Raw genomic sequence first — 115,860 nt, 5'->3', positions numbered from 1 at the left:
TGTTTGGAATAATGAAGTTGTTAGAATTTTCTTCGTCTGTGAAGAGGCATTCACATCAAATTACACAAATGAGCAATTAAAATTCTCAGTTTAAAAAGAAGAGCTTAAGATCCGAAATTTTGAAGTACAATTATTCGTTAACTGTTGCTGTGTTCTTTCCATAGTTCAGAGGTCAAAAGATTTTTCTTACAGGTCATATCACTTTTAATCTGCAATATTTTTTGCCAGCCCCTATCTTATCTGTATCCACTAACTTCTTTTGAGGTATCTGCTAGAGTGGGTGAGATTTAGCATGTAGTGATGGGTTTTATTTAGCCTTCCCCCAAGGCATATGACTCACCCGCTCTGCCTCTAGAACAGCAGAAAATTTCAAAATATTACTTGATGGAGGCAGGTTCTGATGCAAACTAATATTGGTACATAAAGCTTGGGTTCTTCAGTAGTATTAAAGGCTGGAACAGTGCCACAGAGAAGAAATTTGTCTAAACATTTATGTACAGTTGGAATTTAGTAAAATATATTTCCTTCTTGTATTGCAATAATACAGTATTATTTTTTTTAAATGGAGTAAGACATTATAAGTTTACACATTATTTTAAAATTTAGATAAGCTTAAAGATCAAGAAGGAATATTCCTAATTTTGAGTTTAAAAGTACAGGTATATATGTACGTTAGCTATAAGAAGAGAACAATCTTTTTTGACCTAAGATTTTAAGATAAAGAAGGTACTTGAAAACTTTCATATACACATAATTTCTACAAAAAGTTTTCTTCTCTTTTTGCTAGAAAGGCAGGATAAGTCACAGCATAAGATAAGTCACAGATAAGTCACAGTTCTTCCAAATTTAGTCATCCAGTTGAAAATACTGAGTTTCCACATTTCTGTCTTGTCTTCCTGCACACCTTCACTTCTTCTCTGCTTACTTTTCTCCTCCAGTCAGTGACCATCCTTTTAGCTGACCATCCCTAGACCGAAATATCCTCAGAAGAATTTATTACCTTTCTTGAATTGGCCAGACAAAACATGAGGTTTACAGATAATTTATTTCACTGTTTGAAGAATCTAAGATGATAAAACAATGCTCCTTTGGTCCTAATGGAAACTGCTTTACCTAAGAAAGAAAAAGGTCTGCTGCAAGTCAGAACTGCAACAGTGCTGTGACATAGAGCATTCAGCTGTCACTATGCAAGTGCACTTTCCCATTTCCTACTGAAATGGAAAGTGCTCCTGAACATGTTGCTCAGTTTTTTTAAAAAACAAGACAGGTTCAAAACTATATGCTTACGTTTCACTTTTTTTTTTTCCCTCCCTAACCAAAATGACTTTAACATATAGCCTAATACAATGAAAAAAGGAAAGAAGTCTATAGTCTGCATTCTACTTCTTATTTATGGAACTGATAATCCTTTCTTTTTATTTCCTGACTCTTCTTTCTTTTTGACAAATATCAATCTTTTAAAAAGTGGGCTTGGTCATCTCAAAACCAGTAGCAGGAGCTTCCCAAATTTGTGTTGATATTGGCAGGACAAAAAAAAAATCTGGACTAGATGCGCAAAATTTTTGAAAAATCTTTTTTCTCTTGCCCAGCAGTATTGAGTAAGAAATCTCATGCATATAAAATCTGAATTCTCTCCTATGATGTCATGACTGTAACTACCATCTTCCCTAAATGTTTCATAACTGCTTTTGTTTCAAATTCCTGCTCTGAATGAGGCAGAGCTCGTGACATCAGGTTCTTCACTGAAGATGAAAGACTTAGTCACTAGGACATTCTGAAATGTTTTCCTTGAAGTCCACTTATTACCATGGTTTCATTGCGTGCAAAACATTCATGTGATCACTTACACAACAAAAATATATGACCTGGGAAGGAAGAAATATGAGACTGTTCATTTTCAGTCCTGCTTTAATAAATTCCTGATGATTTCTGCATGTTCTTATTTCCACACACAAAAGAGAAACAGTGTGATTAGAACTCAGACTTCCATGGATGATTAATCCTTTCTTGTGAATCTGAGGAATACTTTACTAAGTGGCAAAAGTTGAGGATCACATCATAACAAAGTTCAGTACTTTAATAATACTTAATACATGTAAGGGGTTTTTTTTTCATTTTCAAGATGACTTTTAACAGCTTTCTGTATTTTTTCACTTACTCTTCTATGGGAAGCAATGCAGTTGGATAAAAATGGCATAAACTTAGAAAAGAGAAGCAGAAAGTGAAGGAGCTATATGGAGTCTTCATAGTAAAGTATCCTTCAGCTGCTCTTGATGGAGCTGCTGGATATTGACCTCATCAATTGACCTGATGAAAACAGGGATGTCTGAGACAGAAATTGATTTTCTAAATTGCGATTTGCCAGATGTTTAGCCTCTATCTTTTTTTCATCCTGTAAAGACAACAAACAGAATCCACAGACACTTTATGATGCTTGTTCAAATTAAGGCTTTCTCTACCTTGAAAAAAACCCGCACATGATGACCACTGAAGGACAATTACATTGGTTTTGGAATTTAGGGTAATTCCCTTCTTACTTTCCAAAGGATAATTTAATTTTTTTACTTTGAAAATATATTAGTATTTTTCCACCAGAGTCTGCAGAAAAGAAAGTTTTCAGTTTAAAATTAAGTAATTAGTGTTTGATTTTGTTCTCATACAGAAGGATCTATATCTTGTGTAAATACTTCTTTGTTATTATGAAAGCATATTAGGTTCTTTTTCAGATACAAACATATCGCTTTTTATGTGACGTGAAGAAAAGATATGACATATAAAGAATATATTGTGAATAATCTGATGAGTAAAGAATAATCAGACATGTAAAAAAACCTCTTAAATACACGTTGCTATCTGGCTGTGTATTGTCAAAAGGATGTTCACAGATAGGCAGGCACTCCATGCACAAACCCAACCATGCTTCAGTGGGTTTTAGGAGGCTGAGTGTATCTACTCATTTCTCTGCTTCTCCACCATGTGTTCAAGAATTTTACCTGTACCGTTAAAACATTTGTTTCATAGAAAGTTCGTTTCCCTGGCATATACACTGTGATCTGACAATCATTGTGACTAAGGTAAGACAGTAATGTCTATGCTGTTTTTGCATCTTTTAGTACAGAGTCAGATGAATTGTATAAGCTTTTCACTAGGTCATGCTTCATCTCATGAAGGAATGATAGCAGGTGTCAGCTGAATTCCTTGTTAAGGAACGAGATGTAGAGAGTAAAAAGGAAGTGACTGCTCAATTTGGAAGCATCTCTAGCTTGGAGAAATCAATTGAGTCTAAGGCAGTCACATACAAAGCTAATGTCTCAGTACCCTCCTGTTTTCTTCCCATAGCTATATGCTGTTCTAGCTAGGAATCTTTTTTTTTTTTCTCACAAAGATTTCAGACTTCAGATCTTAAAAGTTCCTACCACTTGAAACTGTTGATGCTTCTTTCTTTTGAATTGTTCTTTCTTTTGAATTGTTTTGAGTTGGTTTTTTTGAAACAAAACCAAACCAAAAACTTAAAATAACCATTTTACAAAAAAAGTTATGAAAATGTTGACTGTGCTGTTCATGATTTTCAAGTATAACCATTTGAGAATTCTAAAATAGACTAAAATTTGTTGCAAACACATGGAAAGAAAGAAAATGCATTACTCTGTGAAGTTCTGGGAAGGACTTTTCGATTTAAGCAAGGAATGGCTGCATTATTTATGAGTCTTCCTTTTTTTTTAAAACAAAAAATGAGACTTGCTTGGACTAGTTCAGTTGTACACTACCTTCTGAAGAAGCAAGACTGTATTCTGAGCAGTCAGAATTGGGCAGTCAGAACTCAAATTGCCAGCTACTGAAAGCCTCAGTAGTTTCAGTTTGGGGTTTTGTTGAGTTTCCTCTTTTTAATTTACCTGAGCTATGTCATCTGGAGCGCAAGAAACAGTATCTACTAGATGATACTGGAAAAAAAATGAGTGAACTTATAAGAATGACATTTCGTACTCTATGATTATCTCTGCTAGTTTTTTTTTTCTTATTGAGATCTGTTAATTTTGTCTGGTCTTATCTATGATGATTGTGCGCATTCTCAAACTGATTTGAACTTCCTCTGACTGTGTTGAAATCATTCGTTTGGAGCCAGTTTCATTTAAAAAGTCTCTATCATCTTTAGAATATTTTGTGACTGTCTTAATTTTTATAAATAAGCTGAATGATATATTATGTGATAAAAATTGTGGAATTTTTCTTCATTGTAAAATGTCAAACCTAATTTGATGTTTCTATGGTAATTTATATTCCAGATTTCCTATAATGCAAAAATGTGCATTCTTCATTTAATACACGAAATAATTACTGGTTAGCTTTTTGCTATAATAGGTAGGAGATGAAAGGAGATAGGATCAAACATGGTGTTTGAAATATAGTATAAGTTAAAAATCTTGCTGTTCCTATAGCTAAATGCAAAGAGCCACTTCATATTTATTATGATATTGAGATTCTCAGAATTTCATGGTAATTACAGTCTCTTGTGGTCCTTTACCTGGTAGATGTGCCCTTGAGGCTCATGGCCAGACATGCAACTGGTATGTTATCAAGCATGAGGTGAGACATGAAGTATATTCTGTGACACACAAGTAACTGTACATTTACTAGGCCTTATTGACATTTAACGTTTCATTGACTCCTATTTGCTCTCTGATACTGGAGAATTTTCTTCTTTTTTTACTCCCTTTTCATTTCCAGAGACATTTTGCAGTCTTGCTTTGAACTTCTTCAGATTCCCTGGTTATGATCTATAGCAAGATAGTTTGCTTCCACTTCCAGCAACATGCTTTTACTCCATCAGTAATCAAGAATATTCCAGCCATAGTGCGAGTAGCCATATGGCTTCACCAGAGTGTCATTGAAAAGTTCCCGCTAGCTGCTATTAAGTTCCACAATATCTTTAACATGAGAGACTTCTCCAGTGTCTTTCAGATCTGTTTCATGGGTTAATTTGCTACCTAACAACACTCTATTATTTTTGCTCTTTATTATTTAATGATGTATGTTGGCCTGTGGACTAATGAAGAACAGATTCCCTTTGTACAAAGTAGAAGATAGTACCTGTCTTGAGATGACTATGCTCAGGTAGATGAAAGAGGCTGAAAGCTGAGAAAGCAAAGGTATTTAGTGGAAATGAAGCAATGGCTTGCCAAGTTTACAATGCTTGCTTAATATTTTGAGAAGTAAAAACTCAGTATTTAATTGGAGGGAAGAAAAATTTTCTAGAGACTAAGTAAAATGAAATGGAGATTGATGAAGAAGCTCTGAAGCAGGGGCTTAATCCAGTAGCCGAACACCAGGGTAGGGTTTAAAGAAGAAAATTAGGGAAGGATATCATAAATCCTGGTCCCTCTTGTAAATTCAGGTGAGTCTGATCCTAGTTTGGTTTTTCCTCCTTTCCTGTTCTCTTCTAGAATATTTTTCTTGCTTGCCCATCCCATGGATCATTGTGAACTGTTAGCGAGGAGGCAAGGATTTGTCCGGTCTCCTATTTATCTTAAAGAATATATAGTTTCAAGCACAATGTGTATTGTGTATCTGCTCAGTATGATTAATGTCTTTGCAGAATACCAGTTAGTCTCTCTTAAGAGTGGCCTATTTTGATGCCAGGTGACAGCATTTATAAAAAAAAAAAAAAAAAAAAAAGAAATTTTATCTTTAGGACATTCCATTTGCTACATCCAAGTGTTTACAGCAACCAAATAATCTTCAACATCCCTGACTTCATGAATCAGCACATGTCTATGGGATAAAGTGGTGGAAAACAAGGACTGTAATTTCTTTTATAAAATCATGATGGACACTATGCACAGGTATTTTGAAGTACGTTGGTAGCTTGAAAGTATTTTGCCTGATGCCAGTAAGTTATGTAGTGGAAGTTCGTGTTTACTAGAACTATAAGTAACAGTAGCACACTATCTTTTTATCCCCAGTCCCCAATGCAAGCATCTTTCTTACTGAGGAAAAGTAGGTGCCAGGGAAAGTGAAAAGAGGAAGCTAAGGAAGGTTCTTCTTTCCCATTAAGAAGATTCAATGGTGACTATTCTTACCTTGACTGTAATGTTGGACTGGTATAGGACTGTCAAGTGTCTCTGTTGCAGTGCTTTTAGTAACTTAAAGCAAACACTCGAGCCTTCTCTAGAATGAGTTAACAGCCTGTCTGTGAACATAACTCTTTGTATCCTTCACTGAATTTGTGGGAAAAAGTTGCAGTTTTCATTTTCCATTTCCTGATTCTGGACTTCAAACCAGAAGAATAAAATTATTTTATTTTCCGTTACTAATTGTTCCTTTTTTATTATTTTTATACCCCTGGATAGTTTAATTTGAGTTTTAAGTGTGTTTGTCTATGTATGTGTATATATATGTATTTAAATATTGAATTAAGTTATTTTTCAAAGACTTTTTAGTCTCAGTCCCTCTTTGGACTTCAGAGCATGTCACTAAAATAGTATGTACCTTTTGGACTGTGAGCACTGTTGATTTTATTTATACAAATAAAAGTATCTGTTAGGAAAATGAAACTATTAAAGTGTTAAGACATTGTAAATTGCAAGATACACAAAACTAACACAGGTTTCATTTTGATATTTCTGCTCTAAGGAGGTAAGAGACAATACACCTATCTGGATTTCCCAGTGGAAACAGTGCAAATACATGCCACAATACAAGTATGTTCCTTTGCCTTGATGTTCTCAGTTAAGTTCTGTTATGTATGCCTCTTGTAACCCATCATATACGATGACATATAGTACCTCTCAGTATTGTTCTTTCTATCAGAAGTGGCATGAAGAAAACCAAATACTATCACATATTAGGTAGTACTATTGCATATACAGTTTCTTCTGGAATTAATATGTGATGGTGCCAATACTAAGGTTGAATTAACTACTAAGGACCACAGTACTCTTTCTACTTGCCCTTCCAAGGCTCTTCACTTAAAAGAGTACTTGTTTTTCATCAGATGGTGTGTTTTAAGTTATTTCACAAAAAGTGGAAAGTAGAAAGTATCAGCTTCTTCTACTGGTAATTTTTTCCTTTCCTTACTAATTCCTATTTGCCAGTAAAAAAAGGAGAGTAAAGAAATAAAATAAGAGTAGGAATGAGGACATCCAAACAGAAAATTTAAAATATTTTGGAAATTCAGCAGTGACTTCCTATCACAGAGAAATTATTCTTTCTTAATTTTAAATAGTTTAGACATTAACAAATAAAGACAGAGACAGCTTTCCTAGTAGTTTGCTTGGAGCCGGTCTGTTTGGATGTACTGTGTAAATGCTTTGAGCCCATACTTGCATCTACTTTTAGTCTCTCAGTGCACTGTGCACGGGTACATCACTCACAACACCGGTTGACTATTTCTTCGTGAAAAAAAAATGTGTGTGGTGTGTCTGGGCATTTTTTAACTATTATTTTTCACTCTCACTAAGTGATTGAATGTGGAAGATCAAGTGATGCTGCAGTTTCCCCTCATCTATTGCTGTTTTGCAAACAGCAGAGCAGACCCTTGCTACAAGCCAGTGCAAGGCTGGGAGCTACTGAGTCATATACTTGAGGAGTTCCTAGAAAACTAGTCCTATTTAGAGTGCCACGCAGTGTGTGAGTGAAATATCCATACAAGATGCATGTAATTCATCACGATGCTACCAATGTTTGCATGAAGTTGTTGACATTTACTCTTCAGAGGTTGTTGCAGTGCAGACTTGTAACATGCTTAATGGAAGGTATGAGGGCACCATGCAGCAGTAGTCCTGCTAAATATACTTTATTGGTGCCATTATGGAAGAGTGGATTGCAGCTCAGTGTTAAAACTAACCTCCGTTTCGTTTAAGGAGAGATTCATCCTTTTTTGCGCTGCACAGAAATTAACACAATTTATTCTTTGATGCTGGAAAGATAATCTAGTAATGCTGTAGATAATCTACTTTATCTTTTAATTAGTTAATGATGTAATAGGCCTTTATAAGAAAAGTATCATTTATCTTTTGCTTCCAAGAAAGCAGAAGTACTTTTAAAATTAGATTAATTCAAAACAAGGACAAGAAATACCTTAAGCATAATTATGCCACTGCGTGGCAGCATTGAAGTTTCTTGGCTGCCTAGCCGTGTACTTTTTAAAATCTAAAACAGCAGAGATTTCTAAATGTCATTGTAGATTTATTTTAGTTATCAATAGACTTTTTTATATATATTCTTTACCTTATCTCAGTTTAATAGAATTTATTTTTCTCATGTTGGGAAGTATCATAGTATCCACCATAGCTCAAAATTTCAGTTGCTGTTTCTGAAATCTGCTTAACCACATTTGGTTTGTTTTCCAGCATGGAAGAAAACCAGACAGTTTTCAGAAGACACGGTGAAGATTTTGCTGAATAAGTGAGGCACAGACTTAATTGTTGCTCCTTGTCATTATTTGTAATCTTTCTTCAACATATGCAGTTTTTCTGGTCATGTATAAATAAAAGCAGTGATTTCCAGAAAGATAGAGAGGCCTATGCTGGCAGACCTTAGTTCTGTTAAAGCAGTTCCTATTATTTGCAGTGTCAAATCATTTAACATGAAACCTTTTCTTCTTGTTGAGCTGGACTAGGATTTTGGTGTCATCATTTTTCACTTGTCACATATGCAGACAAGAGCTATATAAGAGCAGGCACACTTGACAAAGCAGTCTATTGTAGAAGTTTCTCTGCAAGAGGATTAAAAAAGAGCTTAAATTACAAAGCTAATCATATGGATCTTTCATAGGGACTGTAGATTTTGTTCTGCTGATTTAGAGGGTGATGTGATAATCATCAGAATTGCAGACAGAAGCCTTCTCAGATGTCACTAGTTTTGCTTGAAAATATTTATAAGCCCTTTGTCTTCTCTCTGAAGTCTACTGACTGAAAGTAGTATCCCAGTTTGGCAAAGTGGCAGGACATCTTAGCCTTACAATTTGGCAGTCCTGGAAAAGTGTATGTGAAATTAAATCCTGAAAATGTTTTCCGCATCTTTTATGCTTTTTTTAAAACACATTCTCATCTGGGCACCTTCATCCTATCTCATTCCATGATCAGCAAATAAATGCATGTATTAAGTCATCTGGGCTATGTATTCAAAGAGTAAATGAAACGATTAATATTTTTCATGGAGTGATACATCATCTTTCAGCCTTTGTGGTGCAAACTGCCAGATGTGAAATTCTCATGTGCTCCTAGAGCCTAGTCAATCTCTTTTCAAATGAAGTAGATCTTTATTCTGAGTTCACATAGAGTCCATCAGGATCTTGGATGCTCTGGTCATTGTAGAAATTACCAGTGACCTTCAATATTGTCTTACAAATAGCAGGACCGGGGAAGTGATTGGCCCCCTGTACTCAGCACTGGTGAAGCCACACCTTGAATGTTGTGTTCAGTTTTGGGCCCCTCACTGCAAGAAGGACATTGAGATGCTGGAGCGTGTCCAGAGACAAGCAACAAAGCTGGTGGAGGGTCTGGAGAACAAGTCTGATGAGAAGCAGTTGAGGGAGCTGTGGATGTGTAGCCTGGAGAAGAGGCTTAGAGGAGATCTTATCACTCTGTACAACTACCTGAAAGAGAGTTGTAGTGAGGTAGGGATCATTCTCCGCTCCCCAGTAATGAATGAAAGAGCATGACTAAATGGGCTCAAGTTGCACCAGGGGAGATTTAGACTGGATATTGGGAAGGACTTCTTTGGTGAGAGGGTTGTTGAACACTGGAACAGGCTGCCCAGGAAGACGGTGGAGTCGCCGTCTCTGGAGATGTTAAAATGACATGTAGATGAGGTGTACTGAGGGACAGCGATAGGCTTGGCAGTGTTAGGTTAGTGGTTGGATTCAATGATTTTAAAGGTCTTTTCCAACCAAAGAATTCTATGATTCTGTGAATATTTGACAAAGGCAAACAGCTTTTCTTCCCCTTTGCTCAAATATTGAAAAGAAACAAATAGTAATGTGAAGGTAATATATCTTTAGGTGTTAGAAGCACATTACCACAGAAACAGACAACAAAGAAAGAAGAGGAAAAGAGGGGGGGGAAAAAGCTTCTTGGTGTAATAAAATGAAATCGAGAAACTTGACTAACAAGGTTGTTGAGGTCTATGTTATGGGATTGGGATTTTCTTTTTTTTTCTTGGCATCACATGTTGGATTGATTGTATCCTAGAAGCCCCTAGGGGTTATGCACTTCTGATTTGAATAAGTGACAGTGGTAAACTAAGATTGTTAAGGCTGGCAGCATCCATCTGCTCCCTGGAGATTTTCCAAATCATAGTGAAGAAAGACTACAGGATCCAGGACCTGAGGGTAAACTAATAGATATTATTTGAGTCTGTTGGGTTCACTACTTCAAGAATGTGCTGTTTTATTGTTGCACAGGCTTGATAAATCATTGGCAAAACAGTATAACTTCTAGTAACAACTCCTGTGGTTTCAAGCTGTACCTCTAGTTTTCTTTATCTCTGAAAAATGGGTGATCAGAGGATATTTTAGCGTCTATTTATGTTTCACAGAATTTTGGTAGTTTCTTCACTTTTTCCAAGGAAGCTACTTCATACATTGCAAAGATGTGGTTGGAGTTTTGGTATTTAAAGTTAAGCTTCTGTAGGAAATTTTTGCATGTTATTGCATGTGTATTGATTTAGTGGAATAAAATTTATGTGAGTGAACACAGGGCAAAATTTTGTCCTTGTTGCACCAAAGTAATTTGATCACCTAAACTGTTCATGCAATGATAAGGAATTATAGTTGAACCAGTCTCTCCATAAGGCTTACAGACGTCAGGACCTTGCAAGGCTGAGCCCCGTCTGTGTGAGCAAACGGGGGAGGAGCGAACATTTTCTTGCTCCAGGAAGACAAGTGATGCTTCTGAATCTCAGGCATGGCTAAATAAGGATCTGGTTAAGGCTTTTTTTGGTGGATGATGGTCCCCAAAAAATCCTTCTGTTAGCCATGGGCCATGGCCAAACCACCACAGCGTGTACAGCTTGAGGCATCAGTTTTTAGTGGGAAGTATATGCTGTTGTGTTTTGGAAAAGTGCTGCATGTTCTTCAGCTGCTTGTTCTTACATGATGTCTAACTTCCTGTGCAATCTTTTTCTGGGCAAATGAGGTGCAGTGTAAGATGTTGTCTCAAGTGATCATTTGCCCCATGCTGTTTTCAAGTGGGGAAACTTCTCAGCCTCCATTAACAAGCCTGAGCATTTGCTTTATGCTGGACTGTGTGACAGCTTCTTCATATCAATCAGTGTTTACCTTATTCTGTGTTTCAACTGTGACCAAGCTCAAATGCAACTGATATGAGTTGGTTTGTTTGTTCTTTTCTGGAACCTCATGCTGAAAAGCATTCTCTCTTTGTACCACTGCTAAGCACAATGGTCCCATGCCATGTCTCTCTGGACCATCCATGTGTGACAACAAAAGTAACAGTGCACCAGTGCACTATTCAGTCACTACAAAAAAAAAAAAAAAACAAACTGACTGAAATAGGAGAGTTTAAAATGGATCTGACTCTTCAGTGCAATTCTCAGACATTACTGGTATGGTTATGGCTGTTCTTGAGGGCAACTTTCATGGCTGCAATATCCTTTTTTTATTAGATTAATGGCAGAAAGTCCTTGCTTAGTAGTGCATTTTGATGTATACCACTAGGTCATGTCAAAACCTCAATGTTTGATATGGAAAACTGAGGCAAACTCCTTTTCCCTTTGGATGTTATACAGCAAATTGGTGATATGTAAATAAACCGAAAAAAGCAAGACTCAGCAATGTGTTGCCATCCACTAACATGCATTTCACACTTTTTCTGTATCAACATTTTAACAGAATATGAGTGATTGCCTTCTTTCTTTTACAGGTAGATCTTGCCAGTTTGTACATCAAGACTGGTGCCAAGAACATGCCCACAGTGTTTTTGCTGACAGATGCCCCGGTTCCAGATGAATGCTTTCTGGTGCTGATTAATGACTTGTTGGCATCAGATGATTAGACCAACACATTTCTTGAAAGATCTTTTCCAATGACAAATGATCTGTGATTTCAGTGAACTTTAAAGAGATTATTTCTCTTTCGGGTGTTTGTAGGGGGAGATTTTAGAGAGCCCAGGTCAACCAATCCAGCTTGAGCATTGAGCCTAACTTGCTTAAGAAAGCATTGCCCACCGAGATGAATTGTTAAGGCTTATTGTGCATAAGTGCATTGATCTTGGGGTAGATGAGAATCTCTCTTTGACTTGTGTGTTTGCTTTGATATGATTTCACTGACTTGATGTAATGTATTTGTGACTGCACAATTGTAATAGCAACACAATTTCATCCATGTTTTGAAAAGTTAGAGAATCTGGATTCTGAGTGTGAGGATCTGGAGCTAGAGTGGAAGAAAAATGGAAATAATACTGTGTTGTATGGTTCAAAAGCATTTTGAAAGGTCTGGATTTTTTAAATTATTATTTATTTTTGCAACCAGACTGGGAAACAGTTTGTAACAGCCTGAAAAAAAAAAAAAAAAGCAGCACTGTTCTGAGGGATGCATAATTTATGAATAAACTTCCTATCAGGGCAAATATCTTTTTATTTTTAAACCAATATTGTTTCCTCTCACTTAAATGAATTATTCTTTTTAAGTGAAAAGGTGTAGGGAACTGGAGAAAACTGTTTTGTTACTTGATCTATCTATTATATAGCTTAGCTCTAGTTCTGCACCTAAACCCTGTTGTTCTAAGTACCACGTAGAAGGTGATTTCTCAGGTTGTGTTGTGTAAATCTTCTCCCAATTACCCCTTTGTCTTTTCTCAGAAGAGATTCCAGATCTGTTCTGTGATGAAGATATGGAAAGCGTAGTCAATAAGTCCAAGCCCTGGACCTGATGGACACCAGAGAAAGCTGCTGGAGATTCTTGCGTAGAGTGCAGCTGCAGTTAAAAGTAAGACATATTTCAGTGGCAAGAGGTAGTGCTGAGTTGGTGAAAATAACAACATATTTCAGTTGTCTCATAATCCAGCATATGTTGGCGTTGTTCTCTTGAAAGGCTTACTCATTGACTTGTGACAGCAAACTGGCACCTCTCACATTACCACTATAATAACCTTCTCTATGTGAAGGCTTGATGTATGCCAAGTTTTACTGCTAGAGCTGGCTACTGCCTTCCTGTCTGTTCATAGAAAAGTCACATAGTTGCTCTGTGTCATAGTTTCAAGGTCTTATGTTTGGAATATAATGATGCGTTTTGAGGAGAAGTGAGGGGCTGATGAGGAGTTAGCGTACAGTTAGTGCAATTTTAAATATGTTCCCTAGTTCCATATGTAGTAATTTTGTATATGACATCAACTCTCAAACATTTGCACAAATAATTAAAATTTCACAGTAAATGTTAATTCTTTCTACTTTTCCTATGCCATTCAAAACTGGGAAAATAAAAATATCTGTGTAGCTGTTTACAGGTCTAAAGCTGTTTAGCAATACACATTAATATGATACCATAAATGCAACATCTCTCTTAAAGTCCATTTTAGAGGAAGTGTTGTTGAGGCAGATTGTAGTTCTCTCCTGAAAGCTGGAAAGCAGAATCTGAAAACACAAGCTGAAGAGTGGCATCTTTAGGAACTTTCAGTTTATGCAGGCTTCAGTTTTACACATCTTCTGAAACATGTATGTATCTAAGAAAATTAGAGGTCTGAAAACTAATAACCCTTTAGAATGTTTTGAAAGGAATATATGCCCTGTACTTTGTGTATTAAACCAATCTGTTTGATTGGGGATGAGAAGAGCCTTCCCATAGCAGATTATTGTCTTCCATATGGATAATTGTCTTCCATCTTCTGAAGTGTTTACCCCACCACTGATCTAAAGATCATTCCTATTTGGTATGTGCTTTCTTCCAAGTTCTTACACTTTATAACATACTACTTTCTCTTTTTTCCTCATCTTCTTTTTCCTATCCTGCTTTAGTTTTGCTGATGTTCCCTCCTATCTTTAATTTTGTTGGCATCACTTGTGTCCCTCCACAAATTTATTCTGTAACTTAAAGGCCAGTAGAAACTTGTACAGGATCTAGTATGACATATTCTGTACTAGTTTTACTTTTCTGAGCTTCAATGACATGATCAATGGTGGTGCTTACCTTCTGTATATCTGTTTTTAGTCAGTAATATTTGTCTCTGTTTCATGACTATGGCATTTCTATACTCTTTTAAAGAAAGGACAGAAAAAAGAAGATTACGTCTAATATCTTCATTTATTTCTTTCTTGTTTCCTTCCCTTTGTGTTTTCCTTATTTACCCAGCAATTTCTTCATTTTACTTTTCAGGTTTTTTTAAGGGCCTTTTTGAAAGCCAGCTTTCAAACACCTTTTACATTGCAACCATTTCACCAGTCCCCCACTGTGCAAATTAGTACTTCTGGAGGCAAGAGCAAGAGATATCTATTCATATTGCAGAGAAGCAAAGTAGAGACATTTTAGTACTGAAGGAGACATTAATTTCATGAGTTAACACACTGGCAGGTATCTGTATTGACTTTTTGTTAGTGCTGGGTGACCTGTCACCTCCTTTCCCTAGATTTAAAGAATAAAAGACTAATACCATGTGAAGGAGAGCAAAAGAGAGAATTTAGACTGTTTCAAAATGTTGAAGCTCAGTGATATAGTCTCACTTTTCTATTTCATTTTTAAAAAAATGACAGCCTACCTTAAGCCATATTTCCCTTCTGCTCACCCATCATCTTATACCTTGAAGTTCTGTTTATGATAAGGAATCTGTAGCTCAGGAACCCAAACTACGCAGTGCTATTCTTTGAACCACCATAGCTCTTTGGTTTTGTGTTGGTTTTGTTTTGATTGTTTTCAGTCTGGAACTTTCAGTCAATTCTACTGTTGTCGTCCTGTGAACATGCCATGTATGTAGGTGCAAATTTATGTCAGTGTAAGTTGGAAGTATGTCATGTGAAGACAATGGATTGCACATTTATAAAATGTGGGTCCACAATTGAAGTGTCATATATATAGCCCTGAAGATTTCAAAAGCTTTCATGATGAAATAAATTAAAAAGGAGGAATGGTGCTTAAGCAAACAAAGCCAATGGCCAGACATTGGAAATGATAAGATGCTGACAGTGCTAAGGCATGCCATGAGCTGAGAAATTTCTAAGGCCCACAGTGATTTACTGGAGCTCCCAAAGTTTTTCATTATCCTACATTTCTGCACAGTAATCACTCTTAAATACTCTGCACATTACCAGAATTTCTTAGAAAAGTAAAGACCAGAAGAAGCCACTATGTCTTGAAAGCTTGGGTATGAGGCAAGGTCAGTCAGTCTTGCTGTCTCTTGATCTCCATCTGATTTTATTTTATTCTTTTGGATGTGGCAACTTAATAATTTTCAAAAAAAATGGGAACACTTTTCTTCAATGCCTTGTAGCCCACATGCACTACACAAACATACCCTTAAACTTATCTTTCCAGTAAACATACATTTTACAGCATTTCATCTTTGTATGTTTTCTGAATTCTATATTTCTTACTAGCTCTTATCCTCGGTGCATTTAGAAGTTACCATATATTCTAAGGCCACATATGTTAGATGGCTTTTCTTCTGAACTGAATCTGTGTTAATGTGTAGCCAGTTTTCTTCAAGAGCTACTAATATACTACAAATACTTGCTCCTCCTTTCTTGAACAAGTTTCTTTGTTGTGTATTTTCCTCATATTTCAAATTTTACAGTCCCTCAGTCGTTGTTTTGAAGCCCCAGGATTAGGAACTAAATTTGCTACGTTTAGGGGAATGCCATTTCTCCAATTTCTTTCTAACTTGAGTGGCCTGCTTTAGTCATCACTGGTCTGCAATAATCTCCTCCTTGCATAGTCTTGTCAGTATTTAGTTGTCTCCCCATTTTCTACGGAATTTAGCAGTACAGTAGTTTCATTCTTCAGACAGAATTACTGTCAAACATAGGCAGGACAGGTGCACTGCATAACCACAGCATAGTTATGACAGTTGAGTCAAGAAGACTTACTCAGATGTGTTTCCTTGTTCTTGGTTGAGCTTTCCAGCCAAAGAATCTTGGTAGGATCAGTGTGTGCCTGGTATTTCTTACAAGACTTTCAGTAGGACTCACCATGTTTAGCAACTTGTTCTAGATACACTGTTGCTTCAAGTGTTTCTCTCCTGTTTTTTGAAGGATGGCCAAGAGCAAGAAGAGAACAGATGAATTCTGGGTATGACTTAGTAAATCTTAAATTTTTATGCTAGGATAAAGTTAAACGTAAAGAGTCCTGAAAAGTTGGTATTATCTGCTCAGGCATCTAAAGTTCATATAAACTAATGCTTCTCCTATAGATACAAGCATTCCTTTAAGTCAATCCCGACAAATTATGTTGGATAGAGAAAGTACCTTTTTGCCTAAAGTTCAACATAAGATTGATATAGTTAGGGCATAAATATCAACCATTCCATATAAACATTTGTTTGATATTTAGGGAGGACAAAATATTACTTGAAGTACAAAATTAAGGAAAACACTAAATTCTGATTTGTGTCTGGCAAATGGTCCAAGATTTTGACTTGGACTCTTCTTGCAGTCCAGTACTTGGAGAGTTAAGTCCAAATATGAGCAATGTGAGCATTGTAGGAGGGTGCAGAAGATGTAACTTCTAGCAAGATTGTGTAGGATTTGCAGCTTTGGAGATGTGATAGATTCAGTTTAGCACCACTGCTACAGCAAGGGCACTTGTGAGCAGCATGTCAAAGCAGGGACAGATATCTCTAGGTTCTCCATTGCTGCTGCTACCATAGCAGGGATGGTATGCAGATCTGAGAATGTGCCTGCTAGAGGAATAAGGAGAAAATGGGGTGCCCCAAGCATCAAGATTGTTCACAAGAAATTCACATCTGATAACTGAAGTAACTGAACTTAAAATTTTACCAGAAAATGAGATGACATGAATGAGAGACAGAGAGAATGTCTAATTGAAGGTTACATGGTATAAGAGAGAAGAAACTTCAGAAAACTCACACAAGTGTCTGATACCTTTGAGAATCATGACAGAGGCATAGCAGATTCTTTGTGTAATTTCACTGATTCAGAGTTTTGGAGTGGAGACCCTTTATTCTTGTACTTTTTTGTTGTTCCTTTTTTCTCTCATCAACTTGATAAAATTTTGCTGAAAATTCTGTGATCTTTCTGTGGACTTCATACAGTTTTAGTGTAGTTTTCATCACTTGGATGTAATGGATTCTATGTGGACATTTCTGCCATTTGCATCTTTCTGCTGAAGACATTCAAAGTAGGTGACATTTTCTTCTTACTCTAGACCAACTTGCTGATCATCCTGTCTTTGTAACAGCCCTGAGCAACCCAGACCCTATTGTGTTTTTTCATAAGTGTCTGCATTTCTGCCTAAGTCCTTGAAAGTGAAGGAGAATATTATCTTATTGTGAATAAGGGAACATGCACTGAGGTTTGCAATTCTTGCAAGAGTCAAAGGTCACAAGATTTAAAACCAGTGGTTTCTCTCGCTGACACATTCTCAAGTACTTCATAGACAAATGTGCAAATCACCTGCAGTTAGGAGAATTTTTAGGTTCAGGTAAGAGAGATATTTTTCTCTGTTTTACAATAAACAAGATCAGTAGGGGGACCAGAATAACTACAGCAATTCAAAACTCTGTTTTAGCATGAAAAAGTCCTATACATCCCATTCTACAATATGGATTAAAAAATGTACCGAGTTCTTATATTTCTGCAAAGTTGGTAAGCATATTGGAAATTGAATAGGTACTAGTTAATATCTTCTATTTAGAAATAAAAAGAAATAAATGGCCAAAAAAATGATGGAACAGCTAATTCACAGGACAGTCTCAAGAATGGGCTTAAGGACCTTAATTTCTTGAACATCTATGGTTCACTCAGCAGTAGAGATTTCAGTGAATTATCCTCTCTTTTATGCTCCATTTAGTATTTTACTCTGCATCATTTCTCTTCCTGTCTGTCACATCATGGGACACTATCATGGCTTCTGTTTGCCTTCCTCACTTCTTCCTCTTACCTTTTCTCAGGTCTGTCTTTTTTTCTTTTAAGACTGTTTCATGGGCCTTCTGCCTTTTACCTCTGTTTCCACCATGGGTCACAACAAAAGAGCACTTGTGCATATGAAACCCTTCTGAAAATAGTGTCATTGATCTGAAGCCTTCAATAATTTCAAAATCCCACTCAGTTTGTGCAGCCAGGAGACAGAAGGTTTTTGTGAGATGCAGCCTGACCAGTGCTAGTGTCCAGAGGCCATTTCTTAATTGATTTTTCTAAAAGGGATGGGAATTAAAAAAAAGGATGTAACCTGTGTTTCAACGTAAAATCCAAGTCTTACAAGTTGTTTCAATGTCCCAGGGGACAGTTTGTCTTGGGGAAGGTTTTCTGAATAATGGTAAAAGATTTTCTTGTTTTGACTTAGTTCTACTGAAACTTAATCTTATTTGCGTACAACTACAGGTTAACTGCAGAAATTGTTGTCTTATGTTTTCCAGTGCACATATATATTTTTAGAAACTATGAGACAATGGCACGTCCCTTCCATTTTCCATGTAGTTTTCTGTCCAAATACCATAGAAGCTTTTTCCACTGTTGCTATCTACTCATCACTTTCTCTCTCCTCTCTGACTGCATTAAAGCCTAGTTAAATATTGTCCCAGGTCAGCCTCCCCCCTTTCTTCATTCATTTTTTTTCCTTCTTTTCTTTCAACTTTCCGCTCTTCTTCCTTTTTCATTCAGTTTTAATAGGTAATGTCAATTCCTGATTACTCCAGAGGCAGGATAAACCTGTCACTTCCCTGGAATGCCTGACTGGGCTCTGTCCTGACTCTTGTGGCTGTTGAGGGGGTGATAAGCTCTTCTGATACTACTTTGATTTTTTTTAATTGGAATTAACAATATTGATGCCATATGGTTTAGACAGTCCTGTACAGCAAAAAAACCAACTCACTTAATAAGAAGCATAGAGGAGAGATTCCAGTTCCATTCTAACAGCTTGTTATCTGACATTTTGCTAATTATCCATAAGCAAATACAGTTGCCAAAACACATGCCAAGTGCAGTAAGTAGCTCTGTAGATGCAACTGAGAGCCTAGAATAACCCTTGCTTCCCAAAGGTGAGTCACCAGGTAGGCCTGGTGATATTAACATCCAATGACACGTTTATTTTCCTTTGAACATTTCAGCCTCCCTTTATTTGTAAAGAATATTTTTGTAAAGAATACTCCCTAAAAAATCACATACCAGGTAAAATCCAGATCTCCTTTTCTTCCCATGACTTTAATGGGGTTGCAGTCCAGCTATTGAAGTGGCAGGCAGTGGCTGCATACCAGCCAGTCCCCACAGCTGCATTATTATTTATAGCTCTCAGGGTAACCAATACCAACATGGACAGAGGGGAAGGAAGCTGCAAACATGCTGTGTTTGTACAGGGGAAAGGCAGTAAAACTTGTTTGCCCAAGGTAACTGATGATGTTTATTAGCTGCCAAATTTGGTTCACAGCCTCAGCTGTGCACCAGCCGGTGCTAGGCTCATTACACGGCTCTCTTCTGATGGCCTCAACTTGCTGTGTGATTCTTTCCATCCCTTTTCCCTCCCGCCTCTCCGCAGGTGGCTCTGTGTTTCCCTGCCATGGGTGCCACACTGTGGGAGTGAGCTCAGAAGTTCCCAGACATCATGAACTGCCCCACCATTGACTGGTTCCATGAGTGGCCGCTGGAGGCCCTGTGCTCGTCAGCAGGAGGCCAGTTCAGGAGACTGAGGGCATTGAGGTACAGAGTTTCAAGCTCATCGGTCTTCTAAGAAAGCAATGGAGATCATTGAAAGACTGAAAACTGAATAAGCAGAAAAAAACACAATGCTCTTTTTACTCCTTTTTGCATATGTACTGCCTCAGGTGTGGTTCAAGGTCAACCCTGCTAAAAGCTGAATTTTTATGGCAAGTCCATGCTCACTCCTTCAGCAGTTTAGAGAGCTGTCTAGCATAGGCAGAGAAGTAAGGGGAAATGAAGGGAGGCATATAATTCCTAGCACTGTCTTTGCAGAAACCTTCAATTCTAGGCTTTTTAGGCTCTTATAGGTACAGAATTTGTTTAACCCTTTTCAGTACAGTTAAATATATTCATTAGTGCTGTAGTAAGCGAGGCTGAAATATCACAATGCACAGACTAGGCTAAAGAAGAGTTTTCCCTCTGTTCAGCAACTGAGCAAAAGTAAAAATTTCCCCTGTAACCACATGTCAAATGCATTTACAGTTGTAATATCTGGGCAGTTATTCTCTTCTTATTCCTGATTGATCTGAAGTGTGACCTGTTTTCAGAAAAAAACCTTACATCGTGAGTTTCCTTTCAGGGGAAAGGAATGCTGTCATATTCTTCCGAGTTTTAGCAAGCTGCCTCTGTTGTCCCACCGAGCATTGGACAGTGCTGTTGTGCTGGCAGTGAGGCTGCTCAGGTATTTGCCGGTGGAGGGGTAGAAAAGATTTACTTTCTGATTGCAGTTGCAGTACTTTCATTCTGGAGTGCCTTTATGTTTGAGACCATTTATTTGTAAAGAGAGTTTACAATCACGAGAGACTGAGGATTTCAGGAAAGCCTAAGGTAGAGCTGTCAGGTTTTAGATCAGCCTTAGCAACCAGTCCCCGGGCAAATCTCTGCCAGAGTGATACATTTACAGCGTTTGTCCTTCATTCAGACCTGTTCAGAATACACAGAGTCGTCGCGAAAGGAAAGCGAAGGAGAGAGGCAGTCTGCAGGGATGGCTGGGGCTGCTGGCAGGGCTGCTGGCAGGGCTGCTGGCAGGGCAGCCGGCGAGCCCCGGGCCGGGCACTGGCCAGGCTGCTGCTGCACGCTGCTGTTTCGCCTCGCTCCGGCGGCGCGCGGCCGCCTCCCGGGGGACTGCGGTGGAAGGGACGGGAGATGCTGCGCGCCCTCGGCCGTTCCGCTTCCCGCCAGCTCGCACCGCTTCACCCGAACAGCTGCCGACACATTTGTGGTTATTTGTTTGCCTGATGAACTAGAGGATTGCGATAAACACTTGCATCAGTTGCTGATGGGGTACTTGCAGGTTCCCATTTATTTGAAAGAAAAGGATAGGATTACATGGAGAAAAGAGAATAAAGTTGGGTGGTTTATTTCAGGTCCTTAACTAATTATATCTTTCTCATTTGAAAATACAAATGGTCATCAGAATTTGGGCTCTTAATGCTGAAATTATTTTGTGGGATTTTAAAACTTTAACTTAAGCATTATGTTCCTATATGATTATAGTTTCACGTATTTATGAAAGATTTCCCCAGCCCAAGTGACTGTTGATGAGTCTTTTTCAGGCTGATGTTAACTGCTCCTAATAAATATCTCTTCTGTTCTGTTCCCGGCAAGTAAAGAAATGACAACTAGCAAAATAGCATGAGACTTTATTGATGGTGAGTGCAGATTTCTGTGTTATCAATATACATAAAACAGCACTGGATGCTTGAGTCATACCTCTGTGTGCAACCAGTGAGAAGACAGACAAGACAGCAGGATGCAAAAAAAATGTTAGGACGAAACAGGGGAAAGTGATGGAAAAAGTGAGCCCAGAAGAGAGGCATTGAAATAACAGAGAAACTATGACAGTGTAGTGGGAAGAGAGAAGGGAAACTCAACCAAGAGTGACAGTAGAAAAGCAAAACTGAACCAGAGAGGTAGGAGTGGTGTACAGCAAAGAGCCTGAGAGTTGAAAGGGAGGTGAAGGGAGAATGATCACAGAAAAACAGCATAGGGAGGCGGAATAGGGGAGTTGTAGAGGTGTATTAGAATATCCAAAGAAGGAGAGGGGCTGAATGGAAAAGGACCACCCTGAAGAAGAGGGAATCTTAGCTGCAGTCTGCACTCCCCTCTCTGTCAAAGATTTATGGGTGATGGTCTCCTCTTATCTCTAGTGCTGGTATGTTAATATGCAATTTCACTTGCTCTGTTTTACATATTTCATGAAATACTTTTGTTTGTTCTTAGTAGAGAAATCTTGTTAGTTAAGGCTCATGTATGCCTGGACTTCTGAAACATACTGTAAACATGCTCTTAGAATGAGCAGTGCAAGGTCTATTACTGAGTGATTATTTTAGCATAATTGATACTTAGGTCCTAACTGTCTTTTTTCAGAGTTTCCAAAATTACAACAATAATAACTAATAGATTTTTTTGTTGTTGTTCACCACAATATTACAGATTATTTTAAATTAGGGTAGCTTGAAGTTAAGATTACTACCTTCTTTTTCTTCTCTTAAAAGTTCAATACATAGCTGATGTCACATATCCACATTGCTTTAACAAAACCTGAAAAAAAAATCTAGGCTAATTGGTGAAAGAAACCCATAAAAAAATCATAGTGTTGTGGGACCTGGGAAGAAAATCTTGGGTTCTCCATCTTTTTGTTTTCAAACCAAGTCCAGATACTTCTCTGGAAGATACAGTTTATCCAGGAAAAAAAAAAAACAGGAGCAAACTGAGCTCATCAGAGAGGTGGTGAGCTGCAGTGTCAGTATTTGCAGTGAAGGATACCATGAACATCCTTTCTGCTCTGTGTGAAAGTATATGAACAGAAAGAACACATGATCCTCCCTAATTATGATGCCTGTTGAAAATAAGTCCCGTGAGCCCCTTTCACTGAAAAAGACATTAGTCAATGGCTGAGTTAAGGCAAGAAACAGCAAGTTCAAAGATATTTGGAGAGAAATGGAGAGCGTCAGAAATTTAATCAATTTGGATGTCATTGATTTCTTGAGAGAAAAGAAAGGAAAAGAGCCCTCTTCTGTTTGAGTACTCAAATTGCTAAACAGTTTTAAAAGAACACAAGAACACTGTGCAGTGCTTCTGAAATCCACATACTGAGCTTAAACTTACAATAGTGCCTTTATACCTTGTTTGCTGTAAAACATGATGTACAGCATTTTAAAATAGTGTCTGTCTCCGAATTCTACATGACAGGCAATCTCTCTTCCTTACTTTCAGCTGCTGTTTTGTGTCAACACTGAGTACAGAATAAAAGAATCAGGATTGTTTAATCCATCCTTCTGAAAGTAACAGCAATGTATGTCTCTGACTTCTCTGAGTGTTTTGCTATTGCTGTCTTGTACACTGCTCCTCTGCTGCTTAGCGCCAAACAATGCATGCTGTTATTGAGGATAAATTATTAAGCTCTTAGTTTATTGTACTCCAAAGTGTTTTACAGCACATGAAATGGCGAAGCAGCAGCCTGAAGTAACGTTTTTGCCTTCTACTCGTGCCTCTTGAAGTGCCCTCTGCCCACCTCCACACACTTCCCAGTTACCTCCTCCTTCAGTCAAATGCTGGCTTGGTTTTATGCTCAGTTTTGATAACTGCCTGCAGACTGTGTTCAAGTTCAGTGACATTGCTCTTTTTTGGTCTTTGCTCGACATGTTTCAGCTAGCTCAACCTGAATGCAAAAGGGTTGAGAATTATCAACTTGGAATGACTGTTTCACATCCTGAGGAAAGCTATAGGGAGAATGCAGGCAAAACTCCCATCTAAACACTGTGCTTGCAACATGCATTGGGGTTTTTTGCATGCTTAAAAGTCAATCAGCCAAGGCCTAGAACAGAGGGACTGCAGAAGAATGAATAACATATTTTCTTTGAATATAAACTTAGTAGTCTTTATGACTACTGAATGGTTTTGATTTGTACCAGTCTAATCTTCATTATTGTCTTCGAGCTACTTTATGCTTTCTGGTGAAGGGCAGTTAAACCAGATTTTGTTACTGTATCAACTCTTTTTTTTTGCTAGTTTTTGGGTTGTTTTTTTTTTGGAGAAGGTTAAATTAGCAATAATAATTTCCTTTGTCTACAACCCTGAATGGGCATATATTGAAAAGTACAATGTAGCATTAAAAAAAAAAATCCCCAACCCTGGAGATAAATGAATGGCAGAATAAATAATTTATGCTAATGAAATTACTGCAATTAGTAGTTTCACAATGACCCTTTTAAAAGCCACAGCTGTTAATGTCAGGAAGTGCTGTCACCGCTGACCTTATCATAAGAGAAAGTGACAAATTGAAAATGCAGGGAAGACCAATCCTCAAAGAGGTCTGTTCTGGAACGATTAGTGTTTTCTGAAAACCAGTGTGAATTACAACCAGCTGCTCTCTGGCTCGGCATGTCTCCCATGCTGTGCCATTTTGTTAAGCTCCATAACAATAGTTATTTTGCCCCATTGAGACAAGTTGTCTCGGGCCACTTCCAGCTCTACCGGAACCCACTTCTTCCCTCACTGATTTACAAATGAAACTGTTGTTATAGGGCTTTTCAGGGCTGCTGAGTAGAGACCTCTCATAAGGATCATGTGTAAGGAGGCTGTCTTTTGCTAGGAAGAGCTGTACTACAGGGTGGGTGTGTGTCACAAACAATGAAAAACAGAGAAAAAGGCTAAAACGAATTTCCGTTGGAAGCCAAGCACTGCTCTAATCTGCATAAAATGTCCATTCCTGCTGACCAGCCTTGCTTTTACAAACAGATTTTTTGAGATGAAATTATTCTACCATTGCCTCAACTAATGATGTTCTATTTCTTTTAATTTGTAAGAGAAATCGTTCTTTATATAATCCTTCTTTTAATTTCTGCTTTTATAATTATAGGTGAAATAAGTATTCTTCTAAACTAGCTTTTAAAAGTCACGAGAAACTAATGAGGTTTCTTACTGAGAAAAATTGCAAGTCTTTGTGCATCAACCTGATTGTAATATTAATGATGTGGGCTTAAAACATTTAACTGCATCAACAGCCACTCGTGAGCAATTTTCCCAAAGTTCCCTAAGCGTTATTGACACTGCTTTGGTAAATTATGTGTGACTTTCCTAAGAGTTGGTGTAGCTCATTTAATTCATATTAATTGATTTTTAGGCTTCCCTTGATTAATTGAACAGGGTTCGTCTTGTACAGAATGCAATAAATAATCATTAAAATGAGGGAGATGTGACTCTACAAATTATAAAGTTTAAGTACTCTAGAAGTCACAGAGGACAAAATGGAAGTTAGTTACAATGAAGGAATTAAATGGCTTTCCTTAGTATTTCCCTGTTAATTTTGCATACGGTACTCACGCTTAGACATGTATCTATCCTAGTAATATGGGTAGGCAGGATCCTTTAAAACAAGCAATAATTAATTTGGAGTGTTTCCTATTTTGCTTTAATGCTGGGGAAGTATAATCTAATTCAAAGCAGTGCAGTAGTGTCTTGTATTTGCTAGTTCATTTTTTAAACAAATTAGAAAAAGGCCATTTGATCTTCAGTCCTAGAACTACCTCTCTTCTTGCTGTGAGAGGTGAATAAAGACAGGCATTTTGCCTCTGCATTTTGCTCAGAAGTAAATGACTAAGTGACCATCTAGATCTGTTTTAAATATGCCTGGCCTGTTTGGGATATCATGAGAAGAGTTTTTGAGTCACACGACTTCAGTTTTCCTCCCTGCAATGAGAGAAATCCTGTGCTATGCTATGTGGTACCCAGCCACTGGACCATGCCTGGGACCCTTTCTGCAGTGTGTTGAGATTTTCTTGGAGCTGGGGGTGAACTTTGTGGTTTGACACCAGGATGGCACATAAGGAAGAGTGTCAACTGTCACAACTCAGAGTGACTGTGCACTCCATTAAGTTGTAACTACTTTCCTGGTCAAATACCCCTTAAGAACTGATAGATCTTTTCAGCACAGAAATTGTTACTGATTTTCTGACATTTTACAGTATGTTGAGACTTGGCTTTCAAAAGCATGTCACAGTGGCCTTATCCTGCCCTCGTAACAGTTTATGTTAGTTCATCACTGATTTTGACAAGTACAGATAAACAGGGGATTGTACAACTTCAAAAATCTAGATCATGGAGTCCATTTCTAAACAAAACAAAAAAATAAAACCCCACAAAACTAGATAGGTTGAATCACTGAGCTTCTATAGTGATGAAGACTTTATGAATGCCGGTGCAGAATTAATCAATTTGTATGCAAAAAAGCTGGGGAAGGTTCACTTTGATTTAATGTGTTTTACATGCCAACAAAATTCTGTTTAGACTGTTCTGTGAATGAGCCATCCTGAGAAAATTAACTTTTTCTGACTTATATAGGTACAGTTAATTTTGGAAATGTTTCTTTGCTCCTGTGTTGACTTTTATTCTTGTTCCTTTGGTATATTCAGCCCCTCATCCAGGATTTCATTTGTGATTTCATGGCTTACACCCACATCAATGTGAATATGCTGAGTGTCAAATTCAATCACAATGAGAGGTGATGCAATTACAGCACTCCAAATTGTTTTCTGGAGCAAATCATGCTTCATAAGATCCTCCCAGAGAAAAAAGAAAGGAGATGTCAGGATACATGGAACATCTGCTGAATGGCATGCAGAAGGTGAAGGCAGTAGCTCTCCAGGTAAGCTGTGAAAGTCACTACCTTTTCTTGCATTCATTAAAAATCATCTTGGTTTTACTGCAAATAAACCAAAGTTGCTGTAGCACATTTTCATTAGGCTGATTAGTTATGGGTTGTCGTTTTTGTGTTTCATTGAAATTACTTGGTTTTGGAGACGAGGCTTGTTTTTTGTTTGTTTGGTTTTTTTTACATAGAAGCCCTTTGAACTGTTTAACTGTCTTTAGAAGGAGAGGCCCAGCCATTTTAGCAAAGACAAAGTCTGGAGAGAAGGGTAGTGCAGTGGGGCCACAGTAAAAGAATGGGAAAGGATGCAAGTGCCACAGTAAAAGCCAGACCATGGAAAGAGAAGATGCAGCTATGTGCGTGCGGATTTTGTGCATGGCCAGTGGCCAGTTGAGGGGTAATAAAGGCAGGAGGAACAAGTGTGGAGCCTTTCCTTCAGCTCTTGTCATTTCCTTGTGGGGCCAGTGCCACAGCTTTCAGGCAGAGCTACTGCCTATGGAGCTCATTAGTCCACAGAGACAGGAGGGAGATTAAATTACTTTGAAGCTTTTCCCTCACCCAACCCACACATCCCTTTTGCAAATACTGAAGGCCAACTGTAATCCAGTGATTCCTTTATTAAAAGTAAGAAGTCCATATGTATTTATAAAAAAGTGCAAGGCGTTGCAGTCTTTGCACAATGTTTCATCTTGGTGCTACTGCCTGAGGTTAATAATGGGAGCTGACCGGTTTACTCCCACTCTGCCAGCTGAAGACCTGCAAAAATGAGTGGTCAACAGAAAAAGGTGTCTGTTTTTTTAAAGTAAATTTTTACTGAGATATCTCATGCTAGTAGATGATTAAGATGCTCTTTTTCTCTGAATTTGAATTTGATGATGTAAGGTAGTTTGACAATTTCAGTGCCACACGCTGTGCTAGCGGAGCCACAGGGCTTGAGCACTGAGCCATTTTTATCCTACACTCCAGAGCTCTATACAAGAATATCCAATGCCTCACTATTTTCTAAAAGAAAGATACATAAAGTCAGCTCAAAAAAATGAAAAGAAAGTGGAGAGATTTGTCATCTTACAGTCATCTGTTACAACTCATTATTACACCTTTGTCATCTTTGTCATCATGGTCATATTTTGAAAAGGTAGATTATGTAGGTTTTGTAAGGTTTCAGGAAGCCACCAAAGAAAGGAAGCCCTCAAGGGCTTCCATGTGATGAAAGTTTAAGCCCCCTAATACTTGTCTTCCTTTTTGTCTTATCATTCCTAGCCCCAGAGCAAGTTAACAATAGCCCACTCTGGTTAAAATATAGCCATTTATCATGAATAGCTGCCAGATAAAGTGTTTGGAGGAATAGGTGGGGGAAAAGCAAGGAAACAAATAATTCCACAACCTCTGCCCCCTGCCCTCCCAAAAATACCCAGACCCAAACCGGCAGATATTTTAAATAATTCTGCTATCTGTGGAAAGATACTGTTTCAGGGCATTTTGATTCCACCTTCTTGCCTGGCAGGCAATAAACTGCTAGTTCAGCAAACTAACATGTAGCCTTTGTTCATCAATCTCTGAGTCTGTCTTAACCTTTCAGCAAACCTCTGCTGGAATTACCTGCTCAGAGTGATTACTAAGCATTTTCCGTAATGTCCTTTTTGCATTTACATTTGGATCTTTGCTAGGTGCTGCAGCTGGACCTTGTTGCACCGCCAAGAGACCTCAGCAGCTGGACAGACATCTGAACGTCTCTGGGGAGCTTCAGGGTCTCTAGGGGGTGCAGTTAGGCTGTTCTTAAGACGTTCTTTATGTCAACAGAATTCTGTAAACTACAAACAAGCTGTCAAATTGAAACAAAACTAAAAAGGAAAAGACCATACTTCTAGTACTGAGACACACAAAACATGCATTTTGTTTTCCATTCAGCTTCCTCATGTGTTACAAACTTTCCAGAACCATACTTAATGACCTTTGCTCCCAAATAACACATTACCTTTTGCACTGTAGGTAGAAGAGCTGAAATCCAGACTTGCATCTCAAGAGACAGAAGTGCAACTGAGAAATCAAGATACTGAAGCTTTGATTGCTAAGAAAGAGTTTCAGATTGAGGAAGTGAGCCAACAAAAGGCCATTGCAGATGCAGAGGAGCAAAAGGTCAGTCTAATTCCCTCATTTAGTGCTGTTGGTCTATATTTAGCACAAAACCTTTTTAGGTGAACAGTTTTGAACAACTTCCTCTCCAGGGAGCATAAAATCTAAGGAATTATTATACTTACACATGTAACAGCATTTCACACTGTGATTACCACTCGACCTTTCTTTACATTATGCCTTTTGCCAACCTTTTAGCTGTTTTAATGAGATGAAAGAACAATAAATACTGAGCTCATTCAAGCGTTTAATGGATGTGGATCTTGAGAATCAGACATATTTGTAATACAGTAAAGGTCAGAGAGTCATATTTGAGCACTTCAGATTTCTAAAGGCATTGAGGCTCTAGGTAAATTGAACAACTCGATAGAGAAGTTCATTCCAGTATCTTGCAATATTACAAGGTGCAAACCTTGAATTTTAAGATCATAATAACATTCCTAATTGTATGTGTCATCAGTGTTGAATCTTCTTCCTTGGCTCTCAGTTCCAGCCTATTAACATTATCTATCAATATCCGTCCTGGAAACATAGACATTTATGTGCATTAGTCCTGACCCCAGAAGGAATAGAAATGCATCATTTCATCTGGACTCCAAAATTTTTAATGTGTTGTTAGAAGCATGTTTTTTTAAATAAAACACCATCCATATGGAATGCTGTAAACTGAGGTTTCTCTGCCCTTAAAGTCTGAAGGACTCATTCAACTCTGGCGTTTTGCTACAAAATGTGAAGTATGTTGTGTCATTTCTGACTACTGCAGAGGTAAATCTCTAATTGACTCATAATAGTTGTTAGTGCCTGATTTTGAGCTACTGAAACTTAAATTTGCCAAGAACTTTGTAAACAGTTTTCATGTACTGATAACAAGGAAGACTATACTGCCTGAACAATCAAGCAGGTCTTTCATTTTCTTCTAGTTAGTTTTTTAATGACTTCTCCTTATGAGATGGTGTTTAATACTTTTCTAATAACCTTGTGTCTCAATTTTATCAAGGAAAAAATGATTTTGGACACTGACATAAATGGATTGTAATTATGGACTTCAGCCTGTTGCTGATCCATACCTTATGAAAGACCTTACATTATATATGAGTATGAAGTTTAAGACCAAATAGTGCAATTAAACTTGCACAAGTTGGATTCAAAAGCTCAACATACTACCAATGATATTTCAGCGGTGCTTTTCCTGTATTGCTTCTATATGCTTCTGGTTCATTTGGATAATCAAAATAGACTCTTATTACAATTCTAATTACTTCATTAAACAACTAGATGAAACACACAAAGTGATTATTGTGGGATAATCACATCTTTAGGCCAATGTGTTTCAGGGGTGAAGTTCAGCAAGTGACACCTTACTCCCCTGTTCATAGCTTTCTAGAAGATTAATATTTAGAAACTATTTCATAAAGCTGATGATGGTTTCTAAATACTGATCTTCTGTATTCATTGTTGGAGAAAAAAACAAAACAAAACAGGGAAGATATTTCATCTTCCAGCTAAGTATTTGTTTAATACTCTTCATAATTGGTTAACATTTGTCACACTGTAAAAAATTATTTTAGCTTTTTTGTTCTATAGATTTCACAGGTGAGTTTATAAGGCAGTTTTGAGTTTTACAATGAGACAATAAATACCTTGAAGGTATTGCCTTAGAGTGATGCATCACTTAAGAAAAAGTAAAGAGTGAAAATCACTTAAGATCAGACTCATTAGGAAAAGCAGGATCAGTCTATATGCCACATAAATATGGCAGAGCTACCTATTTGTATAGTAATCAGCAGGGTCTATGAGCATGACAGTGCTAAGGGTTTAAAATAGTTGGCAGTAACACTGCTGTAATTTTCTGTCTGGCTATGAGATCTGAGTGATGCCAGCCAGAGTGGTTTATAGATGAAAATATATATGCCATTGCCTTCTAAAACGAGACCTACCCCTTCTAAAGAAGAGAACATGCAGAGCATTGTGTCAGTATATGAGTGATAGTGATAGGAGCAAAGATGGATCCCGACTGACCAGGTTTTTTTATTTACTTCAGTCAGTTGAAGTGCATTCTTTATTTAAATAGTATATTTGAGCCCCTCTATTCATGATCTGATTGCTAAGGTTGCATTGCTTACAGCTTTTCTAACAATTTAGCCATCATTGAAGAGCTCTATACCATAGAAGTTACTGATGTGAAGGGAACCAAGCCTGTGGAGACCAGGATGAGAAGTTCCTTCATCTCTTTGTAAAGGGAAGGAGATTTGAGAAATATTGTCCTAAAGCTTATCTACAGCCTGCTCTGTTTAATTTTTCCTATCTTAAATTATCTAGTCTCATATTTTCTTTGGGCATCATCAAGCAAAGTATGACTAACTATAAGAAAAAAGAGCGACAGAACTATAATGCAACTTGTGTGACTTCAATTAGCTGTTTGAGAATACCATGTGCTGTTAGAAGCTCTGTAAGTGTAATACTTGTTCACTTGATAATATCCTTAAAATCTTTATCAGGAGAAGCGTTTGTCTGTTCTAAATGCCTCACTTTCACTTCAGTAAAGTGAGCCTCAAATCATGTTAGAGAAAATATTACCCAAACCACAACTGTGATTGTGTATGCAGTGTTTAATTTAAAAGAAATGTTGAGTGTACAGTGGCAACAAATAAATATTGGGATTTTCATCCTAAAAGTTATATTACAAGAGACGGGGGAAATATTTAACTTTATTAGTAACTTGTCAAGTGTAGTGTAATGCATATTGATTTTTAATCATTGTTATTTCCAGGGACAGTGTCTGTGTGTGTCCCAGGTAATAAATATATACAGGGAAAGTGCCCCCAACAATTGCAGAAACACATTTTGTAAGAATATTAAATTCTTACAGAGGCCTGTTACTGTGAATGGATAGTGCTTAATCCAAGTATTAACATCTCGATCACTGTAATACTCTCTTCCTTGGTAATTAGACTATGTTTAAGCAAGACCTGACAGGCAGTGAGCCTGTGAGATCATTGTGAGGTACAAGGATAAAGATGAACCAAACATAACTAACTTTGGCCTCAGGCAACTTGTTCTTGAAAATGTGTATAGTTTTCCAAATCTGCAATTGCAGATTATACAGAACACCCTCCAGGATTACTCTACCAGATGAACTTGCACCAATGAAATCATAATCAGCATTTAAAGAGATAATTAAAACATTGCAGAAAGTTGTGGAGGCTCTCAGCTTTCACTTAAAATTGGTGCTAGCTGACATAAAGCTACTGATCTAAGCTGCTGTTAAACCAAAATAAGTGTTTTGACAAGTCTACTTGAAATGATAGCTGTTTAATTTCCAAACTTAGGACAGTGTTTTCATGTAAGATATTTCCTTTTCTCTTGTTCTCTCCCTGTTGAAGCCAATGGTTTCACACTTGTGACTGAGGAACTAAAAGAAAAAAGCAAATTTACCAAAAGGTGGAGGCTGGTTTGACAAGTCTGATATGTTTATCTGTACCCAAAAAAATGCACAGAATATTAGATTGGTTATGGAAGCCTCTGTGACTCACTGGAACTGACCATTGACTCCCTAGTGCTTTCTCTGTTTTTTCTAAAAAGGAGCACATTAAGTGGGAAAAATGGGGGAATAGGGGAAAAAAAGGTCATGGCTGTCAAAATCTTAGTGAAAAATCTTCACCTTTTTCTGTGCCATAGGTCTCATGTTTAGCTCCAGCTTCTACATTTGAACATAGATCATGAAATGTTTTCAGCACTGATGTAATTCCACTATCACAGAAGGCCACTAAATTGGTCAGGCAAGACTTGCCTTTGGTGAAGCCATGCTGGCTGTCTCAAATTACTTCCTTGTCCTCCATGTGCCTTAGCATAGCTTCTGGGAGGATCTGTTCCGTGATCTTCCCAGATACAGAGTCAATGCTGACTCTTCTGCAGTATGGTGGTATAAGCAGGAAATAGTAATTCTCACCATGCAGAACAGTCAAGCAGAAACCTGGTCGACGGTCAGAGTATGCATAACATAAAATAATGGAATGTAAAATCTCTTTTGTATAGAGACATGACACTGTGTGAGGGCTTAAACAGCTCTGATTTGATTTACAGCTTTAGCTTTCAACATAAATCTTAAGATTTATTGTTTTAATAAGTGGCAGCAATACAAGAGAAGTATGTCTAAGACAAAAAGAATGTGAGGATGACCTGCTGGAAGCTGAACCTGCTTTTGTTGCTGCTGCAGAAGCCTCAGACATACTTAATAAAGTAAAGATCATACAGTGTGATGTCTGAAAAAAATAAAGTTCATCATTCAAATACTTCAAGGCTATTAAATGGTCATTCCACTGTCACGCTGCCAAGTACAATCAAGTTTCCATCTTCTCTGGGTAGCACGCTCCAAAGCAACAGGTTGGGAACTGCTGTGCCTGACCTGGTATTAGGCTTCCCATCACTCTCTTTGACCAAGTTGTACATAGGATTGCAGAGCAAGGGAAGAGCTGTGCGTATTTTCACCACATCAAATAATTAATAGTAGTAGTCTTCAAAGAGCTGAGAGTTGTGTGCTGGTAATCAGAAAACTTCCGTGGAACAAATGCACTATCATTGTACCATTCTATACCTGTTCCTCTGATCTTTTTTTTTTCAGATTGATCTTACAGAACTAAAAGCTTCTTCAACTCACCAATGGCTGTAATCAATGTTACTGTAACCGTTTCCTGACATGTAAAGGGAAAGTGCCCAAAATCCAAAGCTGGAAAGCTATGAAAGTCTGTATGGAAAAGGTTATCAATGGGATAGAATGTAATATCTGAGATGAGAGAGGAAAAGAATGGTTAAAAATGAGAACCACAGAAAGAGAAATTAAATTGCAACTTAATTTTCTTACAGTTTGAATTTAGGAAAATAAGATATGGCCCTGCATTATTCTTTTCTGTTTACCTTTGGTGGCTAACTCAAGCCAGCCTGAACATCACTGAGATTTATGAATTGCAAAAACAGAAGAGAAGTTGAAGTGAGAGCATTTATTATATTTATCTCATCTCTGCCAAATTCCTCAACTCAATCATAAAATCACAAAATGTGTTTCTGAGGGTAATTCAGGCTTTTGGGGGAAATAGTTTTGCTTTGTACTGCATAATATTTCCAAACCAACAAGTTAGTACAGGATTCTTGCAGCTAACAGGAGTTAGCTGCTGATCCTCTGAAATGGAAAAAAGATTGATGTACTGGAACTTCTCTTCTAGAAGGTTGATGGCTTCTTACAAGGTTTAAACAACTATGAGAAGGAGTATGTTCCTCAGAATTGTCTGAAAGTCATCAAGGAACATTACTTGAAGGATCTAAATTTCAACCCAAATTATATTCATACAAAATCCTTTGCAGCAGTTGGTCTCTGTGTCTGGATCATCAATATAGTAAAATTCATTGTGGTGTGTATATATATATATATATATATATATATATATATCAGTTCCTCCCTTGACTAGCCCTGATAGAATTTCTGTCATTGAAGATTTTTGTTACTTTGTTTAATCTCAGCTTAGTGTTCCAGGAAGAATATAACAGATAAAGTGAGAAATATTCAGTATTTAACAGTATGAATGTGTGTGTTTCTTTTTACCAGAAGACATTAAAAAAGATATGGCTGTCTAGGATATAAATGTCATTATGACGCAACAGCTGGGAAATAGTCTTCTCCAGATGTATAGATTTCACTTGAAACATCCATTTGAGTCTGGCTGTCTGGAGTGTAAGGCATAGCTTATCACTTGTGATTTCACTAAGCATCTGGCAGCAGGATTCTTCCATTCGTCCTAGTATTATAGCATGCTATCTTTTCATTACAATCAGTAGAAAAATAGTGATTTTTAGTTGAAATCTACTCAAGCTTAATACCTGTTTGGTTTCCACCTGTATTCTAAAACCATGAAAGTGATATATAAAAATCAATTTTAGCTGGAGAGTCGACCCATTAAGGATGCATTTAGTTCTGCCTAAGATACCCTTATTTAGGATGTAATCAAATCTCCTGTAGATTTTAGGTCAGTAATGAAAGAAATTGCCATATGTTTCACTATTGTGTAGAAAGATGACTCTAAAGCAAATATTTGTAGAGAGAGACTACGAGGATTATTTATAAGTCTTTCCTCAGCATTTGTAATTTGTATAATGAATGTGAGACCAGCTCCCTGTCAAATGTACCTACGTTGTATGTCTTTTTCAAGATATATTGTAAAATAGAGCCAAAACGTTGTGCATTGGCCCAGTAAAATGCTGAATTAGCAGCAGCTACAGAAAAACTGGAAGCCAATAGGAAAAAGCTTCTTGTATGTACTACTTGATTAATAAGCATTCTTCTCTAATATCTTGAGCCCAGATATTTTTATTACTCTTATTTTATTTATTTCATTTTGTTTATTTCAATGGATTTTATTAGTTCCTAGTTCAAGTATTAAAGATAGGTTTTCATTAGAGATTATCCCTCCACAAATCTACTGAAGAACATTCAGTATAAGCTGTTTATCAGAAATGACTGAATTTTCTCAAAGCCATCTAGGCACATTATAACTGATTGGTTTTTTGTCTTCATCTGAAGGAGATGCATATTTAATGGATAAACAAAGTTAGCTTTTACCATCACTCCTCTGTACCCCACCTCAAAAATCCCATCAGCTGCTACAAGCATGTATTTTGTCTCGATATGATACGGCCTTAGCTTTGTGACCTTGGAGTTGCTCATTCAGTGCATCTGCCCCAGCAAAGCTTGTATCTACACTAAAAGAAAGCTTTACTGAAGAATCGTAGGGTTTAGTTCACATGTATACTGTTGTATGTGGTTTACATGCAAATATTTAGGTTTTTGACAAAAATATCCTTTATAAGGAAAACATTTTTCATATACAATAGTCACCCTTGAAACAAAGGGAATCTCTTATTGTTTTAACGTGTTGCCTGGGGAAGAGCACCAGTGCTTCTGTGTTCCTAGCCTATCCTCTCGAATAACCTTTTCTTGTTTTAGGGGATCTTACAGTTCAATATGTCTCCAACTTTGAATGTAGTCCTGTCCTTTTTTCATTTATTTACTTCCCATTTCATCTCCTCGTGAATTTTTCTGTGGGTGATTAGCAGCAGTTTTTCTCTCACCTGTGCTTCCTAGTAGGAAGAATTCTGCACTACAGGTGAAAATACAGTTCTGTCTGCAGTTTTCTGTTTCCTGTTGTTACATTCTGCTCTAGCAGGGTGGTTGGACTAGATGATTTTTCGAGGTCCCTTCCAACCCTTAAGATTCTGTGTGATTCTGTGATTTGATATGAATATTTTTCCTAACCACTTCATAAAACCAATACTGCGTGTTCAACCAGTCTTCCTTTTACAAACTGATATTTTCATAACTGATTCACACCATAGCTGATCAACCTGATAAACTTTTTTGAGGGAGCTGTAGCTGTAATTTTTTAATTTTATGATGATGACAGGCTGAGTTCATTAGTAAGGTTCAGTAGGTGGAAAGAGCTCTGCAGACTGATGGACACAGAAGAAGACCCTTTCCTGTTTTTGCACTTTTGCTTTCTAACTGAGCTGACACTCATTAATTCCATGAAATCCATCACTTCACTTGGTTTTGATTTAACCGTAGTTACTCCCAGCATTTCACAGCACCTCTGTTTTGCTTTCTGGAGTCATCCTTTTTTCTCACAGAATTATACAATGGTAGGGGTTGGAAAAGACCTTTAGAGATCATCTAGTCTAACTCTCATGCCAAGGCAGGTCCACCTAGATCAAGTCACACAGGAATGTCCAGGCAAGTTTTGAAGATGTCCAGAAAAGGAGACTCCGCAACCTCTCTGAGCAGCCTGTGCCAGGGCTCCCTCACTCTCACAGTAAAAGAGTTTTTCTTATGTATAAATGGAACTTTTTATGTTCCAGCTTCTTTCCATTACCCCTTGTCCCGTCACTAGATACAACACAAAAAAGTGATGCCTCAGCCTCCTGACACCCACCATTTAGATATTTGTAAATATTAATGAGATACTCCCACAGGCTCCTCTTCTCTAGACTAAACAGTCCCAGTTCCCACAGCCTTTCCTCATAAGTAAGATGCTCCAGTCCTCTGATCATTTTAGTGGCCCTACACTGGACTCTACAGAAGTTCCCTGTCACTCTTGAGCTGAGGAGCTCAGAACTGGACACAGGACTCCATATGAGGCCTCACTAGGGCAGAGGAGAAGGGGAGCAGAACCTCCCTCGACCTGCTGGCTACATCTTTCTTGATGCACCCCAGGATGCCATTGACCACGAGGGCACATTGCTGGCTCTTGTTCAGTTTGTTATCAACCACAACTCTCAGGTCCCTCTGCAGAGCTGCTCTCTAGCAGGTCATCCCCAGCCTGTACTGGTGCATGGGGTTGTTCCTTCCCAGGACTCTGCAGGACTCTGCATTTGTCCTTGTTGAACCTCATGAGGTTCCTCTCTGCCCATCTCTCAAGCCAGCTGAGTCCGTGGGGTAACTCATGGCAGCCCTGCACAGGCTGCTCCGACGCGCACCCATTCCAAAGGCTGCAGCTCCTCTGTGCCTCTCGTGTGGGGCTGCTCTGCGGCGTGCAGGCTCTCCAACACGGCCTGGGCCATGGCCGCCTCCCCACACAGTCCCTCGCCCGTCCGGGCTCACTCACATGGAGCTGCTGGTGGCTCTCAGTCCTGCCACGGATCTCCATAGATTGCAGGGGCACAGCTTGCATTCTCGCCACGGCTTGCAGAAGGGTCTCTGGTCTATTGCTTCTCCTTCCTTCCTCCTTCTCTGGCTGAAGGGTCCACGTGGTCGCCTCCATCTTGTATCACTCTTACACCTCCTGCCTCGCATTCCGAATTCCCGTCCCCTAAATAGTGATGGCAGAGGCGCCAGATTGGCCCAGCCGGGCCGGAGGTGGGTGTGAACCCAGGAGCCGGGGGAGAGTCCGCAAACTCTTTACCGGGTCTTCACTGCAACCCGCTCCCCCTGTTACTAAGCCAAAAGCTGCTCCTTGCTAAACCAGAACAGCAGGTCTTTGAAGAGGCCAAAGTCAGCTCACCTGAATTCTAGAGCTGCAATCATGCTTGATGCTCTACTTCTTCTTCACAGGACTTGAACTCAACCATCTCATGGTCACTGCAGCTGAAGTTGTCTCCAATCTTCACATCCCCAACCAGACCCTCCGTATTTGTCAGCACCAGGTCCAGCAGCACACCCCTCCTCGTTGGTTCCTCGACCACCTGTGATAGGAAGTTGTCATCAACTGTAGAAACCTCCTGGACTGTGTGTGCTTGGCTGAGTGGCTTTGCTAGCAAATATCAGGGTGGTTGAAGTCCCCCATGAGGACCAGGGATTGTGATCGTGAGGCAGCTCTCAGCTGTTTGTAGAAGGTCTCATCCACTTCCTCCTCCTGATTAGGTGGCCTGTAGCAAACTCCTACAACATCATCACCAACCCTACGCTGCCCCTTAATTTTCACCCACAAGCATTCAACGCCCCCCTCATCCCAGCGCAGGCAGAGCTGAGTGCAATCTAATTACGCTCTCACATAGAGAGCAACTCCACCTCCTTGCCTCACTGGCCTGTCTTTCCTAAACAATACATAGCCCTCCATGGCTGTGCTCCAGCCATGTGAGCTGTCCCACCATATCTCTGTGACTGCAGTGAGGTTGTAGCCCCGCATCGACACCCACATTGTCAGTCACTCCTGTTTATTCCCCAGGCTGTAGAGGCAGTGGTGTAGAGGCAATGCAGGGATTTACTCGAACACACAGGTTTCCCTGGATGGATGCAAAAGGATCCTCCCTGATTTTGATACTGTCTCAGGGTGGTCAGCTTTCTCCATCTCATCATGGTTGTGTGGCTGAGGAGCACTCATCATTGCATTCCCTGCCCTGCCCTGTTTCCCTGCTAGACAGAATAACTTGTTCTTTTCCGTTTCTCCCCCCACCCCCTAAGTCCTTGAGTTTAAAGCCCTCTTGATCAAGTTGGCCAGCCTATTCCCAAACATTCCAGTAAATATGCACACAAGTGAAAAACTTTGTAGATTTACTTCTCTATTCAATGATCCCGAACTGCACTGTTCAATGTTATATTTAAAATCTGCTTGACTTCCTCATCTGGAAACTTCAATTAATTCACGTGTTAAAGGATACGATGTTCAACATGATGTCCTATGGGAGTACAGCAGTAGAATTAACCAGAATTAGCTGATGAAAAGATGCAAATTTAGAGAAAAAAAAAAAAGACTTTTTGTAGTCGTCTATTTTTAGATTTAAAATTAAGTACTGTATAAATATTCACCAATTGTCTTACACTTTTCCAGAGATTGTTATGTCTATCGAAGGTTCATCAGCTCCATTTTTCTAAAAATGGTGTCATGATTTTGCCCAGCCAGGAATGAAGCACCACAGCAGTCTGTTGCTCAGTGTCCCCCATTCACCCCCACCCTCGTTAGGATGGCAGAGGCCCCAGTGAGATAGGAGGAAAAAAAATATAAGCAAGGTTGTTGTGGATTGAGATAAGGGCAGGGAGGGCTCGCTGCCAATTATAGTTCTGGGCAAAACAGACTCCAGTACTCAGAGAGGAAAGTAGGAAAGTTTATTCTACAAGAAACAGAACAGAACAAAAAAGCAAAAAGAGAGAAGGATGATGAGAAAATTACAACCAGCACTGTAAGATCTCCCTCCCCTTTCCCTCCTTTCTTCCCGGGCCCAGCTCACTGCTCCCCATATCTCTGCCTCCTCCCCACTCAATGGCTCAGGGGGGCAGGGAATGGGGGATGTGGTCAGTCTCTCACAGATGGGCTCTACTGCTTCTGCCTTCTCAGATGAGGATGACTCCTGGCATTCTTCCCCTGCTCCCATACGGGGTCCCTCTCCCGGGATACATTCTTTAATGAACTTCTCTGTTGTGGGTTCTTCTCAGCAGCTGTGGCTTCTGCCAATAAAGGATCCCTCACACGAGATGTAGTCCTTAGTGAATATCTCTGGTGTAGGTTCTTCCCCACACTTGCAGCTTCTGCAGATACAGGGTCCTTCCCATGGGACACAGCCTCTTGTGGGCATAATTTTAATGAACTTCTTGTGCATGAGTTCTTCCCCACAGTTACAGTTTCTGTGAATATGGGGTCCCTTACATGGGGGACAGCCTCCTCTGGCCATAGTCACTGCCCCTGATGCAGAGTCTTAACAAAATGCAAACAAATCTCAGCTTCACCAGTCCTCTCTGTAGAATGCAGGGGAGTCTCAGCTCCAGCACACCTCCTGTCTTCCCTGACTGACCTTGGAGTCCGTGTAGTTGCTTCTCTCTCTCTTCCCACACCTTGCACCACCACCAGCCAGAAAAGAAGGGACAGAAGAAGGAAGAAACAGAAGAACCCTCCTCTTCTGCCTTCTTCTTTGTAAAAAGTTATCGTGGAGGCACCCAATTGGCTCAGCCCCAGAAATGGGTCTGGCACCAAGCTGGGGAGAGCTTTGAGCAACTTCTTACAGGAACCATCTTTAGAGCCCCATTACCAGAAACATCTCCATGTCAAATCATCATGCATGGTAAGTTCTCAATCTGCTACATTTTGTTTTCATTTAGTATTTTACTATGTGTGTCCCTGCTCTGTGCTACCTGTCAGCCTCACGTCAGCCCTTTTAAAGGTACGATTCACTGTGTAAGGCAGTCTGGGAAATGGATGTGAAAGAAGGCAAACTTGTATTTCTTTTGGGAAAAAAAATGAACAGCATAGGCTTTTCTCAGTGACAAGTACCCAGATCATCTTAGCTACTGTTAACCTGCTGTACTCCATCAGCCTCGAGGAAGCTCTTGTTCCTTACTTGAGCTGTATGCACCCGTAGTCCATAAAAACAAGAATTCTCTAATGTTTAAGGAAGGTCCTTCTTGATATATGGATATTCTTCTATATCTATCTACATGGATTACCTGCTGACAGTATCCAGTCTGTTGGAAGTTTTTGCTTTACCCACCACCTCTTCTTCAGGTAGTAGAAATGCTGTGCAGCTCTATCAGTCACCCTCTGAAAAGCCAAATTTCTTTTAGGCTTTTAAGTATGTAGAGTCAACAAGAATGTCCTCTATCACTGCAAAATCTGAATCTGCCTGAAATCAAGCAGAGTACAGAAGAGAGATTTTCTATATCATTTATGAGTGTTCATCTTTCAGTAGTCCTCTGTATTCTGGAGCTAAATAAAGTCAGTAAGAGCAATGAAGCAGTTACTCTTCTATCACATCTGTTTTAAATGAATCTAAAGTTTCATTATAGTTTTTCTTGTCATTATCCAAGTATCAGTCCATACATGCGGTTGCCCCCTGTCCTTCATTTCTTGCTCTTTTCCTTTCTGGTCGTTTATTTGCCTGTCTCTTTCCCATCTTCCTCTATCCAGTTTTCTAAAGAAAAGACTTGAAGACAGAATATCAGTTGTTACTAATCTCTGCTTATGCATTCATGAATGTTCTGTGCTCCCTGACTCATAATTGAGCTTCTTTCTACTCACAAAGAGAGAAGAGAGTTGTACGTATTTTTCATATGGATGTTTTTGTGGTCAGCAATTCTCAGTGATGATAATTGGTGTAGCCATTAGTAATCAGTAAAACAGCTTCAGCCTAGACAACACAGTTAAACTAACCTCTTTCACTTTTCATGTCTTCAAGAATATATCTTTAAATGAGGAATGATGAGGGGATTGAGTGCCCCATCAAATGACAGATGTTTGTTTGATAATAGAAGTTTGCAGATGACATCAAGTTGGACAGGAGTGTTGATCTGCTTAAGGGCAGGAAGGCTTTACAGAGAGACCTGGCCAGGCTGAATCAATGGGCCAAGGCCAATTGCATGAGATTCAACAAGGCCAAGTGCTGGGTCCTGCACTTGGGCCACAAGAATCCCATGCAATGCTACAGGCCTGGGGCAGAGTGCCTGGAAAGCTGTCTGGCAGAAAAGGACCTGGGGGTGTTAATCAACAGACAGCTGAACGTGAGCCAGGAGTGTGCCCAGGTCAATACCAAGAAGGCCAATGGCATCCTGGCTTGTATCAGAAACAATGTGACTGGCAGGACTAAGGAAGTGATTGTCCCCCTGCCATCAGCACTGTGTTCAGTTTTGGGCCTCTCACTACCAGAAGGGCATTGAGGTGCTGGAGTGTGTCCAGAGAAGGGCAACAAAATTGGTGAAGTGTCTGGAGAGCAAGTCTGATGAGGAGCAGCTGAGGGAGCTGAAGATGTTTACTCTGGAGAAAAGGATGCTGAGGGGAGACATGGATCAGTCTCTACAGTTGCTCCTGGGGTCAGTCTCTTCTCCTGGGTAACAAGCAATATGACATGAAGAAATGGGCTCAAGTTGTGCCAGGAAAGGTTTAGATTGGATATCAGGAAAAAATTCTCCACCAAAAGGGCTGTCAAAGGTTGGATCAGGCTGCTCAGGGAATTGGTTGATTTTCCATGAGATTCAATGATTCTGTGGACAATATTGTAGTGAATATTGTCAAACATAGACAGACTGGTGCTAATACAGTACATCATTTTAAATATTTACAATGTTTTAAAGATAATAGAAAACTCTCTGTGGATTATGATGCCTACTGATCCTTTCTTATGTGTTAAAGTTTTAATATACAAAAATATATACATTTGTCCATCTAAACAATTGCTTTGTATTTACAGTAAATGGAAAGAAAATCAGGTTAGGAAATAGGAAAAAGGGGGTTTTTTTCATAGTAAATTTTTTTCATGTATTTTGAGATAAATTAAATCCATTAAATCATTAAATCCATTCTTAGACTACAGTTATTTGCTAAAAGTTTGTGAAAATTAGGGATTTACGTTCACATATGTAGTATAATAAGTATGCCTATAATATTTTTATGGTTTAAGCCAGCTGGCAATGAAGCACCATGCAGCGCCTTGCTCATCCTCCACAAGTGGGATGGGGAGGAGAATCAGGAGAGGAAAAGAAAGGTAAAACTTTTGGGTTGAGGTAAGAACAGATTACTAACTAAAATGAAACTAAATATAATAGTAACACCAATATATTATTATAATAATTGTAATGAAAATAATCTCATGGAAAGAGAAGAAGGAAAATAAAAGACAAACCCAAGTGCTACCCAATGTGATTGCTCACCACCTGATGACCAATGCCCGAGCAGCAATTCATCTCTCCTAGCCAATGCCTCCCAGTTTATATACTGGACATGATATCCTATGGTGTGAAATAGCCTGTGGCTAATTTGAGTCAGCTGTCCTGGACCTGCTCCCTCCCAGCTTGGGCACATATTGGCCTCCTCTCACTACCAGCTCACTCCTCATCCACTCACTGGTGGGGACCTTGATGGCTGTGCAAGCACTCAACAATAACCAAACATCCCTGTGTTATCAGCATTCTCTACAGCATAACCACAAAATATAACACTGAAGCAATTACTGGGAGGGAATTAACTCTATCCCAGCTGGAACCAGGACAAATATGAAAAAAAAAAAAAGAGAAGGAAAGGTAGTGTGTTTATTAATGTTAAGGCTAAAAAGTTCATCCTTTTGGCAGAACTGATACAATTTGCATTATTTGTCATTGCAATCGTTATTAATACACACGAGCACTTAAATACAGTGAAAATACACTCCATGTCTGAAAAAGATTATAGAAGGGCACAGTCCATCAGGCTTACTCTGGAGAAGAATGGCTTCCTGATGTGATTTGTGGAGCATAGTTCTCTGTCACTAACTTTCTGAATAGCAAGCTTTTCTCAATAGCTTTTAAAATGTGTGATTTATCCCATAGAATTTTGAGTACTGGGGTATAAAATGCAATATGTAATCCTGCTATTGCTAGGTTTATATTTATTTGTATTACATCTTATGAAAGAATGGCAAAAGGGAATGTTGTGTTTTGCAGTGACAACTTTCCTATTCAAAAGTCATGAGGTAGGAAGTGCTCTGATAAAGGAGACTATTATGTACAGAACCCTCACAGAGATGTTGGGTCATTCCTTACTGTGTATCTCACTGCAGAAGAATATTCTGGCCATCTTTACTACTTGAGCCTTTGATGGATGTGTGTGTACTTGAACGGTGGTCAATCTATGTTATCATGCAGGAAAACTTGAGATGTCTAAAGTCTCTCTCAAGAAAACAAGACAGAAGAGAACTGTTTCTGTGCTCATTCTTCTTATACTTTGCATGCTAGACTGATGAAATTTTACTAACGTCTTTGAGATGCCTTTATTGAGCAGAAGTCCTCATTAGTCTCTTAATTTCAGATCCATTACCATTAAAAAGTAGATTGGCCACTTCATTTTCCCTAAGAAATCAAGCTAACCTTCTTTATTAAGCTCTAAGTTGAAATTTCATATTTCCCTCTTTGCCAATTCATTTCTTATTTTTAAATTTCCTGATTGCACACCACCAATTCAAGCTCTGAACTTGGCAGGTGACATATAAATATTTGATGCTGCAAAACCATCAAGCTTTTGTGGATGTGTGCGTTCCTTAGTGCTGTTATGGTTCTTCTGTTAAGACTAAAATAGGAAAATTTTTTTCTAATGTGGAACTCACTGTTATTTCTGTAGTTACTCTAGAGAAACAAAACAGTTTCAGGCAACTTGTCTGCTGCAGCCTCAGTTTTCTTGCTTTGTCTTTTCTTTTTTCAAAATGGTCTTTCAAGCCTTGATGTAAAAATAACATATTTCAAGGTTTTAACCTCTTTTATCACTCAACTATCTGACATTTTAAATGCCTTTCTTTTCATTAGTGCTTCTTAATTTGATGAGTAGGAAAGAATATGTTTCTCTTCCCAATGAAAGAGAAAGCCGAGATAAACACGATGGGACTGGCCTTTTTCTTTTTGGTTCTTTCTGATGAAAAAATGCAGTTGTTTGGAATTTTTTTAATCCAGAAAAACATTTGGGATTTTTCCCCCTGCTATTTTGGCTAACTGTTCTTGACTAATTATTACCATATTTCTTAAACCTTTTTTCAGAAAGACGGGATGTTGTACTATCAACAGTGATAACAAACTAGCTCCTCAGCGAAGTGTCTTTCAGCTTGTTTAGTTAAGCAGACATTAACAGAAACAATTTTAACAGAATTTTATCTAAAAATCCCATGTCATCCTAGCTTCTCAAGAGAATCTGGAGAAAATGCTACAGCTCAGTGAATTATCAGTTATATGGCAGGAGTGATGGAGACTGTAGAAAATAAAGGATCTGAGCAGTGTAAGTGAAGGAATTTGTAGGTGCTCACTGGAGGTGGGCAGTGACTGTTACTCATCTGAGGTACATTCATGTTGCTGCTTTTTTAGTGGAGTGCATAAAATTGTGGTTAAAGGTCTTTGGTAAGGTTGTGGATCAGCATACAGGATATCTGCTTGTTTTCTGACACTAGTGAAAGCATCCTGTCTGGATCTTTTTATGCCACCAGGCTCATATATGAAATAAAAATAATTCTGTAATTCTGTTTTTGCATTTCCTTTCTCTCTGATACAATTTTAAATGCCTCAGAATACATAGAACATAGTCACAGTGTCCTAGAATGTTTGTTACTGAATCTAGCACAAGAAACTTGCATTTTTTTTCTGGAGATTTCCAGATCTGAGCATTGCAATTGTCATCAAGCAGAAACATGTCTCCTTCTGTTATTATCTTCAAGCACCTGATCTCCACCATTTCAATGAATATTTGGTAAGGGGTTTGCTCTAAACTGTTGTTAGTTAACATACTTATATTGTGCCAGGAGCTGTAGAAAGAACATAGAGTAAAACAAAACCTTTCCTCTAAATGTTGCATCCTTCAGACTTAAAGATACTGTCTGCAATTACTGTCGTTTAAATACATTAGATAAAAAAAAAACAATCAAAACCCAAACAAAAAAACCCCTTAAGCTATAATATTTACTCATCCCTCTTCTGAATAAGTTCTGGATAGCAATCTGCACAAGCTGCCAGCTCTGCTCGAGAAAGCAGTTGCTGAGAAAGTCCGTCAAGAGAATGTGAACCAAACAAACAAAATTTTTGAGCTGGTCAGCAGGTTGGTCCAAGGGACTTGAGGTAAGATTTTGCTTGAATGTCCATCCTAGTGTGAGTTTTGAAATATTTGAAATGTTTTGTTGAGCATGAGGGTAAACATAATTTTTTTTAGTATTGTGGTGGGGGATGGAAGGAGGGGCAACAGGTAACAAGATGACCTCTATTAGAAATCATTTAAATGAAAAAAAACCAACCATAAACCACAAGTAAATGTATAATAAAATCCTGAGAAAGAAAATGTGCTGCACCACAATTGCATTTCCTAAAAACTGTGTATTGCCCAGCAACTGATACTGACATGATTGCTAGAGAGAAGTCTCAATAACTAAGTCACCACATTTATACACAACTGTGAACACATTGTGACAGCCTGGGCAGCCTCTAGTTAATGAGCAGAAAGACTGAATAATTCTCTAGGTCATGATGGAGTCACCCTGCATCTGCCCCTGTTACACTTTAGATTGCAAATAAGTGGAAGGCACCAATCAGATATTTACCGTTTGTTTTTGTTTTTTTCCTTTTGAATAAACTATTAATTTTTAAATGAAAATGAAATGTATTTATGTTAAAATGATATATATTTCACTGTGATTATTAGCTTTATTTGCAAACAAATATTATTAAAGCTAACACATGCCTATTTAACGGTCAGTAACCATTCAAGTCAGCCACAGCTTTGCGGTGCAGTCTCTCCTAGGTCTTTACAGAAATTGTGCTATGTCAATTCCTCATCTAGAGTTTTAACCATTTCTTTTTGACAAATAAGTGTAAATAACAGGAATTTAAAAGTATAAAGAATATTTACAGTACTACATGAGTTCCCAAGGCAGTCCGAATAAGTATTTTAATTTCATAAAATTCCTGAGATCTTGCTTTCTAAGATCAGAAAGTGAGTACTTCTGTTTCTGCAAATCTCTCAGCAGAGACTGGCAATCAAGATTAAATCAGTATGAAAAAAAATATTGTGAGAGTATAGAGCTAATAAAAAAAACGAGCTGAAATTAAAACACATCTGGTTTTGATACCTGAATCTTCAGTTAATATTCCTAGATATGTAGAATATGTAAATAATCTTTCTTTTGGTGGGAAAACAATGAAGCCAGTGAAGTGTGCATATGAAAACCTTTATTTGCCCCAAGACACTTGAGGTGGTTGCTGTTGGCCTGACCCTGCAGAGCTCCAAACCCTTTGTAAGCTCTGTGGAAGGCAATGGCCTTTGCATATAGGTAGCATAAGTTTTGGATTGGAGGTTTATACATAGTTAAGAGAAGATTTTCTCCAAGATTCAAGCTTTTATTAGTTATCTTATTGTGTAACTTAAGAGGAAAAATATTTAAAGGGATTCATTAAGAATGTCAAATCTTTTCCTCTGAGAAGAAATTCTTTTTGAGTAGAACAGGAGACAGTTAACTTCTGAAAAGCATCAAGACTGATGATTTTGTCTATATAGCATTGACCTGGAAGCTCAACCATTCAGACTAATAAATCAGGCAATTTATATTTAATCATTAACTAACTCCCGAGCTGAACAGCTGTTCAAAATTATAAATGGGTCACCCCAGCCAGGATGACATTACAGGCAATCTATAATGCATTAGAATAAAATTATAGTGATTTTTAACTGTCTGTAAATTTATTACACTGCATGTTCCAACTCTTAAACCCTTGTTAGCCAATGTCACTGGTGATTTATGGTGCTTGGGTGGTATGGTAAAATTACTGAAGATTTAAATAGACAATCATTCTATGTTTAGTAAATCTTCAAATCTCGAAGCTATTTTGGAGAATGAGGGGGGTGCTCTTTATTGTTTATGACTTAGTAGTCAGTGACAAGAAGAAGGGAGAATGGATAAATCAAAAAGCCTTCTTGTAAATTAATGGATTTATTGTTTTGTTGCCTTCGTTTAATGGTTTAAAGAAGAATCCAATGACTTCTGTAGGAAAAAAAGGATGTCTGAGATACTTCAGAACAAAACTGCTACGTTACAAAGATTGCTGTTGGAGTTTTCAACAGTAATAATATGTTAGTTGTTATTTGTTGGGCATCTCTTATGGCTGCAACTTGGGTTTAGGAGGCCTTCGCACACTCAGTTCCTGCCTTCACATTGTGAAACATTGAAATTCTAAGTCTCTCAAGCACGATACTTTGATTAAAGATACTTCCATTTTCTTAGTAGATATTTTATACTCTCATTTTAATACAAAAGAGTTTGAGTCTTCTGTTATCGTAGAATTTTGTATCTGTCATTTCAGGATAGGATGTTTAATCGGTTCAAGTAAATATTTCTCATTTTTTAAAAAAATATATGAAAAATACTTCATTAATGTAGAATTAACAATTATGTTGTTACTTTGTTTTTATGTAGGTGGAAATTTATTTTGAAAATGAGAGTTGTTATTTGAGATTTATTTTACACATTTTTAAGACTTTCAAGAATGAATACATCTAAGAGTATTCATTTAAGTTCTCAAGCAGCTAACACAAGCAAAATGCAAGCAATTTTACACAAAGCTATTTGAAATATGGAGGATGCTTTCTATTAAATGATTTTCATTGATTTTGATTGCATCATGGAAAGGACTGGAAAAATGTGTTTTGATTACTGTCATTGCTTTGAAAAATAAATGTCTGTACAACAGCGCATAAAGGACAGCCCTTTTAAGTTGTTGAGGACTGTGCATCCCTTCTCTCATGCAGACTGTTGCTTTGCTTCAGTCCCTCTGCTTATTGGAGAATGATTTCCTAAGATTTCCTTGATGCAAGTGAACAAACTGTGAAACAACTTTTATTTTATCCTATTTCAAACAGTAAAAACAAGAAAGGCTATAGCAGCCTATTCTAATTTTACATCTAGAATTTCATCAATTTGAGATTAACTCTAATGGATGATCTATATTTGCCTTACTTTCTATGCTGAAACTATTTCACCATGCATTCATACATACCTTTATTCCTTTGCTTGTATACACAGAGCAATGAAAGTGCTAAATGTGCCAAATATTGCTAGTTTGGGTTTTATACCACGTCATAAATTCCAATTGAAAAGGAAGTGATGATTTGATCCATAGAATCATAGAATCATAGAATGGTAGGGGTTAGAAGGGACCTTTAGAGATCATCTAGTCCAACTTCCCCTGCAGAAGCAGGTTCACCTAGATCAGGTCGCATAGGAACATGTCCAGGCGGGTCTTGAAGACCTCCAAGGAAGGAGATTCCACAACCCCCCTTGGCAGCCTGTGCCAGGGCTCCCTCACCTGAACAGTGAAATAGGTTTTTCTTATGTTTAAGTGGAACTGTTTGTGTTCCAGCTTCATCCCATTACCCCTTGTCCTGTTGCTAGCTACAATAGAAAAGAGGGATGTCCCAACCTCCTGATACCCACCCTTTAGATATTTATAAATGTTAATAAGATCACCCCTCAATCTCCTCTCCAGACTAAACAGCCCCATATCTTACACATTAGCTTTCATTATAGAAGGTACTTTCATTTATCTGAATTGAGTCACCAGCTTAACAGTGAGAGACAGTGGGTTTAAGTAGACAGTGGGTCGTCTTTAACAGCTTTCTACATAGCTACTAATAAGAAAACATCAATATCTGAGGCTATTCTTGACTATTCATCCAAAATATCCCAGGGTATGCATGGTTAAGGTGAACTTCTGAAGTTCATCTTAAGTCAAATCTCAAAGTACACAAGGTATTCTAGAAATCAGGGCTCTCTCTGGAAAAAATAAAACCCAAACAAAACACCACCACAGTTTGTTGAGTTACAGTTTGACAGAGTTGTTGAGGATAGAAGAAACCTTCTGAGATCATCTAATCCATCCCCACTGCTCAAACTAGGTTGCTTAGACCAGATTGCCCAGGACCACATACACTCAGGTTTAGAATATCTTGAAGGATGGAAACCCTACAACCTCTCTGAGCAACCTGTGTGTTTTAACCACTCTCATCTTTCCTCCTGTCAAAATTCCAAATCATTGCAGCTCTTAACCCAGAGCTGAACTCAGCTCTTAACTTCAGCAGCTAGTAGGTAAAACAAGACAGACAAATAAAGGGGAAAAAAACCCCTCAACTCTTCTGACTTGCCCGTTCCCTTGGAAAAAAGCATGAGAAAAAAAGTAAAAGTCACATCTTTGTTGAGGCTGAAAAAACTTTTTCTCCTTTCTTTCTTTTTTTTTTTTTTTTCCTTTTAATACTTTTATTTCCTTGCCTTTCTGAATCTTGCTGGAAATGATTGCCCTTTGCACAAGGCAGCAGAACGATACTGTAGCTGGCATTACTGCCATGTATTTGACATACTGTATCAGCTTTAGACAAAAACACCCATTACAGAAAAGAATCAGACAAGGGAAGGACGTGGAATTCTTGATGAAGAGCTCCATACTATTTTTTCAACTTCAAAGGCTTCAAATCACCATCAGAAAGTTTGGATTATTTCCAGTCTTGCAGTCTTAGGAACTGTATCTTTTGCTGTCAGAATGGCTTTCCTGTTGTACTTTCTTTTTGCTTCTCTTTTTTAGTGTGGCGATTAAATGTTCTGATAAGTTGTTCAGGAGATAATTTTTTCCAATTTTGCTTTGCAGTCTGAAAACACTCATTGGAGCCAGTCCATTGAAAACCTCAGAGCATGAAAGAAAACTTTATGTGGTGATATCTTATTAACAGCAGCATTTGTGTCTTACTTTGGACCCTTCACAAAATAGTGTCACCAGGAACCACATTGATGGAACATTTCTGGACTCCTATTCTAAAGTGACAAAAGGTAACATTTACTGTATGTCATGGTTTTGTGAGGAGTCACTTTTTGCTTGGTAACAGGAGGAGGGGGCTGCAGTGCAAACCTGGAAAAGAAGTTCTTGGACTTTCCCCCTGCTCTTGGGTTCAGACCCACCTCCAGCCCGGCTGGGCCAATCTGGCACCTCTGCCATCACTATTTAAAGACAGGAATTTGAAGTGCTTGGGAGGAGATGTAAGAGTGATACGAGATGGAGGTGACCATGCAGACTCCACTGTCAGAGAAGGAGGAAGGAAGGAGAAGCACCAGACCAGAGACTCCTCTGCAACCCGTGGTGAGAATGCAGCTGTACCCCTGCAACCCATGCAGGGCCATGGCAGGACTGAGAGCCACCAGCAGCTCCGGGTGAGTGCCCCCGGGCGGGTAGAGACCATGTGAGGAGGCGGCCATGGCACAGGCTGTACTGGAGACCCTGTGGGCTACAAAGCAGACCCACACAAGAGGCAGAGAGGAGCTGCAGCCTTTGGGATGAACACACATCAGAGCGGCACATACAGGGCTGCCGTGTGTGTGAGGGACCCCACGGAGGAGCAGGGAGGACTGGTGCAGAGCCCACCTGCCCTGAGGAGAGACAAATGGCAGAAGCCATCGAGAATAGACTGACTGAAACCCCCATTCCCTGCCCCCATGAACCGTTTGGTGGGGGGAGGAGATAAAGACACCAGGATCAGGGCTCTGAGCCAGGAAAGAGGGGGGGAGTGCGGAGAAGGTGATCTTAAAGGGCTGGTTGTGCTCTTCATCATCGTACTACTCTGTGTTGTTTTGTGTTGGTTATGTTTTGGGGTTTTATGGTTATGCTTTAGCTGGTGGTGGATTAAATTATTTTCTGTTTCCTTCCTCAAGCCGAGTAGCCTGGTCTGTTTTGTCCTGGACCTTAAGTGGCAACTAAGCCCTCGCTGCCCTGAAAGTGGCACTTTGCAGGTATTTGTTTTCCAGTATATGTGTATATACATATGTGTGTGCACACAGACACACACTCTTTCATCAGATTACAGCTCCATTTCAAGGGGAATGGGAGAGGTTAAGTCATCATTACTAAACAAAAATCTAATTCTCAGTACCAGATTCTGTCGTTTGTGACCCCTGTGTAACAGCAAATGCTATAGTGATAGACCTGTATAGAGAGACCTATTCTGCTTACCTTTTCTGCTCCAGCAGGAGCATGTAATTGTGATTATCCCCATTTCTCTGTACAGAGAAGAAGCTGTGCTAGTACTCAGTAAATGCATAGGAGCTCTAACCTTTAGAGATGTCTCTGCAAAGCTTTCTTCATCCTTCCTTGTGAAGCTTTGGACTATTCCTTTCTTTCTTACTGCTGCAAATGCTCCTCATCTCTTCCTACTTGTTCCCTATTTCTCATGAGCCACAAATCACAGCATTATATCATAACTCATGTAGTTTATTCTCTGAAAAATGTGACTTATGGGACTGTTACCTCATTTTAAATCACAATGCTTAGGCACTGCGGGCAAGCTGAGTTCCCCAAGAAAACTCTGAAAATACGGTTAAAGCCAAATCCAGGCTTCCCAAGGTCAGCACTGAGAACTATGGGGGCATCTTTTTGTAGATGTTTGCTTTGTGTGAGAGTTTTAAGACTCGCTAATTTGTGTGCTTTGTTTTGCCTGGAATATCTCCTTGTCCTTTGTCACTAAAAATTTTTCTGTAGATAAAGTTCTTTCACAAAAGCCACCTCTTAACTTTGCAGCCTAATGCTGATAGGTAGAAAAAAATTACCCCAAATATTTGTTTTCAGTAGTGAGATTTATTTAATGCCATTCTTAATGCTTCTAAGAACCCTCTGAAATGGGTTGAAAAAATAATATATATATATATATAAAATAAAAATAATCCATCCTGTGACTTTTTTTCTTTTTAAGATGCTTTCACTGAACAGCAGTGAAAATAAAAAACCTCATTTCAGTCTTGGTTGTTTTCCTGCAAGTGGGGAAGAGCAGAAATTAAGAGAGATGCATTTTAACATTGATGTTAAAAATAGATATTTATTAATAGTCCTCTTTAGAAGGAACAGCAAGCAGTTCTATACCATGAATTATCAGCTTTGTGCAGATACAGGGATAATGGATGTACCTATATATAAAAATATTTTTATTGAAAATTTGTGTTAGAAACCCTAATAACATCCTAATGCCAGTGTTTTCCAGAAGGAAGTATTTGAAATCATGGAAATGAATGTGTTGCTTGCCTTACAGTCCAGAGAGACATCATATTTTCAGTTTTCTGGTCTACTTAGATAAATGCGTTACAGATGGGAGATGAATACATTGCATGCTAGCAGAGGGGATTGTACGCCTGTTGTTCCTTTTGTGCTTTTATTTTCAGCAAGCTTATTAAAAAATTAGGTTTGTTTAAGACTCTGTGAGTAGAATCAGCAGTTAGACAATTTTAGGGTGGTACATATTTTGTAATAATCTGGTAACTAACTATGACATTATGCCACAGAAACTGCACTAGAGGTATGGTGCTATTCTTCATACTAATAATTGTGCAAATTTGACTTAAATATATGGAATGATTTTCATTATAAATAACCATCAGATGTACATACTTTTTATTTTAGTGTGCACTTTAAAAGGAAAATCTACAGTCTGCATGCTACCACTAAGGACTCTATGTGTCTAGAGAAGGAAAATTTTGATGGAAGAGTTTTTGAAACACTTCTGAACATAATAGAAGATAGTTGAGGCTAAATTCTGAAGATACCAGGTTTCCATTTAATTTATGGGTTTAGAAGTCAATCCAGAAGTCACAAATAAGGAAGCCTGAGATAACATGGTGAAGAAGTTGGTGGGGGTTTCCTCTTTTCTTCGGTAAGGAAAAATTTAATATAGATGTATAGACATTCTTTTATGTTTCCACTAGCCATTATTTTTATTTCTGACTCAAATAACTTTGTTTTTCTTTCTCTCTTACCCTGTTGTGTTGTGTTAGGCATTTCCCTTCCTGTTCAGTAAGTACTGATTTCAGATGTTCCACTTCTTTCTGATTTCATCTCCCTGTAGATGCCTGCAGAAAGTCAGTATCTAGCAAGCGTGGCTAGCTGGTGGCTCCTCTAGTGTGCATGGGGATCGCAGATTCCTTCTTAGGGAACAGACACTCCCATGAGAGCACTGACACATCGGGTGCCATGCAGAGAGCTCCAAGGTTGCCTCTGCCCCTCGGGATGGTTCAGTTCTGTCTTTTGACCTTGTTAGCACATATCTGAATGATACAAATAAGATACCATGGGAATTCTGTTTTTATAATTTTTGTGTGGATTTATGTCCCCGAAGTACCTGCTCAAGGGCATACATGAGCAGTGAGTTTGTAATATCAGAATCTTCATACGCTGAAATTTATAATATGTGGTGAGGTTTTTTTAAGTTTATATATTTTAATGAAATAAATGTCTTAAAGCACATTTTAAAAAAATATCTATTACAAATACAATAAACTGCTTTTCATCCCATTTCTTAGAATATTCTTTTGCATCAGAATCTCCACAGGGATCCTCCTTACTTTTTTGCCTAGAAAGCCTCAAATTATATCAGCCCAGTTACACTGACTCATGTCTTGCTGCCTGATAACCTTGCTGGATGATTATATTCCACTCTGATTCAAAGATTCCAATTCCTGTGATGGAGGGCCTAGACCCAATTGCAACATTGACGGATGATGCTACGATTACAGCATGGAGTAACGAGGGACTGCCCGATGGTAGGATGTCAAGAGAAAATGCCACAATTCTAACAAACTGTGAGCACTGGCTTCTGACGATAGATCCCCAGCAACAGGGAATTAAATGGATTAAGAATAAATATGGAGCTGACCATAAAGTCATACATCTAGGACAGAAAGGGTATGTGGATGCTGAAGAATTAACTTACACATTTACTGCCCCCAAGTTCCCTTAATTTTTATAAGGGTTTGGTGTTTGTTGAAATGCACTTACTTAAGACTTGAAATGTTATAATGCTGCTGCTTACTTATCTATCAATAGCATCATTTTCCACTTAAATTGGTGCTTGAAAGTGGACCTTCTTTATTCTGTTTTCAAGTGTAGAGGAGGAAATAAAGTGGAAGATGAGGTGTGCATCTTGGGAGGGGCAAATCCCTTTATCAGTAGCTAAGGTGCAAAACCTGATGCCACTATCTTACTTATACTGCATGGCTTAGTCAGCAGAGCCAAATGCACACACCTTACAGAGGGAATGGTTCAATACAGTGTATGGCATTCAAGGCCAAAGCCAGTATCAGGTCCTTCCCTGGTAAACAAACATATTTTTGTTTCTCACTAGTATTACTTAATTTATTATGTAAGTTGATAGCACTTACATGTAATTGATCTGTTCATATCCTTTCTCATGTTTACTTTGATTTAGGAAGACTGGGTAAGATTTAACTACTCCATTTCAAGAGGCTGTCTGAGTTTATTTTACTGAATGTCAGATATGACACACAGTTACACAGTACAGTAAGTGGTTGCAGTAATGCCTCATTCTAAAAATATTTGTTAATAATTTAACCTCTCTGCTCCTCTGATGAGCTCTTTTCCTCACCTGCTGTGATTTTTTTTTCTTTTTCACAAGTAATGGTGATTTTTCATTCATACTATGTGAAGCTATATTGTCTGCTTACTTATCTTTCCCCTATTATCTACTCTCTTCTAAGTGCCTATTGAAACAGACCTCTCAAAAGTCAGATTCTAACCCTTCAAGAAGGTGTTTATTGTTAAGATGAGGATATACCAAAAGAATAACACAGAACCATAAAATTTAAAAAATAACAAAAGCTAAAAGATATATGTGCTCCTCAGCTTCTCTGTCAATTCCAGTATCTTCAATGTGGAGCTTAATCTTTATATTTTCCTAGAAGAAAAGCCCCAGCAATATATGCTTTTGTTTGATACGAGGACTAGCAAGAGGAACATAGTCAGAAAGATACCAAACTCAAAACTGTTTAACTCTTAAACACTGGGAAATTCTTTGTGAACAATTTTACATGGTTTAACCATGCATTTTTTAGAAAAAAGTTTTCCAATTTTGTTATATAAAAGAAATCTTTCCACAGCCAATATTTATCTAATATTTGAGGGCTTATTTTTTATTGTTCATATTAAGTTTTCAGAAAACCACTGAAAGAGCTTTGACTTGTGGAGAGACAGTACTAATTGAAAACATGGGTGAAACTATTGATCCCGTACTTGATCTCCTACTTGGAAGACATACAATTAAAAAGAGAAAATAATTATACTTGCATAATCAGAATTTTTCCATCACAACTGGATCTATAGTGCTTGGATTGCCACATTTTGCTTACTATTTCATAACGCTTCATGAAGTTAGGGGTTTTTTTAATGCAATGGCATTATAACATTATCATGCCATTATAACATTATAAGAAAATTCTCAATTTGCAAATTGGACTCAAGATACAATGCAGACACGTGTGTAAGTTTCTCAACCCAGAGTGAAAATCTTCACTATTTTTAGTTCAAAAAGGTATAAAACAAGGAGGAGCATGTATTATAATTTGGCTCAAAAGATAAGAAAATATTTAGTTTCCATTTTAGGCATTTATAGCAAAAGGGAAAGCATTGGAAATTACCAATGGATTAGATTTGGATTTGACAATACAGGGTTTTCTGACTGCAACATCAGCCTAATAAAACCATGCTTCCACTTTGCAGTGTGTTGCCATAACTATTCGTTGGACCACCCCATGAAATAAATATTGAAGCAGTTTTTAAAAAAAAACAAAAAAAAAACCTCAGAAAAACACACAAAAAAAAAAAAAAAAACAAGAAGAAGAAAAAAGGTTGAGGAAAAACTGGAATGGTACAACATGTGGCAGAAATAAGCAAGCCGGAGAGGAGGACTCTATATCACTATTGCTGCCAATGTCCCATGCATCAAACCAGTCCAGTTGATAGGGTTCACAGATCCATCGAGGCAGATGTAGAGTGATGTTACTACCTCTTTTACCCAGACACCTAGTCTGGTAGCACCAGAGCTCACATGCCTCATTCCTCATGCAAGTGATCCATATACGAGGAGTGTTCTGTCCTCTCCTTCCCAATGAAAGGCCTACAGCTCAGAGAGGCATGTGAGTTCCACGCCAGAGCTCCATAGCTGGGCATTCGAGTGGGAGACTCAAATTTGAATTGGATAACACAAGGCTGAGTTCTTGTGTTTTCCTGGTCTTGAACTGCAGTGGAGTGTAACCTTGTGTTCTAATTGTTTATGGGGGATGTCTGGGAATCTCATCTTTCATTCCCATACATCTTTTTCCCCTAGCTTTTGAAAAATTATTGTCACATTTAGAATATAGCATCAAAAACGTTTCACCTAATTAAGATACTTCAAGATGCACATTTTTGAGAAGATAACAAAAAAAATAAAGGAGCTTGTACTTGATGCAAGGAAATTTCATTCTGTAATGTCTTCCATCCTATTTCTTGAAAACTTCCAGTGTGATTGTTGAGTCTTTGATGCAGCTATCTAAAGAATAATGTTGATTTGTGTTACCGTGAAAACAAACAGGTAAACTTCATTAAATGTTTCATCTACTGAACTGAAATGCCGTTGTCTCTGCTCAAATGCGAATTTGTTTTTAAGCCTGAAAATGTTGTGTTCTTGTTTTCAAACAACGCATCAAGAAGCTAGATTTTTGTCATGTTGAAGAATAGGATATTTATTCTGATAAAAAAGTCAGAGATATCCCTTGAGCATTTCTGAATGGGTCTCAAACGTTACTCAAACAGTGTTTAGAGCGCTTGCACAGTTTCAGATTGTTAAAAGGGAAAATATGAAAGATTAAGTAAAAATGATATCTAGTTCTGGAAATATTACCCAAGGTTTTTCTCCCCTCTTCCCCCCCACCATATTTCAGGCATTGGTGCTGCACAGTAAGTCTAAGCAATACACAACAGCTCAAATCTCCTGGCGTACATAAAGCTCTTGGAAGATGCACTTTTGCCCTGCACTGTGAGGTCTTGACGTGATTCCTCTTTGTTACATTTTTCTGTAGCAGTATTTTAAGTACTTCAGCTGAAGACCTTATAGCTTGCTTTATAGAATCCATAGTAAAGAAACTCTACAGAAAATTGAAACTACATTGGTCTAAAAGAGAGATCAGAAATTGCAGTCTAACAGATCTTTAAGGCGTGAAACAGAGGGATGTGAAACAACTGAAAGAAGTTGGAGTAGAAAGGACAAAGGTCAAGGCAATATAATTTTGCACTGACTTAGCCAAGGCCTACATGTAACACAACAGAGCTGTACACACAGACACAATCACCATTGTATGAATCTCTTCAAATACAGATCTGAATCTCTTCTTCTGGTTAATATTTTAAGTGGTGTCACATGACCTAGCATTCTGTGTCTTGTTGAAGATGTGGCAGGTCTCCTTTGTGGGATACTGATAATGTATATACCCCTTTATTACTGGATAAACAGAATTTTCCTCATTCTGGATTTGTTTCTGTTATTTGTTTGTTTTAGTAGTTGTGTCAGGCACTTTGATTTTTTTTTTTCCTAATAAAGAAAGACTAGAGAGGTATTTGTGATAGATATGATGCAGTCCAGCAGTTGAAGTTCATTAATAATTGGAATGTTGCAGAGTATGAAGTAATGAATACTAATTACTCCTTTCATGTCTGACAGCACCCTGTGGACCAATACATCAGCACAGACTTTAATTTGGTTCTAGTAATGGTTTCATCAATAGTACATTAATTTTGTGTTTGAAAAGATATACAGTTGAACCTGACCCACACAGTAGATACCACTGTCATAAAATGGCCACATACTGACAACAACTGGATAATTACAAATAATTAAATCCCCTGAGCTTCAGACAGTCCCAATTTTAAGTAAAATATATTTTATCATACCAATCGACAGAAAGCATAGCAAGAGAGATTTATCACCTTGTTCTACTTCCAAAGCAAATTTACTAGTCTGCATGTTAGAGAACTTGCTGATCTGTGAAGCAGCTTCATAAAAGCATCTCTCCCCTTCCTTGTTTACCAAGATGGTTCTTGTATTCGACTCTTGGTTATTCTTCAACACCAGCTTCTGTCATTGTCTTGGAATGAATCCTGCAAAAGAAATTCTCGGCTTCAGAGAACTTCTAATGCATGTATAAATTTATATTTTCCTCAAAACATGGGTGATTATAAGGTGAACTACAAATATTTGTTATCTCTGAAAATCAGACTTCTTGCTTAAGGGCCTTAATATTTTGGAGGTGCAAACCTGCTCAGTGAATCTTAATATAATTTGTATTGTGATCTTATGTTCAAAATGGCTTTAAAATGGTAAGATTTATGTTAAAATACTTCAGGATATTTGTTTTAAGAAGAGGGAAAAAAAAGAATTTTTTTTTTTTTAAACTATCAGTTGTAGTGCAGAGCTTTATGTAAGCATGAAAGGCACAAGGAAAAAGTAAGGAAAATTGGGGTGCAATTTACTAGAAATGTAGGAAAAACATATTCAAAATGCACATACTTACATTTTCTGGAGCAGAAAAATAAATGCATAAAAGTAAATAGGTGCCAGTTGTATATGGTGTTGAATTTTGGAAATTGCCTGCTATAAGAGGAGTGATGCCATTGAATAGGTTTAGTATGGGTAAGATTTAATATTTAAGTTTTATCTGTGTTATTTCTATTCTGTCTCCCCAGCACCATTCTTTTGGAGATCACTGGATGTGAGCATTAACTGTAATAGATCAATGTCATTTTGACTTACAGAGGAGAAGATACAGGAATAAATTCATTGTTCATAAGGTTCCTATTTACAGTCACATAAGCTGTAACACCTGCTCAAATCCTTTGCACACTCACAGTCATGTCTCTTCAGTTGCAAGATTAAGTTGTTACAATATTCTTACAAGAAGTCTTGAAATTTGATTTATGTGCAAATGTAGCTTCTATGAACAAGTTTCCATTCTTATGAGGCATGACTATTATTCACGAAACAGCAAGATAATTCACTCAGTTTCTTCACAGAGAGAAGCCTTCCTTGCCTAGAAGGTCTTGCCAGCTGTGCAACTTTAAGTCAGCGCTTTTCCCACTGAACTAGTTTGACCAACTTTTGCCTACTGAGATTGCTCCATTCTGCACTTGTTTTCACCTGATTTATTCAACTGCTTTCTCTACCTACCTTCTTGGAGTTTGTAAGTTGCTTCTAGAAGCTTTTCATTTTAAGTAGCAGGAACTGAAAGAACTTTGGAAAATATGTTTATCCTTCTTCCTACACAGTGAAAAATATTGTTTCCCTTTCCTTTCCTGTCCAAAAATGTATCACCTATTTTCATTCTTTCTGAGCTGATCCAAAATATTTAGCTACACAAAGATACCCTACTTTCTGCCATTCAGAGTTATGACATGTTTTGGAGAACACCTGCACTGAAAGTTACGCTCTTTAATTTTGACTTGCATAGAAGTATCTGCTAAGAAAAGTTTTTGTGTAAACTTTTAGGCCATTTCATGATATGAAGTCATGCTCATATACTCAAGATCTTTTTATCTTCATGAGATTCTGTCTTTGAAAGACCTAGGCATTGTTTCCTTATGCAAGAGGAAAGCATGACTTTGGGCTGCTAACTCAAGTTTTGACAGGTTGCACCAGATGTTGCGTTGTTCCTAGACTTCTCATAGCTGAGAGTTTAGTGCTTGTGTTAGCTTCTGAAATTTATCTGTTTTTATATTTGCTTTTGCTAAAAAACAATTGTTATTCAAAGTGTATCTAAGATTTTTTAAGTACTTTGCAAATACCTTTCAAAACTCTTATACTATTTTATTTCAAGATCTACGAGAATTTCAACAGGAAAAAAACCTCCGAAACTTAGTGAAGAACAATCTCTCTTTAATTCACTTCATGTGTTTTTAAAGTAGAGGGATCTGGAGCTCACTTGCAAGATGCTTTTGTCTGTTTCTTGGTAAAATGGTGCTTTAATTCAGTCTGTTCTGTATGCCTCTGCTGGTGGAATAGAAGATTATGCAGAAAATAATTTCCAAAAGTACAACTTCTCTTAAGTAATTTCTTTGGTGACCATTTTTTTTATATGCCTTCTATCATGGATTTCAATAAATAGTGCCTGTGTCTGCTACATTTCTTCAGAATCCAGAATTAACCTTTAAACAGATATATTTCACTGAAAAATGTGAAGCAATTCTACTGATTTTCCCCACCTCTGTCTTAATCATTGTTGCTTGTACTCCTTGAACCGTATGAGAGCAATAACAAAACATTTATTTTTCCCAGATCTGTAATTAACAGAAAACCTAGAACAGCTGCAGTAATAAAACCTACTGAGTCATTATGTAGTTTTTGCCTTTCATAGGTGATAATCACAGAAATTGGTAATTTATTGTTCTTGTGAATTGAGAATCCATAAAGTAAGTAGCTGAATCCAAAACTCTAAAGCTTATTCTATTGCCACATAGACCTTCTGAAATAGCGTGACTCCCTTAGCAAAGTTTTTTCCACTGACAAAGCAAACTGAAAAAGTTGTCTTGTCACATCTCTGCTATTCACCTGTCCCTGTGTATACTGAGAGTGAGACAAAATTGCTCCCTCTGTGCCAAGCCCTAGTTTTATTCCCTCCAGCTGTAGCCAGTTTTGAAGGCTGTGGAGAGATCACAGTATCTGAATTGAAATCCATGTTGCAGAACTGGAAGGTTCTCATATGCACCTGAGAAAGGTTGTTATCTGAAGGACAGGACTATATGGCTAAATTATTTCACCATTATACATGCATAAGCCAGGAAAACTCATCCCCACTAGTGTGCAAGGCAGTAGTGTACAACATACAGATCTGATGTTGAGTTTTTGAGGGTCATGGGTTTCCTAGTGCACCACATACTAGGTTATTTTTAGGAATTCACTTTCAGTATATCATAAATTGCTGTCTTTTCTTCCTGATCCTTGGCAAAATACAGAAGTGCTTTCAGCACAACATTTCATTTAGCTTATGTTTTCTGGCTAAGGGGATGTCAGAAGCAGGCACAGATGTTAAAAGCTGAAATACTGTATCCTTGACTCTGGCAATGACAGATATGCATATATGCCAGATATACTCTGGAAATGCCGTGATATTCTGGACAGAAAGTGTTGTTAAAATTTGTACAGAAAATACTTGTTTTATTCATGTTTTGATGTGACTTTCATGAATTGCATTTGAAGTGTTCTGAATATAAATTGTCACAATCACACTGAAGATTGATTTGACTTACAAATGTCAATATGAATTTTGAGAAAAGGATTTGTGGCTACCTGTGTTCCATTGTATAAGTGTTCTACTGAATTTTTTAAAACAGAATTGTGTTTCCAATGTTTGGATCTCCTTTCTTGGCAGACAAAACATTCAAAGCCATTGCTGTAAAGAAAATACGGTGCTCATGCTCGTGTGTGGTGGGTGATGGCTGAAGGTTGGGTCACTCTGCAAACTGATGACACAAAATTGTGGCACCTGCTTACACCCAACCAGGCACACACTATAAGCAGTCTTTCAAATTTTTTTTGTACTGTGCCATAGAAGTCGGAAGGTCATTTTTATTATGCCTCACTGTTGGGCTCCAAAATGGTACTTCAGCAGTAGTGATGTTGTTGTGTGGCACAGATAGGCACCTCTTGTTGAAGACAAGGGGTCAGGGAATGACATCTTTTGAGCAAAGGATCTCATTCAGAGAATAAAAGATAAACCTAGTACAACTCATTCTTTTGCCCCTCAAATGATTGGGAACAAAACATTTAGTAGGTTGCTTTAAAACATGATCTTTGTTTTTTCAGTCACTGTGCCTTTTCTGTCCTCTGGTCACTATCAGTTTGTTATAAAAATTTATGTCTGCTTACATTTCTTAGTATTTATTGCTAAGCTATTTCAAAAAAATGGAAAAGTAAAATACATTTAAGGAAGTGATTGTACAAAGTAATTGCTATGTCGTGAAAGGTTGCTTGAAAACTTTCATAAGTTTGTGGTAAGTAATGAAGACACTTAGCCCTAAGCCACAGATGCTTCCGTACATCAGTGAATAATCTACCAGTGTCTGCTATATATGCAAGTGAAACTATGCCAATTAGGAAATGCTCTGTGTATTCTTCATATAATTTCGGTGTGATCAATCATCCTCATTTTGTTTCTTAAGCTGCAGACATCTAAAGTTTGATTTGTGTCCGTTTCTTATGCTGCCAAGAGCATACAATACCCATCTTTTGCAATCCAAGATATTTATGGGTTTTTTTAATTCAATGAAGTCCCTGTTCTTGTGCATGTTATTTCTTCTCAGATATATCAAGACTGAAGACAAAGAATGTGAATTCAACAAGAATTTCCATCTCATCCTTCACACTAAAGTGAAGGGCTAACCCTCACTAGAAGCCAGAACTGCAAGCTCAGACCATCCTCATTAATTTAACTGTCACCAGAGTCAGACTGGAAGACCAGCTGTTGCCTGAGGTTGTTAGTGCTGAAAGGCCAGACTTAGAAAAACTTAAGGTAGATACTATCTTTTGATCATTCTGTTGTCTGTTCTGAGATTTTAAGGCTAGCATTAATATGGCTTTTTGAATCTGCTGTACAGCAGTTGTTAGGAACTCATATATCAGAAATATTTTAAGGGTCAGATTCTGCAAAATATAGAAAGTAGTTCTACTGGTGTGTTCAAATCTGTTCTCCCAGAGGACTGGGCTTGACCTAAATTTATTGTGATCTGATTCCCACACTTCTCTCTCCTGCTTGGTTTGCTCTGTAGATTACAGTTAATTTACACTGCAGGATTAAAGCCCTTTGTAGTGCTTTGTGCTTCAGTGATCATAAGCCAATAAGTGTGTATAAAATTTTATGCCAGTCCATAAGAGGGATATGATGGCACTGTTAGGATCTGGGGTGTTTGGTTTATAGATCGTAATTTTTTCCTGTAGACACAGTTCTGTGGCTTCTGCAGTCATGCCAATCTACTTATGAAGAGAAACATTGATATAGGTCCCTTAAGATTCTGTGATTCTGTGACTTTGAACAAACTGTGATCTATGAGCAAAAAAATGAAATAGTACTTAGGGGTGGAAAATGAATAATACTTCCTGCTTCTCCAGTGTGTCTTTCCAGTTATCCCATGTAACTTAGTAACTTCATCCACAAAGACCTGCTACAACTCTTTGAGTTACTGCTTCTTCATACAAGGGCAAACTCGGTCAGAGGGTTTAAGATGATCAGGGGACTGGAATGTCCTTCATACGAGGAAAGGCTGCGGGAACTGGGGCTGTTTAGTCTGGAGAAGAGGATACTGAGGGGAGATCTTATTAACATTTACAAATATCTAAATGATGGGTGTCAGGAGGTTGGGACGTCCCTTTTTTCTATAGTAGCTAGCAACAGGACAAGGGGTAATGGGATGAAGCTGGAACACAAAAAGTTCCACTTAAATATAAGAAAAAACTATTTCACTGTTCAGGTGAGGGAGCCCTGGCACAGGCTGCCCAGAGGGGTTGTGGAGGCTCCTTCCTTGGAGGTCTTCAAGACCCACCTGGACATGTTCCTATGCGACCTGATCTAGGTGAACCTGCTTCTGCAGGGGGGTTAGACTGGATGATCTCTAGATCTCTAAAGATCTCTTCCAACCCCTACCATTCTATGATTCTATGATTTATCCCTTGAAGAATGAAACCTGTGTACATGGGAACACATCTGAAAACAGATGGCCATTTTCCTCTGCATCTGCATGTTGTTCCATGTGGGATTGTATGCTTATAATCCCTCTGTCACCTAGGGGCTTTTTGTCCCAAAACCTTAGTTCTAATGTACTGGGGCAGAAGATAAACTCTCTCTTTCAAAAATTAAATTTAATCATCTAATGTAGTTCAACAGAAAATACAGATCATAAATGCTATGAGACGGTATGTCTTGCTGCGGTTGTTTAAATATAGTGTTTTCATTCCCTCTGCTAGTCAGTCCTTGTCAAGCAGCAGAACTGTTTCAAGACAGGCAGCTCGAGGATGACAGGCTGTTCAGCCTGTCAGGTGCCCACGGCAGTTTCTTAGATGACAGCAAACTTGTAGAGAAACTGGAATCAACAAAGTCAACTGCAACAGAAGTAGAGCACAAGGTAATAACAGTTGTAGTAAAGTCCCCTGTAAAGTGTGCGTTATTAATTATTTTTAGTGAAACATTTGTGTGAGGTAGGAATAGTCAACTTCCTGCCTGTCCACCGACATGCTCACAGTTTCAGATCTATGATATGTAGTTGTCACATATATGGGGTTTTTTTCTTTTTTCTTTAGATGCTTGAGTTAATACTTCTAAGAACTAGGTATCATCATGAAATATGAAGCAATGTATTCATATATAGTTGCTGTGTTTTCACAGGTAAACAGGTATATTGCTGCAGAAAGCAGTCATTCCCTAATGTTTGCCTAAGATAGGAAGCTTGCTTAACCTAAATACTTGTTACCATCTGAAATAAAGTCAATTTTCTAGGGTATAACTACATTCCTTTGTGCATGAATAGGAATGTTTTGGTAATTGTGTGGGATAATCGTAGTGCATTAAATACATGAGAAAACTGTCATCCTATAGATAGCTGAAGCCAAAGAAAATGAAGCCCAGATTAATGTCAGAGAGCATTGCAGACCTACAGCTATAAGAGCCTTTGTTCTTTACTTCATTAGTAAATCATCTGAGCAGCATCAACCCCATCTACTAGTTTTCACTGGAAGTAAAAATTTATCTTGCTGGTTTGGTGTCAAATTGCAAAGAAAAGAACTCTGCCTCCAGCAGTGATGCCCAATGTATTATTACCTGTGCTAGATGTTTACATTTGCAGGGCTGTGTGTCTGAGAAGAGAGAAGATGATGTGATCTCCTGCTGGTCTGTAACACATTATGTTCCTACCAGTCTCTTTGAAGGCCGTCTCCATTCGGACAGTGTTTTCTGACTGCTTCCAAGGTTTACCTTCTTTGTGTTAAACCATCAGGTACAAAGAGTTTTGAGGGATTCTGTATAAACAGATCATTGTGACAAATCTACCAAATGATCTAAAGCTATGAGGAAGGGAGATCACCCACTGCAAAATTAGCAGCTCGCTTAAGTGAGAGGTTCTGCCTGCTGAGAAATAAGTAAGCAGAAGAGTATTGCCATGTGCAGCCCTGGTTTGCTGAAAGTTTCCTCAAAAGCCTCTCGGTACAAGTGCTTTGCATTTTAGACAGCTTAGGCCATCTCTTCTTAGAAACCTACAGTCACGATCCAACTGGCTTACCAGTAGAAAACCAAAACAGTAGAATTGAAACAAATAAAAATAATGTTACTTATTTTCAGGCCTTGAATGCAGTCTTCTGCAAAGCAATTAAGCAGGCTGAACAATCGGGATATTCAGTGTCGTATATCTAACCTGACAGAAGCTGGCACGTATTCAACCTTTCTTTTCATAAGCCAAGGATTTTTGGAAAGGATAAGCTCATTTTCTTGGCCCAAACAGCTTTTCAGCTGAGGAAAATTTTTCAGATTAAGTATGCTGATTTTTCTGCTGTTCCTTCACTATAAGGTGATGCTTCTGCACAAAGAAGTTTTCTTGTTACCTTCTGCAGTTTCTCACACAGTGGGATTGCTGCTTCAGTGTCAATAATAATTGCAGAAATTCCAAAGATGCTTTTGTGTAATTGTCTTAAAATGCTACAGTTACTTCATGAAGCTACACTGAGGATGAATAGCATGATTGAGCTGCTCGTGTTTGGATAATTAGGTTTGAAGTTGATGTGATATGTAAAGTAATGTAAAGGAATACAGTAAATAGTGTATATTTTTACATTCAGTCTGTTGTTTTTCCTGATATGTTTTAGTATCTGTATGCCCTAGAAAAAAAAAATTAGGATTTAGTTGTACTGGTTGGCAGATTTTGCCCTGAAGAGCTGTCTTCAAAAGAGGTTGTATTGTAGAGCTGGGCAGTAAAAGAGATAAAAATTAAACTAGAAACCAAAAGTTTAGGAAGAAAAAAGTCATTTTTCTACACAGTATATAAATAGGAATAAAAAGCAGACAGAAATGCTGGAAGAGAAACGAGAAAAAAGGGGCAAGAGAATTGGTGATGATTTCTGTGCACCATGGTGCAGCTAGATTTATTCGTATCACCTAGATTTCTAGCAATCTGTTGCTTAATTTTTGTCTGTTTTTTACCTATGATACTGGAATGGATCATGAAGAATGGAAATCTGTATGGCAACTGAAAAATAAGCTCAGTCGCAGTTAGAGAGTAGATGGAAAATTGAGTAAAGGGCACAGTAAACTTCTGATTTATTAAACACATTTTTTGATTGAAAGAAAGCAGTATTTTTGTAGAGGAAGGAAGATATATCTGTATCAAAAGGAGAGAGAATACGTGGTTTCATGGCAAAGGTGTCTCTCCCACTATATGTGGTTTAAGTGATAGAAGAACTAGAAAACCCCCTGGTAGAACATGAGGAGTTTTCTCTGGTACATATATACACCTCATGTGCCAAAACTGATTCTGTGTAAAACAAGCACCCCACCCCCCAAATCCATCAACAAAAACATTCAGGATTTGCAAATATCCGACATCTGTGTGAGAGCTTGCAGTCTGAAGAGGACTTAGAATGATGATGCAAACAGCTGTGCATTATTTATTCTTCTTTCTCTGTCTTCTAAGACATTAAAAAGATACATGGGGATCATTACACAGAACTCAGAAATCTCTACTTTTACAGCAGTATTAGTATAAAATAATTTGTGGCCAAGTTTATCTAAGGCTAACTTCAGTATGCAACACTTAGATTTTTATGTTTATGTTCCCACAAGCTAAAGAAAAATAACTGCTGTTGTTAGTGGCATCTCAATTTTGAGTAAATTCATCATTCAGTACAGAAATATATATAATATATATTTATTGTATATAAATTATAAATGTAAATGCAGTTATATTTTCTACAAAAAGTTTTGGCTGAGAAGTTGGGTGTGGTTTTCATCTAGTCTTTTTTAATAGGTAAAGTTCAGCTTTGTGTGTGTGTAGGAATGGTTTTGGAAAAAATGTTGCACTTTTTTGTGACAAATATCTGGGGGTATCATTTCATTTGCAATAGATTTCAAATAATATTTTAGAAAAGATTTTAAATGAGACGTATATTCTTATATCAGAGTTTCAGAAAATACAGCCTTAGGAATTCTTGTCACTTTCAGCTCCTTGCTCAGTAATATATTGAGCAGTGAATACTTTAAAACAGAAATGGCTCTAAAGCAAGTCTGATGACCTTTTTCAATTTTCTATGCTGTCAAGATTCTTCTCTGAAGTAAAGAAATAGAACTCTTTGAATTGGACTTCCTTCTTCGATTCAGAGTTGAGCACACTTACGAGAGTCCTGTTGACGTCTTAACTACTCAGTCATGGAGTGCCATTACAGTAGGCTGGGAAAATTGCTTTCTAGTTCTAAATCTTTTTTGATGTTATTTCTGGAGGTATGCTACAACTAAACAATTTCAGATAATTCCACTGTAATTTTTAGTAGAACTAGTGATGCTTTCAAAGAGGACTTGTCTTTGCTTTTTGAATGTATTTTTCCTTCGGCATCACATACTGTGCAGTTTTTGCATCCTGAGTGTTTAATCTGTGCAGTGTCCCCGGCTTTATATGACAGTGTTACCTGCACATAATGACTTCTTGGATTCAGTTATTGAATAGGGTTTTTTTCATTCAGAATTTGCTATTTTCTGTCACATAGCCCTTATCTCACAGAAAAATGGGAATGACCACCTTCTGTCTTGCTTCACTACCTTCTTGCCTTCCGCTAATTTTCCTGAGAATTTATTTGATGAAACAATTGTTAGAGCATTACTGTCAGCCACTCAAGTCTGAGAGTGGTGCAGGCTTGAAGCTTGTATTAGGGAATGTTTTTGGGTGTTTAGGGCGTGTTTTTTCATCTTTATAGGAACTTTGTGGAGGACGATCTTGGCTTAAGATATGTGGAAAGCAGAAGGATGGCCTTAGCAAAATCCTGTGAAGAAAGCAGTCCAGCTTTCTGTGTCTTTCATTCTGTCTACAGAAGCAGACTCACTCGAAGATATTGAGACACTAGGTAAGCCTCTTATTTCATTCTGGTACAAGGATCACTCAACTGTCCTCCCATTAAAGAAACGGAAAAATGAGCTTACAAATAAAATGCAGTATGCAGGGATAGAAATGTATATAAATTTATATATGATTTTACACTTGTGAGTATATGTGTATATGCTTATGCACACATACATATGTGGGTGTACTTTTACTAAACAAAGCCTTCTGGAATCATCTGTCATGATGATGGAGTATGCATTACTATGGGAAAGTTTGGCACAGTTTATTTTCAGCAGAAGCTTCAAATTCTAAAGTTTCTTCCACCCCCACTATATCCATGGTAAATGGAGTGGATGAAAAGTGTAACACCATAAGCACTACAATATGAAGACATTTTTAGACTGAACGTTCCTCTGCTTGGCATAATGCAGGTTTGCTTTGTACTGTTTTCTACCTTTTGACTAGATGAGGGCCAGAGGGCAATTTTCTCCATGCTCATATAATCTTGTGCCCCCTGTGACTAAATAATGGTCATTATACAAACTATATTCAATTGCATAGGGCTCTGTGGCTTTATACTTAGGATTACTATTCCCCACAGACAATAGTGAGAATACCAGGTTAATACAGCTGTGACCTCACTGTGCTCAATTTAAACTCAGGCCTCACAAGGTGAGAGACTTGTACATTTACCCACTGAACCAATCAGTTAAAAAACTGATGTGATATCTACCACATGTTGCTCCCTTTTTTTCATAGGGCAATTGCTCTGTACCCCCTGTAAGAGTTTCTAAAGCTCAGTAACAATACTGAGCATCTATCAAAATGTCAAAAGGTTCATTATCTTAAAACCAAGGGAACAGATTTCTGCAGGCTTTTTCTAATACCAGCAATAAGGCCACTGTTGAGAGCTCGCAATTTTGCTTGTTGAAATTGTAAGGGCTTAGTGAAGTGCTTTGGAAGAAGGAATATGCATTGCACAAGTGATAGTGAAATTAATGGGGCATTATCATTCTTCCTTTCTGCTCTGCTAATTTTCCCATCTCCTCCCCCTCTGTCACTCACTCTTCCCCAATTATTTCTTCTACAGGCAAAAAGCTTGGGTTCCCTGTAGACTCTGGAAGATTTCATAACATCTCTCTAGGACAAGGGAAAGAGATGGTTGTAGAGGAGGCACTTGAGAAGTCTGCCAGACACAGCCATCGGGCTCTTTCCAAGTGAGTGTCAAACAGCCCCTCTGATGGGGACTGTCTCCCCAGTTGGAGGGATATTCCTGGAACAAAAACAAAATACATGTTGGATTACAGTGAAAGTTTTAAACAGATAATAATTTTGTTCCTTTTTGCTTTTGGTTGTAACAGGACAAACAACATATTAATAGAATGTGTCATGTTTTGCTGAACACTGTTTTCACCCTCCCAAGAGGAATAGGAGAGGTAATACAGAAAGCTGCTGGACTGCCCTCACCCATACACTTCCCCTATGTAATTAAGAGCTCCTGTTCCCTTCAGTGGGCCATAAGACTAATGAAATGGGCTTGACTCCCCTTGGGCAACAGTATAATCAGCCCTGGAGTGCTGCTCTTCTGAGATAGCAGCCACAGCTTTGGCCAGCATTGAGTGGATCAAGAACGTGCTCTGCAGCTCACAAAAAGATCAGTGCAACCCCTGGCAAGCTGCACTTCCCGACATGGTGATGGAGCCCTCGGGAGCACTGCAGTTGTTAAGGCTACTGAGAGAAGGTGCTCCCTTCCCACCATTTCACACTAAATACCATATGGATATTCATAACAACTGCTTTGCCCTGAAGCCAAGAAAGAAGTACATGTTCAAGGCTTTGATATTAAGGAGCTCATTCCCTCCTCTTCTGGTTTTAACCTCAGCAAACATTTGGCTACAAACCAAACCACTGTTACCCGCAACAAATTAAGAGGTGGGCCAGAGTCCATGTTACCTGCTGGCTAAAATAAAATCACCATGGAGTTAGTAAGGGGCCTTGATGTGCTCGGCACTGGTGCAAACACACACAAGCTGACCCCTTTGTTGACACTGAAACTGGAAGAACTCTTTCACCAAATTTTGCTAGTCACATTAGTCTGAAAATAACCCCATTTTTCTGATAGTGATTGTAGAAATGTGAAGGAAAGAGCAGAGTTAGTTTTCAGGGGAATTTCAGAGTTCTCAGCTGCTCTAGGAACAGGGCAAGAAAACAGGAGATGGCAGAGGCCCCAAATCAGCAGTTGTGTGTCTGAAGCTGCAGAGATAAATGAGGAACATCTGAGAAGCTTCCAGTGTTGCAGACCTGCTCCATTTTCCAGCCCATTATGCTTGGCTTCTGAAAGCAGAGAGAGATGATGAGTTTGCTGCAAAGATTTTTGATAGTGAAGGACTGGGGAAAGTTGGAAAGGAGGCTACATAAAGATGTTGGACCAAATCCCCAAAGGTATTAGTTAGAGCTAGTGGGATCTGAATGTACTCAGTGCTTCTCAAACTTCAGTCTTCTGAAACCCAAAACTATTCTATGTTTACAAAAATATCCTGGGGAAAAAAAAAAGATGTTTTACTATACATTGTATTGGGGCCAAGGGAGTGTATAATTAGATGGTAAACCCCCTACCACTATTCTGGCTGACCTGGGAAATATTTTTTAAATGACTTTGGCTTCAGATCTGTCAAAACAGTTGGCACAGTAGTTGGTAAACTGTCAGAAAAAAAGACAACTTGAAAATTTTTGGTAACAATTTTAGCTCTTCTGTCTCTTTTAATTTCTCAGTCTCAGACATCTAATGTATGGAATGGTTATTTTGTTGTTATATTAAGGCTTAAATCACTTCTGCTTTGCAGTGGGTGGATGTAGGCTATATGAAAATACAGGCAACATCTGGCTCCTGTCATGTAATTTGATAGAAAAGTCTCCCTTTCTTTCCCCTGTTCCTTTTTCCATGTCAAGGGACAATTTGGGAGTATCCCCTCAGCAGGTCTCATGGTAAAGTGATGCAGCAGCTAAAGCATGACTGATGTGTCGTACTCCTTGACTGGTGTATGACTGGTGTAACTCCTCTCACGCTACACCAAGATGTAAGCCAGCGCAATCAGTGCGTTCTGGCACAGTGGGGAAGAGACAAAGAAAAGCTGCATAACTGAGCTGCAATTTGGGTTGAAATGCTAGAACTGTAATAAAAAAAGAGTGGAGTGTGGTCTAATGGAGGGGTGAAAACAACAGTAGCCCAGCCATGTTGTAAACCTTTCTCTTGATATTCCCATACTTCAGCACTTCTGTAATCTATCAGTGGCTTTCCACTGTCTTCATGTATTAAGAACCTGAAAGACTTATGCTCTGAACTGGTATGAAATGTATTTTCTAAGTAGCAGGGTAGCTGTAAACATTTTTCTTTGTCTAGCACTTCTTCAGTCTTGCTCTTAGTAGGCATTGGACATGTTTTGTCTTAGATCCCAGTTCTATAGAGCATTTAAGTAGAGTCTCAGGTGTCTGCCGAGTTACTCTTACCTTTACATGTGACAACACCCACACCCCAATTGTTTAACCTTGAAGTTTTAATATTTTTGTGAGCTTCACAATCAAGGCCTGAAACTTTAGAGGCTAGTGGTGAAACCTCTGCTATTTCAACACATATCAAGAAATAGCAGTAGCTAATGATCTTCAAGTTTATTGTTTGTGTTAACAATTTTTTAATAACAAAGTGATGCTTCAATGTCTTAAGAATACCAGATTTATTTGCTTTCTCCAAATAACCATTTAGTTTTCAACAGAATATTCATCTAGTAGCCCAGCGGCTAGGAACCTTGAAACTCCTTGAGCAATACAGTGAAGAAAGTCATCCTGATTTTCATGTCTTTATTAGTGCTGAATGAGCTCCAGCCCCAGAAGAGCACATCATTCCTCGAGGAAGACTAGAAAACTCAATTAAAATTACCAGTGGACCTCCTGTGGGGATGCTGGCTAATGCTGCTCTCTACAGTTTTGATCAGGTGAAAACAAATATACTTTTAATGCATTTGTTTTAATTACTCCTTTCTCCATGGGGAGAAGTGGTAATGTTGATGACCACTTTGTAGGAAACCAGAACTTTGGGATCTTTGTGCTTCCAAATTCACCTGACAGCTGCAGAGTGACAACCCTTTGTGCCCTGCACTGCCTCTGTGTTTCCTGTCAATGCTGTGTGGGAAGAAAGGCGTGACAATAATACATACATTTGTATTAAAATGTAGACATGCACAGCTGTGCCTACAAAGAGAGAACAAAGTGCATTTATGGCACCAGCCTTACCCAGTGGTGCCATCTTATGAAAAAAACCTGTCCATACTCTAAAGTCAGAGCTCTTTTATTCGATGGTACTCGCAAACTTTGTTCAGCTCTAAATTTAGTTTGACTGTACTCATTCTGTGACAGAGTGGATTTATCTACCCACGTGTTCAGGCAATGGCTCAGTATCTGTAGCTGGGCATAAAGAAGGAAGTAATGAGCAAGGTTTATGTGCCATTTGTCATTTTGTCTTTTGTTCTTTGCTGCATGTGGTTCTGCAGAGCTGCTTGGTGGATGGAAGAAGTAGGAGAAAGATGACCTGAGAACGTGAAGGACAGGGATGTCACTGGACATGCACAGCCTTCTTCCGTCCATGTTCCTTGTTATCCCCATCTGTTACCCTGAGGAACTTGTAGACAGATTTTCAAGCTCAGTGCAGGCCAGCTTCCCTGCAGTGGTGAACGTGCTGGAACAAGTTTATTGGTGTCAGCAGAGCAGTCTAAAATAAACGCAATGGTAACTGTGCACGTCAGTCTTTTGGGAATGTCATGGTTTTGTGTGGAGCTGTTTTTAGTAAGGGGGAAGGGGCTGTAAAGATGGCTCCTGTAAGAAGTTGCTCAAAACTCTCCTCAGCTCTGAGCCAGACCCACTTCTGGGGCTGAGACAAAGACACCTTCACAATCACTTTTTAAAAAGAAGAAGCCAGAAGACGAGGGTTCTTCCTTTCCCTTCTTGTTCTGTTCTTCCTTCTTTTCTGGCTGGTGGTGGTGCAAGGAGTTGGAAGAGAGCGAGGAGTGACCATGCAGACCCCAAGGTCAGTGAGGGAAAAGAGGAGGAGGTGTGCTGGAGCAGACTCCCCTGCATCCTGTGGAGAGGACTGGTGAAGCAGAGTTGTTTGCACTTTGTTGAAGACCCTGTGTCAGTGACTATACCCAGAGGAGGCCGTATCCCATGTGAGGGACCCCATATTCACAGAAGCTGTAACTGTGGGGAAGAACCCACGCTGGAAAAGTTCATTAACACTAAGCCCAGAGAAGGCTGTTTTCTGTGGGAAGGACCCTGTATCTGCAGAAACTCTAACCATGGCACAGAATCCACGCCAGAGATATTCACCAAGGGCTCCGTCTCATGTAAGGGACCCTGTATCGGCAGAAGCCACAGCTGTTGGGAACAATCCACACCAGAGAAGTTTGTTAAGGACTGTGTTCCAGGGGAGGAACCCCGTGTTGGAGCAGAAGAATGCCAGGAGTCATCTTCATCTGAGAAGACAGAAGTGGCAGAGCCCATCTGTGAGAGACTGACCACATCCCCCACTCCCTGCCCCCTTGAGCCATTGAGTGGGGAGGAGGTAGAGATATCGGGAGCATGAGATGGGCCCGGGAAGAAAGGAGGGATGGGGGAGGGAGATCTTAAAGTGCTGGTTGTAATTTTCTCATCATCCTTCTCTCTTTTTGCTTTTCATTCTATTCTGTTTCTTATAGGCAGTAGAATAAACTTTCCTCACTTTCCTCTCTAAGTCAAGTACTGGAGTCTGTTTTGCCTGGAACTGTAACTGGCAGCAAGCCCTCCCTGCCCTTGTCTTAATCCACAGCATCCTTGGTTATCTTTTTACTCTCATTTTGCTGGGGCCTCTGCCATCCCAACGAGGGTGGAGGTGGATGGGGGGCAGTGACTGTCGTGGTGCTTCACTTCTGACTGGGCAAAACCACAACGGGCAACATATGGGACACATGAAAGCAGAGGTGGGATGTGAAAAAGGTAAGAATTTTTTTTAAAGGGAGCTTTGCCCAATCAATGCCTAGAAAAAAAAAAAAAGAGCTGTACACTAAGAGAGCCATGTCAAAGCTACCTTGGCTACAAATGGATTGATTTTGATGGTATGAGGTGACTCAGAAATATACTTGCAAGAATGGCAGAATTGCTGTGGTTTTGTAGGTAAACAGACAATTATTAATCTACCATTGTTTATTTTTTAAATAACTTACTGTAATAATATCTTTAATGGAAAGCTGAAAAGGCTGGACAAAGTTTTCCCACTTCAGGCTGTGTACAGTTAAAGAAATAGATATATGTCTGAATTTTAATTAGCTAATTTCTCAGCTTGGTATTTTGAAAACCCTTTTCTCCCTCCCATTATTTTGAGACATGGAAATTCCTGTACAGACACTGTCTTTAATATGCTTCTGGTTAAGATATTTCAATGTTGGAGAGCGGAGAGAATTGTAATACAAAAATTAGACTGTGCTTAATCCAGGTGGAATAAATTTCATGCTTTGTGGTTTTCTTCAGGATAAAATCTTGTGTTGTATTTTTCATGGCTAAACTCTGGATTCTGACTTAAGATTAGACATGAAATCTTTCACCTTTGCTCAGACCTATTGCTCAGTTCCAAATGACTTATTGCCTTTAGACAGCCATGAGTTTAATCCCTCCGAAGTTCCTTCCACACATCTGTGTTCTTATGGGTATCAGAAAGCATTTTGCTATGTCAGTTACTTAAACTAAAAGATAGAAAACTATGAGACAACTAAGAATGAATTTCTGCAGGTTTTATAGGCAAATGCCAAAGAGTTTGTCCTAGTAATTTAAAAAACAGCCGAAGCCCTGTGCAAAATGTCATCTTGCTGAGATTCTCTTTTAAGACTATAAAGAAAGGAAGGAAAACAAATTTAAACTTTAATTTCAAACATTCACTGAGAAACACTGTAAAGCTTCAAAGAATAGTGTGGTTTTAAATAAATGTTAAACTGGAAAATTTTCTCCTTGAGAGAAAGTCTACAGATGATTTCTATGATTCTGTGATTTATGCTAAGAAACTAAGGCGGTTATCTGAGTAATATGTATAGAGTTCTAGTTTTATTGATTTCAGTGGGACAACAGCTCTCCTTTTCTAAGAGACATTTGGAAATAAAAAGGTAACCGTCAACACCTTTGGGTCTTGGAATTACTGAAGAAAACACTCATCACTAAGAAACCTGTTTCTCACTCTCCTTCAAACTCCATGCTTGTGAGTGCTCCCTTTCAGGAGCTGAGGCAGGCATAGCTATCGATAACACTGATGGTTATTAACTGGATTCCTTTCTTCTTTGGCAGGATACCCTTGAACCATGTACAATGGAAAGAGAATTTAAAAGCATCCTTTTTTCTCTGTGCTATTTTCATGCTTGCGTTGCTGGGAGACTGGAGTTTGGCCCCCGGGGGCTGCAATGGAAGGCATCCTCTAGCCTATGGATAAGTAAAGAATTACTAAAGTGCTAGAGATCTCACCATCTGTATCACTGTTCTCTGCAACGATTTAGAGACACATATGAAGGTAAGAAGTAGTGGTCAAGTAACCACATACCAAGGTGACTTCGAATCAGCTGCTGATACTGAATAAAGGGGACACAATACTTTCTCACCAGCTATTACTTAAATCATTAGCTGGCATTGTGTGATGCTGCTGCTGAGTATGTAAATAAATCAGATCAAAGGCAGGGGGGTGGTAGTGGTGTCTGGCAGTGGATGTTCGAACTTTGTAATATAGGTCAAACCAGTTCCACATCAGTAGCTAAGGGGGGGAAAAATGCCCTTCATTATGTTAACAAAAACAGTGGTTTACATGTGCATATATGCCAAATTCATTAGGCAGGTAATGAAGCATTTGCACAAATGTAATTACATACAGCAATTCTGACAGTTCATAACATGGCATTAATAATCACTACAATTAGTTCTGATGATGGAAGCAATTTACAGCACGTCACATGTATAAATAATGGTGCATTTCCTGCAAGTGTCATTATTATGTATTAAAGATGCCACCTTGTTGTGACTTTCTCAGTAATGTTCCCCTTGAGCCAAAGTTAAGGGTAGATGAGCGATTTTATTTCTGAGCTACAGCACATTTCAAACTTGTATAGTTTAAATACTCAGTTGAGGTAATTTGTGTAAGTTCTGTATGTGAAATGCCTAAATAAAAGCAGTATCTATTACTGAATGATATAGGACAGTGCTGAATGGGTCCTCCTGTTCTAGTAGCTTAAAGAAATTTAAGAGCTATATAAAAAGAAAAGGAGAGAAATGTCACCCCTTGATGACATGTTTTCTCTCCACATCTCCCACTTTATATTTATTCTTAGAAATTAATTTTCCTTTTTTTCTTTTTACCACTACTGGCCTTTTATTTAGCTAATAGAACATGAAACTGTTTTTCCTTTCTTGGTGTCATAATGAAATAATTGCTTAATTTTATAGTGGTGATTTAATAATACTTCCCAGTTGGAAGTCTATAAAATCAGCTTATTCCAACCTTTAGTTTTCTTTGCTAATAAATCTTGCTGCTTTAAGCTCTCTCTTTTCAGTTCATAAGCTGGATAATTAATTTTGTGAATTAATAAGAGGGAGGATTCTGGTCTAGAAATGTCTTTTAAGAGCAAGAATTATTTCTTATCTTCTCGTGGTAATGTTGCTTATTGGCCCTTGTCATTATATTGGTTAGTGATTCATTACCCTCTGGCTTTATTTATTTTTTTTATATTGGAGAGACAAAAGAGAGAACAGTTCTTTTAAATGTTACTTTGCATGTGTGTGTATATATATATATATGTCTTGTACGTATGTGTGCATGTTATATATATTGTGTATATGTAGATATATTGTGTATAAGTGTGTGTGTGTGCATATATGTAAAAAAATCTTCCAATTGAGTGTCCTTTGGGGACAACGTTTTTTAAGACAATTAGGGATTGACCAGAAAGCCTAAATGGGGAAACCTAGAGATCCCTGGCTCTATAGCTAGTGAAAATTGCCCTGACTCCATCATTACTTGTACCAGTTTCTGGTGTTTCCCCATGAATATTGAATCTTCCTACATCTCAGTTGAACTGAAATCATTTTCCTGTTGCTAAGACAGACTCCACCACACTATCTTCTGATAGTTAAGGTTTCCTCAAGTAAAGTGCAGGATGCCTGATCCTGCCTCATTGTCCTGCTCTTCCCCTTCGCCTTCTCATCCCCACACGCATGTTCATGCAGCTGCCAGTTGATGTTGTGAGGGGGATGTGGACTCTGTCCTTACCATACACATTCACTGAGCAATGGCTCGGCACTTTTTTGAGTACAACAGACCAGTTTTGTATAGAGTACAAAGGCAATTATGCAAACCTGAGAGCCCAAAATATTTCTAATGCAAACCCCTTGATTTTCTCTCACTAGCAAAAAATGTCACTTTTATGTCATGTGCTTTCATTATCTCAGTGTAATCAATCCCCCAGAAGATGTTTCATTCTAAATCCAAGCTGTTGGCATTTTTCACAGGGATTCTCTGTGCAGACTTCTCATCACCAGCATGCAACATTGCATATTATATCCAGTAGCCTTTTTCACATATTCAAATTGAAATAAACTTCTAGAAAGCAGACTGGAATAGCTGCAGCTATTTTACTTGTTCTGTTCTGTCTCATCATGCAATACTTAAAGCCTGTACTTAAGTTTTTACTTGAACTATTGGGAGGTAAATACTGCCTGCAAGGTGAAGGTTGCCATCTGGAAAGGCTTCACCACAAACTGGCATATTTTGCAAACCAAAGGGTAGTAAAAAGAAGCTTCAAACTCTGTGAAGCCAAATAAAAGAGACAGTAGTTTCCTGAATAAAATGTGTTACCACTGTTAAACACATGGTACAACAGTGGCATTATGACCAGAGTTCTACAATAAACATAATCCTTCTCTGATGTGGTAGTAATGGAATGAATATTAACTCAGTTTTTACTGAAATTCTTGAATACATCCCAAATTCAAATAATGTAGGATTTCAGTTACTGAGTGTTTCCTAGTGAGGAGATATAAAGGACTGCAATCAGATACAAGTTTTTTATTTCTCCTCTGAGAAAAGCACAGTAGGTTACCTTCCTCGTGAGGATTATGTTTTTAAAGATCCATATAGGAAAATACATGCACTTGTTAATGAGTTACATTCTTTTATATCATGCAGGGTTTTGAAAATGTACTTTTCTCTTAAAAGCTCTTCATAAGTGACAAGGTAGAAAACATGATGTAAGGCTCAGATGATATGCTTTACAGCATTGCTGAATTTCACTCACAAACTTGATTTTTTTTTTTCCACTTACTTATAGATACCTCTGGATTGAAATAAAACATCTGTTTCAATGTACTTATCTGCTAAACAAACAAAATACAAATGTATAACAATAATACTTTCTTAAAGGAAGCATTTGGATTTCTTTTGTTTCTCTTAACTATATTTATTCTGTACAGCTCTGCTTTGTCCTTTAGAAAGCTGACTTGTTTTTCTCAGTGATGTGTTCTGTTCCCCTGCGTAGGTTCCACAGGAAGACTTGAGTTACCTCCTTAGTGAGGTCATGTACAGTGCCTGGGACTGCAGGTTCTGCCATGCATATCTGCAGGAATTTACCAGCCTGCCTGTGGTAAGAACTTCCATATATGTCTAAAGCTCTTGAACACATATACAATATGTTCAACCTAAGAGAAAGTCTTCTTTTAGAACTGGAGCCTTGTGGAGAACAGCAAGAGCTTTCTCATCTATGCAACCCCACCTCGCAAGGTCATGTCTGGCTGTGGGGGAATAAATTCTCCAACTTGTCGTAAGTACAATGATTCAATGAGAGCAAATTTTGTCTACAAACATTTGTGACTTGGCATATTGCTTGTTAAATACTTCTGCAAGCACCCTTACTTGGCAACTTGAGTTCAGTGTTTTGTAATGCTGCTTGCATTGCCAGCTTAATGGTGTTAGGGGAGAGGACATTTAGATTGCCGTTTTCCTAATAAAACTATTCATTTAAGGTACTGCCATTTAGAAAGGTCTGGGTAGGCATGGGAAGGTATCTTTTATGGAACTACACTTTAACCAACGCAGACTCACCAGTTACAGCAGATCAGAATGGCACTGCCTCACAACTTACATTTACTGTTTGTTTTACTGTCTGTGCTCCTCTCCAGAAAAATAATCAAATTGAAGTGTTATGTATTTCCTTGCTTTTTCCTGTTTCCAAAATAGGGAAATTGGTTTGTAAGACTGTTTCTCATTTCCCGTCACTTTCTTATACATCTGTAGCTTCGTCAGATTATCACCAGCTGATATATAGTGAATTATTCAAATTTCACTATGGAGTTTTTGTCCTGGACAGCAGTACAGATGGAACATCTGTGAGTCCAAGGTGCAAGACTGCCAAAGTTGCTTCTAATCAGAAACAAATATTAGAATTTTTGAGGATACAAAATGTATATACTGCTTTAAATTTAGTTCTAAAAAGCCTTGCATGGAAACTATTTAAGTCTATTTTCATATACGTCCATTTATATAACATGTATGAATATACAGAATATACACGAATACATGAATATACGTGTGTGTGTGTGTATATGTGTGTTGAAAAATCCCAAACAAACCATAATCAGCTGCTGCTTCTGAGTTGCTGAACTAGTCCCTTTAGAGAATTGATTATACACAATTTGCTAAAAACAGAGATTTTTCAAGTGGCCTTTCCAGACTTGTTATTTTTCATTGTCCAAAGGTAAAAGGCTTATTTAGGAGGAAATGTAACCCCTGAAAATTAGCATATTAGGTGTCAACGGGCCATTTGCAGGGCCTGACCAACCTGGAGAAAGCACAACTTTTCACCCTGAGCGATGTAGCTGAAGCCTGCCTTTCCTAGCAAGATGAGCATGTCTCCTTGGTCCCTAACGAGCGGGTGTTCATATGTCAAAGAGCCACACTCAGATGGAGGCAATTGGAAGTAACTGCTCAGAAGAAGATGCCCAAGAGTAAGTTGCCATGGAGATGGAAAGGCTAAACACTGCAGTGCTCCCGACCTCTGCTGAGGCTGATTTCTCCAAATGACAGCTGAGGTCGTGGGGGCGTGGTGGGAAGCTCATCCTGCCGGCTCCAGTTCTGCCTCTAGCCTATGGATAAGTAAAGAATTACTGCTTCCAATTTAGGCAGTCCATTAACCTTCACAAGCCTGAACTTTCATTCAAATAATTGTAAAATAAGTATAGGTGGTGAAACCTGAGCAGAAACATTGCTATTTTTATGGCCTTTGGAAAGTTTAGGCACCCAACCCCAAGCGTGATCCACTGGTATTTTAAACAGTGAGGTATCTTTCCAAGCTTTTGGCCATAATTGAAAAACCTTAGAGCCCCAAATCACCAGCAAAACCAGAAAAGCATTCATTGGCTGGCAGCCAAATAAATGCAAACAGGATGGCAATGCCTTTCATCAACACTGGTGCTTTTTGTTCACTGGGGATATTACCTTCTCTTTTACCTATTTCAATTACTGATGAGTTCTTTTAGCTATAAATTCATTCCACCAGGTGCATTAGAATAAGCCCACTATACATCAGCATTGCTACACCTCATCTGGAATCTGTGGTAGGCACAGAAGGGTGGTGAGTTCCTGCTATGAACCCCATAACCCACAGCCTCCCTCTGCACACATGACTCCCAGGAACACAGTAAAACCAGATTTAAGTGCCAGCAGAGAGACTGGCAAGTACACATTATCTGACAGAATTATCTTGCACTCAAAGTGAATAACAGGGCTTTTTTCAAAAGCTCCGCACTAACTTCAAAGTAGCGTCTTAAGACACGGCTTATTGTGGGTGAGGTTAGTGGTGCAGGTTCAGGCACAGGTAAGTGGCTGATTTCAGAACCAAAATGACTCCAGAAATAAATGCTTACTGGTGTTATTGTGAGCATCAGCTTATTGTTGACTGTTCTAAGTACCAAAAACTGTTAAATTTTACTGTGATTTTGTTGTGCATTTTTAGGAAGAAATAGCTCCTGTGAAAAGTACCACTTAGAGACAGAAATACTATTCAGCAAAAACAACTTGCAAGGCTGGTTTAAATCCTGGACAGCTCTATCGCAGTTCTGAGACATTTTGAAGACAGTTAAGTCCTTACAGTGTAGGAGCTGGGGGATCCTGGAAAAGAAATGTGATTGCTGCAGCTTTTATTCTGTCCTGTTGTCACAGGAGGCCAGCCAACTGAGTTTTGAGAACTGTTTTGAGCATTATCAATAATGTTATTGATTCTTTTACTGAAGCTTGAAGGGGAACTTGCTGTGGCACCAGGTTTCTTGGCTCCACCAAATCTGGATAATGCTGTATACCATAAATATTTAGGTGAAATGCTTCCATCTGAAAGCCCTGTTCCATGTGGACTGCACCTGAATGCTGAGGTGGGATACCTTACAACAACATCAGATAATCTCAGATAATCTCTTCAAAACTCTTTTGGAAATGCAACCCATGAATTCACTCATAGGAGAAGGATCAGGGCAGTCTGCAGAGCAAAAGGTGAAGTTCTTCATGTGGTACATTGTCAGTGCTGTTACTGAGATGTGTATCACACATCTTACTGCCTTATTTCAGCAAAGGACTTCATTTCCAGGAAAAAAAGGTGCATCAAATTAGCAAAGATCAGCTGAGTGATTATCATGTGCCACCCTGTGCAACCTACTGCATTAGGGAGGAATTTGGGCCAGAGAAACATCTAACCTGTTGTGCAGACCATTTCTTTTGCACTTGTAAATTATTGTGGGGTGGGAAACAAGGTATGAATCTGTCTTGCTTTTTTGGATGCTTTTATAAACAAGTACAGCAACACTAACTTACTAAAAAAAGTTATAATTGGTCGAGTTGGTGAGTCTTAGTCTTCGCCTCTGTGTTTTGTTCCCATCTCCTCTGCGATAAATCCCCTTTAAGTAGCATCTCTGTTCCTTCCCACTTAAGATGACAGTAGGAAGCAGCCTATGGCCCTAGCTTCTTTCTGCCATGCTGACAGCACAGCCTAGCAGCTATGTTTAGGGTCTCCATGCTAGGAAGAGCAGCCCAAGCACAGTGCTCTCCCACCACTGGTCTCTGATCTGAGCAGGAGCCATGTGACTGCTCCAAGAAACTTCCCTTGCAAGCAGCAGCTGAGGAGAAGATTTTCAGAGATTTTTAAGTTGTTGGGTAATCCAAAGGGATGAAATCTGGGCAAGGAGGCTGTCTAGCCAGTTCTTAGCCTCAGCACCTCTCTTGTACCAAACCTGGAGTTCAGGAGAACAGTAACACCTATAAGCTATCAGATGCAGGCTTGAAGGGACCAACACTAACATGAAGATAAGCTTTGTCACTTAATATGGAGTTAACTGGGGCACTGTAGTTCTGTTCATAGTCAAGATATCTTGTGTCTTAGTACAGCCAAACTGATTCCTGAAAAATGTAAAAGACTGAGGTTTAAGCATGGAACAGTACTAGTGCTGCGCTTAACAGATAAAATGAATAAGGATAAGCAGGGAAGGCAACTGTAATCAGAAATCTCAGCTACTTCTGCTATCAGCCCCTGCTGTCTTCTGCACCTTCCTTTCTGAGTGTACACATGAGAAACTATGTCCAGATGCGCCCAAAACTGCCATGAAGCTGAGCCTTTACCTCCTCCTCCTCCTTATCAGTTAGTTAATGAAATTCTCCCGTGGCTGTGATTCTTGTTCTACAGTTCTCCATCCCTTTTTTTTACTTCCTTCCTTTCCTCTGGGCACTTTTTTTTCCTCTCTTATCACCATCAGATCATGGAGGTTTTGCAGGAGGGAATATGACAGCTCTGCATGCAACTAGCCAAACAATGCTTCATTTCCTGGGGGCAGCTTGTGCTTTTCACGTTTGGTTCCCATCCACTTAGGGAGTGTGGACAATTATATATGGCATTCATCACTAATTCTGCCAAAGCTAAGGCTGAAACAGAGACTGAGCTGCATTAATGTTGTGCCTTCAGTTCCTGCTCATTAGTACTGTTACATTAGTATTGTTCCTCATTTACATTCTGTCTCTGTTCCAGAGCAGGCCTGGGGGAGGGAAAGAGGCTTCTTTGTAGGGTAAGACGTGTGTGTGCCTGTGATGTATTTTGCCTAACGCCTGAGACAGCAATGACTGTGGGTGGTGGAGGGAGTGATGGAAGCTATTAGCTGCTCTAGAAACACAAATTAATAATCATGCTTGACTAAAAACCAAGGTAGTCTCAGGGCACATCCTTGTAATAGCAATCATCCCAAGCCCAGAGACAGTGTGTTGGGGGCCTTTAGGGGTCAATGTTGCCTGAAAAAGTAAAGTGAAATACAAGCCTATAAGTGTTACTTGTTTGAAGTCATTATCTCAGTACTGTTCTCAAAGAGACGGCAAAGGAGGGGGACCATCTCAGTTTTTTATCTGCCTAAGAAAATGGGATCTTTGCACTCTCCAGGAGAACAAAGTACACTTGCAAGTAGAAGAGCCAAAAGGAGTCAGTTGCAGTGATTTCTGATGGCTTTCTTTGTATTGGCCTGGACAAGTTAAGCATGTCCTGGATGATATTCTGGAGATGCTTCCCAAGGTGTTGAACATAGCAGGAATCACACAGAAGACTGCTGCCTGGAGCCCTTATGCCCTTGTTTACCTTGAAGAGTGTGAGAAGATGAACCTCCTGCTTTCAGAGATCCACAGCTCTTTTCAATAGCTGAACATCAGCCTGAAGGCAAGCGATTATTTTTAATTAACAATACTGTTGCTTTTCTATTTTGGGGCATTTTGTTGCTTTGTTTTGGGAAATGAAATAGCTATTCTTTATGATACCAGCATGCTTTTTATTTTTCTCCAACAAAGGAGGAGTTGTTGTTTTCTCCTCACATGGAAATGCTGCAATCCTCTCTCCTATGATGCTGTGCCAGACTCAAGGGCTAAACAAGCACCACCCAGCCATGTAAAGCCTCACTCATTGGTAAGTACCCAACAGCGTAACAGGGTTTCCACTATGCACAGTGCTATTGCAGTGATTCCAGTGAGCTAAACCCAGCAGCTTCCTTCCTTTTTTTTTTTTTTTTTGTGTTTCTTTTGTCCAAAATGTGTCCTAATTCAAGTCAGTTTTGCTTTGAAGTGAGTTTTGCAGAAATACTAAGCACTCTGCCAAAGTGAAGGCTCCCTCATCTACCTTGGTCACAAGTACTAGGAGTGTTCAGCATCTTGCAGGGTTGCTTTTCCTCTACCCTGCTGCCAGCAATATCCACTGGCAGGCAGTGAGATATGGATAAAACAGACAGTGGTTTGGGAAATTCCTCTGATATCTCAGGGCAATGTATGTGGCAGTACGCCATTATTCAGCTGTCAGGCTCTTTTGAGCCCCTGATTTGTGCCTTATTCTGGATTATAGGAAGCTTAAATGCACCACTGAAAGTGTTCTCAGACAATCTGCATTTAAGAAGAGGTCAACTGTACCAGTTTTTAGCAGTTTCTGAAGGTGTGTTAATATGACTAAATAGTGGTGTTTAGGCTTCTCCTCGATGACGTTCTACAGGACTGAGCATACTCACATTCTCTGTCACCAGCAACCTGTCTCATGCTGCTCACCTTTTACAATAGATTTTGGACATACCTACACCAGGGCAAGAACAAATTCCACTAAACCACGACCATACACTTACGTGTGCATATACTTTCTGGTTATTTCAGCCATGTACTTTCTCTGTAGACCAAAGGACTTTATCACTTGAATTGTGCAGTTTGTTTTGTCTATAAAAACAATCCATATCAATTAAGATAGAAGCCACTACTACTTCTCTTTTAGGGTTACCAATTTTCTCCTATGATAGAGAGAACATGACACCTGGACACACAAGACCTTGTACTGCCAGCAGCAGGGTAGCTTTCTGGACTGTTGAACCCTCAATACTTTCTGACAGGTAGGCAGTGATGGCTGTCAGGAACTGGGCATACAGTTTTACTGACACATTTCTTTTTCACTCATCATGTTAGCAGAGTTTGTGACGCTGTTTGGAGTTATGCACAGTTTAAATAAAATTACTAAAATCAGCCAAATATTAGAATAACTATAATCTCCTGAAAGCAAGGGGAACAATCCAAACTTCTCTTCAGTCTACTCAGAAGTGTGAAGACACAGCAGCTAAGGAAATAAATAAAAGCTTGAATTTCATAGTTTAAAAAAGGTTAAGAGTGTAAATTTTCCTACTGTTATTATTTAACCAATTCAGTGCATATGTCAAGGTACCATTCTGGTTTATTCCTTAGTATTAACGCAGTTACCAGGCTAAGTAGAAAGAATAAATCAGTCTCCCCAGTCCTCTTTGTGTAGTTGTTGCCCTAGTAGGGGATGAAAAATCTTCAGCAGTGTATTGATGTCTCACTTCTTGCCACAATAAGTACATGTGCATGTATCTATTCTGAAGACCACAGTGAAGCCACATGTGAGCCTGAAAAGTACATATCTGTAATTCTGCATGGCCAAAGGCATTGAGATAATCCTTTGCTCACCTAGCAAAAAGCTGGCCAGCAGCACGGGACATGTTGGCAGGGCTGCCATCATTCTCTGGAGCACATGGGCAATGAGAGCCCAGAGAGTGCAGCCCAGACCCTGAAATGCCTCTCACTGTACTTGGAAGCAGAGCATGTGGACTGGCAGGCAGCTCCTCTTCTCTCTGCTTCTCTTGTCAGGGGCCCTAAATGGTGCTCATTTTGTACTCTTCCCTCCTATTACCACCTCTCTCCAAGCTTTCACTTCTGGGTACTTGCTCCTGAGAAGGGCTGGAGGAGCATAAGGAGCATGCAGGTGCAAATAGATGTTAGAGGGGTTTGCTCTGAGTAGGGACTCAGCTGGAGAGAAGCAGTGTCTCTCAGTGCAGACACGTGCTGCAGTCTTCCTCCCCTGCTGGGGACAGGGCAGGGCTGGTTTGTTCCGTACTGTTCAGGATGTTTTGTTTCCACATAATTGCATTCATGCAGCTTTTTTTGCCTTAGTTCAAATAATGGCCAAAGGAAAGAAAGACGAACAAAACCAAAACAAACACCAGTCAATCTCTTCAGAACAATTGGCCCAAGAGGGGCAATTTAACAGTTTTGACATTTAAATTACTGTCTGGATATTGAATTATTGAAAGTATTATTTTTTTTAAAGCTGTAATGCAGAGCATGTCACATAGGAACAACTCGCCCTTGGATAAGGTGTGCTTGACTGCAGATGGTACCAAAAAGACCAAAGAAGATTACAGCCACCCACCAAAGGAAGGAGCCTATATCTGTGGACTTTTCATGGAAGGCAAGAAATAAAATTAAACTGCGTGATCTCAGTAACCTAGTTCAGAGACTCAAGCTTCCTTCATTAGGTAGGCAAGCTCCAGCAGGACTTGGACTGAAGTGTTGTTGTCCTATGAACAGCATCGAGGACATTTAGGAAGGGTGGTAGATTGTTGATGATGGTCCACAATTACTTTGAATTTCAGATCGTCTTATTCACTGACTATACTTCATGCATTTAAATAACTTCTTAACTGAGTCTGAAAAAGGCCTGCATTGTAGTAAAGCAGCAACTCTAATCTAGTTGAGGTTCAGAAGCTTAAACGCTATTGCTTTAAATTTCATTCTGATACTGATCACCTAGAAATTTTCTGCAGCTCTTAAGAGATACAGAGTAGGGTTAGTAGTTAACAGGTGTTGGTAACCTGGATCAAGCCATGTATATAGTTGCAGTTAAAACAAAAACAAAACCCCTCAAACCAAACGAAAAAATGCTATTCTCAAAATCATTTTTCTCTCGCTTTTTCTTCCACCTTGGCAGAAATTTGTCAGTCCTAAATAAACTGATCTCAAAAACTCTGCATTTTTCATTTGCTAAGCCAAAATCATAGAATCACAGAATGGCAGGGGTTGGAAGGGACCTTTAGAGATCATCTAGTCCAACCCCCCTGCAGAAGCAGATTCACCTAGATAGATTGCACAGGAACATGTCCAGGCAGGTCTTGTAGACCTCCAAGGCAGGAGACTCCACAACCCCTCTGGGCAGCCTGTGCCAGGGCTCCCTCACCTGAACAGTGAAACAGTTTTTTTCCTGTGTTTAAGTGGAACTTTTTGTGTTCCAGCTTCATCCCATTACTCCCTGTCCTGTTGCTAGCTACTATAGAAAACGGGGATGTCCCAACCTCCTAACACCCACCCTTTAGATATTTGTAAATGTTAATAAGATCTCCCCTCAGTCTCCTCTTCTCCAGACTAAACAGCCCCAGTTCCCACAGCCTTTCTTCATATGAAAGATGTTCCAGTCCCCTGATCATCTTGGTGGCTCTGCGCTGGACTCTCTTACAAGCCATGGGAGAGATATACTAAGAAGCAAGCAAATACTCAAAATACCCTGTATTAGCATGAGATATAATGTCACACTGAAGTGGGCTAGGTATAAGTATGACAAGATTAAATCTTTCCTCTGGGTTTCCAAGCAGTCAATTATTGCAGCAGCTACAATACGATTGCAGATGTCCCTGAATGCAAACTGTGTTCATCTTTTGTTCTGCAACCCCTCTTTTAACAACTTACAGAGGATAAACACTGTACCTTGATCTTTTGGAATTGTGTCTTCCTGAAACTGAAGTATCTAGTTTAGGGATGACAATTAGAGCCTGCAGTCAAGATGAGAGTTTAGTTTTAACTTAGGCTGTCAACCAAGTTACAGCTAATTACAGGAAACATGAATGACTCCAGCACACAATTAGAGAAACATCGTAATGACTCGTCTTTTTCAACAGACCTGAATAAAATAAAAGGAAAGCAATTCTTTTAGAAGGGAGTTGCTATTACAGCAGGTAAGCCTCAAGGGGAAAATCAGGGTAGAGGACTGGAGCAATGCTGAGTATGTCATTTGACTGTTGCTTTTTAAAACAGTAGCTTGAATTTTTTCAGAGGATTTCACTCAAAGGGCAACACTGTTCATTCCTCCTCTGGGTATCAAGGAACCTTGTGAGTTATGGTTTCTGTGTTTTTGTTGCTAGTCACAAATATAAACTTCCCCATTTCTACAGTAAAACTGCTAAAATCCACAGGCACGTGCAGTCACAGCCATCCTGAAAATCCCAACTGTAAGTAGTTTCCACTCTGCCTTCAACAAAAGAGCACACTGATGAAACCAAAAGTCCAGTCCAGGCAGATGCTACATACCTCCACCTTTATGCAAAGAGATGACACAAAATAGGCCAAACTACATCTGTATGTTCAAATGTAGCTTAAAGCAATTCAGCAGTAAGCAACTGTTTAAACCCAAGTTATTCTGGTCTTGCACTACTGAACACCATGTAAAGCATGTGCCTCTGTTTATTGCAGGTGCCAGGCTGAACATCTAGATGGGGACCATAGCTGAGGCCTGGCTCAAGGAACTGACTTCAGCAATGCCAGGCATTGGGCTGTCCAGTGGATCAAAGGGGAAACTAAGGATGTTTATGAATGTCCAGTTTATAAAACCAAAGCAGAGGGCCAACTTACATTTGGAATTTGTCTGAAAAGCAAGGAGAAGCCAGCTAAATGGGTTCTGACAGCAGTAGCTTTCCTCTTGGCAGGTAAGTACTACGGTTTTCAGTAGTACATGCTGCTTTCTCAATCTGCCTTGTAGTTAAAGCAAGAAGAGATAAGTGTTTTTCACATTCAGCTGGAGCAGGAGATTAGCCTCACAAAAACACAATCTTTTTAGTGTAACAACTATGCGTTTTAGATGTTGTTATTTATTCATCCATCAGTGTTATGTTCATGTGTTTCTCCACAAAATGATTATTGATCTGCAAGTATTCCTTCATTGCACCAGCTATGGGAAAGTAAACAGGAAACATCAGCATTGGGGTGGAGTTTTGACTCAAAAATATTCCTCTTGATTATTCTTTATTCTCTCTACATAAAAAGAAATGTGTTATCATACAAGAGTTTTAACATAGTCACACTGCAATATAAAACTTGCATTTAAACAAAGTTGCTTGAAAACTTGGTTGTACATATGAAAAAACATTTAAGTATTAACTGTGTTTAAAAAAATAATCCCAAACTTTGTAATTTAACCCAGTTAGCTAGTTATGATTGCTGTAAGGTAGCTGGTTCAGGCAGCAGGTGCATCACACACAAAAACTGATGGTGAGCGATTCTTTATTGGGTTGCTGTTGGAAATTGTTAAATATTTTAAAAAATTATTTTTAAAAGCATTTCCACTCATGTTTTGGTGATTAATTGCACTTTGGAATTTAAAAAAAAAAAATCATACTCTCAGTTTTAGGTTGCATCAGCACTGGCTGGAATATAATGGAATATATTGGCACTCAAATGAAAGTACCCCTCCCTTCTTTGCAGGGACAAGTTCAACAAACTACAGGTTTTGGAATAGGTTCAGAAAGCAAGGGCTGGAAAAATGAATCTTTATGGTTAAGCTGGAACACAGGGGGAGGTCTGTTTCTTTGAAGATGGGGTATGGTTTATGTTAAAACACCTTTCTGCAAACTTGTCCAATTATATAAAGAAAAATATTACTCAAATCGACCAAGTTCTCCATCATCTGGCTGTGTAGCTCTATTAAAAATTAACCAAAGTTCAAGAGTGCCATTTCACTTAATGTATAGGGTCTGTGCATGTAGATTTCTCTACCAAAACATTTTCCTGAGAGATCTTTTGCATAAGACCACAACAATCAACAAGTTCCAACACAGAAATGCATATACTATATTCTACAATTCTATCTTATATAAAACATAGTAATAACCTTTTGAAGTCAAAATTTGTCGAGAGAGTAACCATTTGCAGGCACAGCTTGAGTTCAGTGTTCTCAATCAGCATCCACCAGTTGTTTTTGTAAACTAGAAGACATGGCAAGAAAACAGCATTAGTGCTTTTTAGGAAATTCAGGTTCTCCATAAACAGACAGTTTCCATTGCTGAAGATGACACCTTCCAAAACAGTACTTCTATATGCTTCCAGGAATCAATACAGATAGGAAAAAGCATTTCGGTTGCTTAAGCAAGTGAGTTGTTTCCACTAATTCCAGCCTAGGAAAAACCTGAAATCCAAGAGACCTTTTGCACAGGTCCAGGATTTGCCCCAGGCCACAGAAGGCAGGTATCACTCCAAGGGCTACAACAGTTTAAAAAAGGTATGACCACGAGGCATGGCTCTCACCTTTCCAGGTACTCCTTGACGTTGTTGTAGCCATAGAACTTGGCTAAGTGGATGAGCATGCCCGTGGCGCAGCGCCCGTCCCGCCGGCGGCAGTAGCTGCAGTTGCACACCCCACGACAAGGAGGACAGATCCAGGCCTGCAGGGAGGTGAAGGCAGGGATGTGTAAAGGCAAGCCAGGATGAGGTTATATTCACTTCCCTCTAGCTCAGATACACACCACTATGACTTCCCTACTGCGTGACTGTCTAGGGAAAAGCTTTAAACACCTATATCTGCCAGCCAACCTTGTTAACTCCTTCCAAATTCTGCAAGATTAAAGAAACTAAGTACTACCCTGTTTTATTGAATATTTCTTAAGTCAAAAGACTCAGATTCTCCAAGTGTGCTCAGTATCAATTTTCAAATAGACTAAAGATATCTCTAATGCCCAATGGATAACTCATCCTATGCTGAGCTGGCCACAGTGAACACCCTAGAAAAGATGGGTACCCACTTTGACAAGTTTCTTTGCCTGCTGGTGTAGCACAATCACTGGGACAGAATTACTCAGCATGTATGTGAAGTCAGGCATCTCCCAGCTGCTCAGCAACTCAGCACAGAGGTGCAGATGTAATCAACCTGTGTTACAGTATACCAGCCATTGCCATGCTGTGCCAGCATGTCAGAGCCATTAGTTCTACTTCACTGTCCTTCAGAACAGCCCCAAAGCCCATCTCTAAAGCAAAGGTGGGGCAGAGAAGGTCCCAGAACAAGCTGAGTGCAGAGAGGAGCTATTCCACAGAGAGGTCGTTGTGTGCCTCCATCTCATTCTCTTGCAGCAGCCTGTGGTCTGTCCTCAGGGGATAATAGAGAAAAGGGGATAATAGAGAAAAGGGATAATAGAGAAAAGGAAACCAACCCTAAGACTTTTAGATATCCTTCCTCTTTTTTCTCTTACTTTAAAATTAGACTCTGTAACAAGGAACCTGCTTTGCACACCACATTACTCGCAGCATTTAAAAAACTGGTACCTGTTGGCATTTTTCTGAAAGGAGACAGATTTCTTTCCTTAAAAGCTCTCACACCCTCCACTATGTGGTAAGCAAGTGGAGTTTCAAAGCATGAAGATGGATTAATTGTAACCCAGGCTCAGCACCTTGTACTTGAGTTCCAAGACGATCAGTGTCAGTCTTAACAGTATTACGTATCTCCTCATAGCAAAAACCTTTGAAAAACCTTTGCTCGTTCTCATGAGCATACATTCAGCACAGCTTACTAACAAAATCACGTTCATTACACTTACTGGATCAAGCAGTGCTGATTTCACGTCTTCCCCATATCGATTTCGAAGGCACGGTCCACAGAACTGCCCCCTTACTCCTCCACAGCCCTGGTTGCGACAGATTGTCTTTGTGTCAATTGTCTTTTGTCGACACTGGTGGCAAGTACTACCCTGAAGTGGGAAAGGAGGAGAAACACAGATGTATGAAAGACATCTTAAATGCTCATTGCTGAACTTTCCTAATCTATCTGCTGATAGCAAAGCACAAAGTTCAAATCAAAGTCAAATGCAGCAATGAAAATCTTAGTAAGAACCCTAAGTTCCATTATTATGGTAAATCATATAGTTATCTGGAGAAATGCTAGGAATTTCACACATACAGTGCCCAGCCTTAGTTGTACTGGGAACCTCACACCACGTGAACATCATGTCATAGTTGTGATCCTTTCCCCTTCTTCTATGAAAAAGCTAAAACTACTCAGAAAAATGTCTTGTGACTCAACTCTGCAAATACAGCAGAGCATGAAATCTATAGTAAGCCAATCATCTAGATATGTTTACGACAATTATAGCCAAACCCAGTGAAGGAAAGAAGAGTTCCATCAAGAGCTTGGGGAACTACCCACCCCATACACAGATGTCTTTTCCAGGGAGTACAAGGAGCAGCAGAGATCTCTATTATTTAATGGTACAACCACCACAACATACATAGTGAGAACGAAAGAGAAAAGAGATGTCAACTCTTACCAGTGGTGAGTCATACCTATAGCAAATTCCACTTAATAGCTCTATGGCAAGAAAGCACTTCTTCACAGAGGCAAAAAGTTGGTGGGAGGTACCAACCAGCACAGGCAGGCCCACGGAAGCCTGGCAAAGCTTTCAAAGTTGTGCTTGTGTAGTTAATGCTGAGCTACACTCCCCAGAACGTCAGGAAAGTGGAAGCAAACACCAGCGAACCATTAAAAGACCTTCAATTCCAAGAGCATGGACATACTAAAGAACGCAGTAGCCACTTACTAGAACTTTATCATAGATCTTGTCTTTAACAGTGATTGCAATGTTGTCCAAGTCCTCATCAGTGATATCCTCGACTGGACGGTAAGATGAGTACCTTGATGACCTCCTCCTCTTGCGCACTCCACAATCCCCCTGCTAAACAAATTCATCTCAACACTTTTTGTCTGATGTCATGAAGACTCTGTCACCACACTTGGTGACAAATTCTTTCATTTATAATGCACATGCAGTCTAGGCCAGACAGACTACAGGCTCAGGACCACTGGAAGAGCATGAAACAGTTTCCAAATCACCACCTCTTTCTTTCCCTCTCCTCCTTAACCTTTTCTCCTCTCCATTTATTATTTATTCCATTTATATGTTCTTCCTTCCCATCATTGTTTCCTCTATTTCCACAAATCGCTGACACATTTTTCTGCTGCCTCCTTTTCGTTACATTCCCTGCACACCTCCACCGTAACTCTTCACTTATCTCCTCTCAAAATAACGAACTGTGACCATCTGCTTTCCCATGCTTTGCTCCTGAAATCTCCTAGCATACTCTCTAATTGCTTTCTCCAACCACAAATGTCCTGCCAAAACCCTTTGTTGAAGTTTTAGGTTAGTCCTGCCATACCCAGCCCTGTCTTAACATCCTGTTTGTTATTAGGAAAAGCCCTCCACTCACTACGAATACTATTTTTCCTTCCAAATACCATTCTTTTTGACCTTTATTCATGTTCAAGTCTTATTTAATCCTTAGCTTTCCTCCTGCTTCACTTTCAGCACCTAATTTGACCTTCACCCTGGGTCAGCTCTCATTTCTCCAAAAGTCATTTACCAGCCCAGGTTCTCATTCAGTGTTCCTTCACTTTTTCAATAGCCAAGTTCCCTCTATAATGCTTCAACTATGCCCAGCACTCAAATCCTACAAGCAGAACTGGGATCGAGCCTACATAGATGCAAACTTAGGAGCCTTCCTCATAAGGGCCATATAGTAAATGTAACTAAGACAAATGACCACCATAAACTAAGGGAGGTAAAAAACCTCAGATTATATAAAAAACAAACAGGGAAGAATAAAACCTGCCACTTTTGGATGGCTAGCCAGTACAGCAGCAGTTTGCTGGTGCAGATTCTCTTCATTCATTCTCAGTTCAGCTGTAGAACTCCTGCTATTTCTACAGAAGTTTTTTTCTGAGTCTAAAAACAGAGAAGATCTGCTTGGTCACCTCTACCAGCCCCACTGCCTTGCCACTTGAAAGCCTTCTACATTGTAGGATCTTAGAATTTTCACATAATGAATCACAGACCATAAGTAAATCACACTGGTACGTTTGGACAACACTGGTCACAAATAGAGCCCAGTAGCTCTATAACTTCTTCTGTAGCTAATTCCAACCAAAGTTTCTCATTAACTTTCAGTAGGATGTGATCTCTGCTCTAACTGCTGGCCAACAATTACAACGTTTCCTAATCCCTAGCTACCGGAGGTCTCAAAAGTCTGGCAAATACCACACTGAGTCTCTTCTTCAAGAGGTTTTGTTGTCTGTAGCTACGCAAGTGTTCCGCAAATTTGACAGCCGACACAGTAAATTTTTCCAAGGCAAAGTTTTCCGGCGGACGAGCGTTTCTGGTTGGGTTCATGCGACGTGTTATCTGGCCTTCAGAAAATGTCCTCCTTGGGATTTTCTTCTGTTTCTAGAAAGAGAAGGCTCCAGTAACTCTCCTTTCAGTAACATGTGTAGTGTTAAACCACCAGAAATAATCTGAGAATGACTGTACCACACTCTTATTACCATGAATTAATCTGTTCTTCTCCCATTCCTTATTTGTTAAGCCAAACCTCACCAATTTCTAGCGTTCTTAAGCGTTCTCCCTACATGCTATACCTTTTTTATCCTTTTACAACACTACATCTTTGCAGTCAAATTCTGCTTCAATTAACATCACAGAACTATACCAAGATTTTACATGTGGCATCTTAAGGTAGAAGCTAGCTCTCTCTGTTCTTCCGTAGCTAAATGTCCAGATTTCCCCACAGTATGAATACACCTTCGAGGAATAATCCAAATTCTAGGTTATTTTCTTTTACATTTTGTAAATTGAAAGGGCATTAATAAGATGCTTCTCCTACTTCCAGATTCATAAGACCTGAAAATTACTAGGAGATACAAGCTACCCTCTTCATGTTGCCACACCTGTGAATTACTGCATGATAATTCATGCAATATAAGTCCTGCATAGCCACCCACAATCAAGGCTACTGAACCTGACAGTATAAACAAGATGTAGGAAGCAAGTCTGCTTGCTACCATTCACTTTAGTTATTGCCTTCAAAAGAAGTGTAAGGCACATTAGAAGAAGACAGGCCAGAATTCAAAAACCAAGCTGATGAGGTAACTAGAATACTCCTGATGCTCCCTCCCTTCCTCAAGTAAAGACACTAAATAAAAGTAACAGGATTATGTATGTATTCAAAGGACATTAAAGTTTATATAGCATTTAAATAGAGCTAGCAAGGTTCCAGCCTTTCAAAGACTGTATAATTTGGCATCACCTTTTCACCAGACAACCACCACACTGGCATTTCTACATGGGCTTCCCAAAGATATAGCCCCTTCAATTTTTCATCAAATCTTTTCAGTTTGTCATATGCATGGAAAAAACCTAGAGGGGCTGGCAGTTCTCTGCTTCCAGACAAGAAAAGTCAGTTGGAATAACTAACTACAGTATCACTGCAGGTTCATATGGAAATTCACTTAATCAGCATAACTCTACTGGGAAGCATGGATTTTAAAAGAAAAGCCTGCAAGAGGGAAATTAACAGAATCTAAACCCAAAGGAAACCAACTACTCTTCCTTATTCCCACATATAGACTTGTCTAGCATCTCAACAGTACTTGTGGGGCAAAAATGATAAAAAACCATCTCACTTTGGCTTCCATATTTCTTCATAGATCACCTTGCAAAATTTCATTGCCTCACATAACCTCTGGTACTTAATTACTGACCAATAGCAAACATATACAAGTGACCAAAACCAAAGAAAACCAGGACTGGGTGAAAGTGTTTCATCAGGAAACATGTTAATGCTAAGTCTAGCAAAAAGGACTCTCACCTCTAGCCTGTGCCAGAGACTTACCGAAGGAGTCGAGGTGGGCGTTTTCACTGGGAACAGGTCAGGTATGGAATTCAGTTCTGCCAGAAGCTGGGCAAGCTGAAATCAACAGTGATATCACATTGAAAACTCACTGTAAACTTGCAAAGAAGCAACACCTATCATCTACTCTTCACATACACTCCAAATTGTATCTAAACACATGAAGATTCTGTGCATGAAACCTTTCTCAAGGCACTTTATTTAAGCAGGGCACATTTGCATGAGCAAAACTCTGCAGGCAATAATAACTGCATAGCTCCCCTTAATTCTTACTGGGAGTTAGAACTGGCTAGATTTACACATCCAATCTTGTTGAAGCAGCACTGAAGAAGAGCATTACAACAGTTGCAGTGTCTATGACCAATAACAAGAAGGTCACAATTCTCATGACAGGAGGGAGAATAGGAAGACACGGTGCCCTTAGCCTAGAAGATTGTAATATGTTCCCCATGGCCTATTTTACTGAATGACTGCTGATATACCTGAACTTTTTGCCAGGGAACTCAGTGTCCCCTTAGGCAGTGATATCGTAGCAGGGAAACCTTGCTTGTCATGCTTCTGTGATCCTTGGTAGCAAAGATTAGGAACATCCCTTTTCCAATCGAGACAGCTAGCACTGATTTCACAAATGCTGCAAACCACAGCCAGTAAGGCTGCAGACCTGTTGCTTTGGGCAGATACCCCCAGAAACATAGGTATGCACTCGTTTCCCACACTGCAAAGCGACTTTGCCTCACTGCTAGTTCTCTGAGCATGGCGTATGTGGGATCAGAAGCACTCTGGCAGGACAGTGTCTTGCACTGTGGGGCTGTCCTGGACGTACATGTCAACAGAAGCTGTGGCTTTTGGACAGGTCAAAAAAAAAAAAAAAAATCTGTTCTGGAATCATAGAATCATTTCCATTGGAAAAGACCTTTAAGATGATCAGATCCAACCATTAACCTCATACTGACAGGTCCATCACTAAACTCAACCATGTCCTTCTGTACCTCAGCTATGAGTCTTTCAAATATCTCTAGGGATGGTGACTCCACTGTCTCCCTGGGCAGCCTGTTCCAATGCTTAATCCTCTCAGTAAAAAAGTTCTTCCTAATGTCCAATCTAAATCTCCCTTGGCACAACCTGAGCTCATTTCCTCTTGTCCTATCATTCAGGTCAGGCTATCTTCTAAAAAGGCAACAATACCCAGGATGAGCCTGGCCGCTAGCAAGCTGCCCCGAGATGGCTACACCAATCATAGCAGTCAAAGCTGGATATGGTCTTTCTCAGTAAATCCTTCAGCATTGTATTTATTAAGAGCTATTTAATGTCATTACAGTACTGCAACTAGGATACAAGTGAACTTTGCTATGGTCAAACAGGAAGGAAGAATACAAGGTGAGAGAGGTGGAAGAGTAGCAAGATGAACACAGTGCCAGTGAGGATGCAAGACTGATTAGAAACATAGGTACAAAACTAAAGCAAGTTTTTATAAGGGAGCTGCAGGACCACACACCTAAGAGGTGTGTGTTTGAGCCCTAATACTGCTTAGAAGCTGCAGCTTCTCCTGAAATACAGTAAAACTGAAGGAGCCACTGAAGATCCAACATCAACTCGTATTTGCATGGCAGTGTGATAATTAGAGAGCTGGTGGCATATTGGACAACAGAGGAAAAAGCATTAGGGATCAATCAGTGTCTCTCTTCTGCACCTTCACGCACACATGCACACTTTTTCAGTAGGTTATACAGCATAACTGTAAACATCCCTTCCCACACAACTGAAAAGTAACATTTATCATCCTTAGCAGTTTTTAGTTGGCTTTCCAATCAGTAATTGGAGATCTGTCAGACATAAATGAAAAGTAGAAACTACTGTGCAAATGATACCATAAACCAGCTGAAGGGACCATCTGCTTTTCCAACATGTTCTGAATATAAGACTACAATTTGGGTATCTAACTTTGTTCACATCCACAAAATGCTAGGTTCCACTCTGATTTCAAACTTGAGCAGGCTACTCCTACTTGGGGCTATTTTAGGGTAAATGTGTGAGTGCTGATGGCTCTCTAGGGTTTTCCCAGGTAGAAAAATTCAAATACAATCCACCACGAGATTTGCCCCAAACTCCCAGTGCAGCACCAGTGAGGACCTCAAAAACCAAGCATTCTGAAGCTAAGTACTCAGATGAAAATGTCAAAGAACAAAGCACTGCTCATAAGTCTTACCATGGCTTTATTTTCTTTAATATTTATGGCTCTCTTAAGCAGAGCACTGGAACTTTCCTCCTGTGTTTCTTTAATGTCCTCTTCAGACTCTGAAGCAGAGCCCTCTAGTTTGTCCCACTGCTGGCAGTTTATTTCTTTTGAATGAGGTGGGAGGGATTCACTGTCCTTTAGAGGTAAGTTAGAAAAAGCCTGTTCAGACACTTTTTTCTCAGACGACTTTCTGGCGGGAAACTGAAAGGCAACACGAAGGCCAAAGCTTCTTCTCTTGGGGGAAACTTTCTTCTTTGCCTCCTCTTCTTCCTCACTCAAGTCCGATTCAATCGCCTAGAGGCAGGAAGAATCCAATATTACATTACTGACTGTGAGACAAGGAAGGTCATTTTTAAATCACTAAGTCTAGGTAGCAATCTCACTACTTGAAGGCATTGTCATAAATTCACCTAAATCAACCAATTTTTTAATAGTTCACAGTACATGACTTCCTGTGTGCAGAGACCAACACAAAATCTATATATTAATTTTGTCTGGGACACAGATATGGCTGTCTTCAGGGGAACAATCTTGCCTAGTACAGTCAGTCTACAAGCAGGGAATGAAGTTATCTTTTCTAATACGTGATACTGCATTAAATAAAGCTTTTTTTGTCCTCTTTTAAGATAACAGGTATTTTTCTGCAGCATGAAGAAAGACCATCACAGTGTACCAGAAAAAATCCTACTATAACCTGAAAAGACAGAAAAAAAGGCAATGTATACATTCAGATGTAGGTGACTGCCTTTACCAGAACTCCTTTCTTGTTCACATCCACCTCGCTTGAAGCGAAGCCCTCAAACACTTCCGTTTCAGAGTCGGTATCTTCAGTGAAAATCCTCTGCAGTTCTTCAGTGAGGTACCTGGACTGAAATCGAACTCCCTATAAAAAATACCAGACAGCAGCTGTGAGGGACAGTCAGATACAGAGTAGCCACACAGTCACAATAAACAAGCCCTGAGGTTCAAGTAGGTATCAACTGGATGTCATACACCATGAAAGCACTTTGCAGGCAAAGCCTGTCAAAAGTAAAAAGCACAAGACAGAGTTTCAGCATTTCAACTTAGCATTTTGAGCACAGGGCTTTAACTGAGATGCTTCTGGTGGGGTGAACTTTATTCTATGCCTCTTCCTCCTCCTCACTACTACCCAATAAAAATAAACTAATCATAAATCTGTAAACTATCACTTTTTTAATGTTTTATTCTGCATGTAAGAAAAACTGGTCTTGAACAGAAGAAAATACAAACCACAGCAAGAAAAAGCCCTCCTTTTTGCACTTAGCAATAGAAACACCACACTCTTCTGGGCCTGCTGCAGCAGTACTCAAGCCTCCTAGACATAGGAATCTGCTCCTTCTCACACTGTTACACTATCACTGAAGTGACAGACACCATCACAAAAACACAGAGCTCTGAACAGCCTGACTAACATTCCTCCACTACCCAACTGCTCAACTCTCTCTGTTTTTATGGTGCAGTTTATCATTCAAATGTTTTCTAGAGTAGGTAGATCCCAAATTTCTGCTTCCAGACCAGGAACTAAAAAGTCCATGAAAAATAAACTCAGATCTCATTAAACACTCTCCACAATATGCACATTACATACCAATTAAACCAGAAATGTATTTCCATACTTCCAAACAGTTAGTATAAGACCATCTGCCAACTTGTCCCTGTTAGTCTCCTGAAAGACTTGTTCATGGTAGGAAGATAACCCATGTTCACACCACACCTGCCTCTTCAAAGTCAGCAACACTGACTTAAGTCTGTTTCCCCAATTTTCCTCTGCTATTTCTTCCTCCCATGTGAGATATAAAAATGACCTTCCATATGACACACTTGCTAAATATCTTTATTCTTCCTTTCAGTTGCTTTCCTTCCCTTTAATCACACACTTCATTATGTTAAGATAGTATCTGGTGAAAAACAGATACAATAGATGAGTGGAAAAGCTTAGAGGGGAATGGAAGGGGGGGAGCTACTGCATATACTGTTGCTTTACACTTAAACGTCTCCTACAAATTATTATGGGTAATTGGAATGAGTTTTCTCTGAAGAAAATTACTTTATCCTTTTGTTGATAGCTGCAGTGCAGCTCCTTGAGAAAGGAACAAACACAATAGGGAAGTTACTTTAAAGTTAAATTGCATCTCTTGGAGGGAAACTGAAGTTTTTATGCATTCTGTGTTTTCATGAAATTCCACAATGAAGGTTAGGGGGGGAAATAAGCTGTTTGTTAGCTAAAGTGACTAAAAATAACATACCTAGAGCTATGCTGTTACACCTATGAAGAATGGTTTACACACGGTAAAATAGGCATTAGGGATAGAAGACATGGCTGAAACTCAGCAGGAGTGCCGAGATCATGGGAGTAGGATTGCAAAAGCCCTGAGGAGAAGCAGATGTGCAGAGGTCACTACCCGTTCATGCATCTGCCCAGGAGCATCCAAGGCAACACCTGAAGCACTAACATCCCTTTCACCACCCCAGTAGGGCAGATGCCTTGCCTCCTCTCCCAGCGACTGAAGAATTTTTCTCAACTTTTCATCATTATGCTCTTCACACCACTTTTTGTCTCCTGCACAAGTCCCTGGGGTCTTTTTTAGTGACAGTGGTGTTTGGCATCATAAATGGATGGAACTCAGAATAAAAAAAATCCAGAGTTTTCAAAAACCTCAATACTGATGGAGATTTAAAGTAATCCTCAGTCCAAGGGAAATAGAGGAATGCTAAGGAAGGCTGCATTGCCAGATGTAAATCTGGAACAAGTCACACCTGGATTCCCACTAACACCTATTAAACTAACAGTATCTAGCTCTTCCACAGCATTTTTAATTAGAGGATCTTAAAGTTACCAGTACATCTGTCTAGCAACAAGAACGCAAAGCAATTTACAGCCCAGTATATTTCACTACGTTTTAGCCACCATCTTCCTCCATAGCGCAGACTGTGGGTGGCTCTGCCCCCATCCAGACTCTGCACTCTCCTGAGGCCATTGGCCTACAAAGGCTCAGAAATAGTACACACTGGTACAAGTCTTGTTCTGTTTCCTTTGCTAACACTAGTCATCTTCCTTGTCTTCAGTACCTCTTAACAAGGTACTGACCTGAATGGGCTAGGAGAAAAAATAACAAACAAAAAATAACCCCTTTTCAGTTAATGGAGCACAAGGACCTTTTCAAAAGCACAGCTGACAAAAGTATCTTCTAACACATTAGCCTCTGTCTATTACCTATATAATTATAAGCTTCTAAAAGACTAAACCCAAAACTTTCTGGTAGCCAAGACAGCACACCAGTTCTCTTCCTTTCTTGTGAATTCAGCTGACATCTCCAGTGATTTCATAATCACTGAATAAAAAAATATCAAAACATTATGCTGATCCATGCTACTTCACCATTAAGAGAGCAGAAAAACAGCAAATCTTGCAACTGCAGCAGGAACTGATGATTTCTGTGGGTCACTACCACTAAAACACAATTTTAGTGCAGAAAAAACACTGACATAAATTAGCACAGAACAGCACCGAGAGAGATTTCTGGAAGAAATACCTTGAAATCTCCAAACTCAAGAATGTCCCTCTATTATCATGCATTTCCACTCTATCCAGAGCACACCAGCCCAGGAAGATAATTCTCTCTTTCCTGTTTGCTACACTTAACTACTTCAGTTAAACTCATCTTATTTTGAAACCCATTTTACTTTTCATATTATGAAAGGGTTTTTAAAAGTGACCATTAAATCCTAACAGGGATGGCAAGTTTCCTTGCATTTCTTTTTAATACAAAGACTGCAGATTCTGGGGTTTGCTGTGAGCCATGGCTTGCACAGCCTTGACACAGGCTCAGAGTACTGCTGCACCCAAAGAGTGTAACTGAGAAACAGCAAGCCATTCCTACCTTTTTTCCTGGCTCCAGAGAATCAAAATTAGCATAGCTGTTCTTTGACAACAACCTCTGTCTGGAAGCATCATCTTGGAACCCCAGAAAATCTTCATTGTCACTGGGGGCATTAAAAATGTCAGCCACATCCTTGGGTATCTGTTTCTGATTCAAAACAAGAGAAGATATGTGTCAGACATGCCAACTTAATAGGAAAACTCAAATTGGCAACAGTACAACTTACTTTTATACGCCTATGCAAGTACAAATCTGTATCACAAAACATGCTATGCATAAATTGTACCTCATTTAACTAAACTCTGGGACTGTTCTAATCCCTAGATACAGACTACAGATCTGGGGCTAGGGAGGGGATGCCATATGCAGGGTACTCTACAGAAGAGTATTTACCAACATAAAAATATGCGTGCCTCAACTTTAAATGGTGAACTGAGCACGTTCTTGTATCTGTAGTGAAACCCACCATTGCCCCTCTTCTTAGAGAGCAGCAATGGCTCAAAGGTAAGGAATACATCAATATAACTCTGGTAAAAAAGTGTAAAGAAACCTTACCATTAAACCCAGTAACAGTACTGTTGCATATGTTAGCAGACGCTTGGCTAACTCCAAAAATAAATCAATACAACTCATTCTCCTTCATCAGAAGTGATGCTTTTCCCCCAGCATTCGATAAACCCATTTTAACCAAGAATGTTACTCATTTGCCCAGGATGCGGCCTGCCAGGAGGAAGCACTGCCAAGGGCAGACAGCAACACTTCCAGAGGAGACCAGAGTCACAACCTCAGAGCTTGAGAAGTCCAGCCCCAGCACATAAGGAGACTCACACAACCACATCCATCTATTGCCCCACATGTATTTCACCAAACACTTTGGATAAGTAACAGTGTAACTGGCCTCATGTAACAGGCCAGTAAGGAAGCCTTCAAAAAGCTCTCACTTAGCCTGCTTCAGGATTCGGCACGCTAATCCTGAAGAAGGATGGGATGCATAGATACAGCCTCAAAAACCGAGGCTGAAGGCATTTTACCAAGTTTCAGAACATTGTCTTAACACATCCCCGTATCATCTGCAAAACTGGTCTGCCATTCACAGAAATGCTCAAGAAGGACATTTGCATCGCCCGTCAGCACATGGACATTTGTCTTCTACATCCCGAGGACCACAAGTACACATCACAAGTGCTACTCTTGCCTGAAGCAAGCTTTTCTGCTGTTCTGTGTGCTAAATCTGTATGTGGATTTACCCCTCCTCTCATTAACACCTAGGAACTTGAGATCAACAGCTGCCTGGTGAGAGAGGCCAGTTCCTCATTGAAAGGTGGAAGTCTCCAGCCCTAACCATTCAAAAGAACATTCCTCAGATGAACTCCAGAACTGAGAGCAACTTGCCCTTGTCTGCTGTCACAGACAGCCAAGGTGGCTCATACAGGGACCCATAAAATGTTTTGGGGATTTTCGTTTTATTTTTTAATAGTGTCAAGGCAAATGACCTAAAGGAGGCTTATTTTTCAAAAATAGTGCTGCTGCCAAAATTCCACTTCTGTTAAAAGAGCAATCGGCACCTTGACCAAAGCCTCACTCTCTGAAATAAGCTACAGCAACGGGCATAATTTTATTCTTGGTCTACTTTTATAAAGCTGATGAAAAACTGATTGATGGCTGCTGGAGCAAGAGCAGAATTTGGCTTTGAACAACTGACCCTCACAGGCATGACCCAATGCACTGCTGCAGAAGCCATGCTGCCTCAAGCTGAATCCCTTTGGATATCCCTTCACCCCAACCTCTTGCACCAAACAGCCAGAATCCCCCTCTGTTGCTGGGACAGAATACGCCCAGTACAGAGTAGTGTTTAAAATGAAGCATTATGCATCTTAATGGAAAAGCATATAAGGAGCTGTGAGCCTCGTTGCTATGAATACACTGCTTCCAGGAGCCACTGCATTAGTTCTTGTGCTATTGTAGGGTCGATTTAGCCACTGCTGTGATTACTGTATGCCTAACTAATTTCCTCTTCTTCGTCTCTTACTTCTGCATCTGCACCAGAGGAGCTGTTATGGGGGTGTAATTACTGATTCTGAACAAAGGAAAAAAAATTCTTTCCCAGTAGACCTTTTCTAATCTTTACGCATTCCCAAATATTAAGGTACCGATTTAAATAACTTACTGCAGAGCTTCAAAGACTGTTAGTTTGTGACTCGCTCCCTTGTAGCCTACAAGAATCCCATTCAGTCATTGATGAGTCCCCATTTCAACTGAAAGGACTGAAACAGACAGCACCCCACACATACAAGGTGGGCACACTACAAGTGTTTAAAATGAGCACCCTCATCACTAAGCTTGCTCACCACCAATATTTCCACACTTGAAATCACAACTCAAGTGATGGGCATCAGACAGATAAGACAGACATCCAAGACAAGCTTGCACCAAACACCTCTGCCATGATGGGTTGGTTTGCTTTTTATTTATTGTGCAGTTCTGGAAGCCACAGACATTTCCACATTTAACTTTCAAATAAAATGCATTGAAAAACTGATTTATAATCAGTACCAGAGCCTAGTATTTTAACTCTGTCAACAAAGTAACATATACCAAGAAAGAAAATACATATACCAAGAAAGAAAATACATATACCAAGAAAGAAAATACATATACCAAGAAAGAAAATACATATTTTCCTAAACACAAATGTCAAAACAATTAACTATTCTGAACGCTTGAAAGATGCAGGCACTTCAAAGGAGGATCTTTTTTAGCCTTAAACCCCTAAAAAAGGCAGGAAGGCAAAGAAGTGACAAACATTTCAACTTTGCTCAATATTTCAACATGAACAAACCACAAGTTCAGATGCAACAGTCTGCTGAAATGCCTCAGAGATATGAGAAATACTGTCTTTTAAAGATACTAGTTACAAAAACAGAGTAACAAAAATCTAATAAAAGCTGGAAATAATTCACAGCTGCTGAAAAAGTCAAAAAGTCTTATTTCTAATAGGAAATGTTATACCTATTGAACTCAGTTATTTGGACACATAAAATACTTGTTTAAAACACCCACAAGGTACTTTTGAAAAGCAGCAGAAACCATTCCCTGCTACTAAGAGCACACAGACCAACACTTGCCAAAATAACCAATCCTAACTATGTTTTTCCAAGAAAAATTCAAGACATCCCCACCTCTGTTTCCTTTTCTCTAAATTTGACAAAATGCTGCCAGGAGTGTACCTGGATTTGCTAGGCTGCATGGAGGAGAGCTGTTGCTCCTGCAAAACTGGGAGCAGGCAGTTGTGTGTGCCCGTGGGGGCTGGCAGATCTGTCACTAAGGGCCAAGGGTGACGGAAATGGAAAACGAAGCTTGGAGGGACGTCAGACCTATTTTGGCGATGTTCCCAGACTCACCACATAAGCAATGAGCAAACTATGGTACCTGAGGTCCCCAGCAGTCAAAACATTTTTTTTAAGTGCCATCCCCATGAATTCCACCTGTCATGTTAGATAAGTAGAAAAAGAAAAGCCTGGGTTGAGCTCGTTTACTTTCACAGAATCACAGAATGGTAGGGGTTGGAAGGGACCTCCAGAGATCATCTAGTTAAACTCCCTGCTAAAGCAAGTCCACCTCTATCACGCTGCACAGGAACACATCCAAGTGTGTTTGGAAACTTCTAGGAGATTCCACAGCCTCTCTGAGCAGCCTGTGCCAGAGCTCCCTCTCCACCACAGGAAAGAAATTTCTTCTTGTGTTCAGGTGGAACTTCCTGTGTTCCAGCTCGTGCCTGTTACCTCGTGTCCTGTCAGTGGTCACTACAGAAAAAAAAAGACTCACCCCATTACCTTGACACTTGCCCTTTAGGAATCTCTAAGTGTTGACAAGGTCCCCTCCTCAGTCTTCTCCAGGTTGAACAGCTCCAGGTCTCACAGCCTTTCTTCACAGAAGATATGTTCCAATCACCTCCTCATCTTGGTAGCCCTCCACTGGACTCTCTCCAGCAGAGAGTTCTCTCTCTGTCTTGAACTGGGGAGCTTAGAATTGGACACGGTACTCCAGATAAAGCCTTACCAGGCCAGAATAGAGGGTGAGGAGAATCTCAACCTGCTGGCCACACTTACTAATGTACCCCAGGATGCCATTGTCCTTCTTGGCCATGAGGGCACATTGTTGACTCATGTTTAATTTGCTGTCCACCAGAACTCCCAGGTACCTCTCTGCAGGTCAGCCCCAGCCTGTATTGGTGCCCAGGGTTGTTTCTCCCTAGGAACAATCACCTCCTTTCTACACCACCAGGAAGAACTCTCATCTCTCAAGTGAAAAATTAACTTTCCTGATATCAAAGCCAAAGCAGATACAACTTGCCCTTTTGCAAGGCAATACCCTAGGAGGCTGAAAGGAGCGAATGCTTCTCTTCACACACACCTGCCACATCATAGTTGTTTCTTTCTAAGCCACTGTTGATCATACTAATTTTTTAAGAGGTATTTGTAGGTATCACTTTCTTTACCAATTGTTACAAGTGTTTTCTTCTCTAACAAACAAGGATGCATCAGGAGAACATACTGTGTAAGAAAGTAGAGCTATATGTAACTATTTTTGTTCCTGCTACAGAAGAAACAAAACAACTGGGCTGTGTTCCCCTCATTCAACTTTACAGAATGTATGGACACTCTAATTGGAAGCTGAGGACAGATCACTTTGCTAACATTCAAACTCAGTCAAACTGAGATAATCCCAGTTTGATCTCAAACACATACACAAATCAACCCTGTGCAAAGTCACACCTTCAACACGCGCTGGAAAACCTACTCACTTGTCCCAGACTCAGTACAGAGGAAAGCTTACGACACACCACCCAAGGGCTACAGGCTTTGGCTCATAGCCCCAAAACAACAACCAAACAGGGAAGCACTCCAAGGCTGACAATTACAGGCAGCACTCCAAGAACAGAGGGCTCCAGCCAGAACGCTAATAGGTGCCAAACCAAAACCCCAGTACTATTTAGGAGTCAAGATCCTGGTCTCGCCACTGGAATCATAAAGGCAAACAGCATTGTGTAAAAGTTTAATTTTAAACATCACATAAATGTTTGAAAGACGTAGAAGGCAAAGAGAGACCAAGTCATGTATTACAATGCAGAAGAATCACACAACTAAACACATGGTCAATAGGACTGTCAAGACCATCCAACCAGCCCATGACTCAAGGGCAACAGTGAAATCTGGGAAGGCAAAGATGATCACAGATGAGCTCCACAACATCATAACAGTATCAGAACACAAAACCCTGAAGCCTTCTGGATGGCGAAGTAGATTCCTGGCACAAGTGACGCTGAGTGAAAGGCAGATAAGCATTCAAAGAAAAGAAGGAACACATGATAAAATACACAGTTGTCAGACTGTTTTGTGATCTTTTCAGGGATACTTTGATTCCACTGATGGTGAGGATGGATTATGATTCAGCATGTAAATCTGTCGCAGCAACACCTGCTGAGACCTTCAGGACGGTTCCCCCTGCCCCTGTGGAAAGTTGTGGTAATTTTCACTCTGATCAACCTATTGCTAAACCTAAGTAGTCCATGAAATTTTAGCAAATTAATCTATTTTCAGAACAGTATAATTTCTACATCACTTTAACTGATAATTAAATAAGCTAAAACCCATCAAGCTACTTTATCCTAAAACAAAGAATGTCCAACCTTCATAGTTACCTGGTGAGTCATTTCAAATGTTACCTTCCAGAGGCAACACCTACCTGGAAACTAAGCCCTGCTTTTCAAAAACACCGATTAAAATGTGACTACCAGCATGCCAGCATATGAGCACAGTCTAAATGCTCTGTCAATTGTTACCATCTCTGGTCATATCTAAACGTGACCTACTCTACGAGGTCCTGCTCTGGCAGAGGGGTTGCACTAGATGATCTTTCAAGGTCACTTCCAACCCTTGAGACTCTGTGATTCTGTAATCTCTTGCTGATCCAAACAGTACTAACAGCCATTTCTGAAGTAATTCTGTGTAATTCAAGAGCATCCCTTTTGTGGTGCCTAATTACTTTCCTAGCCCTGCCATTCCAAGCAAAACACAGGAATGCAACACATTCCCTCTTCATGTCTGGACCGCTGGCACCCAAGCTTTCTGGATTAAAAAAAGCTTTGAGAGCCAGCACTCCTTCAACAATCTCAGCGTACTGAAACTGCTGTGCAAGAACCTGTAAAATTAGACCCTGGGATGGGGAAGGGAACTGCAGGTCTTGAGATTCAAAACAATTTTGTACTGCTGACTTCTGTGGCCGTTGTTTTCAGTGGAGTGCACATACTCACTTAAAAGTTAATTTACCAGTCAGCAGACACCAGTGACCAGAGACAAGGAAATCTTCACCTCCACATCCTTCTGCCTCAGCTAGGACTAAACCCCCTGCTCACCAGCACGCCACAAAGAGAAGCAAGAGCAAGCAGGCCTTGCTTAGCCAAAACCAAGCTCCCACAAGAAACAGGAGAGCCCTGAGAATAGACTGCCTCCTTCTCCCCTTAGATGAGCCTTAAAAGAAACATGGTGTACACTATTTTAACAGTAAAAAGGTGCCCAGCAGACAGTAAGAACAGCTCCTTATAGCACCAGAGATGAGAAGTGCAATTTGCTTCTATCATACCGTGTCAATCAGGTTTCATAGAATCATAGAATGGTAGGGGTTGGAAGGGACCTTTAGAGATCATCTAGTCCAACCCCCCTGCAGAAGCAGGTTCAGCTAGATCAGGTTGCATAGGAACATGTCCAGGTGGATCTTGAAGACCTCCAAGGAAGGAAACTCCACAACCCCTCTGGGCAGCCTGTGCCAGGGCTCCCTCACCTGAACAGTGAAATAGTTTTTTCTTATATTTAAGTTGAACTTTTTGTGTTCCAGCTTCATCCCATTACCCCTTGTCCTGTTTCTAGCTACAACAGAAAAAAGGGATGCCCCAACCTCCTGACACCCACCATTTAGATATTTGTTAATAAGATCTCCCCTCAGTCTCCTCTAGACTAAATAAGTTTCTCCAAAACTGTTTTACAGTTCCCTCATTCCCACTCTGCCAACAAAGAGTCCAAGACCATGCAGAGGTGGAAAGTTTACAAAGCCTTTGAGAATACAGAGGGCCTAACAAACGTTTCAGTGTTTCTAAACTCTCCTATTCCAAAGAAACCCACCCCACTCCCTAAACTTTCCATCACTAAACAGCTGACTCAGACGCTGACATCCTCCTCCTTCCTGACCATCACCTGGGGGACTCACCGTACCACCTCTCAAGACCTAAACCACACAAGCAGCCTGAACCACACAATGAAATGCCAGGCTTGGACCAGACCACAGTCCTTGTGCCGATCAAAGCCCACCTACACTCTTTCCTAAAGCCTCCTGCCATATCAATGCCCAGATGAACACTGGCAACTCAAGTATGTGTTTGTGGCATAGCGGCACTCCAAAAACAACAAGAAAAAAGAGACAGATAAAAAATACAAAGTAGCTATTTCAAAAGTGGCATCGCCAGGCTAACCGCAAGTAATTAACAAGCTCCTCCCCGCCAAGCTGCGCGCAGCCCCTCCAGCCGTTACGAGGGGCTGCAGGAGGCTGCGCCGCCGGCGCTCCCCCGCGCCGGTGCGGAACTCCGCGGGGCCGCCCCAAAGGTTTCCACCGCCGCCGCGCCACGTGGAGAGCGGCCGGCAGGACCGGGGGCGGCCGTGATCGTCTGTATTAGGCGGCGCGACGGTCGGGAGAGCAGCTCGGCGCTGTCGGCGGCGCCGGTACCAGACCCCTGACCTCCGTTCTCCCGACCCCCGCGCCGCCGGGAACGGACAAAGGCCGCCGCTGCCCCGTGAAAGAGGAAAGGGCCTCTTCCCCCGCAGCCCAGCTCTTCCCGCCCGCGCCACACAGCCAGCGGCCCGCCTCACCTTGCCCCGGGTCGCCGCCCGCGGGCCTACCGCGGCTGCTGAGGCTACCGCCGCCCCCCGCCGCCGGCGCCGCCGGCCGCGCCGCACCATGCCGCGAGGAGCTGCCTGCGCTGCGGAGGGAGGAGGAGGAGGGAGGGACAGACAGACAGACGGACAGACGGGGGGTGGAGCCGGGCGGCAACGGCGGGAAAGGCAGGATGGGGATGGGGCCTGACTGGAGAGGGGGAGATGGGGGTGTCGGATTCGTGCGGAGCGCTGGTTCGTCGGGCTCGGGAAGATGGAGGGGGTGCTGCTCTACTGGCACACAGTACCTTCGGTTCGTTCCTACAGACCTCTCGCCCGGCAGCAGGCGTTGGCATGAGCGGAGCAGGCTTGCCTAGGGGAACATGCTTCTGTCCTGCAAATCATTTAAAAACGTTTGTTTATATAATACAGCGTTGAAGGGTAAGGCTTTTGAAAAACTCTAAAAAAAAGGGAACAGAAGGTTCAGTACAGGGACTTGCACTTGGGCCACAACAACCCCAGGCGATGCTACAGGCTTGGAGAGGAGTGCCTGGAAAGCTGCCTGGGGGTGCTAATCGACAGCCACCATGTGAACATGAGCCAGCAGTGGGCCCAGGTGGCCAAGAAGGCCAATGGCATTCTGGCTTATATCAGGAATAGTGTGACCAGCAGGACCAAGGAAGTGATCATACCCCTGTACTTGGTGCTGGTGAGGCCCCATCTCGAATACTGTGTCCAGTTCTGGGCTCCTCACTGCAAGAGGGAGGTTGAGGTGCTGCAGTGTGTCCAGAGACAGGCAATGAAGCTGGTGAAGGGCCTGGAGAACATGTCTTAAAACAAGCAGCTCAGAGAGCTGGGTGTGTTTAGTCTGCAGAAAAGGAAGTTGAGAGGAGACATTATTAGTCTCTGCAGCTACCCAAAAGGAGGTCATAGTGAGGTGGAGGTCATTCTCCCAAGTAACAAATAATAGGACAAGAGGAAAAGGCCTCAAGTGGTGCCAGGGGAGGTTTAGATTGGACATTAGGAAAAAATTTCTTCACCAAAACAGGCTGTCATGCATTGGAACAGGCTGCCCAGGGATGCAGCTGAGCCTCCGTCCCTGAAGATGTGTAGATGTGGTGCTTAGGGACATGGTTTAGCAGTGCATGTGACGGTGCTAGGGTAACATTTGAACTCAATGATCTTAAAGGTCTCTTCCAAGCTAAACAATTCTATGATTCTATGAAGTTTTAAATGCTTTGAGCATTCCCTAGCCTCCTGAATCAACTGTCCTTAACTATGCAAGTGAAACCTAAAGGTGAAAGCAATCAAGAGTTCAGATTTCAAAATGTCACAAAAGGTGGAAAGTAAATCAAATTAGAGAAGTGTATTGTTGAAAAATGTCAATTTTTAAAGCATTTTTCCTCCATTTTCCTGTTTTATTTGTCCACTCTTCAGCTAGCAGGAAATTAAAATGAGCACAAAGACATAGAAACTATTTTTCTGTTTTCCCCTGAACCACCTACATTCCTCAATTAAAAGGTTCAATTTTTATTTAAAATGTACAACACTATATATATTCCTTTATTAATCAAGGGGGGTGGAACTAGATTAGGTACTTTATCTTACAATTACTCGGTAATTCAATAAGAAAATTAGCCCTTTGAGAAGAGATGTGCTGCCAATGATGGCTGGCTGAGTGAGGTGGAGATCCATGCACAGCCTAGCCCAGTCCCACTGACACTGTGAATCTTCACTTGCGCAATGCTATGTGAAGCAGGTCTTGCAGAAACCTGTTGAGATGGTATTTCCTTGCTGTAGCACTGGTAATGGGATGGTGCATTTTCCAGTATGATTTCTATTAAGTTAACTCACAACAAGGGCACATTTTACAAATTCCCTTCCCTTTCCCATGCTTGAGTCTGAACACTTCTCCCTTGATGGGCTTGAGAAGCATCCTCCATCTTGGCAGTAGTGCAAGTGCACACCTCCTCTGACAGGGATGTTGCCAGCTGCTTGTCATCTATCTGCAGGATGGCCTCTGCAGGTAGCTCAAAGGTAAAGAGCCCTCTTGGTATCAGGAGCAACCTACCACCATTTGCAGTGGCTTAAAATAAATTAGTGTTGTTACCATTCTCTCTCTCTGGGATTTGAGAAAATAGGACAATGCTCAATGGCTATGTCTGAACCAGAGGATGTCAGGATAAGGTCTGGGGGCGTGTTCCACACCCAGATTTCTGTCTAGCAGCATGTGGATGAGCTTCCAGAAGTCTTCTAGTCTGGGTAGTTGGACCAGGACAGCATGAAATTTACTTTCCAGAATAATTTGAAGGTTTGGTTTAAAATCGGGGAGAAAGCGAGTTTATGGTCTGTCATGGTTTAGCAAGGAGCCGCTTTTGTTTGCTAACAAGGGGAGGGGGTTGCAGTGAAGACCTGGTAAAGAGTTCTCAGACTCTCTCCCTGCTCTTGAATTCAGACCCACCTCCAGCATGGCTGGGCCAATCTAGCGTCTCTGCCACTGATGTAGAGCTTTGTCACCACCACTATTTAAAGATGGGAATTTGAAGTGCTTGGCAGGAGGTGTAAGAGTGATATGAGATGGAGGCGACCATGCAGACCCCACAGTCAGAAAAGGAGGAAGGAAGGAGGAGCACCAGACCAGAGATCCCTCTGCAACCCGTGGTGAGAACACAGGCTGTACCCCTGCAACCCATGCAGGGCCGTGGCAGGACTGAGAGCCACCAGCAGCTGTGTGTGAGTGCACCTGGATGGGCAAGAGACTCTGTGAGGAGGCGGCCATGGCCCAGGCTCTGTGTGTGTGTGTGTTAAAGGGCTGCTTGTGCTCTTCATCATCATACCATTCTGTGTTGTTTTATTTTGGTTATGTTTGGGGTTTTATGGTTATGCTTTAGTTGGTATTGCATTAAAAGCCAAGTAGCCTGGTCTGTTTTGTCTTGGACCTTAAGTGGCAATTAAGCCCTCCCTGCCCTTTGGCAATTCTCAGGTCTTTGGTACTTGAAGCTAATCGTGGTCTTTTGTTCCCTGATGGGTCTAAACCAAGACATTGCCTCTGGAAGAAGGGGCTGACCATTCACAATGAGTACAAGAACATTGTTAGCTTATGTAGGGAAATAATTAGAAGGTCAAAAGCCCAGATAGAAGTCAATCTGTCTTTAGAGGTAAAGAGTAATAAGAAAAGTTTCTATAAATACATTAACAGTAAAAGAAAGACCAGGGAGAGCCTCCATCCCCTATTAGACCCAGAAGGATAAGGCTGAGGTGCTTAATGCCTTCTTTGCCTCAGTCTTTAGTAATAAGAGCATTTCCACTGGGGAAAGTCAGACCCTCAAGCCAAGACATAGGGGTGAGGAGCAAAATGTCCCCCTACAATTCAGGAGGAGATGGTCAGTGACCTGCTGCTCCACATTGATGTGCACAAATCTATGGGACTGGATGGGTCACATTCTAGAGGGCTGAGGGCACTGGCAGGGGTGCTTGTCAAGCCACTGTCCATCATTTCTCATCAGTCCTGGCTGACTGGGGAGGTCCTGAAAGCTTCCCTTATTCGGAACTTTCTCTCTGAATACCGGACGGCGATCACCTCAAGGAAGATGAGAGACCAGCTTGCTGCAAAAACACGAGGTGGCTTTATTTCGGAGCTCCGGGCCGTCTCATACCTCACGCCAGGAGATAGAGGAGGCGACCACGAGGCCCGGCGGGGAGGGTTTATATAGAGAGGGGAGGAGGCGGAAAATTCCAGCACATCTGCACATCAATAGTGTGGGGAAGGAGAGTGGAAAATCCCAGCACACCTGCGCAGTTCCATTCGATACAAACCCCAACATGTCCAGACATGCCCAAACGAACCAAAACCCAAACAAGCCCCAACCCAGGTCACCCTGATAGCGTGGGGGGGAGGGAGTAATGTCCTTAGTTTTACCCTGCAGTTTCTGACGCCATTTTAGTTCAATTTTTTTCCTTTATTTCATTCCCCACTCCTTTTTGTTAATAATTCTAATCTTAGAATTCATGTTCACGCTCCAGGGTACTTGAGTTGGGCTTATTACCAATCCTATCATCTAACAAAAACAACTAATCTACTAATTATTGTAACAAAACAAGGCTGGAGACCAGGTTGATCAGTGCGAGCCATCCACGCAGACCCCAGTCTCTTGTCAAGCCTTTTCTGACAGAAGTTTTCAGGCTACTTCAGCTCTCTTCTTATGTAACCTTCTCCCATAAGTCGGCTGATGCTGTGCTTTTCTCTGGCAATGATTCCTAAAATACACTTGTAGACAACATAAATCATAGCTACTAATACAACAAACATAACAATATCATCATCAGGACGTGCCCAGCTCCCCAAAGTCTCATTAATGGGCGGGGCGCCCCATACATAATCTCAAAGGGGGTCAACCCCGTGGGTCCTGGGGTATTTCGCGCGCAGAAAAGAGCAAGGGAGAGAAGGGCTGTCCAATCACCCCCGCCGGTCTCTGTAACCAACTTAGTTAAAGTCTCCTTTATAGTTCTATTCATCCTTTCTACCTGTCCTGAACTTTGGGGCCGGTAAGCACAATGAAGCCTCCAATCAATCCCCAATTGTTTGGCCAGCCCCTGACTTACCTGGGCGACAAAGGCAGGTCCATTGTCTGACCCAATTACCTTGGAGACTCCGCATTTTCTCAGGTCCCAAGTGCGTCAACTGGAGGCCACACTCTCTTCTTCAGACAGGATGACCTTTTCTCTGGTTTCTGAGCTTCCCACCGAGGTGAGTTCTTTGATTTTGGTCAGTACGATCATGGGTCCTTGGGCCGCCTCCTTGGCATGTTTATCGGCCATTTGGTCAATTCAGCCTTCTGTGCTGAGGTCCCTTCAGGCAAGGCGCTGGCCCATACGACCCTCTTCCCATCTACCACTGCTGCTCCGGTCCTTCGCTTACCTTCCACGAGGTAGCTACTCCCGTCTGTGAACCACGACTGCACCCCTGGCAAGGGTTGGTCCGGGAGATCTGCCCAAATACCAGTCTCTTCCGCCAGTATTTTCTCACAGCTGTGGACAGGAAGATTCCCTACCTCAGGCAGCAGGGCGGCCGGATTCAGGACAGCCGGTGGTGCGAGAACGATACGATCTGTTAACAGCAGGCTTTGATAATGGGTAAATAGGCCACTGGGCGTTTCCATGGACCAAAGGCCTGAGTCAGAACCCCTCGGGCAATCCCATTTATTTTTTTGTCCGCTGGCCCCAATTACCAGAGTACAGAATATTCAGCTCCTGTATCGATCAAGAAGTTAACAGGAGTTCCCCCCACACTTAGGGTTACCCTAGGCTTGGGGAGGGGGGCCGAGCCCCGTCTCCCCTAATTTTCGTCTTCCAAGATCATGACTTTCAACCCTTTCTTCTTAGGGCATTCTCGGGCCCAATGTCCCTTCTCCTTGCAAAAAGCACATTGATCATTTTCCAAGGGCGCCCATCCTCTTCCGGGTCTCCTTGGCCCTTACCTTTGACTGTCGCCCAGGTTCCCTCCCTGTCTGGATCTCTCTGCTCCTTGTCGCTTTCCCTCTTGTATTACTGTACTTAAAATCCTAGTTAAATTCCTATCCTGACACTTCTGTCTTCTTCTTTCTGCTTCCTCCCTTTCCTTTTTTTCTCTTTCTTGTTTCTCTTCCTCTGTTTCTCTCTTATGATATACTTTCTCAGCCTCTTT

General features: G+C 39.9%; 2 protein-coding genes and 1 long non-coding RNA gene across 3 annotated transcripts; 2 read left to right on the top strand and 1 right to left on the bottom strand.

Moving 5' to 3' along the window:
- The first annotated feature begins 5,270 nt into the window (after positions 1-5,270).
- DNAH11 (dynein axonemal heavy chain 11) lies at positions 5,271-84,240 on the top strand. Its single transcript, XM_061997401.1, is given in 40 exon segments — positions 5,271-5,328; positions 10,122-10,330; positions 11,880-12,005; positions 12,819-12,864; positions 12,867-12,943; positions 19,652-19,769; positions 19,772-19,812; positions 26,229-26,391; positions 26,394-26,461; positions 28,454-28,600; positions 32,446-32,519; positions 32,725-32,850; positions 33,232-33,284; positions 33,287-33,354; positions 33,820-34,002; positions 34,798-34,903; positions 45,495-45,598; positions 50,193-50,327; positions 50,330-50,371; positions 54,025-54,260; positions 55,522-55,656; positions 62,700-62,772; positions 62,774-62,908; positions 64,357-64,387; positions 64,390-64,514; positions 64,985-65,074; positions 65,076-65,123; positions 65,723-65,766; positions 65,768-65,838; positions 65,841-65,888; positions 67,690-67,838; positions 68,318-68,427; positions 68,429-68,487; positions 69,556-69,688; positions 72,226-72,454; positions 75,822-76,041; positions 79,052-79,156; positions 79,234-79,333; positions 81,524-82,053; positions 83,978-84,240. Coding segments are annotated over 36 exon segments (3,825 nt in total). The 3' UTR covers positions 75,987-76,041; positions 79,052-79,156; positions 79,234-79,333; positions 81,524-82,053; positions 83,978-84,240.
- Positions 84,241-84,379: 139 nt separating this feature from the next.
- LOC133625514 (uncharacterized) lies at positions 84,380-86,842 on the top strand. The gene is made up of 3 exons (XR_009818800.1): positions 84,380-84,490; positions 85,334-85,448; positions 86,678-86,842. It is a non-coding gene; the product is annotated as an uncharacterized LOC133625514 (long non-coding RNA).
- Positions 86,843-89,563: 2,721 nt separating this feature from the next.
- CDCA7L (cell division cycle associated 7 like) lies at positions 89,564-110,264 on the bottom strand. The gene is made up of 10 exons (XM_061997400.1): positions 110,175-110,264; positions 102,256-102,402; positions 99,105-99,236; positions 98,324-98,647; positions 96,100-96,174; positions 94,470-94,655; positions 92,976-93,110; positions 91,980-92,129; positions 90,697-90,833; positions 89,564-90,377 (listed from the first exon to the last, which is right to left on the bottom strand). Exons 1-10 carry the CDS (start codon positions 110,262-110,264, stop codon positions 90,347-90,349), a joined length of 1,407 nt encoding a protein of 468 aa, XP_061853384.1. The 3' UTR covers positions 89,564-90,346.
- Positions 110,265-115,860: the final 5,596 nt, after the last annotated feature.

Source organism: Colius striatus, chromosome 5 (genome assembly GCF_028858725.1).
Source record: "Colius striatus isolate bColStr4 chromosome 5, bColStr4.1.hap1, whole genome shotgun sequence".
In the NCBI taxonomy this organism is placed as follows: Eukaryota; Metazoa; Chordata; class Aves; order Coliiformes; family Coliidae; genus Colius; species Colius striatus.
This window is presented reverse-complemented; position numbering and strand designations above follow the sequence as displayed.

Coding starts and splice junctions, on each gene's coding strand:
- CDCA7L (XM_061997400.1), bottom strand. CDS start 110,264: ATGGTGCGGCGCGGCCGGCGGCGCCGGCGGCGGGGGGCGGCGGTAGCC. Junction 90,834..91,979: donor AATCAGCACTGCTTGATCCA/GTAAGTGTAATG, acceptor ACCTCCCTGCAG/GCCTGGATCTGTCCTCCTTG. Junction 90,378..90,696: donor GTCAAGGAGTACCTGGAAAG/GTGAGAGCCATG, acceptor CATGTCTTCTAG/TTTACAAAAACAACTGGTGG.